Source organism: Oncorhynchus tshawytscha, linkage group LG13 (assembly GCF_018296145.1).
Source record: "Oncorhynchus tshawytscha isolate Ot180627B linkage group LG13, Otsh_v2.0, whole genome shotgun sequence".
Classification (NCBI taxonomy): domain Eukaryota; kingdom Metazoa; phylum Chordata; class Actinopteri; order Salmoniformes; family Salmonidae; genus Oncorhynchus; species Oncorhynchus tshawytscha.
This window is the reverse complement of record NC_056441.1, coordinates 65,707,676-65,851,854: the sequence shown is the minus strand read 5'-3', so window position 1 is coordinate 65,851,854 and position 144,179 is coordinate 65,707,676. Positions and strand designations below refer to the sequence as shown.

The 144,179-nt window shown below is 43.7% G+C and overlaps 5 protein-coding genes and 1 long non-coding RNA gene across 9 annotated transcripts in view; 3 read left to right on the top strand and 3 right to left on the bottom strand.

Moving 5' to 3' along the window:
* Positions 1-565, bottom strand: part of LOC112266134 (membrane-associated phosphatidylinositol transfer protein 3-like) — a 130,604-nt gene extending 130,039 nt beyond the window's left edge. For both annotated transcript variants that reach the window (XM_042296207.1, XM_042296208.1), the window contains exon 1: positions 257-565. In XM_042296207.1, coding sequence (XP_042152141.1) covers positions 257-281 — 25 coding nt within the window. In that variant the 5' untranslated portion in view covers positions 282-565. The remainder of the gene's footprint in view (positions 1-256) is intronic.
* Positions 566-24,550: 23,985 nt separating this feature from the next.
* LOC112265529 lies at positions 24,551-37,543 on the bottom strand. The gene is made up of 10 exons (XR_002955782.2): positions 36,767-37,543; positions 35,243-35,530; positions 33,243-33,362; positions 32,930-33,102; positions 32,606-32,827; positions 30,437-32,136; positions 30,151-30,296; positions 25,875-25,958; positions 25,508-25,668; positions 24,551-25,269 (listed from the first exon to the last, which is right to left on the bottom strand). It is a non-coding gene; the product is annotated as an uncharacterized LOC112265529 (long non-coding RNA).
* A 506-nt stretch (positions 37,544-38,049) lies between these two features.
* On the top strand, positions 38,050-42,888 carry txndc17 (thioredoxin domain containing 17). The gene is made up of 4 exons (XM_024442900.2): positions 38,050-38,356; positions 38,643-38,724; positions 41,911-41,986; positions 42,308-42,888. Exons 1-4 carry the CDS (start codon positions 38,212-38,214, stop codon positions 42,374-42,376), a joined length of 372 nt encoding a protein of 123 aa, XP_024298668.1. The 5' UTR covers positions 38,050-38,211; the 3' UTR covers positions 42,377-42,888.
* A 590-nt stretch (positions 42,889-43,478) lies between these two features.
* Positions 43,479-134,298, top strand: LOC112265526 (nucleoredoxin). The gene is made up of 8 exons (XM_024442898.2): positions 43,479-43,988; positions 107,034-107,151; positions 112,975-113,108; positions 120,935-121,035; positions 122,091-122,197; positions 123,130-123,309; positions 125,946-126,070; positions 133,151-134,298. The coding sequence occupies exons 1-8, from the start codon at positions 43,680-43,682 to the stop codon at positions 133,331-133,333; spliced, it is 1,257 nt and encodes a 418-aa protein (XP_024298666.2). The 5' UTR covers positions 43,479-43,679; the 3' UTR covers positions 133,334-134,298.
* mrm3a (mitochondrial rRNA methyltransferase 3a) lies at positions 130,933-136,959 on the bottom strand. 3 transcript variants are annotated; one of them, XM_024442896.2, is made up of 5 exons: positions 136,504-136,959; positions 136,065-136,309; positions 135,795-135,962; positions 135,425-135,642; positions 130,933-132,765 (listed from the first exon to the last, which is right to left on the bottom strand). In XM_024442896.2, exons 1-5 carry the CDS (start codon positions 136,908-136,910, stop codon positions 132,691-132,693), a joined length of 1,113 nt encoding a protein of 370 aa, XP_024298664.1. In that variant the 5' UTR covers positions 136,911-136,959; the 3' UTR covers positions 130,933-132,690. The 3 variants fall into 3 exon arrangements, with proteins under 3 accessions (XP_024298664.1, XP_024298662.1, XP_024298665.1); XM_024442897.2 differs by lacking the exon at positions 130,933-132,765 and adding an exon at positions 135,123-135,285; XM_024442894.2 differs by lacking the exon at positions 130,933-132,765 and having other exon boundaries at positions 134,431-135,642.
* A 123-nt stretch (positions 136,960-137,082) lies between these two features.
* On the top strand, positions 137,083-142,955 carry LOC112265527 (glyoxalase domain-containing protein 4). Its single transcript, XM_024442899.2, has 9 exons — positions 137,083-137,349; positions 137,507-137,556; positions 137,710-137,830; positions 137,902-138,046; positions 139,662-139,795; positions 140,042-140,128; positions 142,230-142,343; positions 142,426-142,512; positions 142,604-142,955. The coding sequence occupies exons 1-9, from the start codon at positions 137,260-137,262 to the stop codon at positions 142,667-142,669; spliced, it is 894 nt and encodes a 297-aa protein (XP_024298667.1). The 5' UTR covers positions 137,083-137,259; the 3' UTR covers positions 142,670-142,955.
* Positions 142,956-144,179: the final 1,224 nt, after the last annotated feature.

Sequence of the window (144,179 nt, the reverse complement as noted above, 5' to 3'; positions counted from 1 at the left end):
CATCGACAAAACACGTCACACCGTTTGACAAACATCTCAGAGGACACGGGTTGCTTTTTATTCTGATAGACAACTGAACGGTAACATCACGCATTCCAACAGATTGTCAAGAAGAGCCAGCGGGCTATTGCGCGCATGCATCGTTTTACATGATTTAGGTTGAGACGTTGACTTATGCGACCTGATAACCTCATAAGATTTGACACCGGAGGAGACATGGTAGGCTATATAAAAAATATTGAACCGAGCACCTTACCTTTCCCTCTCGTTTCCTTCGCCATCCCAACCTCTACGTCTCTACCAAGGTAGGTGCGGAGTCACCGGGGTGTAATTTTGTCAGATAGTTTTAACCGAGTGGGCGCTCCCTCCCTCGTCTCCGCACCTTGACGCCAGCCAGGCAGAAGATAGGTAGCCCAGAGGCAGTGAGGATGCACTTTTTCGCTCGGCTTGAATTCTGCAGCTGAGCTCCTCGGGCTCATCGGTGACAAGACCCACATCCAGCGGATCTGCCTCTTGTACTGAACACACTTTCAGTTTTTGTATCTGTGCAGACTTTGCTACTGCCCTCCCCTCCACTACCGTCACATCAGTAGAAATGTTTCAAGGATCAGTGTTAGACTGCCTCCAGTGGCTCGCTGCTGTGCCACCCAAGGGCGTCCGTTGTATAAATTGGCTCTGCCTCCTGCAGATGGGATTCCAATAAAATAAATTAGTCGACATTGATGCAAACTGATTTGCATGGGATGCACTTCTAACCATGGACGTGAGGTCTAGTTGACGTGAGGTCTAGAAATAAATATATCCCAATTGGAAAACGACACATCTACAAAATCGCACTCCTGCCTATTCAACTAGGTAGTTACAACTGTTATGATTGTAGAGTAAAATAATACAGATAAGATAACCTATAAGCCTATAAACAACAGACTGAGGTTAATGTTTCAGTATGTTGAACCATAAGTATGCTGCACGCAGCAGACATGACAAATAGCTTGACAAAGACTCTTTATTGACCTTAAAGACATGATGATGATAATGACTGTCTCCAAGCCACAGATGGGGGCCTAAAGGGCAAGGACCGAATCTCACCTTGTCATCAAGCTAGCTTTATTTCCTGCAGCCTTGGCTCCTCCACAGTGTTAGGTCAGAGACCCAGCTATAAAACATACTGGAACCAGAGTTCAACAGCATAGCATCACAGTACATTCCTCATGGTCCAAAGACGGCTCACATCACATCTTAGGCTTTGTGCGGAGTGGACTGTTGCATTTAAGAGAAACTGTTATTAGCCACATGGATCAGATGCATGTATTAATGGCCTGCATGATGAGGGATGTAGGTTACGTCCCAAATGGAACCCTATTCCCTCAAAGTGCACCATAGTGTGCACCATAGTGCAATTTTGCCCTAGTCTGGTCAAAAGTAGTGCACTATAAGGGCAAAGGGTGCCATTTTGGATACTGTCAAACTGTTATTAGACACATGGATAATCAGATAAGTTAATGGATGCATTGCCGTTAGGGATGTAGCCTATTGTATGTGAACTGTAGAAACACAGCACAGTAAGGCTGGCTGGCTTGCTTCTGACATTCAGTGCCTAATCCATGATGTTTTATAGATTTCCCTGCTCTGACATTGTCAACAATCTTGGGCTAACTCTCACAACAGGCTGTCACGTCTATCAAACAATATGCTATATTAATTTAGATCACTGTCATATCTATCAAATAATGAGATATGACAGTGATCTAAATTAATATATCTCATTATTTGATAGATATGACAGTGATCTAAATTATTATATCTATCAAACCAAATCTATTCATTTAGAGTAGACCACTTTGAATATGCTGAAACCTGCTGTCTATATGTGAAGAGCCCATTCAGATAATCATAGTATCATATTCACCCCTACATGTATAGAAATCGTATTACCAAAGGACACCCATGTTCCCAACCCTTTCAACAGAAAACAAGATATTGTACTATAACACAAAAACTCAAAGTAGATTCCCAACCTGAAAATCTCATTGTAGATTCCCAACCTGAATACAACCTAAAAAAATCATTGTAGATTCCCAACTGAATACAACCTGAAAAACTCATTGTAGATTCCCAACCTGAATACAACCTGAAAAACTCATTGTAGATTCCCAACCTGACCCATCTACCAAGCTCAGTGGGAAACATGGGAGAGCAGTGATTGTCTGTTGTTGTGCACAGCAGTGCAGATATATAGTTATACCCTCGTTCTATCATCTAGCTAGCACATGACCACAGAACAGGTCATAGCCTGGGATCAGAGCAGCACCAGCATCACTCTATCTGCAGCTCTGCACCCTGGTGCCATTTAATGACTATCGATGGACCCAAATGCCTGAAGCTGAGCCATCTCCCTCCAATCTGAGTACTGGCCTGGCCACAGACACGCTGTATTACCCAACCCTATGAGGGCCCAGGATATTTCAACCAGTCAGGATGACCAATGACAAAATACTTCTGTCTCAAGACACTGTATTGTGATTCTAGCAGGAGAGTAAAAGAAAAACAGCCAGCAGGGCCAGAAAGACAGCGAGAGATAGCATTGATTACACCCAATGGCCTCACTCACAAGAAAAAAAAGGTAATTCAATTTAGGCAGAATAACTTTTTTCTTTAGAAGCAATCTCATCCTATGCCAAGGCAGTGTGCCAAGTCTACAACAGGCTCTACTTTGAGCTGCCCCACCCCCCAATCATAAAAAAAACTCAGCACTTGTGGCTGAGTGGAAGCAAGTCCCTGTAGCAATGTCCCAACATCTCGTGGAAAGAATTCTCAGAAGAGTGTAGGCTGTTATAGCAGCAAAGGGGGGGACCAACTCCATATTAATGGCCATGATTTTGGAATGAGATGTTCGGCGAGCAGGTGTCCACATACATTTGGTCATGTAGTGTACACCGAGTGTACAAAACATTAGGAACACCTTTCCATGACATAGACTGACCAGGTGAATGAAAGCTATGATTCCTTATTGATGAACCTGTTAAAGCCATTTCAATCAGTGTAGATGAAGGGCAGGAGACAGGTTAAAGAAGGTTTGTTAAGCCTCTAGACAACTGAGAAATGGATTGTGTATGTGTGCCATTCAGAGGGTTAATGGGCAAGACAAAATATTTAACGCCTTTGAACAGGGTATGGTAGTAGGTGCCAGGCACACCAGTTTAGGTATGTCAAGAACTGCAATGCTGCTGGGTTTTTCCCGCTCAACAGTTCAAGAGTGGTCCACCACCCAAAGGACATCCAGCCAACTTGGCACAATTGTGGGAAGCAATGGAGTCAACATGGGCCAGCATCCCTGTGGAACACTTTCACCACCTTGTACAGTATATGCTCCAACAAATTGAGGCTGTTCTGAGGGCAAAAGGGGTGCAATTCAATATTAGAAAGCTGTTCCTAATGTTATGTACACTCAGTGTATATCCACGTATCCAGATACCTGAGAAAGCACCTGGTCTCAGCACTTCCATTTATGTACCAGCATGTCATAAGAGACATGGGGCTGCTCCAGAGTGAGGGCCAGTGGGTTCTAGCAGAAAAGAAGCCAAGAGATGACCCCATGTGTAGATCATCTACTAACAACAATGAACTTTGCACCTCAAATCTGAAATAAGACTCTGGACCTTTTGCCTTTTAGCTATCCACACAAAGACTTAGCTTTCAATACATCTTAATTCTACTAACCATGAGTCAGCAAGGATAATGACACAGCAAGGATAAGTGTTTCACTTTTGATAGCTGCCTATGCTATGAGATTACCCACTGCGTTGTGGGGGAAACAAGGTTGTTTCTCTCTCGTTTCTGAAGCAGAGAATTTATAGGTCAGACTATCTGATGACATCAGGGAGATTACTGCCCAGGGAGGGCACATACTGTGCTGATCAATTTCTCAACTGGAGCAGCTGCATTCCTCTCTCATATCCACACCCAGAGCATGGATCTAACTACTACAATCTCTTCAGTAGTTGTTCAGAGAAGGAGAATATCACTGGTTCTGTAAATATCTAAATAGTACTATAGAGAGAACATTTGTCTTACTTGGTTGAAGATCATATCCAATTTTCTAAGAATTGTGAAAATTTCCAGCCATTAGCTGAACTGTCCCTGAGTGAAACCTAAAATGATTCTATCCAGCCTGAAAGGGCATTGTTGCCTCAAAATATGTCAGTGTGTGTACCACATAATTCATATTACCATGACTACTAGTCAATACTCACAGTCACATGAATTCTGTCTTTGACAAGGATAATTATGCTGGCTAACATACTGTAGGGACAGGCCCTTTTCACCATTAGAACTGTGGAAAAGGAGACACAGCTCTACATCTGATGGCTGTATTGATAAAGCAAGATACATCTCATTTTTTAAAAATGATGTTATAATACTAACATCATTAAGATTATCAAGGTTATCAATACCTCATTTTGACTAAATAAAACAACCTTTGCATATTGTACCAGAAAAAAGGTATTACCAAATAAATTTTTGGGCATCAGTATAAAACAGTCTGCTATGAATGTGTCAGAAAACATCACAAAAATAAAATATATCAAAGCACCACAAAACCAATTTCATTGTGTTCTGTGTTATGTGCAAAACAGATCAGAATAGATCATAGACAGATCTTGTTGTTCTGTTTGTTAATTGTGTTGAAAATACATTTCTGTGTTGAGTCTGTGTTGGTTGTCTGGGGCGGGAGGTGACACACTCAAAACTAAAGTATCAATAGACAGCATTCAGCACCATGAAAATGAAAAATAATTTGAAATTAGCCACCCTGACACTCACAGACGAACAATGTATTTTTCAATTTCAAGTATTCTTCAATTCAAAAACTCCTATTATAAGGATGCGATGGCTCCTAGATTCCAATTTGTGTCGAACTCTGGGACGAAACAGAACTGTGAGAGTGAGTCATGTGTATGTGCATAAGCCTATGTAAAACCTGCATGTATTCTGACACCCACACAAAACACAGTTGGCGGAGAGAAAGAGGGTCTGATTCAGAGTGAGCTATTCACTCAGTCACTCTCTGTCCCTTGTCACAGTCAGTTCCGCTCGGGGCCAACTCAACATCTGGATGTGTCTCTCTCCTCCTTCACAGCTGCTTTCTCTCCAGGGCCTGAGAACATCCGCCACACCAGTAAAGGCTCCCTCATCCAATGTTCACTCATGATATATGCATCCTTATTGAATTGAAATCACTCATTTGGCAAACATACAGTATTTGGTGCATGCATTGGCAAGTGAATCACACAATTTCAATGATTGCAATATGCTATCCGGATTTCCTATTAACCAATGAATGGTGACCTTGGCTTGCTGCACCCCTATTGTTAATTCCCCAAACAATTAATTTACTTCTATGTTTCAATGTGGAAATGGAAAGAGTGAGTAATCCTGTGGGAGAGGTTTATAAATGGAAAGAGAGGAGACCCTCTGTAATGTCGTAATGTTCTCTCTAAGCTTATCAAAACCAACTTTCCCAGTGAAATTCATCCATCCCTCTGGAAGAACGACAGAAAGGAACCTGCCAAATAGGAATAATCTGCATTGCTTTAGTTCCATTCTATTCTGAATGTTGTCACATCAATGCAATCAGGATGTTTTTCCCCCCAAAAATGAACTTGTTTTACATAGTTCTTTCATCGTTTTAGTAAAAGCGATGCATCACGCTGTATTTAACACACATAGATACATATATAAACATTAACCCAGTCTAAACTATAGTCTTAGCTGGCTAAACCCTGAAGAGTAGGCAAACTCGTTCTACATTGCCCGGTGGCCCAGGTGGGTGGAGTTCTGTTGGTGCTGAGATGAAATATCCACCTACCCAGTACACCGGGCGATGCAAACCGAACTCGTCCAATGTTCACGAAGAGGAAGAGCTCTATTGGCTGTCTAATGGTGGATCTGAAGCAGGACGGGATATGACTGGCTTATTACCAACATCTGACTGATAGACAGGTTACACTGATGAGTGAGAATAGCAGACTAATTGACGTTGCATTTCCCCCCATCTGTCCCTTGATACTGAAGCAATTGGACTGGTCCCCCTGAAACTTCCCTTCCCAAAAAAACTGAAAAATATGAGTTATTTTTCTCTGAACATACAAAATGCAGATGCATAGCTCAAGAGGATGGCATATGACTTTATCTCCTGTCATCTCTCACTCTCTAAAAGTAACGAGGCAACAATAGTAGTTCTCCCTTGGGCTGGTTTTCTTAGCTCACTTTTTTTGCAACAATTCACACTCCCACACACAGATATGGTGAGAGGAGAGAGAGGCATCTCCACATGCCAGACCTGACTATCTGTCCTTTGGTACCGTTAAGAACGTTTGCCGTATTATTCAATTACATCTGCTTCTCTTTGAAATGTCTGAATATGATGCGTTTCTGATCTATCACACTCAAATGCATTCAGTATGCTCATAAAGACAAGGGGGATTCTCTGCATTGCACCAAATTAAGAATGATTTTAAATATGCACTCACACGCACCCCACAACTAGTCAAACACTGGACCTAATGTTTGAATAAGCAAAGAGCACTATGTTTGAGGAAGAGTTGTGTAGCCCTGGGCCAAGTGAATAATCCATCCTCCTACACACGGTGGCATTCAGGGACTAACTGGGTAGCAAATAAATCTGTTGAGATGGCTTAAGGAACAACCAACTGCAGATACAGTTGAAGTCGGAAGTTTACATACACTTAGATTGTCATTAAAATTCATTTTTCAACCACTCCACAAATTTCTTGTTAACAAACTATAGTTTGGGTAAATTGGTTAGGACATCTACTTTGACATAAGTCATTTTTCCAACAACAGATGATTATTATTATTATTAACAGACAGATTATTTCACATTTCCAGTGGGTCAGAAGTTTACATACACAAAGTTGACTGTGCCTTTTAAACAGCTTGGAAAATTCCAGAAAATGAAGTAATGGGTTTAGAAGCTTCTGATAGGCTAATTGACATAGTTTGAGTCAATTTGAGGTGTACCTGTGGATGTATTTCAAGGCCTACCTTCAAACTCAGTGCCTCTTTGCTTGACATCACGGGAAAATCTAAAGAAATCAGCCAAGACTTCAGAAAAAACATTGTAGACGTCCACAAGTCTGGTTCATCCTTGGGAGCAATTTCCATATGCCTGAAGGTACCACGTTCATCTGTACAAACAATAGTACGCAAGTATAAACACCATGGGACCACACAGCCGCCATACCGCTCAGGAAGGAAACGCGCTCTGTCTCCTAGAGATGAAAGTACTTTAGTGCGAAAAGTGCAAATCAATCCCAGAACAGCAGCAAAGGACCTTGTGAAGATGCTGGAGGAAACAGGTACAAAAGTATCTATATCCACAGTAAAACGAGTCCTATATCGACATAACCTGAAAGGCCACTCAGCAAGCAAAAAGCCACTGCTCTAAAACCGCCATTTAAAAGCCAGACTACGGTTTGCAACTGCACAGGGGGACAAAGATTGTACTTTTTGGAGAAATGTCCTCTGGTCTGAGGAAACAAAATAGAACTGTTTGGCCATAATGACCATCATTATGTTTGGAGGAGAATGGGGATGCTTGCAAGCCGAAGAACACCATTCCAACCGTGAAGCACGGGGGTGGCAGCATCATGTTGTGGGGGTGTTTTGCTGCAGGAGGGACTGGTGCACTTCACAAAATAGATGGCATCATGAGGAGGGAAAATTATGTGGATATATTGAAGCAACATCTCAAGACATCAGTCAGGAAGTTAAAGCTTGGTCGCAAATGGGTCTTCCAAATGGACAACAACCCCAAGCAAACTTCCAAAGTTATGGCAAAATGTCTTAAGGACAAAGTCAAGGTATTGGAGTGGCCATCACAAAGCCCTGACCTCAATCCTATAGAAAATGTGTGGGCAGAACTGAAAAAGCATGTGCGAGCAAGGAGGCCTACAAACCTGACTCAGTTACACCAGCTCTGTCAAGAGGAATGGGCCAAAATTCACCCAACTTATTGTGGGAAGGTTGTGGAAGGCTACCAGAAAAGTTTGACCCAAGTGAAACAATTTAAAGGCAATGCTACCAAATTCTAATTGAGTGTATGTAATCTTCTGACCCACTGGGAATGTGATGAAATAAATAAAAGCTGAAATAAATAAGTCTCTCAACTATTATTCTGACATTTCACATTCTTGAAATAAAGTGGTGATCCTAACTGACCTAAGACTTGAATTTTTACTTGGATTAAATGTCAGGAATTGTGAAAAACTGAGTTTAAATGTATTTGGCTAAGGTGTATGTAAACTTCCGACTTGAACTGTACATTTGCATTTGAGAAAGTGAAACATTGAAAAGTACTACAGTCCCAAATGGCACTTGTAAGAGTGCACTCATAGGTCCCTGGTCAAAAGTAGTGCCATTTGTTAGTCGCTCTCATCTGTCTGCAATGGCCCAGGGGTTGAAGCTGCCCACAGCCTCGTGGGAAACCAGGAGGAGGTAAACCTTGTGGTCCTGTCTGTACTGCTTGATACTCCTCTGCATGCTGGCTGGCACAGAGAGTCACGTCCCCTCTCCCCTCCTCTCACCTGGGGCTGGGAAGGTGCTGCTGCTGCGGCCAGGTAGACCTGGGGAGTCCTCCTCCCTGATACTATTCTCAGACAGGACACTGTGGCGAGATGGAGAGACAGACATGGTGTTCAGGCTGTTGAGTTAGAGAGACAGACAGACAGACAGACAGACAGACAGACAGACAGACAGACAGACAGACAGACAGACAGACAGACAGACAGACAGACAGACAGACAGACAGACAGACAGACAGACAGACAGACAGACAGACAGACAGACAGACAGACAGACAGACAGACAGACAGACAGACAGACAGACAGACAGACAGAGTATGCTTGGGTTCTGGATAGACAAAAACAGACAGGCAAACAGGATGCTCAGGCTGAATACCAGACTGATGGAGCTTCACCCCGTCTTTCATTACATTGTCCTCATCTCCATTCAGCCTGTTTGAATTAGGTACATATGTCAATGGAAGTGAAAAAGCAGCAGCCTGGAATATAACTGCTATTTATCAAGATAGGGGCCAGAACGTGCACACGCGAGAGAGAGACAGACACAGACAGACAGACAGACAGACAGACAGACAGACAGACAGACAGACAGACAGACAGACAGACAGACAGACAGACAGACAGACAGACAGACAGACAGACAGACAGACAGACAGACAGACAGACAGACAGACAGACAGACAGACAGACAGACAGACAGACAGACAGACAGAGAGGAGAGAGAGAGAGCTGGTAGTCCCATCCACCAAACTACCAGGTGTGAAACAGGGAAGAGACTCAGGGGGTATGCTAATTTGGTATAGAGCAGACTTAACCCACTCTATTAAATTAGTCAAAACAGGATTTTTTTTACATTTGACTAATTAATAACTAAATTATTTCAATAGAGAAAAATGTTCTCATGTGTGCTATCTCTATCCCCCCAATAGAATCCCCATACTTTAACGATGACAGATTCTCCATCCTAGAGGGGGAGATCAACAATTTCCAGGCCCATGGACATGTACTAACAAGTCTGTGGCGACCTAAATGCCAGAACTGGACAAGAACCTGACACCCTCAGCACAAAGGGGGACAAACACCTACCTGGAGGTGACAACATTCCCTCCCCCATATGCCCCCCTAGACACAACAAAAGGTTTGACTGTAATAGTGAAGGTGTATATTTGACCTCACAGCTTCCATAGCAAATCTAAAAACTTCAAGCAGACAAAAAAATAAAATTAACAACAATAAAAAAGGGTTTGAAGAAGAATGCAAAAACCTAAGAAAGAAATTGAGAAACCTATCCAACCAAAAACACAGAGACCCAGAAAACCTGAGCCTACGGCTTTGCTAAGGTGAATCACTAAAATAATACAGAAATACACTACGAAAAAAGGATCAGCACATCAGAAATCAGGTCAATGTAATTGAAGAATCTATAGAATCTAAACACTTCTGGGAAAATTGGAAAACTCTTAACAAACAACTACACAAAGAATTATCTATCCAAAACAGAGATGTATGGATAAACCACTTTGTCACGCCGTGACCATAGAGAGCCATTGTTTCTCTATGGTGTAGTAGGTCAGGGCGTGACTGGGGTGTTCTAGTTTATTATTTCTATGTGATGTTCTAGTTTATTATTTCTATGTGGCGTTCTAGTTTTCATATTTCTATGTTGGTGTGCTTGATATGGTTCCCAATTAGAGGCAGCTGGTAATCGTTGTCTCTAATTGGGGATCATATTTAGGTAGCCTTTTTCCACCTGTGTTTTGTGGGATATTGAATTTTGTATTTTGAGTTAGTGTATGCAGCACCTCTGCAGTCACTGTTAGGTTCTTGTTTTATATTTTAATAAATTATGTGGAACTAATCATGCTGCGCCTTGGTCCTTCTCTACAAATGATCATGACACATCTTCAATCTTTTTGGCTCAAAAACAAACAGCAAAAACATACATGATGAAATACAGAATCAATTCTTAAAGACTACCAGAACACACTGGGTTCTCTAATAAATCTGAATGAACTATAGGACAAAACGCAAACCCTCCAACCCAAAAAGGCCTGTGGTGTTGATGGTACCCTACATGAAATGATAAAATTTACAGACCACAAAATCCAATTGACTATACTTAAACTCTTTAACATCCTCCTCAGCTCTGATCTTCCGCAATATTTGTAACCTAAGACTGATCACCCCAATCCACAAAAGTGGAGACAAATTTGAACCAAATAACTACAGTGGGATACGCGTCAAAAGCAACCTTGAGAAAATCCTCTGCATTATTAACCGCATATGCGTACATTTCCTCAGCGACAACATACTGAGCAAATGTCAAAATGGCTTTTTACCAAATTACTGTACAACAGACCACGTATTCACCCAGCACACCTTAATTGACAAACAAACCAAAACAAAGTATTTTCATGCTTTGATTTCAAAAAAGCTTTTGACTCAATTTGGCATGAGGGTCTGCTTAACAAATTGAAGGAGAGTGATGTTGGGGGAAAATCATACATTATAAAATCCATGTTCACAAACAAGTGTGCGGTTAAAATTGGCAAAAAACACACATTTCTTTCCACAGGGTCAGGAGATGAGACAGGGATGCACCTTAAGCCCCACCCTCTTCAACATATATATCAACAAATTGGCGTGGTCGCTAGAACAGTCTGCAGTACCCGGCCTCACTCTACTAAAATCTGAAGTCAAATGTCTACTGTTTGCTGATGATCTGGTGCTTCTGTCCCCAACCAAGGAGAGCCTACAGCAACACCTAGATCATCTGTACAGATTCTGTCAGACCTGGGCCCTGACAGTAAATCTCAGTAAGACAAAAATAATGGTGTTTCAAAAAAGGTCCAGTCGCCAGGACCACAAATTTCATCTAGACACCATTGCCCTAGAGCACACAAAAAACTATATACAGTATACCTCGGCCTAAACATCAGCGCCACAAGTTACTTCCACAAAGCTGTGAACGATCTGAGAGACAAGGCAAGAAGGACCTTCTATGCCATCAAAAGGAACATAAAACTCGACATTACAAAAATACTTGAATCAGTTATAGAACCCATTGCCCCTTATGGTTGTGAGGTCTGGGATCCGCTTACCAACCAAGAATTCACAAAATGGGACAAACACCAAATTGAGACTCTGCATGCAGAATTCTGCAAAAAATATGCTCTGTGTACACCGTAAAACACCAAATAATGCATGCTGAGCAGAATTAGCCGATACCCGCAAATGATCAAAATCCAGAAAAGAGACCTTAAATTCTACCACCACCTAAAAGGAAGCAATTCCCAAACCTTCCATAACAAAGCCATCACCTACAGAGAAATAAACCTGGAGAAGAGCCCCTTAAGCAAGCTGGTCTTGGTGCTCTGTTCACAAACACAAACAGACCTCACAGAGCCCCGGGACAGCAACACAATTAGATCCAACCAAATCATGAGAAAACAAAAAGAGAATTACATTGGAAAGTAAGAGCAAATGCTATCTGACCCCAAATGCTATCACACCCTAAACAGAGAGTACAGTGGCAGAATACCTGACCACTGTAACTGACCCAAAATTAAGGAAATCTTTGACTATGTACAGACTCAGTGAGCATAGCCTTGCTATTGAGAAAGGCCACCAAGGGCAAACCTGTCTGTCAAGAGAAGACAGGCTATGTACACAGCCCACAAAATGAGGTGGAAACTGAGATGCCCTTCCTAACCTCCTGCCAAATGTATGACCATATTAGAAACACATATTTCCCTCAGATTACACAGACCCACAAAGAATTTGAAAACAAATCCAATTTTGATAAACTCCCAAATATATTGGGTGAAATACCACAGTGAGCATCACAACAGCAACAGCAAGATTTGTGACCTGTTGCCACTAGAAAAGGGCAACCAGTGAAGAACAAACACCATTGTAAATACAACCTATATTTATGTTAATGTATTTTCCCTTTCGTACTTTAACTATTTGTACATCATTACAACACTGTATATAGACATAATATGATATTTGAAATGTCTTCATTCTTTTGGAACTTTTATAAGTGTATGTTTACTGTTAATTTTTTATTGTTTATTTCACTTTTGTTTATTATCTATTTCACTTGCTTTGGCAATGTAAAGATACATTTTCCATGCCAATAAAGCCCTTAAATTGAAATTGAACTGAGAGAGAGGAGAGAGAGAGAGATGGAGAGAGGTGTGATGCTACATTCTAAAGTCTGTGTGCTCCCCTCACACCCACACTCTCCTCTGCCCCAAGTAGAGGTTGCCAGCTGGGTGCTCATTTGGGCAATGTCAAGGCCAGGGTTGTAATATTTGTTTCTGAGAGTAAGTCAGTTCAGCTCTGGCAACAGCTCTGGCTGCTACTATATTTAGAGACAGACACAGCAGTTCCACAAGTAAAGTGCCTCTCTAATGTTCTCACCACACACCAACCCAGGTCCAGCCCCATTTGCTCCTGCTGCTCATGGGGTCTGCACATCATGGGGCCAGGCTGTGAGCAGACAGAGACACAGCGAAAAGTGCCAGGTTGGGTATTTCACTGTTAGCCATGCCAATCCCCTCCATCCCTGGACTACACACAGCACCCATTTCTGCTCTGAAAGGACTTTTAAGGGCCATTGAGGCGATAACACAATAATTTCCCTTCTCCCCTCGTGCAAGATTTCCTTTATGTCCACACAAAATGGAATAACACACTTAGATTAAAAGCAGAGTGAAGGCGCCCAAGGGTTATGTGCAACTTTAAGAGTGTGGGCATGAGGGCACCAGTCAGGAAACACCTTTCACAAATTCAAGTGGCAGTACATTTTCACAAAATAGAAGATTTTCACATGGGTAGGGTTTGAGCACGGTAAGGTGATGTGAATGCCAATGTATACAAGCTGCACTACTCTTTCTCCTGGCTCTACAAGGATGCTTAGAAAGCTTAGAGACAATGAGGACACACTCACTGACACGTGTTAATCGTCGGTGGTGAATATTTTGCGGTCTGTTCACTGTTGTGAGTGTGGGCAGCAGTTGCTGACAGGGGGAGAGGAGAGGGTAGCTGCAGTCTGATCATAGCCTGACAAACCCAGCCCTCTCACATCCACCTACTACAGAAAGGCCTAACACAAACAACTCAAATTGATGAGCAGCCTGAGCCATAAATCCCCACGTGATATCGACTTCAAATGACTTTCAAGATAGTTTGTCGTTCTTCTCCAACAACTACATAAGTCTATCGCCAAGGAAACAGAGAAAGCGGCAAAGCACCAGCTCCATATGTGATATATCAAACAGGAAGCAGACTGCGCTGTGCTTGATTCTGAGACAGCAAGAGAGAGAGTAAAAGAGCGAGAGAGAGAGAGACCCAAATCTGTTTCAGAGATAGTGGGGGGTGATTCAGGGAAGAGGCAGGCTACAGCTCTACCGCTAGAGAACTGGTGCTTAGGTTCTGAGAGCAGAGAAACAAATCAATGCACTAAGAAAACAGGTGGATGGAGAAAACAGTGCAGAGAAAAGAAGGTGAATCATTGCAATGTGGTAGCAACTTGTATTTCCTTCTGCCTACAACAATAACAGATGGTTCTACCTATCAGAGCCAATCGCAGAGACAGGAGCAGTGGTGGAGTTTCTTGGGAGCTAGAGGTCTTGATTAGATGGGCTGGTAACAGCCATCACCGCATCAAATCTATTGAGGGACCAATTTCCTGTAACAAGGTTATGGCTTAGAAGAGATTTTTCTGAGAGGACAGTACAAGAGAGTGAAGGTTTGAGAGAACAGTATAAGAGAGTAATGGTTTGAAAGAAAGAGGAACACACCAGGGACAAAAGCAGGGCTCTCCAACCCTGTTCCTAGAGAGCTATCATCCTGTAGGCTCTCTCCAACCCTGTTCCTAGAGAGCTATCATCCTGTAAGCTCTCTCCAACCCTGTACCTAGAGAGCTATCATCCTGTAGGCTCTCTCCAACCCTGTTCCTAGAGAGCTATCATCCTGTAGGCTCTCTCCAACCCTGTTCCTAGAGAGCTATCATCCTGTAGGCTCTCTCCAACCCTGTTCCTAGAGAGCTATCATCCTGTAGGCTCTCTCCAACCCTGTTCCTAGAGAGCTATCATCCTGTAGGCTCTCTCCAACCCTGTTCCTAGAGAGCTATCATCCTGTTCCTAGGCTCTCATCCTGTAGGCTCTCAACCCTGTTCCTAGAGAGCCATCATCCTGTAGGCTCTCTCCAACCCTGTTCCTAGAGAGCCATCGTCCTGTAGGCTCTCTCCAACCCTGTTCATAGAGAGCTATCGTCCTGTAGGCTCTCTCCAACCCTGTTCCTAGAGAGCTATTGTCCTGTAGGCTCTCTCCAACCCTGTTCATAGAGAGCTATCGTCCTGTAGGCTCTCTCCAACCCTGTTCCTAGAGAGCTATTGTCCTGTAGGCTCTCTCCAACCCTAATCTGGGACACCTGATTCTAATAATTAGCTGGTTGAAAATCTGAACCGGGTTAGTTACAACTGGGGTTGGAGCGAAAACCTACAGGAGGGTAGCTCTCCAGTAACAGGGTTCGAAAGCCCCCGACAAAAGACTGGAGAGAACAGAAATCATCAGTCTTCAGACAGTAGCAGAGTGACCAGTCTTTAATATGACCACTGATTTGTTTGTCTTGGTGGTGGTGGAGCTGTGGTCAGTCAGCATCCTTCAGAGAGGGACCAGTAGGGCGGGTGTCATCCTCCCTCCACTAGGTCTTCTCACCATGGAGACCTCTTATCCTCTGCTCCAATGATGCATGACCTCCCCCCACCCACTCCGTTGCTCTCACCACACGCATACTGAGGATTAGACACTCTACCCACCCATCATCTCCATCATAAATCACCCACCCCAATTCAACTCAGGTCACAGAGAGGGACGAGGATCTACAGCTAGTCTAATGCATGTTGAAATATTATATTTAAAAGCAATGCATTTGGACTGAGTACTGAGTGTTTCCCAGGGGGACTGAAGTATCTCCATTAAAGCTCTAGCCTACAGCAGCTAATTCAATCTTTAAGTTTAACTATTAGTCTAGACTCAATAGCTACAGCAGCTTGCAAAAGTATTCACCCCTTTGGCATTTGTCCTATTTTGTTGACTTACAACCTGGAATTAAAATGGATTTTTTGGGGGTTTGTATTATTTGATTTACACAACATGCCTACCACTTTGAAGATTCAAAATAGTTGTCATTGTGAAACAGACAAAAAATAAGACAATGAACTTTAGCGTGCACAACTATTCACCCCCCCTCAAAGTAAATACTTTGTAGAGGCACCTTTTGCAGCAATTACAGCTGCAAGTCTCTTGGGTTATGTCTCTATAAGCTTGGCACATCTAGCCACAGAGATTCTTGCCCATTCTTCAAGGCAAAACTGCTCCAGCTCCTTCAAGTTGGATGGGTTCCGCTGGTGTACAGCAATCTTTAAGTCATACCACAGATTCTCAATTGGATTGAGGTCTGGGCTTTGACTAGGCCATTCCGAGACATTTAAATGTTTCCCCTTAAACCATTCGAGTGTTGTTTTAGCAGTACGCTTAGGGTCTGCTGGAAGGTGAACCTCTGTCCCAGTCTCAAATCTCTGGAAGATTGAAACAGGTTTCCCTCAAGAATTTCCCTGTATTTAGCGCCATCCATCATTCCTTCAATTCTGACCAGTTTCCCAGTCCCTGCCGATGAAAAACACCCCCACAGCATGATGCTGCCACTACCTTGCTTCACTGTGAGGATGGTGTTCGCGGGGTGATGAGAGGTGTTGGGTTTGCCCCAGACATAGCGTTTTCCTTGATGGCCAAAAAGCTACATTTTAGTCGCCTCATCTGACCAGAGTACCTTCTTCCATATGTTTGGGGAGTCTACCGCATGTCTTTTGGCGAACACCAAACGTGTTTGCTTATTGTTTTCTTTAAGAAATAGCTTTTTACTGGCTACTCCTCCATAAAGCCCAGCTCTGTGGAGTATACGGCTTAAAGTGGTCCTATAGACAGATACTACAATCTCCGCTGTGGAGCTTTGCAGCTCCTTCAGGGTTATCTTTGGTCTCTTTGTTGCCTCTCTGATTAATACCCTCCTTGCCTGGTCGGTGAGTTTTGGTGGGCGGCCCTCTCTTGGCAGGTTTGTTGTGGTGTCATATTCTTTCCATTCTTTAAATATGGATTTAATGGTGCTCAGTGGGATGTTCAAAGTTTTTGATATTTTTTTTATAACCCAACTGTACTTCTCCACAACTTTGTCCCTGAACTGTTTGGAGAGCTCCTTGGTCTTCATGGTGACGTTTGCTTGGTGGTGCCCTTTGCTTAGTGGTGTTGCAGACTCTGGGGCCTTTCAGAACAGGTGTATATATACTGAGCTCATGTGACAGATCATGTGACACTTTAATTGCACACAGGTCGACATTATTTAACTAATTATGTGACTTCTGAAGGTAATTGGTTGCACCAGATCTTATTTAGGGGCTTCATAGCAAAGGGGGTGAATACATATGCACGCACCACTTTTCTGTTTTTTATTTTTTGAATTTTCTGAAACAAATATTTTTTTTCATTTCACTTCACCAATTTGGACTATTTTGTGTATTTCCATTACATGAAATCCAAATAAAAATCCATTTAAATTACAGGTTGTAATGCAGCAAAATAGGAAAAACACCAATGGGATGAATACTTTTGCAAGGCACTGTAAGTGGTTCATTGGAGTGAAATGGGGCTAGATATTTGTAAATGAACTTCCTCATCAACTGTAACCACATTTTCTAAGGAGAGCTTTGAGCAAATGATACCTTAACAGAAGTGTACGTTTGCCAGCAAGAATACTTTCCAAGCTGTTTAAAGGCACAGTCAACTTTGTGTTTGTAAACTTCTGACCCATTGGAACTGTGATACAGTGAAGTATAGGTGAAATAATGTGTCTGTAAACAATTGTTGGAAAAATTACTTGTGTCATGCACAAAGTAGATGTTCTAACCGACTTGTCAAAACTATAGTTTGTGGAGTGTTTGAAAAACGAGTTTTGTTGATGCCAACCTAAGTGTATGTAAACTTTCGACTTCAACTGTACCTAGTAAAGTAGATACCCCCAAAAAACGACTTAAGTATACTGAACAAAAATTTAAACGCAACATGCAACAATTTTAACAATTTTATTGAGTTACAGTTCATATACGGAAATCAGTAAATTAAAATAAATAAATTAGGCTTTAATCTATGGATCATGTGAATTAGGCCCCAATTCACATGACTGGGCAGGGGCGCAGCCACCGGTGGGCCTGGGAGGGCATAGGCCCACCCACTTGGGAGCCAGGTCCACCCACTCATCAGCATTAGTTTTTATCCACAGAAAGACTCCTCAGTTTCATCAGCTTTCTGGGTGGCTGGTCTCAGACGATCCCGCAGGTGAAGACGCCGGATGTGGACGTTCTTGGCTGGCATGGTTACACGTGGTCTGCGGTTGTGAGGCCGGTTGGAGGTACTGCCACATTCTCTAAAACGACATTGGAGGCAGCTAATGGTAGAGAAATTGACATTAAATTATCTGGCAACAGCACTGGTGGACATTCCTGCAGTCAGCATACCAATTGCACGCTCCCTCAAAACTTGAGACATATGTGACATTGTGTTGTGTGAGAAAACGGCACATTTTAGAATGGCCTTTTATTGGCCCCAGCACAAGGTGCACCTGTGTAATGATCATGCTGTTTAATCAGCTTCTTGATATGCCACACCTGTCAGGTGGATGGATTATCTTGGCAAAGGAGAAATGCTCACTGACAGCAATGTTAACAAATTTGTGCACAACATTTGAGCGAAATATGCCTTTTGTGCGTGAGTGATTGGCATACTGAATGATGTGTGCACTACTTTCATAAGCTATGAGATATGGCTATGCAGCCAATCCCTGGTGTGTGTTTGTGTTGTCTGCAGTGGAAGGGCCTGCTGACTCCCTCTCCCTGTGCTGAGCATTGTTGGTTGTAAACACAGGTAATCACAAGCTTAGACAACACACACAACATATTGAGCTCTGCACACTAATAGGCAGCTGTGCCCACTCTCCGCTTCCCAAACCCACAGCATTAATCACTGTTTTCATACATTCTACCCTACAACAACAACTGTCCACACACACACACACACACACACACACACACACGGATTAGCTATCACTTTCCATTCAGGCCTTATAGAATGACTAGCCCCCTCTAGTGACTGTCTGACATACTAAATGGGATTTAGCGCTTTAAACACACTGTAAATCTTCCTGTGGTGAATTGCCCTATAAAAAGAGTGAGAACATAATTTCATTAACCTAATGATAGCAATAACTCTCTCCCTCTCTCTAGATTTATCATCAGTTTACCACTTTTCCACTAACAATCCCTTACGCAGAAACCTGATGGAGTTTGAACTTCATCACAATAAGTATGCATGAGTAGTAATTGAGCATAACTGTGTCTATAACTAGCCTATAGCTCTCTGCACTGTGTTATACTACGGCCCAGAGCTCCACCTCAGTATTTTTTTAATCAAGGAAGTCCCATTGAGGTCAGAAGACCTCTTTTACAAGGGAGACCTGGCCAAATGAATGAATGACATGTGGAGAAGCCTAAGGACAACCAGAGACAAAGCACCACAGAGCTATAGATAACTTTGATGAGGCAGTACATCATCTAGTTACGTACCATCATCTGGTCCATTATTTCCTTTCACTATTGATTGTGTATTGCCTGGCATCGAAGTGGCCATTATAATATGATGGATAGGCTATATTTCAACCTATAAAATTTCAGTGGCTCTACTTCCTGGAGTTGGGAATGTAATAAAAAATAAATGAGAATACAACACCAGACATATGGGAATAATCTTCATTTTGAAGCTAGGAGCTACACTTTGGTAATATAATTAGCCTGTGCTCCTGTTCATGTCTTCTGATCTGAGGAGGGAGGGCTGGTTGCAGACAGACAGAAAGCAATCTGAGAAATGTCATTCCTATATGAGCCATCCAACAGGCAATAGTGTGCTCTTGTTATCAGAAGGGCTTCACTTGAGACAGAATAATAATCACCTCCGCTCTGAACAACACTTCTGACATATAAAGAACGGATGTGATCTTGATGAAAAACGACAACAGGACTACGAGGGCTGACAGAGGACCCTCCAGAGAAATATGCATTTTAGTGCTGGCAGTGCAGTACTAGAGATGTGCACTCAGCAACCATTTCTGCCTAGATGTGGCACATGAGGATAAAAATGTAGAAATATAATTGTGTATCTTTGATATGTCAAGATGTCCCAAGACAAACACTATCTCACCAAGAGAAGAATCAGTGAGCCAGACACACAAACCACTCTAGAGTAATGCCATATGAAACCAGAACCAAAAAATATCATGATTTTGGGGATTTTCACAAAATGTTATCCATATAAATGGTCCTTTAGAGCAGGTTTTCCCAAACTTGGGCCTGGAGTTTTTGCCCTAGCACTACACAGCTGATTTAATTGAGAAAGAATAAATCAAAGTTGGCATATTTATTCGATTTTGGCCTTACCCAGGCTCCTTTAAGACTCCATATGACTTGGCGTCATATGAAGCTTTACCGCTGCTCTGTAGTACTTGATTTCAGTAAAAAAAAACATTGTTTACAATAATGTATGAATATTCACAAATAAAAACATGAGTTTTGAAAAACAATAAAAATTATTTGGCTTATCTTTCAATATATCGTTGAACATAATATACTCTACGGGCATCTCAAAGTTCCAGAGTGGGATCTCTGGTAGTTTTAAAGTTATGGACAATTTTATACAGCAAAATTGGCATAGTAATGTAACCATACAGCCCTCCTTTTACTTGTATCATTGCACATCCTGCTAATCACCAGCAGAAACATTTGCAACAATAAAAAAAATTAAAGGTTTTCCCAATATTCATGTTTATAGTTTTCAAAATTCATACATGAATGTAAAAAAAAGTGTATTGAAACTAAAATACTACTCATATCAGTGTCACGACTCCCACCGAAGTGGCTCGCCTGCCTGTTCGGACGGCGCTCGGCGGTCGTCGCCGGTCTACAAGCTGCCACCGATGCCGTTTTCCTTTTCTGTTTGTTTTGTCTTATTGGTTGCACCTGTCTCTTATTTTGTTTTTTATTCAGCACTATTTAAGCCTGTTAGGCCCGCCTGTTTTTGTGCGAGCTTGTTTTCTGTTAGTCGAGGTTGTCCGTTTGTGCCCTGTGTTGGGTTGGACATTTTTGTGATTATTTCGCCTGTTGTTTTGGGCGTTAGCATTGGAAACCGAAATAAAGTCCAGTTTGCCCAGTATCCTCTGCTCTCTACGTTTGACTCCACACCCACCACTCCAGGCGTTGTGACACACAGAGCAAGCAGTAAAGCTTCATAAAACACCAATTTTTGCTCTAAACACCTACAGATTAAATGGCAGTGGTCACCAACCGGTCGATCGCGATCGACTGATTGATCTTCAAGGCAGTCTAGTCGATCACCAAACATTTCTGTAGAACAGCCAACGATAAAGGCTTGCACTCCCTTTTTAATATTATTCATGTTGCGCTGTTTTGCAGTAGGTGCACTTGATTCAGAAGCCCTGTGCACCGGGTAGGTAAAGTGTTCCCATTTTGAACCATTTAATTTGTCTGAAAAGACAAACTCCGCCGAGAGAGAGCTGAGGCTAAACTGGGAGATCTGTCGCTAAATCGAGTGCGCCTACTGCGCTGGCCAATTTGATAGCTCAAATCACTACAGCTTCCACAACCCCGGCCACGTTAAATTTGATACTAGCCTATGTGAGATTTCACAACTTTCAAAACCATGAGCAGAAACAACAAAGAGCTTCTGTTTTTATGAGCGAGTTCATGTGTTCGTTTTTATTTTGCACTATTACAAAACATAAAACGATCTACTTCCTACTTCCACTCGAGCTTCAGCTGCAATAAATGAGTATCTAAATACAGTATATGGATAGCCTTGCGTTTGTATTATTATTAGCAGTTCATCGTGTCTATTTTAATATAAAGGAATATTTAACTTTCTCTGATCATAGGAACATGAATTTGTGCACGACGCAGATGCGGTTTGACTTGAATTTAGCCATCAGGTGGAAGACATGTCCCCTCTCTCTGGTCAGTCTCCTACCGGAGGAAAGAAAGAAGAGAACAGGGACCGTGAGATGAACCCTCTGCTGCTCTCTGCCTCCCTCCGCTGAGACTAATGCCGCGTTCAAAACAACTGGGAACTCGGAAATCTCAGACTTCCAACTTCAGTGCGTTTTAAACAACTGGAAACTCAGGGAAAAACGAGAATTCCAAGTAGAAATCTTGGGCATCTTTCTAGAGTTCCGACTTTACGACTGGAAGATCACTGATGTCATGATTTGACCTCGTTTTTTCCAGATTTCCCAGTTGTCTTGAAAGCACCATGTAAAATAAAAAATAAAATGATTTGCTAATTATTTCAATTTATACTCAGCTGTGCCTTGAAAGTGCTACACCAACAAAAATAAATCTGAGTGGTAGATTTTGGCTTGCTATTTGACTGCGAGGAAAAGGTTGATGACCACTGCATTATGGAGTCTTAAAGAAGGCCTGGGTAGGTGACCACTGCATTGTGGAGTCTTAAAGAAGGCCTGGGTAGGTGACCACTGCATTGTGGAGTCTTAAAGAAGGCCTGGGTAGGTGACCACTGCATTGTGGAGTCTTAAAGAAGGCCTGGGTAGGTGACCACTGCATTGTGGAGTCTTAAAGAAGGCCTGAGTAGGTGACCACTGCATTATAGAGTCTTAAAGGTAAGGCCTGGGTTGGTGACTGCTGCATTATGGAGTCTTAAAGGTAAGGCCAAAATTAATTATTTCTCAACTATGCTTTTAAATACAAATGTCAAATACATGTAAACAATCTTTCCTCCAAAGGACCATTCGATGGATTACATTTAGTGAAACTTCCCCAAATCATAGTCTTTTTTTGTCCTGGTTTAGTATGGAATCAATCTCTATTGGCACCTGTATCTTTGTCAACCCTTTGAAGCTAGCGCTCAGAACACAGGCCTACAGGGAAACATACTGGGAAGAAAGTACTCCCTGTGTGTTGGCACATACAAATCTATAATTTTCAGCCCTGAGTGTTTGGCTGACTAATTTTCTCCTCGTAATCAGGGATAATAGAAAGACTGGAGGGAAGAACTCCTGAACATGCTCTGTGTGCTTGTAGAGGATGAGACAATATCCATGTGGAATTTAGAATCAATCCCTATTGCTTTGCAAATGAGATAGAATGCGATGAAAACTTGCCCGGCATTCTCAGGGACACAACATACAATCATTGTGTTGTGCTTTCACACGAGTGCACTCATCGATACAAAAAAATACCTGGCTTCATATTCAGTCAGACAGTTACACATTATCTCATTTATACAGCTACTGGGGGCAAAGCAAGGGAAATACAAGGGAGAGAATTTTCATGACGCACTCTGCTAGTCTTTTTATCGGAATCCTGTCAGAGGCTCAGGCCATTTTCCTTGTCTAACACACCAATGAAATTACCTGCCAGTCAGGCAGGGGTGAGAAGTCCCATTGGACTGTGTAATTCACTGGGCTGTGAGAGGGAGGAAGACACAGAGGCAGACTTTCCTGGGTGAGTTTAATGCTCTCTTCATAGAGGCAGGAGGATACAGGTAGCTAGTATCTACAACACAGGGGTAGAAGTAAAGCTATCTGGCCAATCAAAACCAATGCAGAATCAAGAAAGCCATGGTCAGTTAGTTCTGCTAGTGTTGTTTTACTCATAAACCATATGAAATAACTAGGCAGTCATAACCTGCGCTATGAATGGAATTTGGGTTGACCACATCTTCCTCCCAAACCACAAAACAGACAGCAAAGAGCTAGTGGTGGTTGTAGTTTCTGTTGGTCTTTAGAGACAGAAATAGGTTACAGATGGATAGGTAAAAGCAAACGGATAGAGTGAGAGATGAGTCACAGAAGAGTTGGTCTGAGCCCCTCCAGAAGGTCCAGGAACAGTGAACTACTCTGTCTTTAATATGCTAATGGTGCAGCTGCTTGAATATGTTTTCACTGCATCATGATGGCATGTCTGCTCTGCTCCACTCTCAACAACTTACTTCCCCTGTCAGCTGTTGGCTCTCATCTCTCTCCCCTCCTTCTTCTTCCTTCATTCCTAAGTAATTTAAGCAATGGCAGCTACAGCTAAACCTCTGGGCAGGGGAGGGAGGCAGAGGCACACTGATGCACTCCCTTTATGTCTTGCCAGAGGGTGAGGGGGGAGGTGGGGGGTTAGGGTTTGAAGGGGGTTAGGTTTGGTCTCATTGCAGCCTGGAGAGATTAGGGGTGGAGAAGAACAGCCAGAATTGAGGCACAACAAAGCAGTGCATTCTGGGAAAGGCATAAACAACGTTCCACCTCTATCCGTTTTGTTGATCGTCTGGAGTGGATGTCAACTGCAAAATAAAGTAATTGACAGTTTTTGGGACAGTGGTTTTGTTGGGCACTTTCTCACCGTCTTAAATTTAGGGGATCAATGTTCTGCATCAGTTTTGTCTCGTTATATTGTCCTTTATGAGTTCCTGCCTGATAAGGTACATCTAATACAGCAGGTTAAGTGATGTCATACACCATTACCCTCTGTAATTAATTCCCATTTAGAGGAGACTGCAGAAGTCCCCATCACCCAGTATAGCATCTCATAACCATTAACTACAATCTGCAACATCAACAAATTATAAATGTATAATTAAGCAATAAGGCACGAGGGGTTGTGGTATATGGCCAATATACCACTGCTAAGGGCTATGCATGACACAACGCAGAGTGCCTGGATACAGCCCTTAGCCATGGTATATTGGCCATATACCACAAACCCCTGAGGTGCCTTATTGCTATTATAGTGGTTACCAATGTAATTAGAGCCGTAAAAATAAATGATTTGTCATACCCGTGGTGTATGGTCTGATATACCACGGCTGTCAGACAAATCAGCATTCAGGGCTCGAACCACCCAGTATATAATGTAATATATTCCTTATTGATATCTATCTGTTTCTCAAACCATCTGTCCATACATCAACCCATTAAACTCAGCCAGTGCTTGAAGCTTTCTCTAAGATGGTGGCTGCAGTATTGCATGGTGATTACTACAAAACAAACATATTGATATACAGATACTGTAACAATACACAATGTTCTATTGAATTCTGTGCATTGGACTATTCAGAGAAAAGAGCGCTTTGGCAACGCCAGATGAAAAAACACCCGGTCTCCACAGGGCTCTCCAGGACAATGTCAGCCGTGGTGGTGTGTCTCAGTGTTGGCCCGGTGATCCTGACGGGCTGAGGAGAGACTGGCCTGGAGCAGGCCTCTAGGGCCTTGAGAGAGAGATAGGGATGGGAGAAAGAGGGGTGGAAAAGGAGAGTTAGGAAGAGGGATAGCCTTGCTCTCAACTGGCTGAAACAGAACTAAGACAATACCTCCACCTGCAGTGCACCAGAGGAACAACAATTCAAACCCTCATGCAAAACTGTGTGGAGGAGTTACTTGGCCTGTTTACTCCCCAGTTGTGTCCCCTTTGTCCCAGCAGTGAGGGTCTGAGTACGTGATGGTAGAAAAGTGCCTCCTCGCGACTTCCTGGTCTTTCTGCTCAGACACATAGATGATAAAACAAGTCTATTATTTAAATACATTTTTCAGCCAAACAATAATACAAATCCGGACAGGACTGGACAGTGTATTCACTGTATCCCCATAGCACAGCTTGACCAAGGCTGTCAAACATCACACAGGCCTTGCATGACAAACTAACTAGCGGTGCCCTTTCAAACTCCCTGTGACCTTTGTGTGGTGGTCTTTCCTTAGGGCCATGCTCAGGGCTCACCTCCATCTCCTCCATGCGTAGCAGCATGCTCTCCAGGGTGGGGGCCTGGAGCTGGGCCAAACCCTCCATCTGTCTGTCTCCGCCACCCAGGTGGCCAGCACTGCATCAGCCAGCAGCTCCTCTAGCAGGGCCTCACTCAGCACCTCAGCGCACTCTGCAGCCTGGAGAGGGAGGTAGATAGCACAGAGCTCATCACATGCGTTTTATGGAATCACTTTATGGTTGTTTCCCGAAATGGCACCCTATTCCCTATATAGTGCACTACTTTTGACCAAAGCCCTATGGGCATTTGGGACTCAAATACTGAGAAAAACAGAAATATTGGTAATATAAGTCAGTATCATTACAATATGACAGGTCTACTCACTCTGTCTGTAGCCTGCTCAGACAGCCGATGCCTCAGTGACGATGTGGCCTTTCTGTCCCGGGTCTGAGAGGCAGCAGCTCCCATCTGCTGGGGTACACAGGTAGGGCAAGCTCAGTACCACACCACTACTGACCTTCTCCTACCTAACACAAACCACTCCTACTCTAACTCAGTCTTGTCACTCAGCACATACACAAGGCTGCAGCAGTACACGCTAGGCCTAGCTGTAAATTCCCTATTCATTTCACTGTGGTGGCACAAATATGGTGGTAAAAGCTGTATGGATTTTTCAATTACAAATGAGATGTATTGATTTTCCCACTCCTCTGAGGGCAGTGGAATTCCTGAGTGAGGGGAAAGCTTTCCTTGGTCCAGGCTTTTCTTCTGTAACAACAATGTGGGTATTGAGTGATAGCAAAGTTACACAGTCAGTTATTTATTCCCCTGCCTGCTGAAAAGCAAGAAAAAACTCAAAAGGATTGTCTATTTTTTGTGTCCATACAACCCTTTATTTTTTTTAGGGATAGTTTGAATGTCTCTTGGGCCTGGTCCAAGAGAGGCTGAAGTTTCCCTCGGGCCTCCCTGCTCAACTTTCTCAGCCTACTGGGTTGGAGAGCCCACCTCAGACCTGACACACACACATGCGCAAGCCTGGTGTGACAATATAGTGCCTTTGAATCCTGTCTACACTAAGTTATTGAAATCAAATCGAACTTTATTCGTCATATGCGCCGAATACAACAGGAGTAAACCTCACCATGAAATGCTTACTTACAAGCCTTTAACCAACAATGCAGTTCAAGAAAGAGTTAAGAAAATATTGACCAAATAAACAAAAGTAAAAAATAATAAAAAGTAACACAATAAAATAACGAGGCTATATACAGGGGTACCGGTACTAAGTCAATGTGTGGGGGTACAGGTTAGTCGAGGTAATTTGTACATATAGGTAGGGGTAAAGTGACTATGCATAGAAAATAAACAGTGAGTACCAGCAGTGTAAAAAAAAGTGTGTGTGTGTGGGGGGGGGTTAATATAAATAGTCCGGGTGGCTATTTGATCAATTGTTCAGCAGTTTTATGGCTTGGGGGTAGAAGCTGTTAAGGAGCCTTTTGGTCCTAGACTTGGCGCTCCGGTACTGCTTGAGGTGCAGTAGCAGAGAGAACAGTCTATGACTTGGGTGACTGGAGTCTTTGACAATTCTTGGGGCTTTCCTCTGACACCGCCTTGTATATAGGTCCTGGATGGCAGGAAGCTTGGCCCCAGTGATGTACTGGGCCATACGCACTACCCTCTGTAGCGCCTTACGGTCAGATGCCGAGCAGTTGCCATACCTAGCAGTGATGCGTGATGTAACCGGTCAGGATGCTCTCGATGGTGCAGCTGTAGAACATTTTGAGGATCTGGGGACCCATGCCAAATCTTTTCAGTTTCCTGAGGGGGAAAAGGTGTTGTCGTGCCCTCTTCTCGACTGTCTTGGTGTGTTTGGACCATGATGATGTGGAGACCAAGGAACTTGAAACTCTCGACCCGCTCCACTACAGCCCCATCAATGTTAATGGGGGCCTGTTCGGCCCTCCTTTTCCTGTAGTCCACAATCAGCTCCTTTGTCTTGCTCACACTGAGGGAGAGGTTGTTGTCCTGGCCCAACACTGCTGTCTCATCGTTTTCGGTGATCAGGCCTGTTGTGTCGTCAGCAAACCTAATGATGGTGTTGGAGTCGTGTTTGGCCATGCAGTCGAGGGTGAACGGGGGTACAGGAGGAGACTAAGCACGAATTGGAGTGGGTCTAGGGTTTCTGGCTACCGACATGAGTGCTACAGGGCAGTAATCACGTAGGCAGGTTACCTTCGCTTCCTTGAGTATATCCTTCGCGTCAGACACGTTAAAGAAAAATCTTTGTCCAGTTTGAGGTGAGTAATCTTTTCGGTCATCAGAGACGTTAGCAGCAACATTATGTAGAAAATACGTTAAAAAAAAAAGTTACAAACAACGCAAAAAAACCCCGAAGAAAATAGCACAGTTGGTTAGCAGCCTTTAAAACGGCAGCCATCCCTACCGGCCGCATTTCATTTGAATTCAATTTTGAACTTGAATCCCCTCTGGCTTGGTCATATGGTTTGTCCATTGATTTCCAGACTCATACTTGTCACAAACCTGAAGGGCTTCATAATTTCACACTGAGGAATTAGTACCTTGACACAACTACTGAACATTTTGACCTTCCACTTTTAGCTTGACGGGTAGACTAACTATATTTGTTCCCAGGCTATGACAGGGAGTGTGTACAGGACGTAGTACTACACTAGTGTACGGGATTCTCTGGATGCGTTCTGCTTCATCTTTACTCAGCTGAATTAGGTCCCTCAGTCACTGCATGGTCATTCTGTCAATCCAGGCTTGCCTGTGCATTCACATAAAGACAACACAAGACAGAACTGTTTCAATTAGAGATCCACATATGTGGATGGCCAGGGTAGGCATTGTAAAATAAGAATTTGTTCTTAACTGACTTGCCTAGTTAAATAAATAAAAATCCAGTCCTAATGTTAGCCATCAAAATCAGGCTGCAGGCATTTGGTAATTATAGACCTCAATTGCACTAATTAAGTTTTGATTAGTGTAGAGGGTTGCTGTGCACTTGAATTTAGGGCAGGCAGGCACTGCTTTCCATCAGGTGCTTTAAAAAAAAAAATGTCCCCAATCTAACAAGCAAGCGCCTAGATTTAATTTATTGGAGAGGTCAACTTTCAATTGGAATCAGAGTATTGCTTGCAGCTTTCAGCAAGTGGGGTCTGAGATCAGGGTTTTAAATGACTTAATTACTTAAAATGAGCAAACTCATAATTTAACTGCTCCCTGGGCAGTTTCCATTGGTTCATTCATTCTGCCAGTCCATACAGCTACAACACATACACACTATTTATACAAAACTCCCCTTCCAATTAGTGGATTCAGCCACACCCATTGCTGACAGGTGTATCAAATTGTGCACACAGCCATGCAATCTCCATAAACAAACATTGGCAGTAGAATGGCCTTACCGAGGAGCTCAGTGACATTCAACGTGGCACCGTCATAGGATGCCACCTTTCCAACAAGTCAGTTTGTCAAATTTCTGCCCTGCTAGAGCTGCTCCGGTCAACTGTAAGTGCTGTTATTGTGAAGTGGAAACGTCTAGGAGCAACAATGGCTCAGCCGCGAAATGGTAGGCCACACAAGCTCACAGAACTGGACCACCGAGTGCTCGTAAAACTCGCCTGTCCTCGGTTGCAACACTCACTGCCGAGTTCCAAACTGCCTCTGGAAGCAACGTCAGCACAATAACTTTTCCCCGGGAGTTTCATGTAATGGGTTTGCATGGCCTAGCAGCCGCACACAAGTCTAGAATCACCATGCGCAATGCCAAGCGTTGGCTGGAGTGGTGTAAAGCTCACCTCCACTGGTCTCTGGAGCAGTGGAAACGTGTTCTCTGGAGTGATGAACCACACTTCACCATCTGGCAGTCCGATGGACAAATTTGGGTTTGGCGGCTGCCAGTAGAACGCTACCTGTCCAAATGCATAGTGCCAACTGTAAAGTTTGGTGGAGAAGGAATAATGGTCCGGAACTGTTTTTCTTGGTTCAGGCTAGGCCCCTTAGTTCCAATGAAGGTAAATCTTAATGCTACGGCATACAATGTCATTGTCATTGCACAATTCTGTGCTTCCAACTTTGCAGCAACATTTTGGTAGAAGGCCCTTTCCTGTTCCAGCATGACAATGCCCCCGAGCACAAAGCGAGGTCCATACAGAAAAGGTTTGTCGAGATCGGTGTGGTAGAACTTGACTGGCCTGCACAGAGCCCTGACATCAACCCCATTGAACACCAATGGGATGAATTGGAATGCCAACTGCAAGCCAGGCCTAATCGCCCAAGATCAGTGCCCAACCTCACTAATGCTCTTGTGGCTGAATGGAAGCAAGTCCCCGCAGCAACGTTTCATAATCTAGTGGAAAGCCTTCCCAGAAGAGTGGAGGCTGTTATAGCAGCAAAGGGGGGACCAACTCCATATTAATGCACATGATTTTGGAATGAGATGTTCAACAAAGAGGTGTACACATAGTTTTGGTGATGCAGTGTATTATACATCAACTAAAACCTCATAAATGAGACTAGTAAGGAACTGTGGTGCTAATAAGGCACAAGGTTGTTTGCCATGTCCAATGGTTTATGTTTTATGTGTTAAATGAAAAGATTTCTGCAAATAAAATGCATTATTGTTATTATCAGTGACCTGAGGGCTTCTTTGTGGGCATGTCTCTGTCTATCACAGGTCAGACAATAGTCCTGCTCTGCTGTCACCACACCACTCAGCTGCTGCTCTGAGGTGCCTGAGGAGGGCTTCAGAGGGGAGAAGAGACATCGAGGCTCTGGTCTCTTCTGAGGGGAGATGGACACATAAAACAAGTAGATTAGCAAAAATTACAATCAAAAGAGAGACTGAGAGGGAGAGTATGCAGCAAGAGTAAGTTACAAAAGAGAGACCGAGGACAAGAGAGAGTGCTCTCCTCTGATCTCACCACTGTTGTTGTTGTTTAGGAGGAGAGTGAGGTGACGTGGGTGTCCAGGGCACAGAGGCCTCCTTCTATGGGTACTGACCCACTCTCAGCCTGAAAGCCACTGTTGGCTGCTGGAAACCTGCATCCCTCACATGGGCTCCCTGCTTCTGGACAAAGATAATGTTTAAGAGACACAAATGTAGTGCTAATAGTTCAGGCTAGACCGTTATTAATAGACATATTAAAATACATTTAATTGCGCCAAAAATGTACTAATTAAACTCACTGACCTTTGTCCTGTCGGGGTGCAGGACAAAGATCAGGTGAGCAGTGCTCCTCCTTGACTGTTGGGGACCTGTACCCCACCTTCCCTGAGTTCTCTAAGATGGACCAGGCTCTCCAGGCCAGCCCTGAGCACCTGTCTGCGATCCAGCTGTGGAGGAGGCTCTGTGGCTCTGGGTGGCTGCTGATGCTGTGGGACCGCTCTCCTATTTTGCTAACATCACAACATTGGCTCATCATCACTTTTTATTGAAATGTTGTTTTGAAACACTTGAACAGCTAGGCTATGTGCTCAATCATTTCTATAGGCCCTTACAAATAAGTGTTACAGTGCTTGGCATGACTAATCAAACCCGTATGTATGGCCCTTAACACCTGCATGCTCCTTTGACAGACTACACAATTATCTGGCCAACTAGCACACAAACAGACACCTGCCTGCTGCTTGTTTAGCAGTGTGGAGAAGGTACAGTAGGGGGTTTGTTCATTGACAGTGAGAACTGTTATTAGTTGCCAAGGAGACCTGCGCATACTATCCAGTTCAAACCCTCGTGGTGTGTGGTGGTTGCATCATATCTTCCACAGGGAGACTGTACACAGTAGGAGCTAACAACCCACACAATGAGCTGCCTGCAGGAGACCCATGGCCAGAGAACCGGACGCCGGCCCTGCTCTCCCCTCTTTGTGTCAGTCAGCCAGTCCCTCATTAATCTCCACCCTGGTGCCGTGATTCAAGCTCGGTGGGAGGCCCAAACTCACACAGCACTTAAGCCTTCAGGTAAATTCCTGAGCCATGGGAACCGTAAGAATCTGCTACCTCGTTCACAATGAAAGAACAGGGTAAACAACAAAGACACGAGACGCTCAAATTAAAAATGCAATTTCAGGAATCGTTCCACCCACGCAATAAATGTTCTATTTTTGGATCAGATATTTTATCAACGGCTGTGTCTGTGTGACTGTGGTTTCAACCGTAGGATGGGGGATGCTGATTTGTCTGACACATTTGCTGTGTTGGTTGTTCCCGGTTTAATGATGTATGAAATTAATTTACATGAGTTATTGATGTTATGAGGATATGGAATAATGAGCCAATAAAAAAAAGACTAGATAATTAGGCTATCCTTATTAAAATGCTAATAAAATAGCTTCAGCAGCACAGCTGACTGGGATAATGAGTGTCTCTGAATGCTTAGTCATTCAGCTAGAATTAGAATGAGAACACCTGCTCGTTGCTCACAAGGGAAGGACTTCTTGGGGCCTGCTGCTCTACGAGGTCATCTGAGACCCCTGGTGGCAGGGCCCATGGGTGCACGGGGATGGGGGGGAGACGTGCTGCGATGTGGAGACCTGCGGTAGCGTGCAGGGGAGGAACTGCGTGCTCGGGCGTGCCTCCTATGTACTGGACTCTCCTGCTACCTGAGAGCAGTATCCAGGGTCTGAGAGACACAGAGAGAGAGACACAAAAATCAAATATATTCTGTATACATTCAAATTAAAGAAGCCAAATAAAATCCAAATGAAATGTACTGTATAATACTTCAGCTCTACCTATGGTTTTGTAGCTCTCCAGCACATTTATTTCCCTTTTCTTTAGATCGAATAGCTTTGGTTTTTAAATGGAGTATTGCTTGTATAACCTAATATAGATGTATAAGGAAGCTACTTATCAAAAATGACCAATAGATGTACAGTAGTTGATTGGGGAAATGTTCTGGTGCCCATCTTCTGTGTAATAAGGTGAGAGTGACCTGTAGGTGGATTAAATATATGGATGCATCGCAAATGGCTTTCTATTTCCTATATAGTACATTACTTTTGACCAGAGACCTTTGGCCCTGCCCCTGATCAAAAATACTGCACTATAAAGATAATAAAGAGCCATTTGGGACTCAGCCTATGACTGACCCCTAGTTTCTGCAGGATGTCCAGGGCAGTCTCTGGGATGGCTGATCCCTGGCCCACCTCCACCTTGGCCGAGCACAGAGAAAGCTGGCGGATCAGCTGGCCCAGCTCTTTACAATGGGAGGCCATCCTACCCTCAGACGTGTCAGACAGCTGATTAGTGAACCTCTGCATGGCCCTGATCGCCCCTCTTTGGGCAGCAGCCAACCTGTCCATCGATCTGGACTGAGAAAAGGAAGGCGAGGGAGATGGGTGTTAGTCTTTGTCATTGTCCTCATCATGAACCTCATCAGAGTATGACAGTGTTGGTTATTAAGTGAGAGTTACTTTGTTTGTGTGATCAATCTTCTGTGAGCGCAGTTTGTCTAAATCCTCTTGGATCTCTTTCGCCTGTTGTTGTAGCAAATAGATGATGCGTGCAGAGTGGGCTGCCTCTTCCTGTCTGCGGACCATCACCCTGCGCTGCTCATCAGGCTCCAAGGGCTCTGCAACCATTCACCCTGGAATGCACAGTATGCCAACAAGGTGCCACTCCAGCTGTGTTACCCATAGAAAAATAATCACTACAACAGGCCTACAACCTCCGACCATGGCGATTTGACTGGTAAACTCATGGGTAAGTTTAATTATGTGGAGTTACCTGTTTGTGAGCTGATCTAATCTCTGGATGTAGTTGGCCAGCTCTCTCTGCAGTCTGCGGGCCTCCTGGCTGAGTGCTGTCTGGGGCTCCTGGCTGGCTATCTGCCTTGGGCCTGGGTCTCTGGTTGGGGGGGACAGGCCATGATCAGGCCCAGGGGGTACAGAGATACAATGCCTTGCGAAAGTATTCGGCCCCCTTGAACTTTGCGATCTTTTGCCACATTTCAGGCTTCAAACATAAAGATATAAAACTGTATTTTTTTGTGAAGAATCAACAACAAGTGGGACACAATCATGAAGTGGAACGACATTTATTGGATATTTCAAACTTTTTTAACAAATCAAAAACTGAAAAATTGGGCGTTTACTTTTCAGTGCAGCAAACTCTCTCCAGAAGTTCAGTGAGGATCTCTGAATGATCCAATGTTGACCTAAATGACTAATGATGATAAATACTATCCACCTGTGTGTAATCAAGTCTCCGTATAAATGCACCTGCACTGTGATAGTCTCAGAGGTCCGTTAAAAGCGCAGAGAGCATCATGAAGAACAAGGAACACACCAGGCAGGTCCGAGATACTGTTGTGAAGAAGTTTAAAGCCAGATTTGGATACAGAAAGATTTCCCAAGCTTTAAACATCCCAAGGAGCACTGTGCAAGCGATAATATTGAAATGGAAGGAGTATCAGACCACTGCAAATCTACCAAGACCTGGCCGTCCCTCTAAACTTTCAGCTCATACAAGGAGAAGACTGATCAGAGATGCAGCCAAGAGGCCCATGATCACTGTGGATGAACTGCAGAGATCTACAGCTGAGGTGGGAGACTCTGTCCATAGGACAACAATCAGTCGTATATTGCACAAATCTGGCCTTTATGGAAGGGTGGCAAGAAGAAAGCCATTTCTTAAAGATATCCATAAAATGTGTCGTTTAAAGTTTGCCACAAGCCACCTGGGAGACACACCAAACATGTGGAAGAAGGTGCTCTGGTCAGATGAAACCAAAATTGAACTTTTTGGCAACAATGCAAAACGTTATGTTTGGTGTAAAAGCAACACAGCGCATCACCCTGAACACACCATCCCCACTGTCAAACATGGTGGTGTCAGCATCATGGTTTGGGCCTTCTTTTTATTCAGCCGGGACAGGGAAGATGGTTAAAATTGATGGGAAGATGGATGGAGCCAAATACAGGACCATTCTGGAAGAAAACCTGATGGAGTCTGCAAAAGACCTGAGACTGGGACGGAGATTTGTCTTCCAACAAGACAATGATCCAAAACATAAAGCAAAATCTACAATGGAATGGTTCAAAAATAAACATATCCAGGTGTTAGAATGGCCAAGTCAAAGTCCAGACCTGAATCCAATCGAGAATCTGTGGAAAGAACTGAAAACTGCTGTTCACAAATGCTCTCCATCCAACCTCACTGAGCTCGAGCTGTTTTGCAAGGAGGAATGGGAAAAGATTTCAGTCTCTCGATGTGCAAAACTGATAGAGACATACCCCAAGCGACTTACAGGTGTAATTGCAGCAAAAGGTGGCGCTACAAAGTATTAACTTAAGGGGGCTGAATAATTTTGCACGCCCAATTTTTCAGTTTTTGATTTGTTAAAAAAGTTTGAAATATCCAATAAATGTCGTTCCACTTCATGATTGTGTCCCACTTGTTGTTGATTCTTCACAAAAAAATACAGTTTTATATCTTTATGTTTGAAGCCTGAAATGTGGCAAAAGGTGGCAAAGTTCAAGGGGGCCGAATACTTTCGCAAGGCACTGTATACTTCTGGGAGGTGTATACAAGCACCTTGGCTCCAGACCGAGTCACTTCTTCTTTGGGGCCAGCTGTCTTTGACCTCCCCTTAGGAAAAACCCTCTTCTGCTTGAAATTGAAAAATTATCAAGGTTGATAATCGATTATAAAGGTTGATGAATGATTAATCGCAGAGTAAAATTGATATAAACTGTACAAGTGAAAGGGTAGTGAGCCTTATTTACTTGCTCCACATTGCTCTTGATGGTAGTGGTCTCCTCTGGCTGTGGTCTGATGGGGGAGCTGTTCAATGACTCCTGTCGTCTCTTCCTCAGATCTCTCTTGGCCAGCCTGATTGCAGCCAGCAGACGCACCTCAGACAGAGCAGAGAAACACAGAGAGCTGCAGGTGCTATCCAGGTCATCCCAATCCTCTACACAGGGCATCAGCTTCTCAATCACAATGGGTGCAGCTGGGCCAACTTGGCTAGCACGGTTATAGGCGTTGGGAGGCATGGCTGCATTGAAGAGTAACTGAAAGAAAACAATAGTGGCACTGGAATCATTCCTGCTGTTGCAATGACAGAGCTACCAATTTAGCTAGCTAGCTAAGTTGACGTTACATCCGGCTGTCCAACTTATGACCTGGCCACATAAACTGGCATTCACAACGTTAAAATGTTATATTTCAATATCCATCATGAGAGAGTAGAGAGTACAGTAGTATTTTATTAATCCCAATTTGGGAAATTGTTTCATCACTTCAGCATCATCAATCAATAAAATTACAAAGTCAGGACCCATACCAGTGACAGACACATGATAAAACACATATTATAAACTGGGTGGACCGAGCCCTGAATGCTGATTGGCTGACAGCCGTGGAATACAGGTGTGACAAAACATTTATTTTTACTACTCTAATTATGTTGGTAGCGATTTTATAATAGCAATAAGGCACCTTGGGGGTTTGTGACATATGGCCAATATACCACGTTGCATCTTGCCTAAGAACAGCCCTTAGCTGTGGTATATTGGCCATATATTAAAACCCCCTCAGGCATCATTGCTTAAATAAAACACCTGCACATTAATAGCCATAAAAGATAGGTAAGAAAGTATGTTGTCTATCCTCCTGGGAAACAGCAACAACTACACAAATAAAAGGCATAACAAATTAGTCATTTGTGATGGCTGTGGGTAAAAAGGCCCTTCGGGAACATCTCTGTGGAGTGTTTGGGCAGGATGAACCTGCTACTGTGTTGCATTAGAGTGCTGTGGAGTTGGTGTGGCATTGTCCATAATCATGTGTGTTGAAGCTTGCAGCCTTTTTATGAACATGTCTTGCATTGACTCGACTGCATCTGATTGTATCACTTTCTTTATGATTTTGTCCAGTCATCCTTCACGAAGTTTCCCTTCCAGCACACAATGGCATAACACAAAACACTAGCTACTACACTGCTGTAAAACATGAGAAGCATTGTGTCTCACACATTAAAATATATTAGCTTCCTTAAACAGTACAGTCTGGATTAGGCTTTTTGATAGATACTCTGGGAATTATCCTTCAGTTTATTGTCCACTATAACTCTCAGGACTCTTAATTCCCTGTGATGAGCATCGTCACCTTTCATGATACAACTTGCTTTTTGCAGAGTCTTGAGAATTTCTGCAGGTGGCGCAGTTCATTGTTGTGTGTGAAGTAATTTATGTATTGAGAGGAAACGGGAAAGGTGACAGGGCCGTTCCTAGTGGGGTTAACGTTACCGTGTTTGCGCATATCTGGTCTCATACTGCCTGGTTCAATCCTACGAACTGTGGTCTTATTGGTCAGATAGTTCACAATCCATTTGACCATATGTGGGTTTACATGAATGTCTTTCCGCTAACGTTATCTTCACTGGGTCTGAAAAAGCCGAGTGCTTCGATTTGGACCTAATGTGACCCAGCTTTTCGATTATCCTAGGTCATCGGGAACTCTAGGTTTGCAGTCATGGCTGTTCCTAAATCACCTAGCTAATTACCGGTGTATCTACATCAGCTGTAGCCTGTATACCTAGCTACCTGCCTAGATAGCTAACTAACGTTAGCTTTGATACATTTTGCAAACCCTTGCCTAACATTTCTGTACGTATCTAGCCATGCAACCAGATGGTACAATATGCTTCGAATATTATAATGTAAAGAAAGTGAAAATATTTAGCTAGGATACTATTTGTACGGGATAGACTTCGACAGCTAGCTAGCAAGCTAATCACAGCTAAAACGTTTTAAAATGCCGCCATGACAACAAATAATAAGCACCGCCTTCTGTAAAAACAAGAAGTGGGTATTTCTAACCTACGGAAAGCAGAAACCGTCAAACATAACCAGATGTAGGACATATAAAATACTAATTTGACTCAAATGTGATAACTATGATAAAATTGTTTTTCTATCTACTTGTGTCCATAATGTTCTGTTTGTTTCGATGAAACAGTCATCAAAAGCAGTACACGAATAGGATGATGTTGTCATATCAGTTTTATTTTTAATAGACAGGAAGAGGAAGTGTTGTCATGCGTTTTCTGTACTGATAGCAAAGATTATGGATATACTGACAAGATACTTGCCTCTCTGCCCTAACAATGGGAGTCGTTGTCCACAAAGCGGGAAGGCGGGCTTGTCTAGCTCCCGCCTATCTTTTTTTTGGATTGGTGGATATCTCATATTGTATTCGATGAGGGTTGTTGACGTTAACCGTCTGTATTCAATGGAGAAATGCTACGCTGCAAGCCTCATATCATGAATATACATAGCCATCTCGAGATTACTACGGTATAAAGTGTTTTTAATCAAAGATGAGGCGATGTCATGTGTCCTACTTATATCAGTACAGTCGTAACAACCCAAACATTACGAAACTTACAATCAATCAAATAAACCTCAAGTAGCAAATAAGCCATTTATTTTTGTTGTTGACCAAATTCGAAACTCTCATTGACCTCCAAACAAAAACTCCTTGCTTGGTGGGCGAAAAAACACACAAAACACCACCTGCTGGACGGAGACAGATTTTCCGCCGAGTTGGGCCTCTCTCTTTACTTCTTCCTCTCTGGTCGTAGTATTTTAGAAGCGATCATAGTCCAACTCGTTATTCTTGCGTGAAACGATTCATACCTGCTTGCTTTGCCTACGATAATTGATAATACTGCTACTTATTCTATTTCATCATGTCTCATTACGAAGAAGTAAAGGTCCATGGTTATGATGAATTCTGCAAAGCAGTGTCTGAGCGAAAAGGAAAGGACATATTCGCATATTTCTCTGGTGATAAAGACGCTCAAGGGATGAGCTGGTGTCCAGATTGTGTGGAAGGTATTATAGTTATTATTTTATTGCTGTATTGATTTGTACTTTACACGTATAGCAGTTGGCTTTCTTTTCCAGCTGTCTGCCATAATGCGTCAGTCTCTGCTGCATTATGGTCGGCAATTCATTGTAGCCAAGCCAACTATTCTCTGTAATGTGTTTACTGGGGATGCTCGTCTTATGCTCTATTTTCTGTATTATTTTAGGAAGTTATAGCTGTTGTGTGATTTATTGCTTGCATAAATCAAAGCCACACAGATTTGCCAGCTTTGTTCTGCTCCTTCCCCTCCAGCTGAGCCAGTTGTTAGAGGAGAGATGTCCCACCTTCCCGAGGGCTCTGTCTTCATCTACTGTCAGGTTGGAGAGAGGCCATAGTATGTACTCAACTTTTTCTTCATGTTCACTGGTGATGATAGGAGAATGATAATGCTGTGCTATCAACAGGCAATATAAAATAAGTGTTTTTCATACCCGCAAATGCAGCCAGTAGTTTTGAAAAGCTTAGATAAATTGTGCAAGTTGTAACATCACGATTTGTTGGCTCTCTCAGGCAGCATATTTGAATTGAGCAAAATATACTGAACAAAAATATAAACACAATGTAATGTTTCATAACTGAAATAAAAGATCCCAGAAATGTTCCATAAGCACAAAAAGTGTATTTCTCTCCAATTTTGTTTACATCCTTGTTATTGAGCATTTCTCCTTTGCCAAGATAATCTGTCTCCTGACAGGTGTGGCATATCAAGGAACTGATTAAACACCATGATCATTACACAGGTGCACCTTGTGCTTGGGACAATAAAAGGCCACTCTAAAATGTGCAATTTGACACACAACACAATGCCACAGATGTCTCAAGTTTTGAGGGAGTGTGAAATTGGCATGCTGACTCCAGGAATGTCCACTAGAGCTGTTGCCAGAGAATTGAATGTTATCTTTTAACCATAAGCCGCCTCCAACATTGCTTTAGAGAATTTTTGCAGTACGTTCAACTGGCCTCACAACCGCAGACCACGTGTATGGCATTGTGTGGGCCAGCGGTTTGCTGATGTCAACATTGTGAACAGAGTGCCCCATGGTCCCTGTGCCCAAGAACACTAAGGTAACATGCCTGCCTAAATGACTACCGACCCGTAGCACTCACGTCTGTAGCCATGAATTGCTTTGAAAGGCTGGTCATGGGTTACATCAACACCATTATCCCAGAAACCCTGGACCCACTCCAATTTGCGTACCGCCCCAACAGATCCACAGATGATGCAATCGCTACTGCACTCCGCACTGCCCTTTCACACCTGGACAAAAGGAACACCTATGTGAGAATGCTATTCATTGACTACAGCTCAGCATTCAACACCATAGTGCCCTCAAAGCTCATCATTAAGCTAAGGACCCTGTGACTAAACACCTCCCTCTGCAACTAGATCCTGTACTTCCTGATGGGCCGCCCCCGTGTGTTAAGGGTAGGTAACAACACAACCGCCACACTGATCCTCAACACAGGGGCCCCTCAGGGGTGCGTGCTCAGTCCCCTCCTGTACTCCCTGTTTACTCATGACTGCACGGCCGTGCACGACTCCAACACCATCATTCCGTTTTCCGATGACACAACAGTGACAGGCCTGATTACCGACAACAACAAGACAGCCTATAGGGAGGAGGTCAGAGACCTGACCGTGTGGTGCAAGGACAACCTCTCCCTCAATGTGATCAAGACAAAGGAGATCATTGTGGACAACAGGAAAAGGGGGACAGCACACCCCCATTCTTATCAATGGGCTGTAGTGGAGCAGGTTGAGAGCTTCAAGTTCCTTGGTGTCCACATCACCAACAAACTAACATGGTCCAAGCACACCAAGACTGTTGTGAAGAGCGCACGACAAAACCTATTCTCCCTCAGGAGACGGAAAATATTTGGCATGGGTCCTCAGAAGATTCTACAGCTTCACCATTGAGAGCATCCTGACAGGTTGCATCACTGCCTGGTATGGCAACTGCTCAGCCTCCAACCGCAAGGCACTACAGAGGTTAGTGCGTACGGCCCAGTACATCACTGGGGCCAAGCTTCCTACCATCCAGGGCCTCTATACCTCTAAAAATAGTCAGACTCCAGCCACCCTAGTCATAGACTGTCCTCTCTGCTACCGCACGGCAAGTGGTACCGGAGCGCCAAGTCTAGATCCAAGAGGCTTCTAAACAGCTTCTACCCCCAAACCATAAGACTCCTGAACATCTCATCAAATGGCTACCCAGACTATTTGCACCCCCCCCCCCTCCTTTACACTGCTGCTACTCTGTGTTATTTATGCATAGTCACTTTAATAACTCTACCTACATGTACATATTACCTCCGTCACCTGGACTAACCGGTGCCCCTGCACATTGACTCTGTACCGGTAGTACCCCTGTATATAGCCTCCACATTGACTCTGTACCGGTACCCCCTGTATATAGCCTCCACATTGACTCTGTACCGGTACCCCTGTATATAGCCTCCACATTGACTCTGTACCGGTACCCCTGTATATAGCCTCCACATTGATTCTGTACCGGTACCCCCTGTATATAGCCTCCACATTGACTCTGTACCGGTACCCCCTGTATATAGCCTCCACATTGACTCTGTACCGGTACCCCCTGTATATAGCCTCCACATTGACTCTGTACCGGTACCCCTGTATATAGCCTCCACATTGACTCTGTACCGGTACCCCCTGTATATAGCCTCCACATTGACTCTGTACCGGTACCCCCTGTATATAAGCCTCACTATTGTTATTTGACGGCTGCTCTTTAATTATTTGTTACTTATCTTTCTTTTTTTTATAGGTATTTTTCTTAACTGAATTGTTGGTTAAGGGCTTGTATAAGTAAGCATTTCACTGTAAGGTCTACACCTGTTGTTTTCGGTGCATTTGGTAGCAGTGGGGTTATGGTATGGGCAGGCATAAGCTACGGACAAAGAACACAATTGGATTTTATCAAGGGCACTTTGAATGCACAGAGATACCTTGACGAGATCCTGAGGCCCATTGTTGTGCCATTCATCCACCGCCATCACCTCATGTTTCAGCATAATCATTTATTGCCCAATGTCGCAAGGATCTGTTCTGTACACAATTCCTGGAAGCTGAAAATGTTCTTCCGTGGCCTGCATATTCACCAGACATGTCACCCATTGAGTATGTTTGGGATACTCCGGATAGACGTGTACGACAGCGTTTTCCAGTTCCCGCCAATACCAGATACTGACTGATTTTCTGATCCGCGCACCTACCTTTTTCAAAAGTATCTGTGACCAACAGATGCATATCTATATTCCCAGTGATGTGAAATTTATAGATTTATTTCAATTGACTGATTTCCTTATATGAACTGTAACTCAGTAAAATCTTTGAAATTGTTGCTTTTTTATATTTTTGTTCAGTGTGTGTGTGTGTGTGTGTGTGTGTGTGTATATATATATATATATATATATATTATGCACAAAATTATACATTTGACCTAAATGTCTGACATATGTATTTTGCTTAATTTACCTTTTCATCTTCGACCAGTTGGAAGGATCCCAATAATAAGTTCAAGAAGACTCTGAAGCTCAGTGGAGTTCCCACTCTGATCCGATATGGCACGGTGAGCATAAGATCACAAAGAAAATAATTTCTAGTATAGTGATCGATTAGCAAATTGCCTTTTCAAAGGAGAATTTCTCTCATCAATTTTGGGTTTTCTTTGGATTTTGTGGCAACACTCAAAGGCTCCTAAAAGCATTGAATGTTTTTTTTTTATAGATAGTCTGTAAAAAAAACTTTAAAACTGTTACAACACATTGGCGAGGTTGTTATTAACCATTTATACACTTGATAAATTCTATATAAAATATAGCTTCAGGGAAAGTGTTACCAAAACATGCTAAGTTATGTTTCTTTTCTTTTCCCCCATCATCTAATTCAGCCTCAGAAGCTGGTTGAAGAGGAGTGCTTCAAAGCTGACCTGGTGAGGATGATGTTCACCGAGGACTAGAGGACCACACTCGCCCTGCACTGGGTCATCTTCCATTTCCCACTGTCCTGTCTTTTTCCTGAGATCCAGCCCCAGCCCAGGCACCTTTTCACTACACTAGATTGAACAGAAATTATTGTTTCTTTGAAATTCAAATACACACTCCTCTCCCTGCGAGGTAGTGTTAATCAGTGAATGTGTTGCTATTCTTACATGGAAATAAAAAGCAACTATAACATAACCAGAGGCCTTGGTAGAGATAGTTGACTGCTTTTATAACTTGATGTTTAATGTAGTAAATTAAATAGAAGAGTTATAATAACAGCCCACTTTTGACAAATATATTAGATACCCCTAAGTGGTAGGCAGCCTACTCCTAGTATGTGATGTGCCAGATGAATTGATTATTCTTACTTATAGCAGAAATCTTTATAGTGAAGACATCAACTGAAACATTACCTGTTATACTGTGATTGGCGTGTTGTTGTGTAGAACTTAGTCAAATGAAATAAATGATGGTTGGATGAAAACAATTGAATGTAAAATGTGTGTGTGTGTAAAATGGTTTGTCTATAGTGCAGTTCACTTTGAGACGCTAGGTGGCACCCTCAGCCTGTCTAAAAACATTTTATTTAACTAGACATTAGGCCTAATGTGTCTTATAATAAACATTTAGGTTCGCGTTTTATCTTGATATTTAAAACATTTTTATGTGAAATTATAATATTATACTATAATTGGCACATTTAATAATAGGCCATGTTGTCTTTGGAAACCGGCTCATGAAGAAAGTAACCTAGCCCTAGTTCTGTCATTCGAGTTTAATGTACACAGGCCAAACATGCTCAATGCTAACAACAATCAGTCTTTGAACTTGATCAACTAATAGTGAACTTGATCAAGTAATGCTATTCAATACAAGACCAAACAAAGGTGGTCAGATGTTATATATATATATATATATATATATAAACATACACACACACACATACATACATACATACATCAAGAATATTATAGAGATGCAATATCGCCATTTTATAACTAGGTGTCATGAAAGAGTTGCTTTCTTGCTTTGACGTGAAGAGTGCAACCACTTCTATGAGTATAATTGGAGCGCATTCCTGCACACCACACATTGGAGCGACTGAGCTGAGTGGATGATATCTGTAGTTGTGCACACATTTGACCATAGGCTATATAACGAATTGGGGCTCTCTCCAAGGAAGCTAAATTGGAGGACGAGGGCGTGTTGGTTTTCATTTTCTGCAGTATTGGTAAGAGAACGGAATATATTAGGGTCTGTTTCAAGGACTCGAGCAGCATGTCGGAGTTACTGGTGAATCTACTCGGGGAGCGGCTCGTCAACAGCGAGAAAGCCGAGGTGGATGTACAGGCGCTGGGCAGCAAGCTGTCCCTGGTCGGGCTCTACTTCGGCTGCAGTTTAAACGGTCCCTGTAAGCAGTTCAACGCCAGTCTGTGTGAGTTTTATAGCAAGTTCAAAAAATCATCTGAACATAAAGACAAATTGGAAATCGTCTTCGTCTCATCTGATCAGGACCAGAAACATTGGCAAGACTTTTTACAGGAGATGCAATGGCCGGCATTGCCTTTCAAAGATAGACACAAAAAGGTAAGCACTGACTAATACAAATGTGAACCTGGAATTGCACCCTGATTTAAAAAAAAATGTGACACCCATATATTTAGGCTACCCTGGTCATTTGGCCAATAAAACCCTTATTTAAATAAACAACATGCTTGGCCCAATTTTATATAGGCCTACCTTACAGTGCACACACAGGTGTATGCTTTCATGTGGGTCATTGGTAATAACTGACTGTGGAACCAAAAGTTGATACAGAGTCTAACATATTTTGTTTTTAATGTTGCCAGCTGACCTATTTTTTTTCAGTAGGTAGATTAATTTGTCACTGTCTCTTATGTTATGTATATAGATTACGGTTTATACAGAAGGCCCACTGTATTTCTTCCAGGTTCCATTGTTTGCATTGAATATATCATATAGCCTATCTATTGTGCACTGCAGTGCTATGTGTCACAGATTATCTATAGCCTAAATATCCATATTGAAATAATAAAATGTCACACACACACAGGTAGTGGGAAGATATGCTGATGTCTACAATGCATTGTTATTCATAGTGGAATTTGTAGAAACCTTTTTAATTCAAACACTCCGGTAACAAATTACATTGGGGGGAGAAAAAAACAACATTTTAGGGGCAGGATAATTTACAAAACATTTACAAAACAATCTTGAGAAACTTTAATTATTATAGGCCATTAGAAATAGTGACAATGCTGTATAAATATTGATCTAAATATAGTAAAAATGTTTTTTTTTTATATATATAATATATCTAAGGTTTACTATAGCCCAGGTGAAATTATCGATGCTTAAAAGAGTTATTGTAAAAAAGTCGAATGTATTTTTAAAAATCAGTGTTATTAAAATATGTGAAACTCGAGACAATGGCCTACTCTTTGGTTGTTAGGATTTTGTTCGATGTAATTATTTAATTATAGGGCCATTATTTAGGATCCAGAAGTCAACATCTCATAATAGGCCTACACATTACACAGCTATTTGAAAACACCCATATGTTTGAAAAAGGAGAACAGATTTAAACAAATGTCCTATAAATATACCTGTAGGTGTCACATTAAGTCCTTTTAATCCTATTATCTGTCCATCTCTTTCATATGGGTTTAATGTAAAGGTTTCAAAAACAGATGTTTAGCCTATAGATGTTATGATGATTTAAGCTCCTCTTTCACAGAAAATTGCTACATCTTTTCTATGTACCCTGTCCATTTATTTATTTATTATTTTGCCTTGCACACAACTACATGTCGCTAATATATCACAATTTGTCAAGATGTGTGTGTGCAGTTTGACAAATGAGCACAGTTACTCTCCCATATAATTAATCTAGGCCTATATTGTAAATATGATTACCACACTATCTTGAATCTGTATTTTATTTTCTAGACATGGATTCGATAAACATAAAAATAGCATGTTGTGAAAGCCTTTAAAATATTTAAGCCGATGTCTGAGTGTTTTGTATCATGTACATTTATGGGTAAAGCAATGGTTTCAGGATTAGAAATAAATTATACCTAGATGATACCTGCATCATGCTGCAGGTTCAGGATCTATTTAGAGTCCTCTGCAACTCTAGTTTCCTACATACGTCAGCATGCCTGTCTTAAAAACAAATGATGATTCTCAATAACAAATTACAATTAATCCCACTGAGACTCTCGGCTAGCCGATGTGTCTCTGCTTGCAGCTGCATGCACATAATGTATATGCTATAAAGAATAATATCCAAGTGGGCGGATATAATATATGTGTACATTGTAATCGTGAGGGAGAGAAGGGTAGAGGGAGCGAGCCGAGGTACTGTGAATATAAATCTAATTGTCTGCAGAGAACGGAGCTGCGCCATTCTCAGTGCCCTGCTGCTGCTACCCTGTTGGCAGTACAGGACATTATACCCAGTAACGCCTGGTAAAGACATGATCATGTCTCCAGGCCTCACAGGATCGGTAGAAACGGTATGGTATGATTTCCTGGTTCAAAGAGAATCTTTCCAAATGAAAGAATTTCCCTGGCATCTTAGGACAATGAAATGATCACTGTCCAACTAAAAGCCAGCCTCCTTCATCACCATCTCTGCTCCCATTATTTTAAGGAGATATAAATGGTATGGTATGATTTCCTGGCTTGAAAATTTAGAAATGGTATTTTATATCTCTTTAAAATAATGGGAGCAGAAGATGGTGATGAAGGAGGCTGGCTTTTAGTTGGACAGTGATAATTTCATTGTCCTAAGATGCCAGGGAAATTCTTTCATTTGGAAAGATTCTCTTTGAATTCAGAGTATATATAGCCATCTTCTGTGTCTCTTTACATTGCCACACCAGGCTAGTAAAAGGGATTTGCAGGAGATTTTCTGTAAGAATACTTCTGCATATACTCTGTGCCAGTGGAATTATATTTTTTACAATGTGAATGTTTTGTCATGTATTTATCTGATTGAGGCCTACATAGTTTATCCACATACTGGCAAGTAATTACATTTGACCACCTCTTCAATGAAATGCAGACATTTAGGATGTTACTCTTTCAACAATAAGGGCACACAGGACCTTTTTAAATGAGCCTTGCCCTCTTGGCTCCACACCACCCAACCTTTCCCCATAGTCATCAAATAGCGTGCTGTATATTTTATGAACTCTTTGTGAATTTCCTTAGTTTAGTATTTTCCTGTAGAACCATAACCCTTCGTGCAACATGATTTCGATTGAATCAAGGCCCATCTAATGTGATGCAGATTGTTGGTGATGGTTTGTGTTACACTTCATTATGCAGTCCAGGCGTGAAGGGGGGAATGACAGAGGGATGGCGGTTGGATGGAGGCAGGGAAGGAGGGATGGGGTTGTCTTGGGCCGGTCTGGGAGGAGCATATCTCCACAGGGCAGCATTACTGTGTTCTGAATGCTGCTGGTGGAAAATATTCTGCAGCATTAACATTGCCCTTGTTCAAAATTTGAGTGCGGCCACGACTTGGCTAAGGTTACTTGAGAGTTGTGTTCAATTTTGCATTTAACTCTGACAGTGTCACCAGTATTAATTGCAGAGTAATTGTGATCTTCAGAACAGCAGGGGCCTGAATGAGTGTGTCTGTTAGTGGTTTAACTGACCAGCTCTGTCCGCTCTGTTTTTATACTGAAGAGAGAATTCATGTTTCAGTGAGCAGTCAGATGTAGGTCACACTACCATAGCCTTCTGACATATCCTAAGACATGTACATGTTTAGTGTTTACTTAAGGCTTTCATGTGGCCTATACATTTCCCCCTTCAGAATGATTATTTTGGCACGTGTGTGCATTGATGTGAATGTGTTCTTCTGTTCCTGTAGCTAGGTTGTATAACGCATCAGATAGCTTTGCAGTCTTGTGGGTTGGCTATGTAGTCTCAGGCTTTGTCTGATAGACAGATGTGGTTTTATCACCAGGACAGGTATATGAAGCTCCTGGTACCTGACGAGAGAAGCTTTGCTTCAGAGGAGATACACATATACAGTACATCACAAAAGTGAGTACACCCCTCACATTTTTGTAAATATTTGAGTATATCTTTTCATGTGACAACACTGAAGAAATGACACTTTGCTACAATGTAAAGTAGTGAGTGTACAGCTTGTATAACAGTGTAAATTTGCTGTCCCCTCAATAACTCAACACACAGCCATTAATGTCTAAACCGCTGGCAACAAAAGTGAGTACACCCCTAAGTGAAAATGTCCAAATTGGGCCCAATTAGCCATTTTCCCTCCCCGGTGTCATGTGACTAGTTAGTGTTACAAGGTCTCAGGTGTGAATGGGGAGCGGGTGTGTTAAATTTGGTGTCATCGCTCTCACACTCCCTCATACTGACTGGTCACTGGAAGTTCAACATGGCACCTCATGGCAAAGAACTCTCTGATGATGGCCTGGGCTATAAGAAGATTGCCAAGACCCTGAAACTGAGCTGCAGCACGGTGGCCAAGACCATACAGCGGTTTAACTGGACAGGTTCCACTCAACAGGCCTCGCCATGGTCGACCAAAGAAGTTGAGTGCACGTGCTTAGTGTCATATCCAGAGGTCGTCTTTGGGAAATAGACGTATGAGTGCTTACAGCATTGCTGCAGAGGTTGAAGGGGTGGGGGGGGTCAGCCTATCAGTGCTCAGACCATACGCCGTACACTGCATCAAATTGGTCTGCATGGCTGTCGTCCCAGAAGGAAGCCTCTTCTAAAGATGATGCACAAGAAAGCCTGCAAACAGTTTGCTGAAGACAAGCAGACTAAGGACATGGATTACTGGAACCATGTCCTGTGGTCTGATGAGACCAAGATAAACTTATTTGGTTCAGATGGTGTCAAGCGTGTGTGGCGGCAACCAGGTGAGGAGTACAAAGACAAGTGTGTCTTGCCTACAGTCAAGCATGGTGGTGGGAGTGTCATGGTCTGGGGCTGCATGAGTGTTCCCGGCACTGGGGAGCTACAGTTCATTGAGGGAACCATGAATGCCAACATGTACTGTGACATACTGAAGCAGAGCATGATCCACTCCCTTCGGAGACTGGGCCGCAGGACAGTATTCCAACATGATAACAACCCCAAACACACCTCCAAGACGACCACTGCCTTGCTAAAGAAGCTGTGGGTAAAGGTGATGGACTGGCCAAGCATGTCTCCAGACCTAAACCCTATTGAGCATCTGTGGGGCATCCTCAAACGGAAGGTGGACGAGTGCAAGGTCTCTAACATCCACCAGCTCCGTGATGTCATCATGGAGGAGTGGAAGAGGACTCCAGTGGCAACCTGTGAAGCTCTGGTGAACTCCATGCCCAAGAGGGTTAAGGCAGGGCTGGAAAATGATGGTGGCCACACAAAATATTGACACTTTGGGCCCAATTTGGACATTTTCACTTAGGGGTGTACTCACTTTTGTTGCCAGCGGTTTAGACATTAATGTCTGTGTGTTGAGTTATTGAGGGGACAGCAAATTTACACTGTTATACAAGCTGTACACTCACTACTTCACATTGTAGCAAAGTGTCATTTCTTCAGTGTTGTCACATGAAGAGATATACTCATATTTACAAAAATGTGAGGGGTGTACTCACTTTTGTGATACACTGTATATATATATATATATATCAGCTGTGTCTACATGAGCTGGCTATTTCTTGCTTTCCATGTACAGTTGAAGTCGGAAGTTTACATACACTTAGGTTGGAGTCATTAAAACTTGTTTTTCAACCACTCCACAAAACTCTTGTTAACAAACTATAGTTTTGGCAAGTCGGTTAGGATATATATATATCTATAAGTCATTTTTCCAACAATTGTTTAGACAAATTATTTCACTGTTTCACAATTCCAGTGGGCCAGAAGTTTACATACACTAAGTTGACTGTGCCTTTAAACAGCTTGGAAAGGACCTTGTGAAGATGCTGGAGGAAAAAAGTATCTATATCCACAGTAAAACGAGTCCTATATTGACATAACCTGAAAGGCCGCTCATCAAGGAAGAAGCCACTGCTCCAAAACCACCATAAGAAGCCAGACTACGGTTTGCAACTGCACAAAGATGGTACTTTTTGGAGAAATGTTCTCTGGTCTAATGCAACAAAAATAGAACTGTTTGGCCATAATGACCATTGTTATATTTGGAGGCAAAAGGGGGAGACTTGCAAGCCGAAGAACACCCTCCCAACCGTGAAGCACAGGGATGAAAGCATCATGTTGTGGGGGTGCTTTGCTGCAGGAGGGACTAGTGCACTTCACAAAATAGATGGCATCATGAGGGGGGGGAAATTATGTGGATATATTGAAGCAACATCTCAAGAAATCAGTCAGGAAGTTAAAGCTTCCTGACGCTTTAAGGTGATCCTAACTGACCTAAAACAGGGAATTTTTACTAGGATTTAATGTCAGGAATTGTGAAAAACTGAGTTTAAATGTATTTGGCCAAGGTTGTATGTAAACTTCCAACTTCAACTCTATATGCTGTTTAATTTACATAAATTCTTTACAATTCATTTTAACAGGACTTTAAGTTATTTTAAAAAGAGATAAGGTGGCAACCCACACCAATATGACTTGCCAGTGCTTTTATCATACATGCTATGGTTAAAGACATCATCTGTGCCTATATTGCAATCAGAAAATGTTTACAGTAAATGGAAGGGAAGCAAGACAAGGTAATGCTCTCGTCTAAATCAATATGTTTGTGTAGAGGAAACACATTTGAGTCCAGTCCAGCTGTGAGGTCTTCTTTGAAGAAGTGTGAAGTCAGCTATTGAACAACTTGGCAGCATGGGACTGTTTACCCCCTCAGTGAAAAGACGATGTCGGGCACTGATCTTGCCTGCATGCGAGAGTGATCATAGCAACTAGTAAAGAGTGGCTCTGTGCTGCATTGAGGTTGTGGGTCTGTGGGTAGTAAGTGGCCCTATTGCCCCCTCTTTTCAGGCCTGGCTGGGCTCTGGCTGTAGGCAGGGGAGGAGAAAGAGAGAGGCAGCTCTGTTGAGCTACGTGAGGCTCATCTCTTGGCACAGCCAGCAATCTCACTCCATTGCCTCGTTCAGAGCCTCATCACCCACCTGGCACCTCCCTCCCTCTTTCCACCCCTCCTTCAGTAGTTCCCCCTCCCCTCTCATTATTATCTTACCATGCAGAGATAAGATGGAATACTGAAGACATTGTCTTACATTTTTTACAAGCGAGGAAGTTTTGTTTTGAAAGGACCTTGGGGGCTTTAAGTTTGACTATTAGGCAGGTTTTCATTTGAAGAGTCACATTTTTTACCGCTGAATTGTTACCACTCTGATTTCACTTAAGTCATACAGTACAAGACGTCATTCACATCAGAAAAGCTGTGGTTCACAGAACATGTTTTATTACGGTTTGATATTTTGTCATCCTTGAGTTGGCATAATAGAAAGGTCACAGTAGCTGTGGGAGGAGAACAGTGTGTGTGTGTGGTGTTCAAGGGACCCTTTAGCAGAACAGTGGGTGGGTGGGTGCCTGTTATGGAGCCAAGGCTGTGTGTGTGAGCGGAGTGTCTTGGCTGGCACTGCCTTACATGGAGAGGTACAAGCAGGAGTGGGAGAGCTGCTCGTAAATCAATTACAGCCTTCACCAAGTCTCTGTGAAAGCCCCACTTTGCCAACGCTGGAAAATAAACTCTGGGGCAGTGTGTTTCTGCTGAATCAAGAGAGGAGAGGGATCACATCCCAGTGAGAGAGGCTGCATCCCAAATGGCACCCTATTCACTACATAGTGCACTACTTTTGACCAGAACCCAGTGGGGAAAGCCTTGTGAACAGCGTGCCATTTGGGAAACACTGTCATGGACTAGAGCCACAGCTGCTAGGTGCTTCAGTGAGGGGCTAAGGGTGCCTGTCATCAGGGTGTCACTGATCTGATGAAAACCGCCCCCTGCTCATCACATATCTCAGCCCTACGCCGCCCTACGCCTCCCTGCGCCTGCTGCATGTCTTTGATTCTGGAAGGAGCAGCTGGGAAAAGCCTGCTGCATGCCCTCTTATTTGCAGGTGATAATGTGCAATTCCGTATCTGTAAATGCTAAATTTGGTTGGGGTTGACCTGTGTAGATGCTCTCTCACCTGTCAATTTCACTTGTATGTGACAGTTTGGGCTGCTGTTTACTGCTGCTAAGTGGATAACTAGGTGAACAAACACTGAACCTTATTACACGCAGGGTAAAAACTTCTGATAAACCCATGCTGAGAGGGTATAGGACCAAATGAAGCCCTGGACATAATTTAAACTTCTGCCCATCAGTCAGGATGAAAGGCTAGATAACCCCCTTCTGACGGGATGGTAAGTAAGCCCACCATGCTAAGATTACGTAGTTAATTGATCCAGGCTAGTCATGCAATGGGGTGACCCCTCAGTGACTAACTTCTCGCCCCTCCTGGCTAGTTATGCAGTGGGGTGACCCCAAGTGCTTAATTTGTAAATCGGGAGGTGCCGGAACAAAAAGTGAGTGTTGCATGCAGATCATCGCATTTGCGTAGAGGCACAGAGTAGTAGAGTAGAGATGCTTGCAGAAGTTGCATACATGGGGAATTATTTTTGTAGCCTAGGGTCTGGGATAATGTTTGCCTTTTTATGAATATGTCATTTTACATGACCGGAGACCTTAACATAATCTTCTTTAACAACGCACAAATGATTGAAATGACCGGCTACTTGGACACTTGACTGACAATCTGAGATCATTAAAAACAACCTAGTCTTGAATCCATTCAACTCAAATTTTATTTGAATACAACAGGAGTAGACCTCACCGTGAAATGCTTACTTATAAGCATATGACATTCTCCTTTAACCAATAATGCAGGTCAAGAAATAGTTAAGAAAATATTTACTGAATAAACTCAAGTAATTAAAAAAAAAAAGTAACACATTATTGAAGCTATATACTGGGGGTACCGGCACAGAGTCAATGTGTGGGGGGGTACAGGTTAGGTGAGAGAATTTGTACATGTAGGTAAAGTGACAATGCATAAATAATAAACAGCGATTAGCAGCAGTGTAAAAACAAAGGGGGTGGGGGGTCAATGTAAATAGTCCGGGTGGCCATTCGATTCATTGTTCAGCAGTCTTATGGCTTGTCGTTCTGCCCCTGAACAGGCAGTTAACCCACTGTTCCTAGGCCGTCATTGAAAATAAGAATTTGTTCTTAACTGACTTGCCTAGTTAAATAAAGGTAAATAATAATAATAATTGGGGGTAGACGCTGTGAAGGAGCTTTTGGTCCTAGATTTGGCGCTCCGGTACCGCTTGCCGTGTGGTAGCAGAGAGAACACTCTATGACTTGGGTGACTGGAGTCATTGACAATTTTTTGGGGGGCCTTCCTCTGACATACAGTGGGGCAAAAAAGTATTTAGTCAGCCACCAATTGTGCAAGTTCTCCCACTTAAAAAGATGAGAGGCCTGTAATTTATCATAGGTACACTTCAACTATGACAGACAAAATGAGAAAAAAAATCCAGAAAATCACATTGTAGGATTTATTTATGAATTTATTTGCAAATTATGGTGGAAAATAAGTATTTGGTCAATACCAAGAGTTTATCTCAATACTTTGTTTATTACCCTTTGTTGGCAATGATAAAGGTCAAACGTTTTCTGTAAGTCTTCACAAGGTTTTCACACACTGTTGCTGTTATTTTGGCCCATTCCTCCATGCAGATCTCCTCTAGAGCAGTGATGTTTTGGGGCTGTTGCTGGGCAACACAGACTTTCAACTCCCTCCAAAGATTTTCTATGGGGTTGAGATCTGGAGACTGGCTAGGCCACTCCAGGACCTTGAAATGCTTCTTACGAAGCCACTCCTTCGTTGCCCGGGCGGTGTGTTTGGGATCATTGTCATGCTGAAAGACCCAGACACGTTTCATCTTCAATGCCCTTGCTGATGGAAGGAGGTTTTCACTCAAAATCTCACGATACATGGCCCCATTCATTCTTTCCTTTACATGGATCAGTCGTCCTGGTCCCTTTGCAGAAAAACAGCCCCAAAGCATGATGTTTCCACCCCCATGCTTCACAGTAGGTATGGTGTTCTTTGGATGCAACTCAGCATTCTTTGTCCTCCAAACATGACGAATTGAGTTTTTACCAAAAATTTATATTTTGGTTTCATCTGACCATATGACAATCTCCCAATCTTCTTCTGGATCATCCAAATGCTCTCTAGCAAACTTCAGACGGGCCTGGACATGTACTGGCTTAAGCAGGGGGACACGTCTGGCACTGCAGGATTTGAGTCCCTGGCGGCGTAGTGTGTTACTGATGGTAGGCTTTGTTACTTTGGTCCCAGCTCTCTGTAGGTCATTCACTAGGTCCCCCCGTGTGGTTCTGGGATTTTTGCACCGTTCTTGTGATCATTTTGACCCCACGGGGTGAGATCTTGTGTGGAGCCCCAGATCGAGGGAGATTATCAGTGGTCTTGTATGTCTTCCATTTCCTAATAATTGCTCCCACAGTTGATTTCTTCAAACCAAGCTGCTTTCCTATTGCAGGTTCAGTCTTCCCAGCCTGGTGCAGGTCTACAATTTTGTTTCTGCTGTCCTTTGACAGCTCTTTGGTCTTGGCCATAGTGGAGTTTGGAGTGTTACTGTTTGAGGTTATGGACAGGTGTCTTTCATACTGATAACAAGTTCAAACAGGTGCCATTAATACAGGTAACGAGTGGGGGGCAGAGGAGCCTCTTAAAGAAGTAGTTACAGGTCTGTGAGAGCCAGAAATCTTGCTTGTTTGTAGGTGACCAAATACTTCGATGCACTAGTGGCAAAAGTTTATCTCTCTCATTTTACTTTGTAAAACAATACTGTTCCCTCAATAGGCCTATTTGGAAGTTGATTGGCTATTTTGGTAGCCTCTACAGACAGATTAGTCTTCTCTTTTCAGCAGGAGCCATTTGCTTTCCAACCTGTGTTCCACATTGTATTTGAGATATTGCAAAAAGCCTGTTTTGGCTGCATGCTGTTCACTGGCAGATTTCCCGCACATTCCGGACGGCTACACACAATCCACAGCTAGGCAATAAAAAAATATTGATCCTCTGTGGCTAAAAGTTTAGGCCTATAGTCCTGGTGTAGTATTCTGAATTATTTAATTTCTTTCTGAACAGCAGTAATTCTATAATTGTTCACGGCTATGATTCTATAAGGAAATAAATCATGAATTGCAATGCTGGGGAGAAGATGGTTTTAGGTTCATGTCTATCAGAGCAGAGACAGTGAGAGGGGTAATAGAAAGTGAATATCATTCTAGTTCTGTGGGAGATACAGGCATACTTTTCTCTCTCACCCACAGCTCCAGCCACGTGTTGGTCTCTAGGCTACAATTTTGCGCAAACTATAAACCCGGGCCATCCAACCCAAATCAATTCTTAGAATATCAGGCACGGCTGAAAACAGATTTTTCACAATATGTTTTTTGGGGGGGTCATTAAAATTAGAGGCAACTCAAATGAACTCTGACTGCTTTTATTCACATTTTTACATTGCAAACAGTGACAATTAGTTTTCATGTCACGACGTCCCGGATCCTGGCAAATAGGTTCCGGAACAAAACAGTCCAAAACTAAGTGCTGGTGACCCCTCTGTGACAGTTACCTCTCGCCCAGTCTGAGGTAGAGGTGGAGTCCCAAATTACACTATTTCCTACAATGTACTTCTTTTGACCAGGGGTCATAGGGCTCTGGTCAAAAGTAGTGCACTACATAGGGAATAGGGTGTCATTTGAGATGCATACAGTGTCTGTGTGAGTGGGGCTGTAATGTAAATAATAATGTATTAAACTTTTATAGTGCTTTTTATTACAGACAATCTCAAAGCGCTTATGTAGTCCAATATGTCTCCATTGTGCTGAGTGGCCTGCAGCTGTGAGTTACTGTACGCCATATTTGACACGAGCTCGTGAGGAATGTGGGAAGACACCTGCTCTGCAGAGAGCGGCAGTAAGGCCAAGGTGCAGGGAAACAGACTGTGCTGTAGTAAAGTACTGTGGACCGATGCTCTGTTGCCCGTGCCAAATGTTGCCTCTCACACCAAGCTAGTGTTACTAGCTCTTTCACTGCTCTTTGTGTCATTTCACAGGGAGCACTGTAATATTGTGAGAGGTAACAATAGGTTGATGTTGAAGGGGAGTTTAAGTTACCCACTGAAATTTGGTGAAAACAGTGTGGCTGGCTTGTAGACCACAACCAGAATCTCTCTGTGTGTGTATGTGTGTGTCTCCTCTAAGCAACCTGATCTGTTTCTACATCCGTTATCTGCATGTAAATGAAAACACACAAAGACGCTGAGGCTGTGACCTTGGTCTGTGGTCCGTGAACCACTGAAAGATCCACTAGGATTGGGCCTATGGCTTTGTCCCCGGTATTCTGCAGCTGGCCCATTGATACGGACTCTCTGCTCTCTTTCTGTGGTTTACGACCAGAAGTTTCCACAGGAGAGTACAAGTATGGCCATGTCTTCACCACAGTGCCTACAGTAACACTCCAATGAGAACAACCAATGATTTTCCAGCTTACGTACATTATTCCAAACCAACCCCAATTAGCACATACTAGCCTCTCCAAGAATGCCCACTTTCCTCATTTCTTTTCTCCAAATGAGCCAAATACAGGAAATGGAACACCGGAGACACTGACTAGATATTAATTAAGAGTGAAAGAAATGACTTTGTTTCCTTTCCATGGAAATAAGCATATTGTTGTTATGCTATCTTGATGATCTCACCCTCATCTGCTGTTTTCCTTGTGATGCTGCCATGTCTGTGTTAGTCTAGCGACCGTGGTTTGGTTTGAGGACTCCTCTCCAGCGAACACTCGCACACACAGTCCTCCAGTCTGTAATTGCCCCCCACACCGCATTTAATTTCTCAAATGTGTTTACATACCTTCTATAAGTGAGCATTTCTCCTTTGCAAAGATAATCCATCCACCTGACAGGTATGGCATATCAAGAAGCTGATTAAACAGCATGATCATTACCCAGTTGCACCTTTTGCTGGTGACAAAAGGAAACTTTAAAATGTGAATATTTTGTCACACAATACAATGCCACAGATGTCATGTTTTGTGGGAGTGTGCAATTGGCATGCTGACTGAAGGAATACCTACCAGAGCTGTTTCAGAGAAAGGATTTAAGGTTCATTTATCTACCATAAGCTGCCTCCAATGTCGTTTTAGTGAATTTGGCAGTACGCCCAATCGGCCTCACAACCGCAGACCTTGTGTAACCACACCAGCCCAGGACCTCCACATCCGGGGGCTTAACCTGCGGGACCGTCTGAGGAGGGTGGTGCTGAGGAGTATTTCTGTCTGTAATAAAACCTTTTTGTTGGCAAAAACTGATTGGCTGGACCTGGCTCCACAATGGGTGGGCCTATGCCTTCCCATGCCCACCCATGGCTGCATCCCTGCCCAGTCATGTGAAATCCAAAGATTAGGGCCTAATACATTTGTTTAATTTACTGATTTTCTTATATGAACTGTAACTCAGTAAAATTGGTGCATTTAATATTTTTTGTTCAATATAGCTCATCTCTCACAGTTTACTCTTTCTGCTGAAAGGGCAGTTGATTTTCAATAACTGTTTGTATACAATGCAAGGACGCCTTAACGCCTGCAAGAACGCCTACACTGAAACGTTCCCCTCAAATAACCCCTCTCCCTGTGCCATTGTCTCACCAGTCTAATAGGAGATGGATGGCAGACCGTTGAATGAGAAGGGTGTGAATTCTGGTCATGTGACTGGAACTGCAGCTCTGGCTCCTGTCTGAAAGAGGCTTACTATGCAAACATGCCTACTGTCTCAGCTTGTAGCCTGGCACACTGACACATTGGTGCCAGCCCTGCTATCTTGCCTACTATTGAGTTGTTGGGAGCAAGTGGTGGGAGTATTTATTTTTTCAACTGGCTGACAGAATTCCACTGTGAGATTGCCAAAATAATCAATGTAACGGTATTTAGGTTATGTTATATTATAATCTGTAATCCATGTATAACTACAGTGCACATTCTGTAGGAAGGCACTGAGCCGGAGAGGAATAAGCTGAGGACTGGACTGGTAGTGTAACTGAGAGAAAGGTTTGGTCACTCCCTCAGGCTAATGGTGTGTGCTGTGGGAGACTGAGAGACTGACTGCTCTACTCTGCGGGACTTTAAAAACCTTTGTGACAAAGAGGACAGCACAGCATCCATTCCACCTCTGTAAGGGGGGAGAGAGGGAGGTGCTGAGGGAGAGAATATGTGCTGAGGAGGGAGAGTTCATGTTAGTTTAAGAGTTGAAAAATAGCCGGAATCACAAGGAGATTTTCTTTATTGTGGTTGGAAACTTAAAGTTTTCAAGAAATCCTCTCTTGAATGATAGTTTCTGTTTTAGTCCAGATTTGCAAATAACCATTGACTTTCCAAGCAGATTTAGGCTTTAAACAACTGTACTGCAAGTCTCTGTTACCTAACAGAGAGACTGGTGTGGGTAAGGTTCCTATGCAAGTCTCAGTGAGCCCCAGTGAAAGGTGAACAGTCACGTAACCCTGTGACAGTTCAAAGAACTCCATTGCGCTCCAGAAGTAGTCTCTCCTGGGAGGAGAGCGTTGCTTGGTTCAGGCCGTCTAATCTCCATCTCAGGAATTTTACAGCCAATTAGCACCTCCACGAAAGTCACCCCAAAAACAGTTCCCCTCGCTGCTGTCCGCCGCTGTTCCGGCTTTTTGGTCAAAAACCTACCTGTTTTTGGACCGAGTTCACCCTACAAGTGTTTTTTGACTCCTCTGACGACTTGGTTAGATTAGTTTGTCTACGTCAGGCCCGGGCAATTATTTTCCACAGAGGGCACGTTAGAATATATTTTTGCCATCGTGGGCCAGAATCATATCATCATCATCATCATCATATATACATAATGTTGTATGACTGTGTTGACAGATACATCTACTGTAAATCACGTCCAGATATGCTACTTATTTTACTTTTTTAACATGCACAGAAATAAACCACATCCATCTTCTCCTTTTGATAGGTATTTTCATTATTAAACATGCAATGAACTCCACGGAGGGAAAAGTACACTGTGCATTCAGCACCACGGACTGAACTCTTGTTAACGGGTATGCACAAAAACACAGAGCGAGCTCAACATTACATTTAAACTACTCAATCAGTGTGAGGAGTGAAGTCTCTGATGGGCACCCAAACAGTACAACTTCTAATCTTACGAAAGTTTTGTTCATCGAGAGCTGCATAGACCCTTGTCAGTGACGTTGTTTTGAATAGTTCTCCAATCACTGCATCAGACTGAAGATCGATAAGTTCAAGTTGCGTGTCACGTGCATCACTGCTCTCATCCAGGGCCAAGGATAAATAAGTGAAATCCTTTACCTTGTCTTTCAACTGTTGTTCCATATTCTCTGCGATGTCCTCAACACGCTGCGTCACTGTTCGTCTTGACAGAGAAACGAAAGCCAAGTTAACAAACAGATTACCGACCATTTCGAATCCCACCGTACCATGGGTGCACCTCAGCCACGCTCAAAGTCCTAAACGATATCATAACCGCCATCGATAAGAGACATTACTGTGCAGCCGTATTCATCGACCTGGCTAAGGCTTTCGACTCTGTCAATCACAACACTCTCTTATTGGCAGACTCAACAGCCTTGGTTTCTCAAATGATTGCCTCGCCTGGTTCACCAACTACTTCTCTGATCGATTTGACACACTGAACTCGGAGGGCCTGTTGTCCGGACCTCTGGCAGTCTCTATGGGGCTGCCACAGGGTTCACATCTCGGGCCGACTCTCTTCTCTGTATACATCAATGATGTCGCTCTTGCTGCTGGTGATTTTTTGTTTTGTTGATCCACCTCTATGCAGACGACACCATTCTGTATACCTCTGGCCCTTCTTTGGACACTGTGTTAACTAACCTCCAGACGAGCTTCAATGCCATGCAACTCTCCTTCCGTGGCCTCCAACTGCTCTTAAATGCAAGTAAAACTAATGCATGTTCTTCAACGGATCGCTGCCTGCACCTGCCCGCCTGTCCAGCATCACTACTCTGGACGGTTCTGACTTAGAATATGTGGACAACTACAAATACCTAGGTGTCTGGTTAGACTGTAAACTCTCCTTCCAGACTCACATTAAACATCTCCAATCCAAAATTCTATCTAGAATCGGCTTCATATTTCGCAACAAAGCATCCTTCACTCATGCTGCCAAACATACCCCCGTAAAACCGACCATCCTACCAATCCTCGACTTTGGCGATGTCATTTACAAAATAACCTCCAACACTCTACTCAACCAATTGGATGCAGTCTATCACAGTGCCAAATGTTTTGTCACCAAAGCCCCATATACTACCCACCACTGCGACCTGTACGCTCTCGTTGACTGCCCCTCACTTCATATTCGAGGCCAATCGCACTGGCTCCAGGTCATCTACAAGTCTCTGCTAGGTAAAGCCCCGCCTTATCTCAGCTCACTGGTCACCATAGCAGCACCCACCCGTAGCACGCGCTCCAGCAGGTATATCTCACTGTTCACCCCCAAAGCCAATCCTTCCTTTGGCTGCCTCTCCTCCCAGTTCTCTGCTGCCAATGACTGGAACAAACTGCAAAAATCACTGAAGCTGGAGACTCATATCTCCCTCACTAGCTTTAAGCACCAGCTGTCAGAGCAGCTCACAGATCACTGCACCTGTACATAGCCCATCTGTAAATAGCCCATCCAACCTACCTCTTCCCTATACTGTATTTATTTGTTTATCTTGCTCCTTTGCACCCCAGTATCTCTACTTGCACATTCATCTTCTGCACATTCTAACATTCCAGTGTTTAATTGCTATATTGTAATAACTTGGCCACCATGGCCTATTTATTGCCTTGCCTCCCTTATCCTACCTCATTTGCACATACTGTATATAGACTTTTTCTACTGTATTATTGAATGTATGTTTGTTTATTCCATGTGTAACTCTGTGTTGTTGTATGTGTCGAACTGCTTTGCTTTATCTTGGCCAGCTCGCAGTTGCAAATGAGAACTTGCCTAGCTGGTTAAATAAAAAATTAATTAATAAAAAAACATTTTCAAACAGCTCTTTCTTGTCGGGGAAAAGTATTGGTGCAGAGTCAATTAAGCATTATTTAATGAATTCACCCTCAGCGAATAACTTGCTATGTTTAGCAATTCTGTGGGACAGTACATAGCTAGTTAGCTCTTGCAATTCTGTAGTTTGCTGAATACAGTATTGTGAAAAGTCCTTGCTTCTTTTGCAACTGAGAAAGCAACTCTTTCGATGCATTGGCCCTCTGCTCAGAAGACATATTCCTATATTTCTCTACATGCTTCATCTGGAGGTGTCGGGACAAGTTGCAGCCTTCCAAGACAGCGATGCTCTCTTTGCACACAGCTTTCCCTGATACCTCAATAAAGAAATATTTCGATGTCCACTATTGCTTGAACACCCAGCTTTTAATTTGAATAACAAATACTTTTTTCAAAACTTTACTATCGCAAATTCTTTGCTCTGAGCATGATTCTGCAGGCTGTATTGAATCAGGTCGCGGGCCTCACACGACCCCGGGCCAGCATTTGCCCAGGCCTGGTCTACGTTGTAGTGCTCTATTCTGATCCTAGCCACCTCTAAAGACCGATGTGATTGTTGGGAAGGCGTTCATCTCCAGCTACAAGATAATGAGGTGGTGTGTGTCTAAGGTTGGATGGCAACACATTGTGCCTTCTTAAAGATTCCTTTCCATAATATCGAATCAGCCTTTTTCCAGCCAATCTTTATGACCGAGAGTGAGCTTTCTATTTGAGCTGATTAGGGTAATTGAGAAATTGTCAGATGTCCCCTCACTGTCAGAATGGTTATGGCAGAACGAACCAAATCTAGCTATTTTTGCATTTCAGTGGGGCTTTGTGCTTGTTCTGCACAACCCACAGTGAAACTAGTTTATGTACTGTTTTAGTAGCGAGCTGGTGAATAGTGGCGGTGGGGACTGAGTTCAGAACTTTGGGAGAGCACTGCACAAGGCAGTTTTGACGTTGTCAATCGTCATATCAGCCAGGGTGAAGTCAGAATCCAATCAGATTCAACCCTGGTTCTCATCACCCTCCCTGCTGTCTCTGGAGATAGCTGGCAAATACTAATGTGTACAATTGGATTTACATAATTCTCTTCCAACCAATGTCCAACCGATTAGTAATCCAAATATCGAATATTGTATGCTGCCAGTAACATCAGTCAGTCCATATGTCTGTTTATCCCTACACATTACTACAGCAATATGCCCTCCCATGTAATTGGACATAATATTTACTTGGCCCAATGGATATGAGGATACCTCCTGGCCTGCTTTCTCCTTGGCGGGACATTCACATCATCCATCTGCTTTTTATTGACCTCATTAAAGATTCAGTAGTTCTATTAGTGTGTCGTATGATCCCTTGGACACTAGCACTCACTAACCATTATTCAAGGGCATTGCTTGGCAAGCTGGTCCTGAAAACAATTGAAATATGAATGGTAAAGCACCACCTCATGCATGCTGATTTTCATATCATTATAGATTCAAATAATATATCACATATTATGGTGTCACTTCTTCTGCTTTTCAATAGAGTAAATCATTATGAAAGTAATTCCCAGAACCACACACATTTACATTGACTGTTAAGATATATCCAATCCCACACGGTCAAGCCAGAGCCCCCAGTGCAAATTAAAGCATAGTGAGATTATGTATGGGAAATAGTTGTCTGCTCCCAGCAGCTGCAAGCTTGTTACGGGCGAAGAATGTCTTCTGATTACATTGTTGAGAAATGACATGGAATCTGTAGAATGTACAGGCAGGCCAGAGTAGAGACATGGGAGCTGATGGCAAGGCAACCAATATGGGGGAATAAGTAATGATGGTATTGCAGCGAGAAGAGAAAAGAGGCTAAAAAGAGACATAGCCAGAAACATCCAGAGTTGGCCTAGCTGTGGCGTAGAGGGAGAGGATGATGTGGGAGGTGCTGACTATCTGTTGTGTGAGAGGGATTTCTCCTGGAGACAGACTGACTGAGTGAAAATTATGTAGACTGATACTGCGTCCCAAATGGCACCCGATTCCCTATATAGTGTACTACTTTTGACCTGGGCCCTGGTTCGTATTTCGTATTAGGTTTGTGACGGTACCAGTATCGTGAATTCTTTTCCATGACAAAAATGAAAACACGAAGCAGACCACACACGAACACACTTTGGTCCTTTTTAAAAACCTGCTGTATGTAAAATATTGTGTTTTCCGAAAGAAGTTAAAATCCACGATACTAATGAGTACTGCAATACTGGTATCGTCCCGGCCCTATTTGGTATGCAGCCCGAGATCACTGAGGTCAGTGGAGCTGCCACACTGGCATGAGTCTGGCTACAGTATACGTGGCTCTAGTCAGTCAGGTTAACTTAGTCATTATAGCGGTGTACGTTTCCACTGCCGTCCCGTTGTAAAATATATTATTGTACGTCTCGGTTACTCAAAACACCCACTACACGCATTCCAAACATATTGAAGGTAATAGTTACTTGAAAGGCATACGTTCAAGTTCCCAAATATAAGTAGAATAAGCACAGGGAAATCATGAAAGGGAATGCCTGGCGATGGGTTTGGTTTGAGTGGACCCCCTGCGGGGCTGAGCCCATGCTGTGGGTTACCCTGTGCCTCTGTGTTGGGGGCTAAATCGTTGTTTTGATGATTATTTTGCTGTGCATCTGTTTGGGCTTGGGGGAACCGATCCCACGGCCATGTAGCATCAAAGGCGTAACCAGCTTAAGCTGGTTGTAAGGAGCCTGCGAGGTCTTGTCTTTTTGAGAGAGAGACATTTCTCCAGCACTGCATTGTTAACACGGGCTCCTAATGAAAGCCACATGATGTTTCGCTCCACAGCAACATGAAACCTTCGGCCTCAATCAGTTTTACTGGATGCAGAGTGAACTGATGGATTACCCGTCAGACTCATCATATGAATGGTCCTTGCTATCGAGATACTTCAGATCAATGAGTTGAGATCCCTTTTTAAATTGTTTTTATTTAACCTTTATTTAACTAGGCAAGTCAGTTATGAAGAAATTCTTATTTACAATGACGGCCTACCCCGGCCAAACCCTCCCTTATCCCGGACAACACTGGGCCAATTGTGTGCAGCTCTATAGCACTCCCAATCACGGCCGGTTGTGATACAGCCCGGGATCGAACCAGGGTTTGTAGTGATGCCTCTAGCACTGAGATACAGTGCCTTAGACTGCTGCGCCTCTTGTGAGCCTATTAATCTATACAACTCAGAAATATAACGTGTTGGAACGGGTGGAATGGGGACATTTATAGGACTGAAGTTGATCCCTGTCCAATAGAAAGGTTATCCCACTTTCCTCCATGTTTTCTTTGAAACATGCTTTAGGAAGTGAAAAAGCAGAGTGTATGCATTCAGAGCCATTAGTGTAATGGGATTCCCAGCCTGGTGAGGTGTTAAGTCTAGTTTGGGAGGAGGACAGACAGACAGAGCGTACAGAGACAGAATGTGTGTCCCAAATGACACCCTTTTTCCTTATACATTGCTCCCTATGGGCCCTGGTGAAAACTAGTGCACTATATAGGGAATAGGGTGCCATTTGGGATTAAGTCGTTTCATTGGCGCATCAGCATGTTACTCACCACCTGCTCATTTGACCACCTCACTGCTTTCAGAACCAGCAGGTGTGTTTTTAAGTCTTTAACGGGTAGCCGGTGCATCTCGTCCTTTGCCCTGCCGCATGCAGAAAGCCTATTTACTATTGAATTGATTGTTGTCCAGAGTAATGTTATTTAGGAGTAGTTCATGTAACCTTGATAAGCTCCTCCTGTTTGTGTGCAAGTGATCACCAGCAGACTGGGAAAGCTGCTGAGCTGGAGCAGAGTAATGGCTTAAGATCTGTTAAGGTTTCACGTTTGAAATGTCAGTGTTTCTGACAAGCACCACCCTTTTCTCCTTTTCGTTCCCTCTAATTACTGAGCACAGTGAGCGGTATGCACTGATGTCAAGAACAAGCAATGAAAGTGAAGCAGAAAGGGAGAAAGAGGAGTAAGTGAGATGTACTAAGAGTGATGGTTGAAATGGAGCAGGGGGGTTACCAAAGGTTTATGGGAATGAAACTAAATGTTAACTGAGTATAGCCCAGTTCAAGCTAAGAAACCAGAAGCCGAACAGCCAAAGAGGAGGTTCATCCCACTACATTAATTTAAAGACATTTGAACTAGAGGTCGACCGATTAATCGGAATTGCCGATTAATAACGGGCGCCAATTTAAAAAAAAAAACCTTTTAACTTTTTATGGCTGCAGGGGCAGTATTGAGTAGCTTGGATGAAAAGGTGCCCTTTGTAAACGGCCAGATCCTCAGTCTCAGTTGCTAATATATGCATATTATTATTAGTATTGGATAGAAAACACTCTAAAGTTTCCAAAACTGTCAAAATATTGTCTGTGAGTATAACAGAACTGATATTGCAGGCAAAACCCTGAGGAAAATCAAAACAGGAAGTGGCTTCTATTTTGAAAACTCCATGTTCCATAGCCTCCCTTTGCTGGATTTAAAGAGATATGAACCAGATTCCTTTTCCTATCGCTTCCTCAAGGTGTCAAGTCTTCGGACATAGTTTCAGGCTTTTATTTTGAAAAATGAGCCAGAACGATAACATCGCGTCAAGTGGTCACATGAGTTTTGCTCGCGCAACAGAATTTGGACAGCCATTGTTTTCCCCTCTCCTACTGTGAAAGACATTTGCGGTTGAGGATTGATTATAAACCTGAGGATTGATTATAAAAAACGTTTGTCATGTTTCTGTGGACATTATGGAAACTATTTGGAATTTTCGTCTGCGTTGTTGTGACCGTTCTTTCCTGTGGATTTCTGAACATAACGCGGCAAACAAACAGAGGTATTTTGGATATTAAAATCATCTTTATGGAACAAACGGAACATTTGTTGTGTAACTGGGAGTCTCGTGAGTGAAAACATTCGAAGATCATCAAAGGTAAACAATTCATTTGATTTGCTTTTCTGATTTTCGTGACCAAGCTTCCTGATGCTAAGTGTACTTAATGTTTTGTAGTGGGATCGATAAACTTACATAAACGCTTGGATTGCTTTTGCTGAAAGCATAATTTCAAAATCTGACACGACAGGTAGATTAAGAAAAGGCTAACCTGTGTTTTCCTATATTGCACTTCTGATTTCATGAATATAAATATTTGTAGTAATATTTATTGAATGTAGCGCTATGCTATTCAGCGGGATTGCAGCCATAACAAGTTAACTAGGCAAGTCAGTTAAGAACACATTCTTATTTTCAATGATGGCCTAGGAACGGTGGGTTAAGTGCCTTGTTCAGGGGCAGAATGACAGATTTTCACCTTGTCAGCTCGGGGAACACAATCTTGCAACCTTACAGTTAACTAGTCCAACACTATAACCACCTGCCTCTCGTTGCACTCCACAAGGAGAATACGCAAATGCAGGTAAGTTGTTAGCTAGCATTAAACTTATCTTATAAAAAACAATCAATCAATCATAATCACTAGTTAACTACACATGGATGATATTACTAGTTTATCTAGCGTGTTCTGCGTTGCATTTAATCGATGCAATGCTGGGGGATGATTTAACAAAAGCGCATTTGCGAAAAAAGCACAATCGTTGGACGACTGTACCTAACCATAAACACCAATGCCTTTCTTAAAATCAATACACATAAGTATATATTTTTAAACTTGCTTATTTAGCTAAAAGAAATCCAGGTTAGCAGGCAATATTAACCAGGTGAAATTGTGTCACTTCTCTTGCGTTCATTGCACGCAGAGTTAGGGTATATGCAACAGTTTGGGCATTGCGAACTAATTTGCCAGAATTTTACGTAATTATGACATAACATTGAAGGTTGTGCAATGTAACAAGAATATTTAGACTTAGGGATGCCACCCGTTAGATAAAATACCGAATGGTTCCGTATTTCACTGAAATAATAAACGTTTTGTTTTCGAAATGATAGTTTCCGGATTCGACCATAGTAATTACCTAAGGCTCGTATTTCTGTGTGTTATAACTAAGTCTATGATTTGATAGAGCAGTCTGACTGAGCGATGATAGGCAGCAGCAGGCTCGCAAGCATTCATTCAAACAGCACTTTTGTGCGTTTTGCCAGCAGCTCTTCTCAAGCACAGCGCTGTTTATGACTTCAAGCCTATCAGCCTAATGGCTGGTGTAACCAATGTGAAATGGCTAGCAAGTTAGCGGAGGTGTGCGCTAATAGCGTTTCAAACGTCACTCGTTCTGAGACTTTGAGTAGTTATTCCCCTTGCCCTGCAAGGGCCGCGGCTTTTGTGGAGCGATGGGTAACACTGCTTCGAGTGTGGCTGTTGTCGATGTGTTCCTGGTTCGAGCCCAGGTAGGGGCGAGGAGAGGGACGGAAGCTATACTGTTACACTGGCAATACTATAGTGCCTATAAGAATATGAAATACAAATGGTATAGAGAGAAATAGTCCTATAATAACTACAACCTAAAACATCTTACCTTGGAATATTGAAGTCTCATGTTAAAAGGAACCACCAACTTTCATATGTTCTCATGTTCTGAGCAAGGAACTCAAACGTTAGCTTTTTTACATGGCACATATTGCACTTTTACTTCTCCTACACTTTGTTTTTGCATTATTTAAACCAAATGGAACATGTTTCATTATTTATTTGAGGCTAAATTGATTTTATTGATGTATTATATGAAGTTTAAAATAAGTATTCATTCAGTATTATTGTAATTGTCATTTATTACAAATACATTATTTTTTTTTAAAAATTGGCCGATTTTAATCGGTTTCGGCTTTTTTTGGTCCTCCAATTATCGGTATTGAAAAATCATAATCGGTCGACCTCTAATTTCAACAGAACTGCTGTACTCTAACTCGTCTATGAGATTATACCCCCCCCCCTGTAGATTCACTCCCTCCTCAACCACCCTGTCCCCTCTGAGAGAAGCTTCTGGAAGAAGAGGGACATCCCCCACCATACGTCTCATTATATCCCCTCCCAGCTCTGCTAGTGACAGATGTTCACTCTACAGCCAACATGTTCTTTTAGATGCATAGAAGCCTTCTGAACATATACAGTAAGAAATAACTGTCTTTAGGGCCTTTGCCAGAACATTTTTACAAGGCTGTCAGTTCTCACTTTATGAATGCCTTGTCTCCATATCTTCACCCCAGTTGACCCTCCCAGTGTGAGTCTGAAGGAGTGTCTGAGAGGGAGTTCTCCAGCCTCTTTGTTGTGGCGACATAGCATTTAGTGCTGAGGTGCGGGGTTGGGATTTGCCAGTAGGGTGGAGAAGAGAGATGTTCATAATGTATAGTGTAATTACTCTCTCTAATTACTGGAGGAGATCTACAACATATCATAGCAACATGTCCCATTACACTGTCTAAAAGACTAGTGGTGTTCCTGCCACACTGTCTCTGACTGTTAGGAGGTGCAACTGTTAATAACGCCATCAATCCAAGTTTTATATTGGTGTTAGAACCAATATAAATCAGCCAATTCCATGGTTAAGAACAACAGGCTTATGTAATAACTAAATGGCAATTATTGCAGTGTCTGTTTGAATGCTTGCATGTTTCATGCTGACTATGCCAGTGTTTTTAGATGGTTTCTGGAGGAGACTCTGTTGGGGGGAAACAAAGCAAAACAACTCTACTCTAGTGGCTTACTGGCCTCCCCAGGCCTATTCCACCATCACTTTTTTTTTTTTCAAAGCTGAAAGCCCGGCCAAACTAAATATCTGCCCTGGCCACAAAGCTAGGAATATTTCAGAGAAGGAAAGCGAAGGGGTTTATGTAAGTTCAGGGATAGGGAAAACAGATCGCATGTCTTTTGTGGCCAGTTAGTTGCCAGTTATTAGGGATGGATATACCACACTGCACCGGAATAGTAAGTCATAATCGAAAAGGGAAAGGGGGATACCTAGTCAGTTGTACAACTGAATGCATTCAACTGAAATGTTTCTTCCACATATACTGGGGGTTGTTGTTTGTAGATTTGCCAAAGTGGTAGAAATGGGGGGCCAGTCAAGGTTATTGTTCTGTTCAAGTCCTGTACCCCGAATACAAAGAATGTTATTGCAAGATTTACTGTTGTGTATGAGTGCATGCAAACTCTCTCTCTCTCTCTCTCTCTCCACGCGCGCACACACACACACACACACCAGTGGCCTGCAGGTGTGACCTACCGTCCTGGTTTCCTTTACCCCTGGCTCAGAGGTGATGCAGTACAGTAGGTTCTATCCATGTTGTTTTACTTTCCAGCCGCCCGCTGTGGGTGTTCCGTGTTCCCTTGTCTCTCTTCCCCTTCCCGTTTAGTTTCCTTTTTGAAGTGATACCCATGAGTCGCTTTGGCCTTGAAAGCCAAACTTGCTGTCCTAGAATTCTCTCTTAATTGGACTGCCATTGGGCTTCATGACGTTTAGTTTGTGGAGGCGCCCATGGGAAATCAGAATCCGAGACGGGGGTGAGGCCATTCTTCACCCTCCCATGCTTCCTTTCTTCTCTCCTTAAGGACACTGATGAAGAGAGGGAGGGAAATGAAGCGTTCCTAAAGACGTGTCCCAACTTTGATCTTTAAATTGCAGTCATTACATGTCATAATACAGAATGTAAATTCATTTTCCATACCATTGTTACAAAGTGAAATATGTCTGTCACATTTCACTTTGATGTCATAATTCTATTATTATGATGATGTATGGTCAATATACTTGTTTAATTGCTATCCTTACACTAATGGATGTCAACACGTCCTATGTATTTCCCACCTTCCAAATGTAGGAAATCCGTTCCACTAACAGCCAGTCCTCTGTGGATGCCAGTGAAAAGAGAGATTGGGGCTGGCTTTAGGGTTTACACTTGGGGTTACAGGCCAAGGTTGTTGTGATTTGTGTTGGCATTGTGTTAACGTAGGGTTTGGGAGTCAAGCCTCCTCGACAGTAACAGGAGCTTGAGTTCCTCTAGGAGCCATGGCCTACTTTTGGCTGTGCCCTTGGGTGAAGTGTGGACAGCTGTAGTACTTTAGGATGCCAGCCGAAGGAGAGTTGGAATAATTGCTCCAGTATGTATGTGAGCTGAGTCACTGACTACATCCTAACCACTACAGCTGTTTCCTTTTTGGTGTTAAAATAATGTTCAAAGGCTATATGGCTAAGTATTTATGGTGAAAATGCAGCACACAGGTCGGGTGGCAGGCACTATTAGGTACTATCTCTTGGAGGGATCGCTGTATCATTTTGGAAAGTAAATACAATTCAAGTTTAATATTCAGAGGGGGCGATGCATGGAGGGAAAACAGACACAAGTGCAGAACGGCTGCTTAAAGATTCATTATCCATGTGAGGTGAGAAGGGTAGAGGGACACCTAAAGCTAAACATATAGCCCACACACACACACCCGTGCAAAGACACATTGCCTCCCGCTATGTTGTTTCTCTTTTTTGATTGACTCCACCCCCACAGCAGTGTGCCTTTCCCTCCAACACAAAGGATCGCAGGAAGAGCAGATTGGGTCAGGTTTCCTCTCTGCTCCCTTCTGCCGTGTCGGCCTTTCCCTCTTTCTCTCCGAGGGGGTGTTGGTCCTTATTTTTTGTTTCGTTTTTTTCCTCTGAGGTGGGGAATTGGACTGGATCCAAACTCACTCATCAATTTAAATTATGTTCCACAATCAATGCAAAATGACAAAAGAATTTAGCTCTATTCCCATGCGTAGTTGTGGTATGATTATATGTAATATGTATTAATATGTATTTATTGTTTGGGGCCCCAACTCAAGGTCTCAGTGATAATTGCATTCACAGGCTTGGTGGAGATCTCTGCCTCTCAACAACCCCTCCCAGCCATCTCCCTAATTAGCAGCACTCTGTCATTTCAGAATTTCAAAGGCTGAAACACTTTAGCATTTAATTGATTTGGACAAAACTATACAAGAAAATCTCATATGCTGCTCCATCATGATACTTTTGTATATATAAGGTATGTGGACACGCCTTCAAGTTAGTGGATTCTGCTTTTTCAGCCATACCCATTGTTGACAGGTATATAAAATCGGGCACACACCCATGCAGTCTCCATAGGGAAACATTGGCAATAGAATGGCCTTACTGAAGAGCTCAGTGACTTTCAACGTGGCACCGTCATAGGATGCCACCTTTCAAATTTCTGCCCTGCTAGAGCTTCCCCGGTCGACTGAACGTGCTGTTATTGTGAAGTGGAAACGTTTAGAGCAATAATGGCTCAGCTGTAAAGTGGTAAGCTCACAGAACAAGCTCACAGAACTGGACCGCCAAGTGCTGAAGCGAGTAGCGCGTAAAAATCGTCTGTCCTTGGTTGCTACCCTCACTACTGAGTTCCAAACTGCCTCTGAAAGCAGAGTAAGAGCAATAACTGTTCTTTAGAAGCTTCATGAAATGGCCGAGCAGCTGCACACAAACCTAAGATCACCATGCGCAATGCCAAGCGTCGGCTGGAGTGGCGTAAACCTCTCCGCCATTGGACTCTGGAGCAGTGGAAACGCATTCTCTGGAGTGATGAATCACGCTTCACCATCTGGCAGGCCGACAGACGAATCTGGGTTTGGTGGATGCCAGGAGAAGGCTACCTGCCCGAATGCATAGTGCCAACTGTAAAGTTTGGTGGAGGAGAAATAATAGTCTGGGGCTGTTTTTCATTGTTCAGGCTAGGCCCCTTAATTCCAGTGAAGGGAAATCTTAATGCTACAACATACAATGACAGTGTAGACAATTCTGTGCTTCCAACTTTGTGGCAAAAGTTTGGGGAAGGCCCTTTCCTGTTTCAGCATGACAATGCCCCTGTGCACAAAGTGAGGTCCATACAGAAATGGTTTGTCGAGATTGATGTGGAAGAACTTGCCTGACCTGCACAGAGGCCTGACGTCAACCCCATCGAACACCTTTGAGATTTAATTGGAATCGCTCGACATCAGTGCCCGACCTCACTAATGCTCTTGTGGCTGAATGGAAGCAAGTCCCCGCAATGTTGCAACATCTAGTTTTGGAATGAAATGTTCCACATACTTTTGGTCATGTAGTGTATTTGCACACTAGCAGTTCAGCTTAGATTCTTCTGTGAGTGAAAGTTTGTGGCGGCATAAATCCAATACTGTAGTCCCTATGCAGCAGGACTGGACTGTAGCTTGTCGTGCAGACCTGTATCTCAGTATTTCCTGTTATTCACTAGGCCACTGTGTGCCACTCTTCCTGCTCTAACACTTTCTCAGGCTCTAACAATAGTCTGGCCCCTCACTGCTGGCCCCCCCATAATCCTCTTTACAGCCCCCCTCCCATCTCTTCTCCACTAAGCCTTCTCCATAGGCCAAGCACCCTGCTGTCTTGTCAACATCAACCAATAACTGCGAGGGTTACTGCAAATAATGAGCTGCATTCCATGTTCAGCATTTTCAAAGCCTCTTACATACCCCTGGTCTCATAACTTTTGGAGCAAACTTCAGAGATTTGACTTGACTGAGACTTGTTTATGTTAGTAAATATTTGATTGCAGATCATTTAAAGCCTTAACTCATGTGGTGAAGGTATAGAGGGAAATGGAGGGTAACTGATGCTAGCGTGGCAGTGTGCCAGCTCCTTATAGGCCAATGTCTTCAACAAGTTGACCCGGCTGACGCAGACCAAAGCTAACTCCATTCCCTCCTAGTCTAGTTTGTTTTCCCAGAATCCCTCGTCTTGCTAGGCGACACCTCGTTTGTGCTTCTGCCTCCCTCCTGATGCAATGTGCTTGTCATACTGTTGCTATGGCCTGCTAGTTGAGCAGCTTTGATATCTATCTGAGAATGGAATCCCTACCACACAGAGCAGAGACAACACTACAGGCAATGGAGCGCCGCTGAGGGGAAAAGGGAAACACGGTACAGATAAGGCCCACCGTAGAGAGCTTCTTTTAATTTAGGCTTTTTATTCCATCTCCACATTCTTCATCTTGTGTTTTATCTTTTTTTCCCCATTCACAGCAGCTCATAATCCACAACTAGCCTCTATTACTTGATGTGGTAGCTGTATGTCCCTCCTATCTGTGATAGAGTATTTTGTGAATGTTCAACACGGACCTGAACATTCTTTCTTACTTCCTGTAGACCTCTGGTCTGTGTCTAGTTTCAGACGGCCTACATGTGTAAGATCACTTTAGCCATAGCACTGCAGCATAGAGTGAGTCTCAAATGGCACCCTATTCCCTATATAGTGCACTACTTTGAACCCCGGGGGTTAGTGCACTACTATGAACCCCGGGGGTTGTGGAGTGTGAGCCGTTTGAAAGGTGTCAAGGATTTAAAATGCTTTTTTGGAAACAAGCAAATTTCCCCCTTTTTTAACTCTCCTGTTTTCAGCTGGAGATCTTTTGAGCTTAATTTAAACATTTAATTATACACCCATGTATGCATTAAATTGACTTTTTTCTTGAATGGAATGGTGACTGACTGCAGATCGAGGCTGAGAACAGGTTGCAGGCTATGGTGGGATGTTAGGGGTGGACAGAGTATGGGGGCTGCTGGGATTCAGGCCTGGGTGGCTGGCTGACTGACTGGTGGAATCGTTGATGTGCTGTTAATGGTGGGAACTAAAATGGTCCCACTTATGAAGTCCACCCCGCCTCGTCTGCCTTGCCCGTCATCATGACTCTGGCAAATTGCCAACTGTACAAGGGCTGCTCCTCTCATTACAACCCTTACTGAGTGATTTCTGCCCTCGACAAGCGTCAATGTCACTCAAGTTTAGTGAGCGTGATGGCTGGAAGCAGGTGGGGGTGGGTGAGAGGGTGTGATACTCCAGAAATCCACATCAAACAAAGCAATTACAGCATGCTGGTACATTGGACTAATGGGTGTTTACAAGTACAGGGAGTCTGCCATCTTAATTACATGCTATTAATTATTAGCCTGACTCACACTGGCCCACTGTAGAGCTTTGGGCATAGGGCGACTGAGGAACAGTTAGGCTGCTGGGTGTTGGACTATAGACTACGCAGGTAAGGTATGAGAAGGTGCTGGCCATACCAGAGCTGTGATTGTGTGTGTTGAGGGACTGGGTGTGCGAAAAGCTGATTTTCTGGAGTAGTGGCGCGACCCCCTCGCCAGCTCTCACAATGCCACTCAATATATGCAAAGCCCTCTCTCTCTCTCGACGGACCTTACTAACCACCAATGCTACTCTCCTGCTCCAGAGCTTTATTTCAATAAGGAATATTACTGTTAATACCGTCCCCTCTCACCCCCTGGCTTTACTCCCTTTGTGGGAGGAACACTTTTAAAGGAGTTCTGTATTGTCTGCTGGGCTGCTGGAGTGGCTGTATAGTGGCTGTATCCTGAATAGTCCACAGCTCTCGGCTTAAAGAACCCACAGTCATTCACTCATTCACTTCTAGATGACAGAAGAAATACAAATAATTAAATTACGTCCATTTTTCTATTTTCTTGGCATGACACTGTCATTAATCTTCTTGGATGCTGAGTGTATCCAGGAAGGAGGGAGATGTCTCTAGTGTGATGAGGCAATCTGTCTTAGTAAACACTCAGAGGTTTAATTTAAAAAAGATTGTCTTGGCTAGGGAGAGGAGAGATGTGATGGACAGAGAGGAGAATTAATATGTACAGTTTTTTTTAGAAATGTGGTATTCAGACATTCACTGACTAAGACGGCAATTATTCTGGAAACTTTCACTGCAGAGAAATGTCATTGTTACTGCACCACATTAAAGAAGATTTACATCAGTAATGCTTTAATTACACAATGTTTACATGGTGAAATAAAACAAAACTCATTTTTATTTTAATGAGGGTGCATTTTTGCAGCACAGGAGCTCTGCTATTTAATGAGTCCACCCATTAGTGTTTTTTAGATTCTGTATGCTCGTGTACATTTTAATTTTAAGTACAAGCAGCTAGTCCATGATACATACATTTGTCTTACTTATGTCGCATCAACAAACGTATGAATACTCAAACTTCCTCCTCTTTAAAAAAATGATAATCCAGGAAACATTTAGAATAATAGATGTCCCATGGCTTTTAGGCTGGGGAATCATTAACACATTGCTAGGGAACTGTGACCAGGATATCCTGCTTTATTTTTACTCCTGTAAATAGGAGCTGTGTGCTGCTCTACTCTGCTCGCCATGGGCTAATGGAACACGCCACTGCAGCAATTAAGCGGGTATTTGGAATTAATCAAATAAACCCCCAGTCCTGATGCCTACTCTACTCTGAGCCACTGATTTTCCCACAGATTACATTAATAGATGTGTGGCCAGAATGGAACAGGCTTCACGTAGGCAACACTGATCAGGAAATAAGCCATGAGCTGTACAACCCTTATGGCTTTTCTGACTTGCCGCAGTTTATTATCAACCAGCATGAGGCGTAGTTAGTTTTTGTTGGTTAAGATACAAAAAAGTATTTAGGGTTTAGAGTTTTTGATATGACTAATGTAATGTACTTCCGGTGCCAACAGAGATGGCCGCCTCGCTTCGCGTTCCTAGGAAACTATGCCGTATTTTGTTTTTTTATGTGTTATTTCTTACAACGTTACTCCAGAAAATCTTAGGTTTTATTACATACAGTCGGGAGGAACTATTGGATACAAGAGCAACGTCAACTCCCCAACATTACGAACAGGAATATGACTCTCCCGAAGCGGATCCTGTGTTTTGTCTTCCACCCAGGACAATGGATCGGATCCCAGCCGGCGACCCAAAACAACGGCGCCGTAGAAGGGGCAGGCGGAGCGGTCTTCTGGTCAGGCTCCGTAGACGGGCACATCGCGCACCGTTCCCGAGTATACTACTCGCCAATGTCCAGTCTCTTGACAACAAGGTAGACTAAATCCGAGCAAGGGTTGCCTTCCAAAGAGACATCAGAGACTTTTTAACGTTCTTTGTTTCACGGAAACATGGCTCACTCGAGAGATGCTATCTGAGTCGGTACAGCCACCAGGTTTCTTCACGCATCACGCAGACAGAAACGAGCATCTCTCTGGTAAGAAGGGCAGGGGTGTATGCCTTATGATTAACGAGACGTGGTGTGATCATAACAACATACAGGGACTCAAGTCCTTTTGTTCACCTGACTTAGAATTCCTCACAATGAAATGTCGACCGCATTATCTACCAAAAGAATTCTCTTCGATCATCATCACAGTCGTGTATATTCCCCCCCCCCCCTCCAGCAGAAACATTGACGGCCCTAAAAGAACTTCATTGGACTCTATGTAAACTGGAAACTACTTATCCTGAGGCTGCATTTATTGTAGCTGGGGATTTTAACAAGGCTAATCTGAAAACAAGGCTCCCCAAATTCTATCAGCATATTGATTGTGCTACCAGGGCTGGCAAAACCCTAGACCATTGTTAATTCTAAATCCGAGATGCATATAAGGCCCTCCCTTTGGAAAAGCTGACCACGACTCCATTTTATTGCTTCTAGCCTATAGACAGAAACTAAAACAGGAAGCTCCCGCGCTCAGGTCTGTTCAACGCTGGTCTGACCAATCGGATTCCACGCTTCAAGATTGCTTCGATCACATGGACTGGGATATGTTCCGCATTGTGGTGAACAACAACACTGAAGAATACTCTGATTCGGTGAGCGAGTTTATTAGCAAGTGTGTTGGTGATGTTGTACCCGCAGCGTCTATTAAAACATTCCCCAACCAGAAACCGTGGATTGATGGCAGCATTCGCGCAAAACTGAAAGCGCGAACCACTGCTTTTAATCAGGGCAAGGTGACCGGAAACATGTAGCTATTCCCTCCGCAAGGCAATCAAACTAGCTAAGCGTCAGTATAGAGACAAAGTGGAGTCGCAATTCAACGGCTCAGACATGAGAGGTATGTGGCAGGGTCTACAGTCAATCACGGACTACAAAAGAAAAACCAGCCCCATCGCGGACCACAATGTCTTGCTCCCAGACAGACTAAACAACTTTTTTGCTCGCTTTGAGGACAATACAGTGTCACTGACACGGCCAAAACCTGCGGGCTCTCCTTCACTGTAACCAACGTGAGTAAAACATTTAAGCGTGTTCACCCCCCCCGCAGGACTGCAGGGCCAGACGGCATCCCAGGCCGCGTCCTCAGAGCATGCACAGACCAGCTGGCTGGTGTGTTTACAGACATATTCAATCAATCCTTATCCCAGTCTGCTGTTCCCACATGCGTCACGAGGGCCACCATTGTTCCTGTTCCCAAGAAAGCTAGGGTAACTGAGCTAAATAACTACCGCCCTGTAGCACTCACGTCCGTCATCATGAAGTGCTTTGAGAGACTAGTCAAGGACCATATCACCTCCACCCTACCTGACACACTAGACCCACTCCAATTTGCTTACCGCCCCAATAGATCCACAGACGACGCAATCGCCATCACACTGCCCTAACCCATCAGGTATTCCTCTTGTCCAATGTAAGAATGCTGTTCATCGATTACAGCTCAGCATTTAAGACCATAGTACCCTCCAAACTCGTCATTAAGCTCGAGACCCTGGGTCTCGACCCAGTCCTGTGCAACTGGGTCCGCCCCCAGGTGGTGAGGGTAGGTAACAACATCTCCACCCTGCTGATCCTCAACACTGGGTCCCCACAAGGGTGCGTTCTCAGCCCTCTCCTGTACTCCCTGTTCACTCACAACTGCGTGGCCATGCACGCCTCCAACTCAATCATCAAGTTTGCAGACGACACTACAGTGGTAGGCTTGATTACCAACAACGACGAGACGGCCTACAGGGAGAAGGTGAGGGCCCTCGGAGTGTAGTGTCAGGAAAATAACATCACGCTCAATGTCAACAAAACAAAGGAGATGATCGTGGACTTCAGGAAACAGCAGAGGGAGCAGCCCCCTATCTACATTGACGGGACAGTAGTGGAAAGTTTTAAGTTCCTTGGCGTACACATCACGGACAAACTGAAATGGTCCACCCACACAGCCAGCGTGGTGAAGAAGGCGCAGCAGCACCACTTCAACCTCAGAAGGCTGAAGAAATTTGGCTTCTCACCAAAAGCACTCACAAACTTCTACAGATGCACAATCGAGAGCATCCTGTCGGGCTGTATCACCGCCTGGTACGGCGACTGCTCCGCCCATAACCGTAAGGCTCTCCAGAGGGTAGTGAGGTCTGCACAATGCATCACCGGGGGCAAACTACCTGCCCTCCAGGACACCTACACCACCCGATGTCACAGGAAGGCCAAAAAGATCATCAAGGACAACAACCACCGAGCCACTGCCTGTTCACCCCGATATCATCCAGAAGGCGAGGTCAGTACAGGTGCATCAAAGCAGGGACCGAGAGACTGAAAAACAGCTTCTATCTCAAGGCCATCAGACTGTTAAACAGCCATCACTAACATTGAGTGGCTGCTGCCAACATACTGACTCAACTCTAGCCATTTTAATAATGGAAAAATTGATGTTATCAATTTATCACTAGCCACTTTATATAATGCTTACATATCCTACATTACTCATCTCATATGTATTTTCTGTATGCTATACCATCAACTGCATCTTGCCTTCTTGATGTAATTAAATGTATCACTAGCCACTTTAAACAATGCCACTTTATATAATGTTTTCATTACTCATCTCATATGTATATACTGTACTCTATACCATCTACTGCATCTTGCCTTTGCCGTTCGGGCACCACTCATTCATATATTTTTATGTACATATTCGTATTCATTCCTTTACACGTGTGTGTGTATGTGTGTAAGGTAGTTGTTGTGTGATTGTTAGGTTATATTACTTGTTAGATATTACTGAATGGTCGGAACTAGAAGCACAAGCATTTCGCTACACTCGCATTAACATCTGCTAACCATGTGTATGTGTCAAATAAATTTGATTTGATGTAAGCGGTCTTCTCACACAAGTACTGTGTCAGCTGATACCCTGAGTCATTTTTGATCTTACTGGAGAACCATCTTATCCTGTCAGTGTTTTCTATTGGTCACGTAAACATTCCGTCTGTTATCTGCTGTAGCCTTCCCGTTTCCAAATATGTCATCACATGACATTGTTGTATGACAACTCACACTGTGTTAAAGCTATTGCTTATCCTTGTTAGTTCCGTAGAATCGAGACCGAGCCCTAGAATGAAATATGGAGTGTACAACAGGCTCTTATCAGAGGAGGTGCATCTGCAGAAGATGGATGTTGCAAGGGACCTAGCTGTGCTGTGGGAGTGATGGACAGACCAAGGCTTTTACATGGACAAGTCAACTCATGCTGTTCACTGGCATTCACAAGATCTGAGGAAGCATGAGAGAGTGGGTTGGGAATTCATTATTCTTGAGTTCAAGGAGGGAAAACAAAATGGATGTGACTTGGATGTGAAGATACACAGTGTACAGAATATTAGGAACACCCTCCTTTTTGCCTTCCGAACAGCCTCAATTCTTTGGGGCATGGACTCTACAAGGTGACTCTAATGCGTCCCACATTTGTGTCAAGTTTGCTGGATGTCCTTTGGATGGTGGACCATTCTTGATACACACAGGGAACCGTTGAGCGCAAAAAAAACAGTTGCGTTGCAGTTCTTGACACACACAAACTGGTGCACTTGGCACCTACTACCATACCCTGTTGACCCTGTAAATGGCACACATACACAATCTCAATTGTCTCAAGGCTTAAACATCTCTTCCCCTTTATCCACACTGATTGGAAGTGTATTAAAGTGAAAGGTGTATTAAGGTGACATCAGAAAGGGATCATAGCGTTCACTGGATTCACCTGGTCAGACTGCTCTTTCCTTGACAATCATTCCTAATGTTTTGTACACTCTGTGTATAGGAAGATCTTGAGGGAGTGAGAAAGACATTGTGTCATTCTGAGACGAGGGCCCTGTTTTGAAGGAGCAATTAGTACTGATTTTGGTGTCCAGAGCGAAACACTAGAAGGGAATCAATTAAATAAAACAACATTACATTAAGATGTCCCTTTTGTACACTTCTTCCACTGTACTTCCGTCCCAGCCCTGGGATTGGTCGGTTTAGTTGTTTGTCTTTGTTGTGTGATGTATAAAATTCGCTGACTGATTCTTTAAATTAACCAGTCAGGCAATTCAGAGTGTTTGTGAGCTCATTAAAATAAATGGTGGCATTGAGCAGTTTGTTTTGTGCTGGGGGATGCTGTCGTTTTAGAGAAGCGAGAGAGGTAGCCATGATGGATAGGAAAAAAGCCAAACAAGTGTACCACACAGGGATGGCAGTCCGATCTGGGCTGAACCGCTCCATGCCGCTCCATTTGTTGCTCACTTGGCCGGACCACCCAGAGTGATCCGGTGGGTTACACAAGTGAACATTGTGTCCCTCTGGGGGAAAATCTTATAACAAAACTGCTTTTCAGCTTTCATACGTGCCAGAAACAAAAGGAGAGCACAACAAATGGCTGAATATGACATTTTGATACCTAATTGCTGCCCCGGCCTTTGTATTAATGCCAGCTGATTTATCTAGCAGGACGAGGTAGAGTGGTGTGACAGACAGGAGCTCTTTGTTGGGTTTGACTGTGGTACGACTGAATACAGACCGATGAACACCATGCGGTTTAGACCAACACCATGCGGTTTAGATGGTTTGGAACCATCATTGCACAGCACACACTTCCCCTGGTGGAGGATGTTGACGGAGGTTTCAGAAACACCCCAAAAAATATCCAGCCTTGGTCATAGAATCAGACTCTATATGTAAATTATAGGATCTCTTTGGCCATAGAGAACAACAGATGAATGTTTAGAAGCTATTGCAGTTCCCCTCCCTTTTAGCCTTGTGAATGTGAACTCACCCTGTGAGAGGCTGGGGGAGTGTTATGTGTTTTTAAGGGGAGGAGTGATATGAAGTAGCTTAGAATGGAAGGAAATGTGCCAGTCTCTGTAGAACAGGAGTGACACGTAGAAGCAAAGAGCAGACTGTGTGGTCTGCTTGTGGTAGGTTTTCTGTCACAAATTATAAATATTCTTTGAGCTAACCCATTCCAACCCGGCAATTGCAGTTGTGCAGGAGGACAAATGAGCAAATTGGGAGAGCTTGAACAGTTGCTATGTGTTGTCTAACAAAATTGAATTACCACACAAACAGAATGGATCAGGAGGTGGTCTAGAAGCCTCTAATTTGACCTTTTGGTTTGCCAAACGAGAACATTTGCCTACTGTTTATGTCTCAAAGCTCTTAGCTTCAATGTCCGCTAGACTGTTTGTTTTTGTCGATTTTTACCGTTTGGTTCTCCAGCAGGTTCCAAGCAAAAGACACGTAGACAGAGTGCCATGTTACGCGGAACTGAATAACACACAGTTAACTGTGTTTCAGCAGCCCAGTATAATGGAAGGGAGAGCTTGTGCAAATTTCATAGCGTTTTTCTCCCCTCTGTCAAGACATGCGGCTTATTCCCTCTCTCTCTGTTACTATCATCAGCATGACTGTCTTCAGTCCCCAGTGAGAAGGCCAAACTACAGCATGAATATCTATGGATGGAGGCAGTTTGAATCAACCAGTTTACAAATGTAGTATTTTTTACACATAGTTATGCAATGTGGTAGCAAGACTATTTGCTTGGCAGACCACTGCTTCCAGGTTGGGTTTCTGGCAGCAGCCTGCTGGTGGCAGTGTGAAAGTGAGGCTGAGATGTATGCAGCCTTATGTTTTGAAAGGTCAAACCCTGAAGCCCAATAACGACCAAATGACTGCAGACAAATAAGGAAATGAAGAGGGATATTGTGCTGATAAAGAACAGGCTTATAATTGTAGTGTGATTAGATTGACATGATTACAGGGCATGACACATAGATCCTATTAAATTGTTATATTTAATTCCATTGCATTACACCTCCTAGTTCTACTGTAGCCCTGGGTTACATAAAGACTCAAGCCTTTACAGCCTGTTCTTCTGTCTGCAGTGATCTCAACACAGCTTTTGTGTTACTGTACAACACTGTCGCCATGTTTCACCACCGCAAGGCAATAATGTGAGCAGGTTTGCTGTGTGTATTGATGTCGGTTTCACTTGTGTCTGGCATTTCATCCTGTTCCTGTTTCTATGCATTAGCCTGAGTGCCACTCAAAGGCCATGGGGAACAGGGCAGGAAACGGTGAGCTCGCCCAATCCTGTTAATGTGGAACAGCATTTAATTAGATCCGCTCGACGTGGTGGACGGGACGGCCTGGGTGTTTGTAGAGTAACATCTCACTGGAACAGTGCAGGAAAAGCAATGAACATTGTGCATATATTTTTTTGTCTGATTTGCAGAAAGTACAGACCGTGAAGAAATAGGTATAAATCTGAATTGGGCTTTATCTGCTGCTTAGCGTCTCTGATTGGTCCTTTTGATCTGTGCTGATGGAAGAAAGGGATGGTGTATGTGGGCCAGGGCGTCTAGGCTATGGGTTACAGACGTGTAAGTGGATTACACAGTTCAGGCCAGCTGTGGTGGGCAGTTGAGTGGGTTTCTTGTTCGTTTGAACTCCACAACAAAGCACCTCTATGTAGGGGAAACCCCTTGCTGAGAACTGGGTGGGTATTACATAAATGACCCTTTCTGAGGTCTGATAGTGGAAGGTGAACCTGTCTGAAGCTAAAATACTTTCTCTCAGGCCTCTGTTAATCCAACTGAAGTTACAGACTGGGTGGGTGGAGTAGAGCTACTTTAGCTAATCATACATGAACTCATCCATGGTTTTCTGTCATACAACTGTATGTTTTTTATGTGTTTTGATAAAGGGATGTGGGACCTGGCTGGGGAGACAATAGAGCTGGTTGGTTGAGATGGTAGTGTTTTCTCTCCACAGTCTTATGTGTGACTCACAGTCCAATTTGCCACACCATGAAGAATGGAACATAAATGCACATTGCACCGTCCTCTCCACACTCCCCCTAACCGTTTCACTCTGGATAGTACGAAGGCATTTACATTTGGTGTGACTGGCTATTGTGGAACCTTTTTCAGTCCTTCACCTCCTCCCATCTCCCCTCTCTCTCCCTCCCTCCCTTGGTCTTGGTGCATGTCATTACACAGCATGACAGTGCATCATTAGAAAAGGAGGGAAAGGTGGCATAAGGAATGAGAGATAAACGAGAGCGTGGTTTCCATCTCTATCTCTGCTGGTTAAGCTTCAGGTGGTGCGGCAGTCCACACGGGCTCCTTGGAAACCAAGGGTGAGGGGTGAATGCTGTAATGTGACAAAACAGATTGATTCTCATCAGAAATCTCCCGTCGGCTCTAGATCCCTGCACAGATTTGCACTGAAACACTTGCTCTGGCTGGGTTTTCTGCTCCAAGCATATTTCAACAGGTGATTAAGTATCATACTGTTATGAATTAGCCACGTATTTTGTTAGTCTGTGTACTATTCTAGAGACATTGTAGATGCTCTTATTGTTTTGAAATTGGAGTATTGATTTCCCCTATTAACGTTCTTTGAATAATTGAAGACATTCGATACTGTTGGATTACCATCTGGTGGCATGCTGATTATAGCTAGTCACAGTCACCTCTAGACTAATGGGGGGGATAAGTGCACTGCTGTAAGCTACCTCAACGTCTCTCTCACACGGGGACACGCACACGCCACAATAGCTCCCTTTAAACACTCCTGGGTTGCCTTGATTTCTTTTCTCCATTCAGACTAAATGGTTCTGGTGTTGCTAGCAACGGTGAGAGGGCGAGCAGGTGGGATGGAGTGGGGCTGGGGTGCTGGTGGTAACCACTCCAGAGAAAGTGAGAGAGAGTGGTAAGCTGGAGTGGACTGCAGGGCGGGCGGAGAGGAAAGGGTGCTGGCTGCCTGGGAATGAGGGAGAGAGAGAGTGGCCCTGCTCCTGCAGATTCAGAACAGCACTGCCTTTTGTGTCTCCCTTTTTCTGACAGTTATTTATAAACCCAGTAAACCCTCATCACATTCCAGCCTGCCACAGATGCAGCCAGAGTAGCGCTGCACCTCGCACATGTGTGTTCTCTTTGTCTCTCACTATAGCTCTGGGGAATTTAGTTTTATCTGAAACAACATTACTCAGGGCCATTCAGTGGTGGTTTATACTGATGTTTGCTAAAACCAGAGGCAATTCGGCAAATGACATTTTTATACATTGTGAGCTAATTGTCATCTTTCTCGTAAAGTTGGCAGGCTATGGCATTTAACTTTGACCCTTGCTATTAGTTTATACTGTTTTAATTTTGTCCTAGCTGTTGTGTTTTTATGAGCTATGCTTGTGGTCTTCCGGTGACTCATATTTGGGAGTTTCTTCCTCGCTTGGCAACAGGGTCTTAAGTTTAATGTTAACGTATTACTTCAACTGAGTGCTCGGTGTGGTTCTCTCCCTCCCTTTCTTTCTGTCTGTCTCTCTGAGACTCCTTTATCTCAGACTTCTCTGGCCAGCCAGGGTTTAAACCCACAATGGTTCAATCATGCATTCTGCTCTTTTTTTTATTGGATATTCAACTTAGCCTAAATGGGATCGTTCTTAAGAAATGTGTGGAAAGCCTATTGGGGCAGTTAAGTTCCCACACATTTCTGTATAGTGGCAAAACTTGCTTGTCATCAAATCAGTCACAATCAAACAAAGTTGGCTATTCTATTTGAGCTGCCAGTCAGGTAAGGGCAGTCAGTTTGGGCTGTTTATTTTCTGGCCATACTCTCCTCCCTCCAGCCCCTTCTCTCTCTGTCTGCTGGCTCCAGTTGTAAGCTAGTTTACTGTAGCAGTACAGTGGAGGAAGTTCTGGAGCAGGTCCAACTGCTAAAGGACTCTACTTCCCCACCCCTCTAACCAGGTTCTGCTCTCTCGCTCCACAGATCACATGAGGTCACTAAGGTACTACAGGACAGGATGTGAACAAAAATGAGTGTGGTTATGAGTTTGTTTGCTTGTGTTTCACTGTTCGAACTTAATGGAAGGACGATGAAAGTGCAAAGGGAAACTGCAGCAAACAACTCTGTGGCCAGTTCATTAACATCTGCAAACAAACTTGAAAAGTTAAGCCCCCAACAGTCCTCGTTCCAACTCTCATATCACTCCTCCTCTCTTCTTTTTGAGGGGGAAAAAGGACTGTGGTTCTTTGGACCATGGAGTCAGTGTGGTTTTTGTCTACCTTCTCGATTATTGGCAGGCTTTGAAAGAGTTTTCTCTTTTTCTGTAAATGCTAGGCCTGATTACAAATCACTATGAAGCTCGCCTAGCCTAGACCAACTCTTCCCTTCCTCCCATGTGCAGCTTGATATGTTTTAAATAGGCCAGCGATGGAAGAGACGTACTGTCTCTCTGAACCCAGGTTAAAAGCAGTATGTCTCTTCCATCACTATCTCTCTGAACCCAGGTTAAAAGCAGTGATGGAAGAGACATACTGTCTCTCTGAACCCAGGTTAAAAGCAGTGATGGAAGAGACATACTGTCTCTCTGAACCCAGGTTAAAAGCAGTGATGGAAGAGACATACTGTCTCTCTGAACCCAGGTTAAAAGCAGTGATGGAAGAGATATACTGTCTCTCTGAACCCAGGTTAAAAGCAGTGATGGAAGAGACGTACTGTCTCTCTGAACCCAGGTTAAAAGCAGTGATGGAAGAGACGTACTGTCTCTCTGAACCCAGGTTAAAAGGAAGTGATGGAAGAGACGGGATGGAAGAGACTGTCTCTCTGAACCCAGGTTAAAAGCAGGGATGGAAGAGACGTACTGTCTCTCTGAACCCAGGTTAAAAGCATGGAAGAGATGGAAGAAAAGCAGGGATGGAAGAGACGTGTGTCTCTCTGAACCCAGGTTAAAAGCAGTGATGGAAGAGACGTACTGTCTCTCTGAACCCAGGTTAAAAGCAGTGATGGAAGAGACGTTAAAAGCTGTCTCTCTCTGAACCCAGGTTAAAAGCAGTGATGGAAGAGACGTACTGTCTCTCTGAACCCAGGTTAAAAGCAGTGATGGAAGAGACGTACTGTCTCTCTGAACCCAGGTTAAAAGCAGTGATGGAAGAGACGTACTGTCTCTCTGAACCCAGGTTAAAAGCAGGGATGGAAGAGACGTTCTGTCTGTCTCTCTGAACCCAGGTTAAAAGCAGTGATGGAAGAGACGTACTGTCTCTCTGAACCCAGGTTAAAAGCAGTGATGGAAGAGACGTACTGTCTCTCTGAACCCAGGTTAAAAGCAGTGATGGAAGAGACGTACTGTCTCTCTGAACCCAGGTTAAAAGCAGTGATGGAAGAGACGTTCTGTCTCTCTGAACCCAGGTTAAAAGCAGTGATGGAAGAGACGTACTGTCTCTCTGAACCCAGGTTAAAAGCAGTGATGGAAGAGACGTACTGTCTCTCTGAACCCAGGTTAAAAGCAGTGATGGAAGAGACGTACTGTCTCTCTGAACCCAGGTTAAAAGCAGTGATGGAAGAGACGTACTGTCTCTCTGAACCCAGGTTAAAAGCAGTGATGGAAGAGACGTACTGTCTCTCTGAACCCAGGTTAAAAGCAGTGATGGAAGAGACGTTCTGTCTCTCTGAACCCAGGTTAAAAGCAGTGATGGAAGAGACGTACTGTCTCTCTGAACCCAGGTTAAAAGCAGTGATGGAAGAGACGTACTGTCTCTCTGAACCCAGGTTAAAAGCAGTGATGGAAGAGACGTACTGTCTCTCTGAACCCAGGTTAAAAGCAGTGATGGAAGAGACGTACTGTGTCTCTGAACCCAGGTTAAAAGCAGTGATGGAAGAGACGTACTGTCTCTGAACCCAGGTTAAAAGCAGTGATGGAAGAGACGTACTGTCACTCTGAACCCAGGTTAAAAGCAGTGATGGAAGAGACATACTGTCTCTCTGAACCCAGGTTAAAAGCAGGGATGGAAACTGAGCCCAAAAAGGTGACCCTTTTTTATTTTCACTGAAACAAGCAAAAAATCCCTGCTAGGGGGAAATGCAGGTTTTAACTAATTAAACAACAAAGAATATGATCTACATGATCAGTCTCTGTGTGTGAAATAAAAAGTGGTTAATGTGACGCTAACTCGGAGCTAAAAAATGTAAAGAGAGCAATCCAATGTTATAGTCTAGACTTTACAGCAAATGACAATCAAGTCTTGAGAAAAAAAAACAATACACTAATATTGCAGTTAGCCATGACAGCCTTTATAATAGAGCACTTGTGACCACACACATCTAAATATTGCACTTGGGAAAAAAACATCTTAAGTAGAAATAGAATGAAACAAACAGGCATTCTATTATATTGGCCACGATAGTAGACATTGATCAAGTGCACAAAAACAACATCAAGTGCAAAAAGAACGTTCAACTGAGTAAAAAATGTAATAATGCCCCCTCACTCACCTGTTACTGTCAAGTTCAACACAACAAAAGGAATATATTTGGGCTACACATTATTACATTGTACACTTTCTGCCTGTGGACATCTGTTCTACAAGTGTGCCAGCATAGCATGATACCCTTTGTTGGCATAATTGATCTCTTTCAGGCAGAGAGTACACCTGGCATACCCCTTTTTATCAGCTGACTGAAAAAGTGGCCAATGTGTGTGGTGTTCCTTTCAACTCTATGGTGGCATCCAGTTTAAACCAGGCCCAGCTCCAGCTACACTTAATCCCTGAATCAACTTGTTTAACAAGCAATGCCTAATTTTCACCTAATTCTCTCATTCTGAAAATTAACCACATACTTTAGACGGAAAAATTCAATTCACAGGTTAGTAGTTAGTTCATTAGCTAGTTAGCATTTCACACAGATTGCCAGGGTCCAGTAAGCAACTAACGCGTTATAACTTGAGTAACGGCAAGGAGTCGTAACCAGTTAATACTATAGCGAATTGGTTAGGTGCTAACGTTAGCGCATCTGATGTTGTAACATTAGCTAGCTAACGTTAGCTGTCTGACTTTATTAGCTAGCTAATGTTTACACCATAAACTCAATTATTTGATAAGTTAAGTTGGCTAATGTTGCTCAACATTTATCTGGCTAGCTAAGGGAGAATTTGATCCAGCTAGCAAGATACTTAACAATGCTAACAATACTTGTTCCACCATACTTTCTCCCTCACCTCAAACTTTCCAAATACCAGTTGTTTTTCAGCTCATGAAGTACGCTTCATCACCTTCTCACCCCCGTCTCTGTGGCTCTTCGTTATCGTTCAGTGGACGCACAAACTGCCTTTCCACTCTCCCGCTGTCTTTCCAGAGTGCGCGCTGATGATGTAACTAGCGCAATGGTTGTCTCTTCCCTCTTCAGTCCATGCTGCATTCTGTTGTTATGGGAACGATTGGCTGAGCCTTGGATTGTGGCTGAGCCTTGGATAGCCCCCCACAAACTTTTCTCATCGGATCTACACGAATCACATAGGTCACCTATTTTGGTGAATTTTGCCGAAAGGTGACTAGTTTGCGTGCCAGGTTAAAACGGGGAAAATCCGCTCATTACAGCCAATTCAATCATGTGTTTTAGACTATTTCTAACAGTAGTTATTACCTGACAGTTATACAGTCTGGTGGTGTTTCAGTAGAGCAGCACAGTGTCTCTGTGGTTTAACTGTGTAATGATCTGCTGCTGTGTGTGGATTGAGAGAAAGGGTGATTTGTAGGGGAATGAGGCCAGTAAAGGACTCATGAGGCAGCTTAGAACTTTACTCCACAGTTCACCACTCTACTCCACCAGTCTTAATAATGTACTGGGGGAATTTGACAAAAAAGTGGGTCAAAATAAAATAATTCTGAGGTTTTATGTGCAGTTTTGCAACCCTCCCTCCTATGCGTAGATGTAAAGTCTAGCCCAAAGCAGTCATTCAGTGGGTTACCAGAGGCTCTCCTTGGTTTCAACTACCTAGCCTCTCCCACACGGATCATACATGCCTATTGATTTGTATCAATGAGATTTGACTGCTACTGGCTCCAATAACCATACAGTTAATTACATGCGGTAATAGACCGAACGACAGACTGGATGGTAGAAATATAATTTTAGGCTGTGTGGATTACATTATCTTGTCTAGCAAACTCCTAAACTGCTCAAAGAAGACATCACAGAAGCCAGGGCTTACCGAGGGCTAGTGACCTCGCTCCCTGTCTGTGGGAGACCTCAGATCTGTGCTGTTGGGATGCTGGTGCTGAATTACAAACAGAGAACAAAGCACCACTCACTGTGTGCCTTTCACTCTTTGATGCATGGGAAGCTTGAAGAGGAGGGCTGCTCACTTTACACATGGAACGCTCTGCTGAGGACGGCCGATTTAGCTGCTTCTCCCAGCTGTGTTTTATCCTCTGACTCGCTGTCTTTATCTGTGTGTGTACGCGCCTGTGTGTGCGCGTGCGCAAGTGTGTCTGGAAAGAGGCCTCGGAAGATGAGGCGTGTACAGGATGGGAAGGTTTTGAAGGAGATTGCTGAGTGGTTATTTAAAAGGTTTTCCTTGTAAAGTTTTCATGTGACGTGGTGGGGCTGCTGGGTCAGAGGGGATGACGGTTTGGGGAGGTAAGTGGCCAGGGGTCTTCTTTGGGGTCATGTTTTTCCTGCTGGGGTATTAACATCCTGACCTGTTGATGCCGCCCTGTCAGTCAGTCAGCCCTTCAGTTGGGGGATGTGACCCTGAACCAGCTCCTCAGCTGTCTGTGGGGCAGACCGCCCTCGACCTCGCTCCCTCCATCTCTCCTAATCTCTCAGGCTTGCTCTCTCTATTTGGCTCACTCTCACACATACACACACAGACATGTACAGACATTCACACCCAGCAGACATACTAACTCTTGTACTGTACACATACACCCTGGTCACACCCACACTTCAGAGCTAACAACTGACTCACATAAATCTCCTGGGCTGCTGGGGGATTCACATGTTCATATATTGCCATTTCAAATTATTTAACAAAAATTAGGTCAAGTAGTTGGAGCAAAAATTTCCCATTTTGTGGTTTGTGTAGGTTTTAAGCCGGAGCGCCAATGAAAGCTGCACCTTTACGTCTCTCTGACCGGCCGCTCTGATTTGAGAACATATTGTCAGAGCAAAGCCGGAAGAAAGGGCAGGCGGGGTAGCAGAAGAGATTCTCGATATGTATTGGTGCTGCTGTGACAATGGGGTTGTAAGCTGTCACGGGGCTGGAGGGGGGTGTAGGCGGGTGTCCAGATGTACAGCTCAGCCGTAAAATCCAGAGCCCTGCGTGCAGCAACACGAAACAGATGTGCCTTTTAATGAGCGTAAGAGGAGAGGAGGAAATGGGTTAATGAATGGAGATCAAGTATCACAATGTAACCCAATGTCACTGTAGGTTTAATCTGGTACCAGGTAATGAAGGAACGGGACGAGCTACAACTCCTCTCCCCAGAGGACAGCACGATTGATGTCATTCCATTTCTGTATAAAATTAAAGGTTGGGAGGCAAAAATGCTGGTGAGCTAGATCTTTTTATTCCATGTTCAGAGGTGGACAGGGCACTTTGGTCTACGTTTCAGCCGAGTGGCCTTTCTCAAGGCCATCCCATTTCATGATGACATGCATTCTGTACTGTGAATGTGAAGTGGGAGTATTGAAGTAGAGGTGAGAAATTGGTCTCATATAAAGCTTTGGATCGCAGTCCAGCATCTGTCAGGCCCAGATGATGTGTGTGTGTGTGTGTGTGTGTTGACTGTGGCCTTGTAGAGTTGGAGCCAAGTATCTGGGAGCTAGGTACCACTGGTCTATAGTTTATGATGCAGTATAGTCTCATGGCCAGTGCCACTGTGATTTACAACCCTACTCATTGGCCTCAGAACACAATGAAACCTAAAATACACTCACACTAAAATGCACCATATATCTCCCTGGGAGGTTACAGTGTGTATATAGTCACATTTTTATTTATTGATAATTTCATAACATTGCCTAGGCTCTTTCAGGAGCCTAATAATATGTTACAAGGACATCAGAAAAGGCTTTATTCTTTTGTAAGGATTAGTTTGGGTTTATTGCAGTAGTAGTGTCCCATTAGAAGTCCAAGCCCAGCACTAACAACACGTAGGCCTCTATAAGACATTCATACAATAACTGTTATGTATCACCTAACATGATGCATGATGTCAATGGATCTAACAATCCTATTGTTTCTGTAAACTCAAAGTATAGGAAAGCAGAAATCCTCTGAAGGAGATGGTGGGTGTTTCTCAATATGCATACCTCCGAGCTCCGCACTCTCATGCTCCAAGTGCATTATCCGAGGACGTTCTCTTGAGAGGACGAGAGTGTGGCGAACGCATAAAACATTACAATTTGAGAAGCACTCGCACTCCCCCCTACTGTATTACCTCACGCTGCATCTCCCCCTTCACTGAGCCTTCTTCCAGCCCAGACAATGGCAACAATGGAGACAAGATATACACACAGCAATGTGTTACTTCAGAATTATCAGCTAGCTAGTTAAATAGGCAAAAGGTACAGTAGATGTAAAATCTTTGTGGGTAGCAAGCTAACAATTCTTTGTGTCTATCCAGTTAGCCCTATTAACTTACCATTCACTGAACCTTCTTTCTTCTAGCCAGGACAATTGCAAAAGAGACTAAACAAGATATACACAATGCAAACGTTTTACTTCATAACTATCAGCTAGCTATACATCAAAAATGACCTAAAACAAGTGTTATCCAATGTAGATGTCAATTCTTCGTTGTTAGCTAACAATTATTTGTGGCTATATGGCTAGCTAACAGTAGTAACTGGCCAGTTAACTCTATTGACTTACTAGTGAGCTTGCGACCTACGCACACTACAGTTGGTATTGTAGGCAGGTAACCATGCCAAAACTAACACAGCATGTATTTAGATAATTTGTGCAATTTTTTTGGCGTGGTTGCGTCATATTTCTTTGCATACTTTCCTTTGAAGCTTACATTGATGCATGCTTCAAAATATGTACAAACGGAGCATGCAGACGAGAAGTGCCGTACTTGCTCCGTTTTGCATTCTTTGATTTGGACTCATACTCCGACCCTTCTGTGCTCCAATTTGCGTGCTTGGAGCACAGTAGTATACATTTTCAGAAACACCCAGTGTGTTCTGAAAGTTCTACTGTGATAATGTATGTCTATGTAAAACTGCTGTAGTGTTTATCAAAATGACTCCCCTGTGTTGCGATGGTACCTGAAGCTGGAGGAGCACAACCAGTCTGTCTCACTGTCCCAAATGCCACCCTATTCCCTTTATATTGCACTATTTTTGACCAAGGCCATTGTTAAAAGTAGTGCACTAAAAAGGGAATAGGGTGCTATTTGGGATGGACCATCTGTCTCTTCCAGGGAATAGGAGGAGGAGTGGGAGTTAAACGTTGGGTCAACCAGGGGTCAAAATAGGGAAGGAGCTGTGTAAATGCACCCCTCCCCCTCCCTGTGGTACTCAAAGAAGCCAGTTGACCGAAGCCTCCAATCCAGCCTAAACATAGAACTCTTGTCTCACTTTATTTATGTACTTCAATGAATCACAGCTAAAGGTATCCCTCTTGTTAATTCACTAAAACCATATAAAAGCATAGGAGGATTTTATAGGGTTATTCTTAGTGGTTTCTTCACGTGTGTTATAGTAGGCTATGTTATTGTATTGCTTTCTAATGTTTTCTATTTGGATCATCATGGAGGCTTAGCAGGTTCCAGCAAAGGCTTAATGTGGTCTTAACAAGGTGTGTGTGGGCATGTGTTTTCAGGACATGTGGTGTTTCTGTGTGTTTTGAGTTGAGGAGGATGCTGAGGCTGCACTGTCTAGCCGGCCCCGTACCAGGAACCACTCCATAATGTATTAGATTACATTTTTTGCATGAGAGAGTGTGATATGAATTACCTCTGGCAGGCGCCAGGGACAACCAGGAAAAATGTGCCCTGAGGGCAGTTCTCTCTCTCCCAGTGGGTGAGGCAGGCGGGCCATGGTGATGCCAATCTCTAACAGACTGGCGGCCGTGCCCATTGGCCAGACCAGAGTAGGGCCGTTTGGTGCAGAGCCAGAACATCTCACTCTCTCTCTATCTGAGAGGCCCAGCAGGCCTTGACTTGATGAGAGGCAGGATGACAGGAGGAAAATCCTCTCTAAAAGCTTAAACTCACCACCAGAGCTTTTATACTGGTCCACACTAAAGTGGTCAGTTTGCAGTAGGGCTGTGACAATACCAGTAGCGTGGTATTTGTTCCATGGCATAAAAGAAAACACAAAGCAGACCAAACACTTTGGCCCTTTTAAAAACCTGCTGTATGTAAAATATTGTGTGCGTTAGCTTGGTAAAAAAAGATAATGGTGTTTGTTTCCAGCATTAGGGCTGTTTTCCTGAAGAAGTTAAATCCACTTCATGTTTTGTTTTCTTGCCATAATACTAACGAGTATCACAATACTGGCATCTTCCCGGCCATAGTTTGCAGTGCATCTTGTGAACATTGTTGAAGTCAATTCTAATTCTTCCACAGAATTGCAAGCGGTGAACTTTCTACATTTGTGGTCTACAATGGTTTAATAATTGACTCATGGGGTATGCAGGTCTAGGTGAGAGGTATTTTGGCTTTTACACAGTTCTAAACACCAGCAGGAGTAAAGATTGCACCCCCTGCCTTTGACCCTCCAGTATGTAGGCCTCAGGGGCAACCCACGCTTGTGGAAGACACAATGCTGCAGATAACTATTGAGTACTGTATTTCTACTCCTTTACAATCCCCTTTTACGCTGCATTCTTCACTAAATAAAAACTTTTACGGTGGTGCCCAGCCATACAGAGTCCGAGTTTGGATTAAGAGCCTGTATTCAGGCAGCAGCTTTTTGTCAACAAGAGGAGAGGAAGAAACACCCCTCTTACGGTCTCTCTCCTCTGTCGCTCTCTCTCTCTCCCTTTCCATCCAGCTTTCCCCCCTAAGCTCTCTGACATTCTGGCACCTGTTTTCCTCACAAAACCGTTAATTTATCACTGAATTATTAACTAACAGCCCACAATGTGACTGGGGGGTTGCCATGGCAACACACGGAAGCAATTTAGCCCGTGGGTGTGTGTGTGCAAGGAGGTCCACAACGGCAAAATTGTTGGTCGGGCCTATGAATATTGTAAGAGATAAATATGATACAGCAATCACATGCTGCCCTGAAAAGGAGGGGGACTAATGTGCATTACTCTTGTTTATTTCAGGAGTGTTTATCCATCATAACAGAGAAAATATTATACTGTACTATGGTTCAGGGACCACATTTTTTTTGTTGTTGTAATGAACTCAGTGGAAAAGAGAGAGCGAGGCCTGTAATGTTAATCAGTGGTTCTGACTGGGACTGGCTGGGGAGGGTTTGAGGAGACCGGATTAATCTGTTCTGTTCCACGTCGCCTGCTCCCTCCTTCCATCCCTCACCCCTGCCTATCTAAGCACTAGAACACAGGGCTTCTATCCAATATGCCTCATATTTTACCCGATTCTACTCCATTCCCCGAGAGCCAAAGGCTAAAAGCTCCATGTAGAATGAATAAGCTGCAGACGGTTGAACACTACATCAATGTAAATGAGATCAAGTTGGGATCCACATGTGGGATGGGATAAATTTCCCATCGTTGAGGACCAAACTCTACAGATTCTCTGCTGTCTAGCTGTCAGCTTGGATAATCTTCTTTTATGCTGTCGCTTTGTGAGATACATAAAAATCTGTAAGTTACTAGTATTGTCCTTTACAAAACAGCCCATGGTTGTGCCCCAAATGACACCCCATTCCTTACAGATCCTGGCCAAAAGTAGTGCACTATATAAGGAATAGGGTGCCATTTGGGACGCAGATCAGTTCTCCTACCTCCTCTACTGGTCCATCCCAGTAAACCTTCATGGCCAGGGCTCAGGCTGCCTGCAGGCAGGCTTTATAGAAATACCCAATAAAAGACGAACGCTTTGGTATGGAGTGGGCTGGACGGACAGACAGACATCCTCTATCTATCAACCTGTTGAAAGGCCACATGAGAGACTACTAGATTTACCTTTATTTAACAAGGCAAGTCAGTTAAGAAAAAATAGAACAAAGAGTCTACTATATCTTTCAGGTCCTGAGACTGCTGTCTAACAGGCTAGCTTTACTTCAAATACCACCAATGAAGGTTTTATTGACGGAGTGACTGATCATCTGACTACTGGTGTCGTTGCCATCGTGGATATTAAACGGGTCAGTGTGGATTCCTCAGCAGTGTTGGAAAACAATCTTGTTCTTGCCCCCCATGGAGACATGTCTTAGTTGAAACTATAAAAACAAAACAAAATGAGAGACATGACTGGTTTACCCTGCCTGTCTGGCCTGCCATGCTCTGATAAATGTGGAACACATTATTGTTTTTTATAGAACTCTCAAACCTACATACCAATCTAACAGAATGCACATGGCAAAAAATTCCTTTTGAAAAGAATGGGGAAGTGAGTTAATTCAGGAGCGTGTTGATAAAGTAAAAAGACATAGCTAATGGGATTAAGGGAATACAGCCTAATTTAGGATTCTGGTTGTTCATTAGTGGAAGAGACATGAGTCTAGAGAGTCTTCTCCCCAGAATGCAAGACTAGATAAAGTACAGGAATGCCCTCTAGACCATGATAAATAAGTTAAAACACAAACTAGCTAGCTACTATCAGATGGTAAATTGTCCTGTAGGTATAACCTACAGTACTCTGTGAAAGGCCAAGGCTTTGATTCTAGAAATAGCTACTCTGACTCCCTCCTTCCTTTGTAGTGTGTGTTTAAAAAAAATGCCCATCCATGTTATTCTTAAGTATTCTATCGAGAGATAAAGAACTTTATTCCTGTTAGTATTCAGCAGGGTGGAGCACATGGACTCCTTTGTACGCTATTGAAATCCCTTTGTAAGTGCCGTGTTTGCTAAAATGGGGCTGCAATGTGAGCGTTTGGCAAGCGCCTCAGGTCTGGCCGCCTGGGCCAGTGAAAGTAGATCTGTGTGGAGTCAGGGCAGGAACAATGAGAGGTGAATAGGGATGATGACTGGAGGAATTTCTTCCACTCCAACTCTCTCAGCAGGGCTTCTCCTCTCAGCCCAGCACCACTCTCTTTCAGCCCAGCCTCCCTCCACAAGGCTGCATGGGGCTAGGAAGACCATAGGGGTCGGGGGAATGGAGAGGAGGAGGGGTTGGGGGAAGAAATGGCAGTAGGGGTTCAGATGGGAGGGAGCGGGTCACAAGTGAAGCAGATGTATCTGTGAGAGCTTTGGGAACGCCAGTAGGAGCTCTGTTAACTACCCCCACCCCTTTAAACGCCAAGTGTTCCTACAAACGTGCAGCAGTACAAAGAAGCATGAAAACGATTACCATCCATGACACCAAACATAGATACAGTATTGTATGTGGACAAGATGGACAACTGTGAGAATTCCCTTCTCAGAATGACATACAGACAGTGTGACATTACTTAGTGCATTCACAAGACTCATCAGTGGATTTAACAAGATCAGTTTTTGACAGACAGTCGGAGCTTGATCATTATGATGACCTTTTCACCTCGTGCTGAACATCTCCGATGTGAGCGTTATACAGAGCATTGCATTAAGCTACAGGCCTGGCCGTCTGGCTCTGCTATGTCCATACAGGCAGATCTACTGCTCTCTCCTCAGCCTCCATAATTGGAACCGCAGCCATGGGTGATCCTATTAGGGGAGGGGGAGGGAGGGAGAGTGTGTGTCCTAAATGGATTGTTAGTATGGATTTCCGGGTCTCTGGGGTGTTGGCTGGGGGTTATTGGCACATTTGATCTAGTCTAGTGTGTTGGTCTGGGTAATGAAAAGTGTTGCCCACCTAAAAACATGCAGGAGGATGGGAGATGTGTAGCAGACACATGTGGACTAATGCTAGGGTCTCTAGACTGGCTATGATTTATGCTGATAAAATTATATGATTGTTTCCGAGAAGTTTTATATGATTCCTCTCATCTTCAGCTGTATCTACATTTTCTACCATGTTCTTATTTCTTTGGGTCTTGCACAGACTTTCCTACAGTAGATGATTAAAACGTACAGCACAATGGATATTCAATACTTTGATTAAATCATTCCTTCAAGAGTCAAATGAAATCCAGACAAACCACAGAGATCTGGTTTGGAGACAACCATGTATGCATCCCAAATTGCACCCTATCCTCTATATAGTGCACTACTTTTGACCAGAGCCATATGGGCTGTGGTCAAAAGTAGTGCACTATAAAGGGAGTAAGGTACCATTTGGGACACAAACCCATGTGAAGTAGGTTCGAGATGAGCCCTGACTGGGGAATAAGTTTAGTTTGGACACTGATTTATGAGTGTTTGTGGCTCACAGGGTCACCAGTTCTGTCACCAGTTCTGTTCTATTTTTTTTTTTTACTTTAGTTTATTTAGAAAATATTTTCTTAACTCTTAAAACTGCATTGTTGGTTAAGGGCTTGTAAGTTAGCATTTCATACAACACCTGCTGTATTCGGCGCATGTGACAAATGCTTATAATACATCCAACTCTGAACAGATGGCTTCAAACATTGACTCTCTGAATGGAGTAAGGTACTAGAGGGAGTGGCTACATTTGGGAAGCTAATATTGGGACCACTATGGCATCACATTCCTCTGTTTTTAGTCCCTAAAGGCAAACCGAGGAGAGGAGTAAAAAGAAGTACAGTCTGTCACTGTGTGCAAGGCAGAACCTCTAGAGAATCTGAACAAATGTTGCTATTGTTTTCAACATTTTCTAACATACCACTCCAAAAAATGCTGTCCCTCTTGGGAACATCTGCTTTTGTTTTCAAGACTGCAAAAACCTCCCACTATATAGAAAAGAGGTTCTCCTTTTGGTGTTTAATTTAGCCAGCCTGAGGAAGAATCACCATGAGAACAAGCACAGCAAGTCATCTTGTTTTGCCTATAAACAGTGACATAAGTATAAATGAATGACTGTTCCATACCTCTTCCAGTATGAATCACTATGTCTCAAGGTGGTGAAATGTATGTAGCTGCCATCAATGAATGAATGTAGGTGATGTAACTGTCATAATTACCAGGCCCATCATCTGCCCTGAAATCATGATAACAGCCCAATGGCTGTCACACACAGCCTAGCCTCCAGGCGAATCTACAGATCTACAGCTGACGTGATTTAGTGTCCTGTGGTGCCCTGAACTGCAGCCAAACCGCCAGGCAGACAAAATTCCGGATCATGCAGTAAATTAGCAGTAGTGAAAGGATCGAGGCTGAATCGGCTCCGAGGTCTCTCTGCCTCTCAGAAACAATCTCTCTTTCAGCAGTGCTCTCTATGCACCAGGCTCAGACTAGAGAAGGGTGGGGTTGAGAGAGGTTCGGCATTGGTACACACACTAATAGATAGACATATGTATGCACATTGACATTGTACACTTACTGTACACATCATAGAAGAATTATGTATATTTTAGACAAGCTGTATATAAACTCATGAACTCATACTGACCAGAAGGGCCCTACTATGATATATTATGGCAAACATCTCCTAGTATGTTTAGTTGATAACGGTACAGTATTTGAAACATGCAAATAGACCTAATGATTTGTAAATACAGACTTCCTGTATAGCCCGTCATCCATTGGCCCTATAGCATTTTTAGCTAAATATGATTTGTCTATTTGAAGAATTTTGCATATATTTTGTTGTGACTTCAAAGTTATGTCCCTAGGGCTGTGGAGGTCACAAAATATTGTCAAGCAAATAACTGTCGGTCTCATGGTAACTGACCGTTAATTAACATATACACATTTAGTATCTCCTGGCTTCCACACAAGCCACTGATGCAATAAATCCATTTATTTAGATAGGTCTAAAGAAACATAATATGAAAAAATTGTAGTCTATTTCAGAAGAACAGAATAGCATACTCTGACTTGTCCTGATATGGCTATGCCAAATGGCTGTGGGATACACTAGTTCATTTTACAGACAAGATTTGCTTAGAATTCTGTGGCATTATTTTATAGTATGAAGAATACAATTGAACAAAGCTGATTTAAAATGGAATGGATATTTTCTCCAAACGATTTGAGGGAGTGCGCACTATTCCGTGTAGAGCGAAAAATTAGGTGCTCCTATATTCATTTAGAGGTATTCATTTAGTTGTTCTATTAACGTTGGGCCATATTTTGATTGTAAGGTTGCATGATATGACTAATGATGATTTAAAAAAAACTTGTTTGAACGGCATGAGCTCTGCTTAGTTTTTTTGTGTAGGCTGTACCCACTTCATCAGTCTCTCATTCATAATTTGATAAGCACTTGCTAATACCTAACATTTCCCGGGGCTTCTCCTTTGTGTGGCCGTAATGCACCCTAAAAACTTCTATTCCTTCTGCGGCCAGTGGCCGTTGTGCCCTTGGCCCAGAGTGCTGGGTTGTACTCTTCTCCCTCAGTGCTGCCTGCTCCGAAGCACCTCCAACTCGCATGGCTCTCCATCACGTGATCGGGTCTTTGTCACAGGCTACAAGTGAAGACTGACACATCGGGGGCACAACTGCGCGCGTCCTTATCCAATTCATATTGAAGATATTGGAAGAACTGTCCACATTTACTTTTCGTTAGCCAACAAGATGAGTAGGCCTAACGAACAGCAAAAGCACTAGCCTATGTCGATTTACTATCCCCTATAGTACAACATTTGAAATAAATATTCCAAACTTAGTCTGGGACAGTTGTAGGATGCAATAGATCCCAAACCACTAGCATAATTTTGCCTATGCAATAGATCCCAAACCACTAGCATAATTTTTTACGCAATGTTGCTGATGCAACAGATCAGAACGTTTTAGCTTAAATGTTGATAAACTATTAGGTTTATAACCGTCCGGTCCAGGCAGATTGTGTGTACACCGTCCACTGTGTGAGTTTCACAGATGTGACGCGGGACATGTTGGTTACCCTGAGACGGTCCCAGTTAATGCCCTGGCCCCTAACCTCATCAATGTGGCTGGGGCAGATGGAGTTTCCAGAGGACCAAGAGAGAGAGAATGCACCATGCAACCTGTGGTGGAACTTCTGATTGTGGGTGGCCCTGACATGAGGGGAACTACAGTATGGAGGGACTGCCAGACAGACAGCCATACTCCACTACAGAGGCCTTGGGTCTTCCACTCCCCAGGACAGGTAGGCACGCTGACCAGAGAGATGCCTGCTCATAGAGGACCTGGTGGGGGTTGAACACTCCTCTTCCAGTTCCACAGTAGAGAGGAGGTCCCTCCCTGTACAGTCCCTGTCGAGGGAACCCATACCCTGTAAAACGCCAATCTCTCTGAGCAGCCTGAGCTTCCCTGACTCCGTCTGCACATCAGAATGCTAACTTGGCTCCCGAAGTGAAGTCATTGTTTTTATTAGAAAGAAAAGTTTTTCATCAGCCAGGCCTGGACTGGAGCAGAACTGTAACTGAACCCAACTGGAGGCTTCCCCCACTGAGACAGGCTGCAGACAGGCCTCACTCCTACATCTATCTCTCCCTTTCACTGAAATTACTAGAGAGACCACAGTGCTAAAATCATTATATGGTACTATGTGCCTATACCAAATTGTCTGGACTGGTGCAGACCTTGGTGTATTGGCTTGGCTATCTCAAGGTCACTGGTACAATTCTGGCTCAGACTTGCTATCAGACTTTCAAACATCAATATTTCTATGCTTCTCAGACAACTCTCAGGAAATTGACCTCTGACTCAGTGCTATTCTTCAGGAGCTAGTCATTTCAAGCAACGCCCATCTTCTTCCCTCTGATATGGAAAGTGAGTTTCCACTGTGTGAGTTTCTTGATGCGCTCTCTGTCGTCGGACTACACCGAACATATACACCTATAAATAGTCCCAGTTTCAAACACGCATTTGCGGCAGTTTCAAACACGCATTTGCGGTCAGAGTCTGTTTCCGTTTTTATGAGGTATGTTTTATATTCATATCAAGTCATAATATACAGTCACAACAGTCATTATATACTGAACAATAATATAAACGCAACATGTAAAGTGTTGGCCCCATGTTTCATGAGCTGAAATAAAAGATCCCAGACATTTTCCATATGCACAAAAAGCGTATTTTTCTAAAATGTTTTACACAAATTAGTTTACATCCCTGGTTGTGAGCATTTCTCCTTTGCCAAATAATCCATCCACCTGACAGATGTGGCATATCAAGAAGCTGATTAAACAACCATATTCAGCAACTTCACACAGCCTGATCAATTATATGCAAAGGAGATGTCGCGCTGCATGAGCGGATGGTGGTCATACCATATACTGACTGGTTTTCTGACCCACACCACTACTTTTTTGTTAAGTTATCTGTGACCAACAGATTCATATATCAAATAGTATTAGTCACATGCGCCGAATACAACCTTACAGTGAAATGCTTACTTACGAGCCCCTAACCAACAATCCCTAAAAAATACGGATAAGAATAAGAAATAAAAGAAACAAGTAATTAAAGAGCAGCAGTAAAATCACAATAGCAAGACTATATACAGGGGGGTACCGGTACAGAGTCAATATGCGGGGGCACCGGTTAGTTGAGGTAATATGTACATGTAGGTAGAGTTATTAAAGGGACTATACATAGATGATAACAACCGAGAATAGCAGCGGTGTAAAAGAGGAGGAGGGGGGGGCAATGCAAATAATCTGGGTAGCCATTTGATTAGTTGTTCAGGAGTCTTATGGCTTGGGTATAGAAGTTATTTAGAACTCTCTTGGACCAAGACATGGTGCTCCGGTACCGTTTGACGTGCGGTAGCGGAGAGAACAGTCTATGACTAGGGTGGCTGGAGTCTTTGAACATTTTTAGGGCCTTCCTCTGACACCGCCTGGTATAGAGGTCTTGGATGGCAGGAAGCTTGGCCCCAGTGATGTACTGGGCCGTTCGCACTACCCTCTGTAGTGCCTTGCGGTCGGAGGCCGAGCAGTTGCCATACCTGGCAGTGATGCAACCAGTAAGGATGCTCTCGATGGTGCAGCTGTAGAACCCTTTGAGGATCTGAGGACCCATGCCAAATCTTTTCAGTCTCCAGAGGGGAAATAGGTTTTGTCATGCCCTCTTCACGACTGTCTTGGTGTGCTTTGACCATAATAGTTTGTTGGTGATGTGAACGCCAAGGAACTTGAAGCTCTCAACCTTCTCCACTGCAGCCCCGTCGACGAGAATGAGGGTGTACTCGGTCCTCCTTTTCCTGTAGTACACAATCATCTCCTTTTGTCTTGATCACATTGAGGAAGAGGTTGTTGTCCTGGCACCACATGGCCAGGTCTCTGACCTCCCTATAGGCTGTCTCGTCGGTGTTCAGGCCTACCAATGTTGTCATCGGCAAACTTAATGATGGTGTTGGAGTCGTGCTTGGCCTTGCAGTCATGAGTGAACAGGGAGTACAGGAGCAGACTGAGCACTCACCCCTGAGGGGCCCCTATGTTGAGGATCAGCATGGCAGATGTGTTGTTACCTACCCTTATCACCTGGGGGCGGCCTGTCAGGAAGTCCAGGATCCAGTTGCAGAGGGAGGTGTTTAGTCACAGGGTCCTTAGCTTAATGATGATCTTTGAGGGCACTATGGTGTTGAATGCTGAGCTGTAGTCAATGAATAGCGATCTCACAGGTGTTCCTTTTGTCCAGGTGGGAAAGGGCAGCGTGGAGTGTAATGGAGATTGCATCATCTGTGGATCTGTTGGGGCTGTATGCAAATTGGAGTGGGTCCAGGGTTTCTGGGTGTTGATAATGGTATTGTGAGCTATGACTTGCCTTTCGAAGGACTTCATGGTTACAGACGTGAGTGCTACGAGTCGGTAGTCCTTTAAGCAGGTTACTTAGTGTTCTTGGGCACAGGCGCTATGGTGGTTTGCTTGAAACATGTTGGTATTATAGACTCGGACAGGGAGAGGTTGAAAATGTAATTGAAGACACTTGTCAGTTGGTCAGCGCATGCTCTCAGTAAACGTCCTGGTAATTAATCTGGCCTTGTGAATGTTGACCTGTTTAAAGGTCCTACACGGGTGTGGAGAGCGTGATCACACAGTGTTCCGGAACAGCTGATGCTCTCATGCATGTTTCAGTGTTATTTGCCTCAAAACTAGCATAAACTTACTCTATCTTGTCTGGTAGGCTTGTGTCACTGGGCAGCTGTCGGCTGTGCTTCTCTTTGTAGTCTGATGGTTTGCGAGCACTGCCACACTCAGCTGGTATCAGAGCCGGTGTAGTGCGATTCAATCTTAGTCCTGTAATGATGCTTTTCCTGTTTGATGGTTCGTCGGAGGGCATAGCGAGATTTCTTATAAGCTTCTGGGTTATTGTCCCGCTCCTTGAAAGCGGCAGCTCTAGCCTTTAGCTCAGTGCGGATGTTGCCTGTTATCCAGGGCTTCTGTTTGTGGTATGTACGTACGGTCAATGTGGGGACGATGTCCTCGATGCACTTCTTGATAAAGCCAATGACTGATGTGGTGTACTCCTCAATGGCATCGGAGGAATCCTGGAACATATTCCAGTCTGTGCTAGCAAAACAGTCCTGTAGCTTAGTATCTGCTTCATCTGAGCACTTTTTTTATTGATCTAGTCACTGGTGCTTCCTGCTTAAACTTTTGCTTATAAGCAGGAATGAGGAGGGGAGAGCTTTGTATGCGTCTCTGTGTGTGGAGTATAGGTGGTCCAGAGTTATTTTTACTCTGGTTGCATATTTAACATGCTGATAGAAATTTGGTAAAACGGATTTAAGTTTCCCTGCATTAAAGACCCCGGAGCGCCACCTCTGGGTGAGCGTTTGCTTATGGCGGAATACAGCTCATTCAGTGCTGTCTTAGTGCCAGCCTCTGACTGTGGTGGTTTGTAAACAGCTATGAACAATACAAATGAAAACTCTCTAGGTAGGTAGTGTGGTCTACAATTTATCATGAGATACTCTACCTCAGGCGAGCAATAGCTCGAGACCTCCTTAGATATCGTGCACCAGCTGTTATATATCTGTATTCCCAGTAAGGTGAAATCCATAGATTAGGGACTAATTTAATTAATTTCAATTGACTGATTTCCTTATATGAACTGTAACTCAGTAAAATCTTAAATTGTTGCATGCTGTGTTTATATTTTTGTCCAGAATAATTTATGTTAATTCCTGTGGAGGTATGCTTGCTTCACATACTTTATTGAATAGACAGAATAATTTACCGTTTTTTCCTCACTCGAAGAAAGGCTACATTAAGTGATTTGTATTTCTATGGGGTATAGTGCAGAGTCGGTGACAAAAGGTTTTTCATCAAGTGTGGATTTTTCTGCTCTTTTTACATTGTGTTGCTCTTATTAGTGAAGGTGGGAAACATCTCCACTTCACTGATCCTCAACACTGGGGCCCCACAAGGGTGCGTGCTGCGCAGCCATGCACACCTCCAACTCAGGCAGCAAGTTTGCAGATGACACAACAGAAGTGGGCTTTATTATCAACAACGATGAGACCGCTTACAGGGAGGTCACTCAGGGGCACTCGGAGTGTGGTTTCAGGAAAAAAAACTCACTCATCGTCAACAAAACAAAGGAGATGATCATGCACTTCGTGAAACAGCAGAGGGAGCACCCCCTATGCACATCGACTGGACAGCAGTGGAGAAGGTGGAAAGTTTTAAGTTCCTTGGCATACACATCACAGACAAACTGAAATTGTCCACCCACACAGACAGTGTGGTGAAGGCGGCACAACAGCGCCTCTCCAACCTCAGGAGACTGAAGAAATTTGACTTGTCACCTAAAACCCTCACAAACTTTTACAGATGCACAATTGAGAGCATCCTGTCGGGCTGTATCACTGCCTGGTACGGCAACTGCACCGCCCACAACCGTAAGGCTCTCCAGAGGGTGGTGCGGTCTGCACAACGCATCACCAAGGGTAAACTACCTGCCCTCAAGGACACCTACAGAATCCGATGTCACTGGAAGGCCAAAAAGTTAATCAAGGACAACAACCACCCGAGCCACTGCCTGTTCACCCCGCTACCATCCAGAAGGTGAGGTCAGTACAGGTACAGTGGGGAGAACAAGTATTTGATACACTGCCGATTTTGCAGGTTTTCCTACTTACAAAGCATGTAGAGGTCTGTAATTTTTTATAATTGGTACACTTCAACTGTGAGAGACGGAATCTTAAACAAAAATCCAGAAAATCTCATTGTATGATTTTTAAGTAATTATTTTGCATTTTATTGCATGACATAAGTATTTGATCACTTACCAACCAATAAGAATTCTGTCTCTCACAGACCTGTTAGTTTTTCTTTAAGAAGCCCTCCTGTTCTTCACTCATTACCTGTATTAACTGCACCTGTTTGAACTTGTTACCTGTATAAAAGACACCTGTCCACACACTCAATCAAACAGACTCCAACCTCTCCACAATGGCCAAGACTAGAGAGCTGTGTATGGACATCAGGGATAAAATTGTAGACCTGCACAAGGCTGGGATGGGCTACAGGACAATAGGCAAGCGGCTTGGTGAGAAGGCAACAACTGTTGGCGCAATTATTAGAAAATGGAAGAAGTTCAAGATGATGGTCAATCACCCTTGGTCTGGGGCTCCATGCAAGATCTCACCTCGTGGGGCATCAATGATCATGAGGAAGGTGAGGGATCAGCCCAGAACTACATGGCAGGACCTGGTCAATGACCTGAAGAGAGCTGGGACCACAGTCTCAAAGAAAACCATTAGTAACACACTACGCCGTCATGGATTAAAATCCTGCAGCGCATGCAAGGTCCCCCTGCTCAAGCCAGCGCATGTCCAGGCCCATCTGAAGTTTGCCAATGACCATCTGGATGATCCAGAGGAGGAATGGGAGAAGGTCATGTGGTCTGATGAGACAAAAATATAGTTTTTTGGTCTAAACTCCACTCTCTGTGTTTGGAGGAAGAAGAAGGATAAGTACGACCCCAAGAAAACCATCCCAACCGTGAAGCATGGAGGTGGAAACATCATTCTTTGGGGATGCTTTTCTGCAAAGGGGATTGGACGACTGCACCGTATTGAGGGGAGGATGGATGGGGCCATGTATCGCGAGATCTTGGCCAACAACCTCCTTCCCTCAGTAAGAGCATTGAAGATGGGTCGTGGCTGGGTCTTCCAGCATGACAACGACCCGAAACACACAGCCAGGGCAACTAAGGAGTGGCTCCGTAAGAAGCATCTCAAAGTCCTGGAGTGGCCTAGCCAGTCTCCAGACCTGAACCCAGTAGAAAATCTTTGGAGGGAGCTGAAAGTCCGTATTGCCCAGCCACAGTCTGTATGGAGGAGTGGGCCAAAATCCCTGCTGCAGTGTGTGCAAACCTGGTCAAGAACTACAGGAAACGTATGATCTCTGTAATTGTAAACAAAGGTTTCTGTACCAAATATTAAGTTATGCTTTTCTGGTGTATCAAATACTTATTTCATGCAATAAAATGCAAATTATTTACTTAAAAATCATACAATGTCATTTTCTGGATTTTTGTTTTAGATTCCGTCTCTCACAGTTGAAGTGTACCTATGATTTAAAAAATTACAGACCTCTACATGCTTTGTAAGTAGGAAAACCTGCAAAATCGGCAGTGTATCAAATACTTGTTCTCCCCACTGTATATCAAAGCTGGGACCGAGAGACTGAAAAACAGCTTCTAAGGCCATCAGACTGCCTACATTCAGACTCAAAATCATCGGCCACTTTAATAAATGGATCACTAGTAACTTTAATAATGCCACTTTAATAATGTTTGCATATCTTGCATTACTCATCTCATATGTATATACTGTATTCTATACCATCTATTGCATCTTGCCTATGCTGCTCGCTCATCACTCATCCATATATTTATATGTACATATTCTTATTCCATCCCTTTACTTAAGATTGTGTGTTAAGTAGTTGTTGTTGAATTGTTAGATTACTTGTTAGATATTACTGCACTGTCAGAACTAGAAGCACAAGCATTTCACTACACTTGCTTTAACATCTGCTAACCATGTGTATGTGATCATAAAATTTGATTTGATTCATGACATCACAGCAGGAGCGAAACGCTCCTTGTGAATGCCAGTTACTTTAAAGTTTAAAGTTAGCTAGTTAGTGTGATTCTAGCCTTCATCTAATTTACCGCAGGCTGCGTCTCTGCTGCTGTTTTATTCAACCTGGCTCATTTTGTAGTCCCTTTATTATACTTCAGAGAAACGGCTTGCCTCGGTAATAGATATTGGTACGTCTGCACTTTTGGTGTAATTATAGTGAAAATGGCTGTTGTCCTATAAACTTATATATATATATCAATTGATGTCTGATAAATAATTATTTATCAACAGATCTTATAAACTAGATGGAAAACAACTATAGTAAGATGTACGACATTCAATTACTTTTCTTTTTATTTGTTTGATTTTTCTCTTCCTGTTGCTCGGACGATTAACCAGAGCATAGGTGTCTTATACTAACTGCATATTTCCCATTTCTCTCCTCTGTCCTCTCTGTCTGTCCAGATGAAGCTGTGGAACAAGTACAAGGTGACCAGTATTCCCTCGCTGGTGTTTGTGGATGCAGCCACAGGGAAGGTGTTGTGTCGGAACGGACTACTGGTGGTGAGAGATGACCCCAAAGGTAAATCTCCTCAGTCAGACTGAGCCTCAGCAATGAGGACTGCGCCGGAACACAGATACACACACGTGAAAACAAGCATACAGTTTATTCAATGAAAAATGCCTCGTCAGAATTTCATATTGCAAAGTTTCTGTGCCACATCCTTCACCAGTTGGAGAGCTGGCCATATTTCTCAATTTGTGTCCTGTTCTGGTATTGCATGAATATTATAAAGTGCCCTTTCTTATTCCCACATCTGCAGACCTATAATTTCCCAGCTTTTAAGTGGGAGACTGCCTGTTCGCAAGAGCAGACTTGCATTCCTTTCTGGTACATGAGAGGATGTCCTCTCATGGCCAAAAAAAATCACAATAATTTGACATCCTGCTCTTTAGAGCCCTAATTGCACAACATGAGAAAGGCCCACTAGTCAGAGAGGAGGTGTTCCAAAAAAGGTCCAAATACAAATTCCATCTAGACACCGTTGCCCAAGATGACACACAAAACAATACATACCTCGGCCTAAACATCAGCGCCACAGGTAACTTCCACCAAGCTGTGAACGAGCTGAGAGACAAGGCAAGAAGGGACTTCTATACCATAAAAAGGAACATCAAATTTGACTTACCAATTAGGATCTTTCAAAAAATACTCAGATCAGTTATAGAACCCATTGCCGTTTATGGTTGTTAGGTCTGGGATCTGCCTGCCAACCCAGAATTCACAAAATGGGACAAACACCAAATTGAGACTACATGCAGAATTTTGAAAAAATATCCTCAATGTACAACGTAAAACACCAAATAATGCATGTAGAGCAGAATTAGTCCGATAAGCGCTAATGATCAAAATCCAGAAAAGAGACGTTAAATTCTACATCCACCTAAAAGGAAGCGATTCCCAAACCTTCCATAACAAAACCATCACCTACAGAGAGAGAAACCTGGAGAATAGCCCCCAAAGCAAGCTGGTCCTCGGGCTCTGTTCACAAACAGAACCCACAGAGCCCCAGGACAGCAACACAATTAGACCCAACCAAATCATGAGAAAACAAAAAGTTAATTACTTCCAATGTGTCAAGTAATTAACAAAAAAAACTGAGCAAACTGGAATGCTTTTCCACAAAGAATTTGAAAGCAAACCCAATTTTGATAAACTCCCATATCTACTGGGTGAAATACCACAGTGTGCAATCACAGCAGCAAGATTTGTGAATTTGTGACCTGAAAAGAAAAGGGCAACCAGTGGAGAACAAACACCATTGTAAATACAACCCATATTTATGTTTTATTTATTTTCCTTTTGTACTTTAACTATTTGCACATCATTACAACACAGTATATACAGTGGGGCAAAAAAGCATTGTCAGCCACCAATTGTGCAAGTTCTCCCACTTAAAAAGATGAGAGAGGCCTGTAATTTTCATCATAGGTACACTTCAACTATGAGAGACAAAATGAGAGAAAAAAATCCAGAAAATCACATTGTAGGATTTTTAATGAATTTATTTGCAAATTATGGTGGAAAATAACTATTTGGTCAATAACAAAAGTTTATCTCAATACTTTGTTATATACCCTTTGTTGGCAATGACAGAGGACAAACATATTCTGTAAGTCTTCACAAGGTTTTCACACACTGTTTGCTGGTATTTTGACCTATTCCTCCATGCAGATCTCCTCTAGAGCAGTGATGTTTTGGGGCTGTTGCTGGGCAACACAGACTTTCAACTCCCTCCAAAGATTTTCTATGGGGTTGAGATCTGGAGACTGGCTAGGCCACTCCAGGACCTTGAAATTCTTCTTACGAAGCCACTCCTTCGTTGCCCGGGCGGTGTGTTTGGGATCATTGTCATGCTGAAAGACACAGCCACGTTTCATCTTCAATGCCCTTGCTGATGGAAGGAGGTTTTCACTCAAAATCTCACGATACATGGCCCCATTCATTCTTTCCTTTACATGGATCAGTCGTCCTGGTCCCTTTGCAGAAAAACAGCCCCAAAGCATGATGTTTCCACCCCCATGCTTCACAGTAGGTATGGTGTTCTTTGGATGCAACTCAGCCTTCTTTGTCCTCCAAACATGACGAGTTGAGTTTTTACCAAAAAGTTATATTTTGGTTTCATCTGACCATATGACAATCTCCCAGTCTTCTTCTGGATCATCCAAATGCTCTCTAGCAAACTTCAGACGGGCCTGGACATGTACTGGCTTAAGCAGGGGGACACGTCTGGCACTGCAGGATTTGAGTCCCTGGCGGCGTAGTGTGTTACTGATGGTAGGCTTTGTTACTTTGGTCCCAGCTCTCTGCGGGTCATTCACTAGGTCCCCCCCGTGTGGTTCTGGGATTTTTGTTCACCGTTCTTGTGATCATTTTGACCCCACGGGGTGAGATCTTAAGTGGAGCCCCAGATCGAGGGAGATTATCAGTGGTCTTGTATGTCTTCCATTTCCTAATAATTGCTCCCACAGTTGATTTCTTCAAACCAAGCTGCTTACCTATTGCAGATTCAGTCTTCCCAGCCTGGTGCAGGTTTACAATTTTGTTTCTGGTGTCCTTTTTTAACAGCTCTTTGGTCTTGGCCATAGTGGAGTTTGGAGTGTGACTGTTTGAGGTTGTGGACAGGTGTCTTTTTATACTGATAACATGTTCAAACAGGTGCCATTAATACAGGTAATGAGTGGAGGACAGAGGAGCCTCTTAAAGAAGAACTTACAGGTCTGTGAGAGCCAGAAATCTTGCTTGTTTGTAGGTGACCAAATACTTATTTTCCACCATAATGTGCAAATAAATTCATAAAAAATCCTACAATGTGATTTTCTGGAGAAAAAAAATTCTCATTTTGTCTGTCATAGTTGAAGTGTACCTATGATGAAAATTACAGGCCTCTCTCATCTTTTTAAGTGGGAGAACTTGCACAATTGGTGGCTGACTAAATACTTTTTTGCCCCACTGTAGATGTAATATGACATTTGAAATGTCTTTATTCTTTTGGAACTTCTGTGAGTGTAATGTTTACTGTACATTTTTGTTTATTTCACTTTTGTTTATTATCTACTTCACTTGCTTTGGCAAATTTAACATATGCTTCCCATGCCAATAAAGCACTTGAATTGAATTGAATTGTGAGGGAGGGTGGAGAGAGTAGGCATGGTGGCAGTAGAACACGTGGTGCAGGGGAATGGATTTCACGAGCTGAACTGTATGACAGATCCTCTGTCTGTCTGCTTAATGAATCCCAGTCTCCATCCCAGCCCACAGTAGACTGCACACTCTATCATTCCCATGATTCATTAACATCAACTAGATGTGGTAAAGAAGAGATTCATCCATCCCCTCCTCTTTCAGAGTTGTTAGAGGGTAGCGGTAGCAGAAAAGGGGTGTGTTTGTGTTGTAGTGAAGAAGGGAGATGGGGGTTACAGGCGGGGTAGTAAGAGTTTGAGGTGGGCTGGGAGGGGTGGGGGGGGGTTGAGAATTCAGGACCCTCTTTCAGCATTTTGAAAGGGCCTAGCTGTCTTGAGTGGCGGAGTGGAGAAGTTGCCTGCAGCACCAGGAAGGAGTGCACTTTTACAGTGTGAATGGGGACAACAATAAAGGGCTACAGCGGCAGAGGCAGTGGGGATGTGTCAGCCCTGTCTAATGAAGGCCTATAGAGGGAAGCCCACATAAAGGAACCTTTACAGCCCTGTCTAATGAAGGCCTATAGAGGGAAGCCCACATAAAGGAACCTTTACAGCCCTGTCTAATGAAGGACTATAGAGGGAAGCCCACATAAAGGAACCTCTACAGCCCTGTCTAATGAAGGCCTATAGAGGGAAGCCCACATGTCTAAAAGGCCTAACCTCTACAGCCCTGTCTAATGAAGGCCTATAGAGGGAAGCCCACATAAAGGAACCTTTACAGCCCTGTCTAATGAAGGCCTATAGAGGGAAGCCCACATAAAGGAACCTCTACAGCCCTGTCTAATGAAGGCCTATAGAGGGAAGCCCACATAAAGGAACCTTTACAGCCCTGTCTAATGAAGGCCTATAGAGGGAAGCCCACATAAAGGAACCTTTACAGCCCTGTCTAATGAAGGCCTATAGAGGGAAGCCCACATAAAGGAACCTCTACAGCCCTGTCTAATGAAGGCCTAACCCACATAAAGGAACCTTTACAGCCCTGTCTAATGAAGGCCTATAGAGGGAAGCCCACATAAAGGAACCTCTACAGCCCTGTCTAATGAAGGCCTATAGAGGGAAGCCCACATAAAGGAACCTCTACAGCCCTGTCTAATGAAGGCCTATAGAGGGAAGCCCACATAAAGGAACCTTTACAGCCCTGTCTAATGAAGGCCTATAGAGGGAAGCCCACATAAAGGAACCTCTACAGCCCTGTCTAATGAAGGCCTATAGAGGGAAGCCCACATAAAGGAACCTTTACAGCCCTGTCTAATGAAGGCCTATAGAGGGAAGCCCACATAAAGGAACCTTTACAGCCCTGTCTAATGAAGGCCTATAGAGGGAAGCCCACATAAAGGAACCTTTACAGCCCTGTCTAATGAAGGACTATAGAGGGAAGCCCACATAAAGGAACCTCTACAGCCCTGTCTAATGAAGGACTATAGAGGGAAGCCCACATAAAGGAACCTTTACAGCCCTGTCTAATGAAGGCCTATAGAGGGAAGCCCACATAAGGAACCTTTACAGCCCTGTCTAATGAAGGCCTATAGAGGGAAGCCCACATAAAGGAACCTTTACAGCCCTGTCTAATGAAGGCCTATAGAGGGAAGCCCACATAAAGGAACCTTTACAGCCCTGTCTAATGAAGGACTATAGAGGGAAGCCCACATAAAGGAACCTTTACAGCCCTGTCTAATGAAGGCCTATAGAGGGAAGCCCACATAAAGGAACCTTTACAGCCCTGTCTAATGAAGGCCTATAGAGGGAAGCCCACATAAAGGAACCTTTACAGCCCTGTCTAATGAAGGCCTATAGAGGGAAGCCCACATAAAGGAACCTTTACAGCCCTGTCTAATGAAGGCCTATAGAGGGAAGCCCAGCCCTGTCTAATGAAGGACTAAAGGAACCCACATAAAGGAACCTTTACAGCCCTGTCTAATGAAGGCCTATAGAGGGAAGCCCACATAAAGGAACCTTTACAGCCCTGTCTAATGAAGGCCTATAGAGGGAAGCCCACATAAAGGAACCTTTACAGCCCTGTCTAATGAAGGCCTATAGAGGGAAGCCCACATAAAGGAACCTTTACAGCCCTGTCTAATGAAGGCCTATAGAGGGAAGCCCACATAAAGGAACCTTTACAGCCCTGCCTACAGAGCTTTATTTATTATTACACCTTATTATTTGGTCCTCCCAAATGCATCTCTAGTGCTTGACACTAACAATGAAGACACCTTGAAAAAGAAACGAGAGGGAGTAAGGCTGGCAGCGCTCCCTGTCCCTGTATGGGAAATTGAAAAGCATGGCTTTCAATAATCATTCAAATCTAATTTTGCATCTGTTGTGCGGTCCCATTTCCAAACACAGATGACATGGATTACAAAAGAGCTTGTGAGTAGGAGGCACACTGGGTTTAGACGTTTGTATGACAAATGCTGGGCCCATGTGCATGTATTTAATATCTAATAGCTGTGCCAGGGGGATGGAGAGAGTGCTCTGGTTTTGAATGGGGAGTTTCTCACACACAGAAAAAGCTCTCTTCTCTGTTCACTAATCAGACCCTTGTCTCTCTATCCTTTCTCCCAAACACCAAACCTTCCCTCCCACCCTAATTCTCCCTCATTCCCTCACCCCCTCTTCACCTCTGTCCTTTTCTCCCTCCTCCCCCTTACCCCCCCTCTCTCAGGCCTGGAGTTCCCCTGGGGGCCCAAGCCCTTTGCAGAGGTGGTGGCCGGCCCTCTGCTCAGGAACAACAGGCAGACGACAGACATCAGCTCATTGGAGGGCCACTATGTGGGAGTGTACTTCTCAGCACACTGGGTAAGTGGTGGGGTGGGGGCCAGGAAGGACACACACATGCAGGGAGGGAGGGAAAGGACCCTCATTTTCCTTTTCAGGCATCCAGCTGCCCCCGATATGAGCAGTAGCCTTATGAAAACAAAGGCATCAGTGAAAGCCAGGGCGGGGCGGCAGGGCACAGCGGGAGGAAACGCAGCAGCCGGTAGCCAGGAATGGACAGAGTAGTTAGGGGACTTCTATTGTCTGGGACTACAGTAGCTGGTTATTCCACTCCTTGCTGTCATTACCAACTAGTGCCCTTTTAAAGTGAGCAGTGGGCGTCCAATCCATTGTCTCTGTCAGTGCTGGGCTTGCCCATCCGTGTGAAGGTCGTGACTTGGTGATGCATGAAAGGCTTGTGTCACTGATGAGCTCAGCTGATGACACACACACAGGCCGCAGACGCCCCTCCAGCTGCCAGTGCTGCCTTCAGCTCCAGAGACCAGTCAGCACGAAGCCATAATGCACTGACTGGTCCACTTTCCAAACCAATACAAATTTGTACATTTTATTTGTCACAAGCTTCACAAAAAACAGGTGTAGACTAACAGTGAAATGTTTACTTACAGGTCCTTTTTCCAACGATGCTGAGTTAAAGATAAAATAGAAATAGTGACATGAGGAATAAATACACAGTGAATAACAATAATGAGTAAAAATAGCATGGCTATATACAGGAGTACCAGTTCCAAGTCAATGTGCAGGGGTATGAGGTAATTTAGGTAATTATGTACATATAGTGAGGGATTTTGTACGTTTGCCCACTGATGAAGAAATTATCAGTCTATAATTTTAATGCTAGGTTTATTTGAACAGTGAGAGACAGAATAACAACAAAAAAATCCAGAAAAACGCATGTCAAAAATATTATAAATTGATTTGCATTTTAATGAGGGAAATAAGTACTTGACCCCCTCTCAATCAGAAAGATTTTTGGCTCCCAGGTGTCTTTTATACAGGTAACGAGCTGAGATTAGGAGCACACTCTTAAAGGGAGTGCTCCTAATCTCAGTTTGTTATCTGTATAAAAGACACCTGTTCACAGAAGCAATCAATCAGATTCCAAACTCTCCACCATGGCCAAGACCAAAGAGCTCTCCAAGGATGTCAGGGACAAGATTGTAGACCTACACAAGGCTGGAATGGGCTACAAGACCATCGCCAAGCAGCTTGGTGAGAAGGTGACAACAGTTGGTGCGATTATTCGCAAATGGAAGAAACAAAGAATCTCCCTCGGCCTGGGGCTCCATGCAAGATCTCATCTCGTGGAGTTGCAATGATCATGAGAACGGTGAGGAATCAGCCCAGAACTACACGGAAGGATCTTGTCAATGATCTCAAGGCAGCTGGGACCATAGTCACCAAGAAAATAATTGGTAACACACTACACCGTGAAGGACTGAAATCCTGCAGCGCCCGCAAGGTCCCCCTGCTCAAGAAAGCACATATACATGCCCGTCTGAAGTTTGCCAATGAACATCTGAATGGTTCAGAGGACAACTGGGTGAAAGTGTTGTGGTCAGATGACACCAAAATGGAGCTCTTGGCATCAACTCAACTCGCCGTGTTTGGAGGAGGAGGAATGCTGACTATGACCCCAAGAACACCATCCCCACCGTCAAACATGGAGGTGGAAACATTATGCTTTGGGGGTGTTTTTCTGCTAAGGGGACAGGACAACTTCACCGCATCAAAGGGACGATGGACGGGGCCATGTACCGTCAAATCTTGGGTGAGAACCTCCTTCCCTCAGCCAGGGCATTGAAATGGGTCGTGGATGGGTATTCCAGCATGACAATGACCCAAAACACACGGGCAAGGCAACAAAGGAGTGGCTCAAGAAGAAGCACTTTAAGGTCCTGGAGTGGCCTAGCCAGTCTCCAGACCTTAATCCCATAGAAAATCTGTGGAGGGAGCTAAAGTTTCGAGTTGCCAAACGTCAACCTCAAAACCTTAATGACTTGGAGAAGATCTGCAAAGAGGAGTGGGACAAAATTCCTCCTGAGATGTGTGCAAACCTGGTGGCCAACTACAAGAAACGTCTGACCTCTGTGATTGCCAACAAGGATTTTGCCACCAAGTACTAAGTCATGTTTTGCAGAGGGGTCAAATACTTATTTCCCTCATTAAAATGCAAATCAATTTATACAATTTTTGACATGCGTTTTTCTGGATTTTTTTGTTGTTATTCTGTCTCTCACTGTTCAAATAAACCTACCATTAAAATTATAGACTAATCATTTCTTTGTCAGTGGACAAACATACAAAATCAGCAGGGGATAAAATACTTTTTTCCCTCACTGTATATAATTACAAAAGCTAAGACAATGGAGCCGGAGGGAACGGCTGCCGTTTTACGGGCTCCTAACCAACTTTGCTTTTTTGTGTGTTTTTATGCATTGTATGTAACTTATTTAGTACATAATGTTGCTGCTACCGTCTCTTATGACCGAAAAGAGCTTCTGGATATCAGAACAGCGATTCGACTCACCTCGAACTGGACAAAGATTTTTTTCTTTAATGAGTCCGACGCGAAGGGTGTACTGTTTCTCCGAGACCAGACCCAAATCCCTGTCATTCGAGTGAAGAAAAGACAGCGGTACAGGGGGCGGAGATCGGGGTGCTTTGTGAGAATTCGTCAGCGAGTGCGTAACCCGCCTCTACCATCTGGCCAATGTGAAATCTCTGGAGAATAAACTGGATGAGCTCCGTTCGAGACTATTCTACCAACTGGACATTAACTGAAATATGTTATGTTTCACAGAGTCGTGGCTGAACAACAACACGGATAATATGCATTTGACTGGATTTTCCATGCATTCGCAGGACAGAACTGCTCCGTCCGGTAAGACGGTAGTGGTGTGTGTCTATTTGTCAATAACAGCTGGTGATCAATGTCTAATATTAAGGAAGTCTCTGTATTGCCCGCCTGAGGTAGTGTGGTGTACAGCTTATCAGATAGAGGTACTCTATCTACCAAGAGAGTTTTCATCTATATTTTTCGTAGCCATCTATTTACCACCTCAAACCGTTGTTGGCACTAAGGCCGTACTTAACAAGCTGTACAAGGCCATAAGCAAACAAGAAAATGCTCATCCAGAAGCAGCGCTCCTAGTGGCCGGGGACTTTAATGCGGGCAAACTTAAATCCGTTTTACCTCATTTCTCCCAGCATGTCACCTGTCCAACCAGAGGGGGAAAAAACTCTAGACCACATTTACTCCACACATAGAGATGCATACAAAGCTCTCCCTCTCCCTCTATTTGCCAAATCTGACCATAATTCTATCCTCCTGATTCCTGCTTACAAGCAAAAACTACCAGTGACTCGCTCAATACGGAAGTGGTCAGATAACGCAGATTCTACGCTACAGGACTGTTTTGCTAGCACAGACTGGAATATGTTCCGGGATTCATCCAATGGCATTAAGGAGTATACCACCTGAGTCACCAGCTTCATCAATAAGTGTATCAACGACGTTGTCCCCACAGTAACCGTATGTACATATTCCAACCAGAAGTCATGTATTACAGGCAACATCCGCACCGAGCTAAAGGCTAGAGCTGCCTCTGCCGTTTTCAAGGAGTGGGACACTACTCCGGACGCTTATAAGAAATCCCACTATGCCCTCAAAAGAACCATCAAACAGGCAAAGCGTCAATACAGGACTAAGATTGAATCCTACTATACTGACTCTGATGCTCGTCGGATGTGGCAGGGCTTGCAAACTATTACGGACTGCAAAGGGAAACCCAGCCGCAAGCTGCCCAGTGACGCGAGCCTACCAGACAGGCTAAATGCCTTTTATGCTCGCTTCGAGGCAAGCAACACTGAAGCACCAGCTGTTCTGGACGGCTGTGTGATCACGCTCTCCATAGCTGATGTGAGCAAGACCTTTTAAACAGGTCAACATTAACAAGGCTGCGGGGCCAGACGGATTACCAGGACGTGTACTCCGAGCATGGTGGACCAACTGGCAAGTGTCTTCACTTGACATTTTCAACCTCTCCCTGACCGACTCTGCAATACCTACATGTTTCAAGCAGACCACCATAGTCCTTGTGCCCAAGAAATCAAAGGTAACCTGCCTAAATGACTACCGCCCCTTAGCACTCATGTCGATAGCCATGAAGAGCTTTGAAAGGCTGGTCATGGCTCACATCAATACCATCATCACACTGCCCTTTCCCACCTGGACAAAAGGAACACCTATGTGAGAATGCTGTTCATTGACCACAGCTCAGCGTTCAACACCATAGTGCCTACAAAGCTCATCACTAAGCTAAGGACCCTGTGACTAAACACCTCCCTCTGCAACTGGATCCTGGACATCTTGACAAGCTGCCCCCAGGTGGTAAGGGTAGGCAACAGCACATCTGCCACGCTGATCCTCTACACGGGGGCCCCTCAGGGGTGCGTGCTTAGTCCCCTCCTGTACTCCCTGTTCACCCACGACTGTGTGGCCAAGCGGTGGTGGCCTGATCACCGACAACGATGAGACATCCTATAGGGAGGAGGTCAGAGACCTGGCATTGTGGTGCAAGGACAACCACCTCTCCCTCAATGTGAGCAAGACAAAGAAGCTGACCGTGGAAAAAAGGAGGGTCGAACAGTCCCCCATTAACATCGGGGCTGTAGTGGAGCGGGTTGAGAGATTACATTTCCTTGATGTCCACATCATCTACAACAAACTATCATGGTCCGAAAACACCAAGAAAGTTGTGAAGAGTGCACGAAAATGCCTTTTCCCCCTCTGGAGACCGAAAAGATTTGGCATGGGTCCCCAGATCCTCAAAAGCTTCTACAGCTGCACCATCGAGAGCATCCTGACCGGTTGCATCAGCGCTTGGTATGGCAACTGCTCAGAATCCGACCGTTAGGCGCTACAGAGGGTAATGCCTTCTGCCCAGTACATCACTGTGGCCAAGCTTCCTGCCATCCCTGTTCTCTCTGCTACCGCACAACAAGAAGTACCGGAGCGCCAAGTCTCGGTTCAAAAGACTTCTTTACAGCTTCTACCCCCAAGCCATAAGACTGCCAAACAATAAAATTGCACCCCGGACTATTTACATTGACCCCCTCCCCCCTTTGTTTGTACACTGCTGCTGCTCGCTGTTTGTTTATCTATGCATAGTCACTTTACCCCTACCTACATGTACAAATGACCTTGACTAACCTGTACCTCCGCACATTGACTCGGTACCAGTACCCCCTGTATATAGCCTCGTTATTGTTATTTTATTGTTACTTTTTATTTAATTTTGTGTTACTTTTTATTTAATTTTTCACTTAAGAAAATATTTACTAAATAAACAAATCTCTTTCTTGAACTGCATTGTTGGTTAAGGGCTTGTAAATCAACATTTCACGGTAACACGGTAAGGTACCTGTGATACCTGTTGTTTTCAGCGCATGTGACAAATACAATTTGATATAGTTATGTGTATTATTTTAAGGCTACATTCCCCTCTCTTAACAGTGTAAATTCACCACACCATTAATAGACAGTTCCAAGCGTGAAATGGCCAGCACTTGGCCATTGGATTACTTTTACCGACAACCTGAAGTGACCCTCGACAGGATAGAGTAGGTGACCCAGTTCCTCACTGACTTTACCCTCGTCACTAGCTATGTGTGTGTGAGCGCTGTGTTTGTGTCACTGAGGCTGAGAAAGAAAAGGAGGAAATGGAGAATGGATAGAGAAAATATACTGTAAGAGGGAGAGACTGATGAGTGAGACTGGTCTGGTTTGTTTTCTTCAGCCACAGATCTGCCACCGCTGGCACTCTGATACCATCTTAATGCCAGCCGCTCTGCTCCTCCACGCTCGCACGCACTCATGGAGGGAACACAACACACACACACACACTAGACCAGAGACTATGAAGTCATTCTCCCTGCTTGACTTGAGAGGGCTCTCAAAATACACACTCACAACAACAAATGCCTCCAAGCCAAGACCATCCTGAGTTCAATCCCGAGCACTTAGGTTCTCACATTTGAATGGCCCAGGAAACAAAATGTAAATGTTAGTCCTGGTTCCTGGTGAAACATTGGAGTGATGTACTGTAGAGAGCCAGTCAGAAAACACACCCAAGGCCATGTTATATACAGTGCCTTGCGAAAGTATTCGGCCCCCTTGAACTTTGCGACCTTTTGCCACATTTCAGGCTTCAAACATAAAGATATAAAACTGTATTTTTTTGTGAAGAATCACGACATTTATTGGATATTTCAAACTTTTTTAACAAATCAAAAACTGAAAAATTGGGCGTGCAAAATTATTCAGCCCCCTTAAGTTAATACTTTGTAGCGCCACCTTTTGCTGCAATTACACCTGTAAGTCGCTTGGGGTATGTCTCTATCAGTTTTGCACATCGAGAGACTGAAATTTTTTCCCATTCCTCCTTGCAAAACAGCTCGAGCTCAGTGAGGTTGGATGGAGAGCATTTGTGAACAGCAGTTTTCAGTTCTTTCCACAGATTCTCGATTGGATTCAGGTCTGGACTTTGACTTGGCCATTCTAACACCTGGATATGTTTATTTTTGAACCATTCCATTGTAGATTTTGCTTTATGTTTTGTATCATTGTCTTGTTGGAAGACAAATCTCCGTCCCAGTCTCAGGTCTTTTGCAGACTCCATCAGGTTTTCTTCCAGAATGGTCCTGTATTTGGCTCCATCCATCTTCCCATCAATTTTAACCATCTTCCCTGTCCCTGCTGAAGAAAAGCAGGCCCAAACCATGATGCTGCCACCACCATGTTTGACAGTGGGGATGGTGTGTTCAGGGTTGATGAGCAGTGTTGCTTTTACGCCAAACATAACGTTTTGCATTGTTGCCAAAAAGTTCAATTTTGGTTACATCTGACCAGAGCACCTTCTTCCACACGTTTGGTGTGTCTCCCAGGTGGCTTGTGGCAAACTTTAAACAACACTTTTTATGGATACCTTTAAGAAATGGCTTTCTTCTTGCCACTCTTCCATAAAGGCCAGATTTGTGCAATATATGACTGATTGTTGTCCTATGGACAGAGTCTCCCACCTCAGCTGTAGATCTCTGCAGTTCATCCAGAGTGATCATGGGCCTCTTGGCTGCATCTCTGATCAGTCTTCTCCTTGTATGAGCTGAAAGTTTAGAGGGACGGCCAGGTCTCGGTAGATTTGCAGTGGTCTGATACTCCTTCCATTTCAATATTATCGCTTGCACAGTGCTCCTTGGGATGTTTAAAGCTTGGGAAATCTTTTTGTATCCAAATCCGGCTTTAAACTTCTTCACAACAGTATCTCGGACCTGCCTGGTGTGTTCCTTGTTCTTCATGATGCTCTCTGCGCTTTTAACGGACCTCTGAGACTATCACAGTGCAGGTGCATTTATACGGAGACTTGATTACACACAGGTGGATTGTATTTATCATCATTAGTCATTTAGGTCAACATTGGATCATTCAGAGATCCTCACTGAACTTCTGGAGAGAGTTTGCTGCACTGAAAGTAAAGGGGCTGAATAATTTTGCACGCCCAATTTTTCAGTTTTTGATTTGTTAAAAAAGTTTGAAATATCCAATAAATGTCGTTCCACCTCATGATTGTGTCCCACTTGTTGTTGATTCTTCACAAAAAAATACAGTTTTATATCTTTATGTTTGAAGCCTGAAATGTGGCAAAAGGTCGCAAAGTTCAAGGGGGCCGAATACTTTCGCAAGGCATTATATCTATATATTTATATATCTATATACAGACATACAGTTGTATCAATATAGATCAATATAGGTCATTCTGGAAACTGTGTTTGTGTTGTCCCTGCAGTGCCCTCCATGCCGCAGTCTGACTCGGGTGCTGGTAGAATCATATCGCACTGTGAAAGAATCGGGTCAGAAGTTTGAGATGGTGTTTGTCAGCGCTGACAGGTGAGACTCAGTGTTGCAGTATTTCCTTCATACACGTATACACACTCTGTCTCGCGCTCTCTCTGTTGCTCTCTCTCATATATATATATATACATGCTTTTTTTGTCCATTAAAATAACATAAAATTGATCAGAAATACAGTGTAGACATTGTTAATATTGTAAATGACTTTTGGAGCTGGAAACGGCTGATTAAAAAAATATATATATATATATATAATAATAATAGTGGAATATCTACATAGGTGTACAAAGGCCCATTTATCAGCAACCATCACTCCTGTGTTCCAATGGCACGTTGAGTGCCTAGAAGGCCAGCATCCTGGAGTCGCCTCTTCACTGTTGACATTGAGACTAGTGTTTTGCGGGTACTATTTAATGAAGCTGCCAGTTGAGGACTTGTGAGGCGTCTGTTTCTCAAACTACACACTCTAATGGACTTGTCCTCTCGCTCAGTTGTGCACCGGGGCCTCCCACTCTTTCTATTCTGGTTAGAGACAGTTTGCGCTGTTCTGTGAAGGGAGTAGTACACAGCATTGTACAAGATCTTCAGTTTCATGGCAATTTCTCGCATGGAATAGCCTTCATTTCTCAGAACAAGAATAGACTGACAAGTTTCAGAAGAAAGTTCTTTGTTTCTGGCCATTTTGAGCCTGTAATCAAACCCACAAATGCTGCTCCAGATACTCAACCAGTCTAAAGAAGGCCAGTTTAATTGCTTCTTTAATCAGAACAACAGTTTTCAGCTGTGCTAACATGATTGCAAAAGAGTTTTATAATGATCAATTAGCCTTCTTAAAATGATCAACTTTGATTAGCTAACACAACATGCCATTAGAACACAGGAGTGATGGTTGCTGATAATGGGCCTATGTAGATATTCCATTAAAAATATCTGCTTTTTACAGCTACAACAGTCATTTACAACATTAACAATGTCTACACTGTATTTCTGATCAATTTGATGTTATTTTAATGGACAAACATTTGAATTGACTGAATAAACAGAGTTGACAGTGGCTCTAAGGGTTGTTTTGTGTTTGTCAACCAACGCAGGTCGGAGGAGTCCTTTCAGCAGTACTTCAGTGAGATGCCTTGGTTGGCAGTCCCATACTCAGACGAGGCCCGACGATCACGACTCAACAGACTCTTCGGAATACAAGGTACAACACTATCTCTGATGTCTCCTCCTGTACTCATATACTGTAGTCCTCCTGGACATGAGGCTCAGAGTGAGTATCAAACACTAACTGTCTGGCCAAATTATGTGTTGATGTGGAGAAGCGACCTAATGGCAGCCAGCTCTACTGTGTGCTGTTCTGTGCTGGGTAGGGAACAGTGAACAGATAGCCCTCAAGCTAAAGGAATGTGGGCTGGTAATCAAGTTTACTGTCCCGCTCACTGAGTAAGGGTCATTTCTCTCTCTCGCTCTGCCTTTTTTTCCTTCTTCCCAAGGCTTTTTTTCTATAACCCACCCCTGTCTCTCGCTAATGCCCCCACCATCAAGTCTGTCTGTCCATCTGTCCGTCCGTCCACAGGGGAGTAGTGTGGTTGTAGTCAATGTGCTGGCTCATTGCCTTTTCTGCCTGAATGTTAAGAATGCTTGCAGGACTAGTCGATACTGCCCCGCTTCCCCATTCAAACCCCTGTTATTCACACTGGCCCCCACCCATCACCACACACACACACACCCTTCCTCCCAGCCAAACACACACTATGCACTCTGTCTGTTTCTGATAAGGATGTTTAATACGGCAGTGAGATTGTAATCTGAAAGACTGTGGGAGAGAAAGGGGTCGGGGGTTATGAAAAATCTCCTGAACAGGGAACGCAGCGGGAGTCTGAGCAGAGAAATGGATGGAGAGAGACAGAGAGCAGAGGCAGGTCAGAGCCTCTGAGGGACTTTAAGCTCCTCCATACCACACAGATAAACAGTGGGAGAGAGACAGCCATATGTGGTGAGAGTAACTGTAAAACATGGAAGAATAGGAGGGTGAGGTGGCAGAGTAGCAAGATCTTCAATTCATGATTATTCTCTCCCTATTTCCATCTTTCTCACTTTCTTTTTTCCTCTCTCCCACCCTCCCTTCCCCAGGTATTCCCACCCTTATTCTGCTGGACACGGAAGGTCACATGATCACGCGACAGGGCCGTGTGGAGGTGCTGAATGACCCAGAGTGTCGGCTCTTCCCCTGGCACCCCAGGCCCGTACTGGAGCTCAGCGAGTCCAACGCCGTGCAGCTCCACGAGGGGCCCTGCCTCGTGCTCTTTGTGGGTGAGTAGATGAGTGGATGACCATTTCAATGTCAGTCCCTACCGTGCACCTCCTCGAGAGGCCCTACCTCGTGGTCTTTGTGGGTGAATGGAGGAGCATTCAGTGCTGGTTTCTACCAAAACAATCCTTTACACTATGTAGAGTAGTACATTCTAAAGAATATTGTGCAAGTAGTAAAAGTGAACAGATCAGTTGTAAGGCCGCATGCTATTTTAAAGTTTGAGAACATGCAAGAGTAGGGTAGAGAGAAGGATGAGAAGGAAATGGCCTGTCTGTCTGTTAAGCTGTTAGCAGTGAGAGAGATGGCAGAGATGGATGCCATGCTTTGGCTCAGGCCAAAGTGGACAGGACAGCCAGCAGGCCAGACGACACAATAATAAAGCAATGTGAGAATGGAGTGACCGGGTGCACACTGATGACCTCAGACCACCCTAAGATCAGATCCAAAGGGCTCCTCCGTTTGCCTCCTCACTCATCTGCTCATCTGTCCATTCACTCACCCTGTCTCCTCCTTTTGTCTCCTCACTCATCTGTACATCTGTCTGTTCACTCACCCCCTCTCTCCTCCCGTCCTGCACATTCTTTCTCTCCTTTTTCTCATGGCTGTTTTTCTTTCTCTCTTCATCCTGTCCTCTCTCTGGCCTTTCACTCTTCATCCTGTCCTCTCTCTGGCCTTTCTCTCTTCATCCTGTCCTCTCTCTGGCCTTTCTCTCTTCATCCTGTCCTCCCTCTGGCCTTTCTCTCTTCATCCTGTCCTCCATCTGGCCTTTCTCTCTTCATCCTGTCCTCTCTCTGGCCTTTCTCTCTTCATCCTGTCCTCTCTCTGGCCTTTCTCTCTTCATCCTGTCCCGCCTCTCTGGCCTTTCCCTCTTCATCCTGTCCCCTCTCTCTGGCCTTTCTCTCTTCATCCTGTCCCCTCTCTGGCCTTTCTCTCTTCATCCTGTCCCCTCTGGCCTTTCTCTCTTCATCCTGTCCCCTCTCTGGCCTTTCTCTCTTCATCCTGTCCCCTCTCTGGCCTTTCTCTCTTCATCCTGTCCCCTCTCTCTGGCCTTTCTCTCTTCATCCTGTCCCCTCTCTGGCCTTTCTCTCTTCATCCTGTCCCCTCTCTGGCCTTTCTCTCTTCATCCTGTCCTCTCTCTGGCCTTTCTCTCTTCATCCTGTCCTCTCTCTGGTCTTTCTCTCTTCATCCTGTCCTCTCTCTGGCCTTTCTCTCTTCATCCTGTCCTCTCTCTGGCCTTTCTCTCTTCATCCTGTCCTCTCTCTGGCCTTTCTCTCTTCATCCTGTCCTCTCTCTGGCCTTTCTCTCTTCATCCTGTCCTCTCTCTGGCCTTTCTCTCTTCATCCTGTCCTCTCTCTGGTCTTTCTCTCTTCATCCTGTCCTCTCTCTGGTCTTTCTCTCTTCATCATGTCCTCTCTCTGGCCTTTCTCTCTTCATCCTGTCCCCTCTCTGGCCTTTCTCTCTTCATCCTGTCCTCCATCTGGCCTTTCTCTCTTCATCCTGTCCTCTCTCTGGCCTTTCTCTCTTCATCCTGTCCCGCTTCTCTGGCCTTTCTCTCATCCTGTCCCGCCTCTCTGGCCTTTCTCTCTTCATCCTGTCCCGCCTCTCTGGCCTTTCTCTCTTCATCCTGTCCCCCTCTCTCTGGCCTTTCTCTCTTCATCCTGTCCCCTCTCTCTGGCCTTTCTCTCTTCATCCTGTCCCCTCTCTCTGGCCTTTCTCTCTTCATCCTGTCCCCTCTCTTGCCTTTCTCTCTTCATCCTGTCCCCTCTCTCTGGCCTTTCTCTCTTCATCCTGTCCCCTCTCTCTGGCCTTTCTCTCTTCATCCTGTCCCCTCTCTCTTGCCTTTCTCTCTTCATCCTGTCCCCTCTCTCTTGCCTTTCTCTCTTCATCCTGTCCCCTCTCTCTTGCCTTTCTCTCTTCATCCTGTCCCCTCTCTCTTGCCTTTCTCTCTTCATCCTGTCCCCTCTCTCTTGCCTTTCTCTCTTCATCCTGTCCCCTCTCTCTTGCCTTTCTCTCTTCATCCTGTCCCCTCTCTCTTGCCTTTCTCTCTTCATCCTGTCCCCTCTCTCTTGCCTTTCTCTCTTCATCCTGTCCCCTCTCTCTTGCCTTTCTCTCTTCATCCTGTCCCCTCTCTCTTGCCTTTCTCTCTTCATCCTGTCCCCTCTCTCTTGCCTTTCTCTCTTCATCCTGTCCCCTCTCTTTGCCTTTCTCTCTTCATCCTGTCCCCTCTCTCTTGCCTTTCTCTCTTCATCCTGTCCCCTCTCTCTTGCCTTTCTCTCTTCATCCTGTCCCCTCTCTCTTGCCTTTCTCTCTTCATCCTGTCCCCTCTCTCTTGCCTTTCTCTCTTCATCCTGTCCCCTCTCTCTTGCCTTTCTCTCTTCATCCTGTCCCCTCTCTCTTGCCTTTCTCTCTTCATCCTGTCCCCTCTCTCTTGCCTTTCTCTCTTCATCCTGTCCCCTCTCTTGCCTTTGCTTCTCTCTTCATCCTGTCCCCTCTCTCTTGCCTTTCTCTCTTCATCCTGTCCCCTCTCTCTTGCCTTTCTCTCTTCATCCTGTCCCCTCTCTCTTGCCTTTCTCTCTTCATCCTGTCCTCTCGCTGGTCTTCATGCATTTGACACCTGTGTTTCTCTCTTGTTCAGATGCGGAGGAGGAGGGAGAGCTGGAGCCGGCGAAGGAGCTGATCCAGCCAATCGCAGAGAAGATCATGGCTAAGTACAAAGCCAAGGAGGAGGAGACACCACTGCTCTTCTTTGTGGCTGGAGAGGTTAGATAGTGGACACATGCACACACACACACCTCCAGCTGACCTAGATGAGAATATTCACACCTGATGAAATCTGTCTTCGCTTTTGGTGTTTTAGTTGTTTTGCATTCTTGTCTTGTGTACTGTACATCTCTACTGTGGGCATCTGTCTCTGTGTGTGATTGCTTGTTGCTATGCTCTGGTAGGATGTTCCATCTGCTTTAGTTATCACATATCATAATCCTCTGGTAGAGAACACCAACCCACACACAAATGTGTGTGTGTGTTGGGGTGGCAGGTAGCCTAGTGGTTAGAGGGCTGGGCCAGTAACCGAAAGGTTGCCTGATTGAATCCCCGAGCTGACATGGTAAAAATCTGTCGTTCTGCCCCTGAACAAGGCAGTTAACCCACTGTTTCTAGGCCGTCATTGTACATAAGAATTTGTTCTTTATTGACTTGCCTAGTTAAATAAAGGTTCAATTAAAAAATATATATAAAAAATAAGCTACAGTATAATATCAGAGGGGCAGTTTCTGAGGGATGAAACCCCCTTTCACTTTTATGTGAGACACACGACACGGCCCATGGCCCAGAATTCAGCTGGCCGTCTGTCTGATGATATCTGTTCTCCCTCTATCCGCAGAACAGCTGTGCCCCTCTCCCTCCCGAATCCTCTATCTCCCCCACGATCCTTCCGCCAGCCCTCAGTGCAGGAGGGATCATGGAATTATCTTAACTCTTGTTATCTCTTGTTTTTCCTTCTCATCTTTTCTGGAACTTGTGGAGTTAGCAGCAGGGGCAGCCATAATTACCAGATTAGCTAGCTCCCCTTCTCCTCCTCTCCCCTGCTCACAGGGCTCAGAGCTCGGGGAGGTCAGGACGCTGTCCCATGTCAGATGGTCTAGGTTTCATCCATGGGGGACTGCACAGGTGCTCCCTCTCTGTCCTGTCTGACCATCTGCCTGGCTGCCTGATGCCACACGGCTCTCATGACAGTCTTGAAATGCCACGGCCACAGACAGACCGAAGGACTGATGCGTTCACATGTCACAGACAGGCGCTGAGGCTAAGACAAGATACTAACACCCTCTCTCTTTACCGTTCACTTGTTTTGGGGATTTATTGCATATTAAATGGTATTTATGTTCATCCGGACTCGACCCATTCTAATGAATGCTTTCTAGGTGCATGTTCAATCTGGCACCCCTGGTAGTCTATAGCAGGCAGGTACAGTTTTCTTCTCATCGTCTGGGTTACATGTAGCTGGATCTTCACCAGCACTGGATCTGTTCTAGACTGGGATAGTCCCAAATGGCACCCAACTCCCTATATAGTGCATTAGTTTTTTACCAGAGCTCTATGGGGAATAGGGTACCATTTTGGATGCAGCCTGTGTATACCCTGTTAGACATCACTCCCTGCCATGGACCCATTGGGCTCTCTGTTATGCCCATTGGGCTCTAAATGAGAGGGGATCTCATTACCCCGCTATGTCACACAGGGGCTAAGAGAAACTGACTGGCAACCTACAGTAGGACAATTGGAAGACACCCTATTCACACAGAAAATGAATGGGGATTGATTGATGTGTGATTGCAATAAATCAAAGTCTACTGTAATTTATAGATGTTTCTATCAGTACACTACATGAGCAGTTGTCCACATACTTTTGGTCGTCAAACATCTCATTCCAAAATCTTGAGCATTAATATGGAGTTGGTCCCTCCTTTGCTGCTATAACAGCCTCCACTCTTCTAGGAAGGCTTTCCACTAGATGTTGGAACATTGCTGCGGGGACTTGCTTCAATTCAGCCACAAGAGCATTAGTGAGGTCGATTAGGCCTGGCTCGCAGTAGGCACTCCCAATTCATCCCAAAGGTGTTTGATGGGGTTGAGGCCAGGGCACTAAGCAGGCCAGTCAAGTTCTCTCTTTATGTAGTGTTGTCTCTCTTGTCGTGATGTGTGTTTTGCCCTATATTTATTTTAGTCACAGCCCCCATCCCTGCAGGAGGTATTTGCCTTTTGGTAGGCCGTCATTGTAAATAAGAATTTGTTCTTAACTGACTTGCCTAGTTAAATAAAGATAAAATTAAAAATTGCAGTTAAAAAAGTTATTCCACACCGATCTCGACAAACCATTTCTGTATGGACCTCGCTTTGTGCACAGGGGCATTTTCATGCTGAAACAGGAAAGGGCCTTCCCCAAACTGTTGCCACAAAGTTGGAACCAGAGAATCGTCTACAATGGCATTGTATGCTGTAGCGTTAAGATTACCCTTCACTGGAACTAAGGGGCTGTGCCCGAACCATGAAAAAAAAGCCCCAGACCATTATTCCTCCTCCACCAAATTTTAGTTGGCACTATGCATTTGGGCAGGTAGCATTCTCCTGGCATCCACCACACACAGATTCCAATGGCAGCGAGCTTTACAACACTCCAGCCAACACTTGGCATTGGGCATGATGATCTTAGGCTTGTGTGCGGCTGCTCAGTAATGGGAACTCATTACATGAAACTCCCGACGAACAGTTCTTGTGCCGATTTTGCTTCCAGAGACAGTTTGGAACTCGGTAGTGAGTATTTTTACTCGCTTCAGCACTCTGCTGTCTGGTTCTGTGAGCTTGTGTGGCCTACCACTTCGCAGCTGAGCCTTTGTTGCTCCTCAACAGCTGCCCGGCGCAGCTCTAGCAGGGCAGACATTTTATGAACTGACTTGTTGAAAAGATTGTTGAATGTCACTGTCAATAAGGCCATTCTACTGCCAATGTTTGTCTACCTGTCAGCAACCAGTGTGGCTGATAATAGCCAAATCCACTAAGTTGAAGGGGTGTCCATGTAACAGTATTGCTTCCGTCCCTCTCCTCGCCCCTACTTGGGCTTGAACCAGGGAACCTCTGCACACATAGACAACAGCCACTCTCAAAGCATCATTACCCAAGGGGAACAACTACTTCAAGGTCTCAGAGCGAGTGACGTCACCGATTGAAACGCTATTAGTAAGCACTCCACTAACTAGCTAGCCATTTCACATTGGTTACACTCATCCCCCTTTTTATTTTTTTATTTAATTAGGCAAGTCAGTTAAGAACACATTCTTATTTTCAATGACGGCCTAGGAACGGTGGGTTAACTGCCTTGTTCAGGGGCAGAACAACAGATTTTACCTTGTCAGCTTGGGGATTCAATCTTGCAACCTTACAGTTAACTAGTCCAACTCTCTAACCACCTGCCTTACATTGCACTCCACGAGGAGCCTGCCTGTTACGCGAATGCAGTAAGAAGCCAAGGTAAGTTGCTAGCTAGCATTAAACTTATCTTATAAAAAACAATCAATCAATCATAATCACTAGTTAACTACACGTGGTTGATATTACTAGTTTATCTAGCGTGTCCTGCGTTGCACATAATCGGTGCGCATTCGCGAAAAAGGACTGACATTGCGCCAACGTGTACCTAACCATAAACATCAATGCCTTTCTTAAAATCAATACACAAGTATATATTTTAAACCTGCATATTTAGTTAATATTGCCTGCTAACATTAATTTATTTTAACTAGGGATAATGTGTCACTTCTCTTGCAACAAAGTCAGGGTATATGGAGCAGTTTGGGCCGCCTGGCTCGTTGCGAACTGTGTGAAGACTTTCTTCCTAACAAAGACAGCCAACTTCACCAAACGGGGGATGATTTAACAAAATCGCATTTGCGGAAAAAAGCACAATCGTTGCACGACTGTACTTAACCATAAACAAACATCAATGCCTTTCTTAAAATCAATACACAGAAGTATATATTTTTAAACCTGCATATTTAGCTAACGAAATCCAGGTTAGCAGGCAATATTAACCAGGTGAAATTGAGTCACTTCTCTTGCGTTCATTGCACGCAGAGTCGGGTATATGCAACAGTTTGGGCCACCTGGCTCGTTGAGAACTAATTTGCCCGAATTTTACGTAATTATGACATAACATTGAAGGTTGTGCAATGTAACAGGAATATTTAGACTGATGGATGCCACCCGTTAGATAAAATACGGAACGGTTCCGTATTTCACTGAAAGAATAAACGTCTTGTTTGAGATGATAGTTTCCGGATTCGACCATATTAATGACCTAAGGCTCGTATTTCTGTGTTATGTTATAATTAAGTCTATGATTTGATAAAGCAGTCTGACTGAGCGATGGTAGGCACAAGCAGGCTCGTAAGCATTCATTCAAACAGCACTTTTGTGCGTTTTGCCAGCAGCTCTTCGCAAAGCTTCAAGCATTGCGCTGTTTGACTTCAAGCCTATCAACTCCCGAGATTAGGCTGGTGTAACCGATGTGAAATGGCTAGCTAGTTAGCAGGTGAGCCCTAATAGTGTTTCAAACGTCACTCGCTCTGAGACTTGAAGTAGTTGTTCCCCTTGCTCTGCAAGGGCCGTAGCTCTTGTGGAGCGATGGGTAACGCTGCTTCAAGGGTGGCTGTTGTCGATGTGTTCCTGGTTCGAGCCCAGGTAGGAGCGAGGAGAGGGACAGAAGCTATACTGTTACACTGGCAATACTAAAGTGCCTATAAGAACATCCAATAGTCAAAGGTATATGAAATACAAATCGTATAGAGAGAAATAGTCCTATAATTCCTATAATATCTACAACCAAAACTTCTTACCTGGGAATATTGAAGACTTGTGCTAAAAGGAACCACCAGCTTTCATATGTTCTGGGCAAGGAACTTAAACGTTAGCTTTCTTACATGGCACATATTGCACTTTTACTTTCTTCTCCAACACTTTGTTTTTGCATTCTCTAAACCAAATTGAACATGTTTCATTATTTACTTGAGGCTAAATTGATTTTATTGATGTATTATATTAAGTATTGTTGTAATTGTCATTATTACAAATACATAAATAAAAATTGGGCGATTTTAATCGGTAGCAGCTTTTTTTGGTCCTCCAATAATCTGTATCGGCGTTGAAAAATCATAAATCGGTCGACTTCTGACATTGTGCAGCAGTAGGTTCCATACGGTTAACACACACACTAGCCTTATCACGGCAGTCAGTCAGTGACTGCAGGCCAGACATAGCAGAGCGACTCTTTGTGTTCAGAACTGGGCTGGAGAGGGCGGGGGCTGGCCTCTCTGTCTCCCTCCTTCTTTCACGGCTGGACTGGTTGCTTCTTATGAAGAACAGTTTACACAGGGTTAGCAGCCACACAAAGGAAGATGCAAGACTTCCCACAGAGAAGAAGACAGCCAGGGAGATTACATCTCTTCATATCTAAGAGGCTGGGAGGCCACGCTGACAGACTCCTCTGTGGGTTCTCTTTCTGTGGTTCCTTTCTAAGGCGATGCCCAAGGATGTATCTTCAATTTGAGCTTGCAAGAGAAGACTTTAAGGAGGATGTGTGGAGTCACAGATTTTTAAAGCTTGAGAATGTAGCTTGTGGCTACATGAATCATCCTCATAAGTGTAGCAATTACTTTCATTGGATATTTTTATGAACCTTAATAGGTTTAAGACCTAATGTTCTGTTCCTAGATCAGATTTGAGAGATTCAGAAGAATTGAGCTCTCCAGATTTTACATGCCACAGGAAAACTCAACTGTTCTGCTAGCGGGTTTACAACAAGTTGAGGTCAAACTTTGTTGGCATACATACTTGTCCATTTTAAGTAGCAAATCGACCAAGCTGCTCTTTGAGAGGTCTGAGAGCTGATTGTGCAGTTTAATCCATTTTTAGTTTTACTGCCATTTTGCCAGATGACAGGAACGTTTGGCACTCATTAAATCACAGCTTTCCAATCTTGTGACAGTGCCACCCTGTGGTCGTTCCCTGTAACATCTATTTTTAAAATAATATTTTCCATATGAAATTGTTCTATCTTCGATCTCTTCCAAGCCTCTCTCACCCAGAGGGCTTAGTTGAGGGGAAGTCAGCTCATCCTGTCATGAGGAAGCAAGAGACCATCTCAGTCGACGTTAGATACTAGTCTGGTGGCATGTAGCCTAGCGGTTAAGAGCGTTGGGACATTAAACGAAACGTCACTGGTTCGAATCTCCGAGCTGACTAGGTGAAAAATCTGTCGGTGCCCTTGAAGGCACTTAACACTAATTTCTTCTGTAAGTCGCTCTGGATAAGAGCATCTGCTAAATGACAGCTGAAATGTGTGACCTCACATAAATCAACAAAAGTCTTGACTGACTGGAACTAATGCAGCTTTGTTGATTTACTAACTGAAATGACATGCTATTGCCAAAAAGTGCCTGTGTTATATTCTCTCTGAATAATTGATTGCCCCTCCAAGTGAGTGGGCTGGGGAGCTGCTGCCTGTCTGCTGTGGTGTTATAGTGAGTTATTCCTGCTGTCTTATGTTTCTAGGCCCCATCTGTAATTCCCATTTGTTAAATGGTGAGATCAAGCCTGGGATCTGTGTTTGAGGGCTTGTAAAAAGACATTCAGGTAGTGACATAGTTCTGTCCCGACTAACTCTGTCGTCAAAGCTCCACCACACGCCCTTTTATACTATTCCTCACCAGGCATGAAGGAATACAACACTCCCTCTTTCTTTCTCCCTCCCTCCCATGCATACACTATTCAAACACACTGTGATGTGTGTCTGAAGCTTCCCAGCCTTGTAGTCCTTGAGTGAGGCTTTAGAGGGATGATGTTGGACCCCCCCCCCCAAGAGTGGGGTGCATGATGGAACCCTGGCTAGCTGGGCACACTGCCTGCAGGAGGAGAGAGAAGAGAGGTCCCCAGTCTTCAAAACCAAGCAGACATTGAGACTATCACCTTGAGTTGTGAATGAGTAATATTAAGTGGCATAGTTCATCTTGTGTGCTGTCCCAGTTTTATTACCAATATCAAGTCATAACTGATTGAAGCAATTGTTTTTATATTCAGTCATAAGGATGTTAGTAGTTATCTAGCAATTGCTTTTGCATGACACACAGGATAAACTGTTGTTGATAATATGTAGGCTAGTCTACTTCACATGTGATTGTCATAACTTGTTTCTCAGGCATAATTGCTACCGCATATAGACAGGTTTGACAGAGTCAGCTGGTAGGCAAGATTGTCATATGATCATGACTGACCCGTCTGTGTTCCCAGGATGACATGAGTGACTCCCTGCGTGACTACACCAACCTCCCAGAGGCAGCACCCCTGCTCACCATCCTGGACATGTCTGCCCGGGCCAAGTACGTTAAGGACGTGGAGGAGATCACACCGGCCGTGGTGGAGACCTTTGTCCAAGACTTCCTGGCTGAGAAGCTCAAACCAGAGCCCATTTAGAGAGCACACCTAGCCTGTGTCCCAAATGGCATCATATTCCCTATATAGTGCACTACTTTTGAAAAGCAATGCACTATATAGGGGACAGGGTGCCATTTGGGGGACACACCTAGAAACCTACGGGACCGAAACCCATAACCTCCATCAAACCCTGACCTCCCAGTTACCACCACCAGCCTCCTCTCCCCCCTTTCTGTCAGAGGAAGTTCTCACTTTTTACAGACATGACCTTTTTTTTTAGATATGTCTTTCTCTCATGGAGTCTTCTCCTTCTCCTGTGGTGCCTTGCATTGACTACAGCCCCTACAGTAATATGGAGATTCTGTTGCTTTTTGGCTTCCAATAGCTTTTTTTTAAATCAGTTTCATTATTAGCATTTCTTGAAACTAGAAGAAACCACACAATGTTGACCCAATGGACTTGACATGTCACAATGTCTCTTTATTACATTTGCTGAACCCACATTGCTTTTGTTTTCCAAAATGTGCTGAGAAAGAATAAAATGATTGCAACAAATTTTCTAAGTTCTATAGTTGTAATTTACAAATATGCAGTGCAGAAAATGTCCTGAACTTCAGTTGAATGTAACTGTCTTATTGTTCTTCTGTTTTAAAGGTGCTGCATAAATGTTAAGATTTCCCTGGTTTAAAAGGTCATTTTGTTTTGTATTGCATCTGGCTTTGTGTGTCATGGGATTTCAAATACTATTCACTTGTCTTGTTCTACAATGAAGTGAGTGATAGTCAGCTCGACCCAATTTAAGTTTCCATCTCAACCACCATGACATTTAAGAGGATTTTCTGTGAAGATCCCATCTATTGAAAAGGCCAGATATTTTTGAAGGCACAAAAATGGCATTAAAATCCACCTTAGCAACTAAGTGTTGGAAGTATGAATTCACATTTGTCACTCCCTGGTTCTCTAGTCATGACTTCACAGCCATTAAAATTCACTGTTAAGCACAATTGTCTTATGTTGTCAACTTCCTCTATCCATGAGGCCAGTTTTATTCCATTGGGAGCAAATGTATTTTAGACAGTATTAGCTTGGTATTACTTCTACATGTGTGCATTATTTATATATAATGACTCCAGAAATGTAGTTTCCATGTTTATTTCTAATTTTAAAAAACAAAATCAAGTGTACTGTTCTTTGATGTCAGGCATTTGTACACAATCCATATGTTTACAGTATAAGAGAACTAAGTATCTCACACCTTTCACATGCAGTACTGTTTTTTTAACCGTACAACTTCATAACATACAGTAAATGTTCTCAGTAAGGTCTCAGAAGTTGCTTCAGGTGCCACCTTGTGGTTACTATGATAATTGCTTTTGGGCCTGTTAGATGGACAGATTATTTCCCTTGCTAAACAGACACACTTAGCACATGTCCAGTATAGAGATTAAGCAGTCATCTTGCATGGCAGCAGTTTACAGTCAACTGACAGGAAATCTAGAGGCCAACTGCGTGTGGAGACTAAGTGAAGCTTCTAAAGCCACACTGGCAGGAATGTTGTAAGACCGAGGAAATATGCAGACAGGAAAGAATACAAAATTTCCACAATGTGAAATGTGTCACTCATTTTACTTCACTTATTAGCTGAGAGTTGAATATGGAAATTAAATCCATCCATATGATTCAGTCTGACATGAGTTGCAGCCAAGATTGTATGCATGGAAAAAGTGACCAACACCAGGAATAACATGTCCATTACACTCCATATGGATTCCAATGGATGGATCATGGAAATTGCACCTTAGACTTAGCTTTCCTCCCAGACGTCTCCATTAGGTTCAACAGTTGCCTTCTGCCTTCAAATAGGAGAATGCTGGCTGCCATGGCGGAGTTGAGACTGTCCACTCCAAAGACCACAGGGATAAACAGTCTTTGACCGGCAGTTTTCTCAGCCAATTGGACAGCCTCTAGACTCAGTCCATGAGTCTCTCCACCTATCACAAGACCAGTGTTCCCCTGAGCCCAGCCCTCATGGTACAACTTGGTCTCCACTCTTGGAAGTGACAGTTCGGAGTCTAAATCTGATTCATATTCCTTATAGCGCATGTCTTTACAATTAGGCCTGCTACTCACCCATCCATATTCCCCCATCTTTGAAGGTTTGTTGGACTGTTTTGCTTCCTCAGCTACTTCTCTCTCAGAGCCACTGCAGTTATCTGCCACGTGGACAGTCACCAACTTTGGCAGCTGGTTTTGAATGTCGTCCCAGTCCAAGTTGGGGAAGATGGGAAGGCGGAAATGGGCACCCATCGCTGCTCGCAGCACCTTAGGTTCCCAAGCGTCCACACAACCTGTGAAAATAGACATACACAAGATGCTTAGTGAAAGACACATTCAGAGTAGTGCACAGGTTTATACACAGCAATTCCTCACTATCAGCTCCACTCGAAATGGCATCATTGACTTGGATTATGCCCATTCCCAGCTTATCATCATGACATACCCTTGGTGAGCAGGACATTGTGGCAGCCTGCAGCAACAGCACAGCGCAGGATGGTGCCCAGGTTCCCAGGGTCCCGCACGTTGTCACAGATCAGGGACAGCGGCACAGACTGACCACGCTGGTCCTGAGGGAATGTCAGCCGGGATGGGTCTGGCCGAGAAAATATGGCTACAAGGGGTACGCGTTGTCAATATACAGTACTTATTCTCAACAATATATATGTAGAACTTCAAAAGCATTCTGAAAATGAAAACATGCAGCCCATCATACCTATCACTCCTTGTGGAGCTACAAGGTCAGACCAGATCTTGATGTCCTCAAACTTGACTTTGACCAGAGTGGCCCGCTTCAGTTTGTCCAAGGGGAGATCACACAGTCTGTCCACAGAACTGAAGAACACCATCTGAGGGTTGGCTCCAGCAGCCAGGGCATCGCAGATCAGGCGTCTCCCCTCCAACAGGATCTTACCCTGGTGCTCCCGAAACGTCCTGGAGCAAGCCACACTCACTACCCTCCTGGGAGATGGAGAGAGGGTAAAAGAGGTCATGATATCTGGGCTGAACATCAGCTAACAAACTAAGCCTACATGCAAACATACATAACAATCCCGTAGTTACTAGACCCCTACTGGCCACTATAATTAAATAGGATATATTCACTCAACTAACATATAACATAGGGTCGATAGCCAACATGCACTGAGACTTACGCCAATCTTTTGTCACCAGGTAAGGCCCTTTCGAATTTGAGGCCACCTAGTTGGTCCTTCAGATTGGTTGTATGTTCCGACGTTGTGGATGCATTCCCATTTCTGGCACTCCATGACATGCTGCTAACACGTTTATTAGTGGTCTCATTTTTTAAAATGGCGTTGACAGTGGACTCCCTCATTTTGGACGCAACTTTTTGAGACTGCTTGTTGACTATTTGATCTGACCTCTGTTTCGATGTTGGAGAGGTCGTCTCACTATCAGGATACAAAACCTTCACAGGCCTCCTTTTCAATGCTCGCACGTATCTCTTTGAATCTACGATACAGTCGTTACTTTTTTTCAGAATATTACTTCGTTCCGCTACAAGAATATGCCAAAACATGCCTCTCACGAACGCCGCCATCTTTGCTACAACAGTAAGAAGAGAGAGTGATAACGTTCGACAGTATGGCGATTGGTTGGTTTATACCATTATAAAGGGGGGTGGGTAATCCAAGTAAAACATATTTTATGTTGGTAATACTGATTTGTAAAACAATATTAGATGCTTAACTTTTAATTGAAATACTCCTCGTTATCTTGAGATAGATTTTGGATCTGCAATTGAGTTGCAAATAATTTTAAGTGTACCAAAAATGTTGTCTTCCATAGAATCGATACCAGAGCAATCGATTGCAAGGCTCCTCAATCGACGTAGACAAACTGTGCGTGATATATAATCGTATAGTACATAGCAAACTTACCGGGTGAACATGGCTTTGAGTCGAGCCTTGCATTTTGTTTTCAAAGTGGGTGACAGAAGCAAAACGGCCACCTTTTACCGAGATGTGCTCGGCATGAAGGTACATGTTCAGCTCTTTCGTAGAACATCCTCAAACATTGCACAGAGTGTACCACTGTTGCATTCTTTTGTTATGATTGTTCCTCAATGTTGTTCTGTAAACACGTGATATTGGGGACTAGATCACTGTTTTGTCAAAATCACTGATTTGATTTCAGATTTTGCGTCACGAAGAGTTTGAAGAAGGATGTAAGGCCACTTGTAATGGGTAGGCAGGCTGTCAACTTTACTGTTCAAACCTCCCCTTGAAACGGACTTTGGTCTGTAAACACCTCTTGTGAAAATGGATTGTTTGAATTACTTGTGTAACAATACGGTCACTCCTTCTCTCATGATGCCCTACTTGCCTGTGTGAGTTAAGCCCTTATGATGGAAAATGGAGCAAGACAATGGTCGGCTTTGGTCCAGAAGATGATCACTTTGCGGCTGAGCTGACCTACAATTATGGAGTGGGAGAATATCGCCTTGGCAATGACTTCCTGGTAAGTGAATGGTTGTTCATTAACAACCATATATGTTTATTCATTTTAACCCAATCCTAACTCAATTTCAGGGTCTGACTCTGCAGTCTAGCCAGGCTGTCAGTAATGCTAAGCGGCTTGGTTGGCCCCTCACTGAGGTTGGAAAGGCCCTCTATCTGGCTGAGGCTCCAGGAGGTTATCACTTCTACCTGGTGGACAAAGAACAGCCTCCTAATGGTGGGTCAACATTGCTTTGCACGAAGCTCATTGCTGTAGTATACTGTAAAGTAGAGCAGTAGACCATAGTAGACCATGTTTATTTTAAAGTCCAGGAGGAAATGAATTAACCTGGGTACCAGTCTGTTTGTGCCATCATGCCAATCCTTGCCATGCCATGTTTGGCTTGCATGGAGTAGGCAAGAGCACAAACATATCTGGAACCAGTCTAGATATGAATACTCCTTATATTCAGGTAACTGCCAAAATAAAGTAAACACTAACATAGTGTTTTAATAGGGTGTTGAGTCCCCACAACCTGACAGAACGGCTTCAATGCGCCTTGGCATAGATTCTACAAGTGTCTGGAACTTATTGGAGGGATGTGACCTTCATTCTTCTACAAGAAATTCCATAATTTGGTGTTTTGTTGATGGTGGTGGAAAATGCTGTCTCAGGCACCACTCCAGAATATCCCATAAGTGTTCAATTGGGTTGAGATCTGGTGACTGACACACACACCCACCCACCCCTTTAAAACCCCTATGCTCCTTTGATAGCCCTCTTTCAAAGTCACAGATCAAATGTATTTATATAGCCCTTCTTACATCAGCTGATATCTCAAAGTGCTGTACAGAAACCCAGCCTAAAACCCCAAACAGCAAGCAATGCAGGTGTAGAAGCACGGTGGCTAGGAAAAACTTCCTAGAAAGGCCAAAACCTAGGAAGAAACCTAGAGAGGAACCAGGCTATGAGGGGTGGCCAGTCCTCATATGGCTGTGCCAGGTGGAGATAACAGAACATGGCCACAATGTTCATAAATGACCAGCATGGTCAAATAATAATAATCACATTAGTTGTCGAGGGTGCAGCAAGTCATCACCTCAGGAGTAAATGTCAGTTGGCTTTTCATAGCCGATCATTAAGAGTATCTCTACCGTTCCTGCTGTCTCTAGAGAGTTGAAAACAGCAGGTCTGGGACAGGTAGCACCTTCAGGGTTCTATAGACAGGCAGAACAGTTGAAACTGGAGCAGCAGCACAGCCAGGTGGACTGGGGACAGCAAGGAGTCATCATGCCAGGTAGTCCTGAGGCATGGTCCTAGGGCTCAGGTCCTCTAAGAGAGAATTAGAGAAAGCATAGTTAAATTCACCCAGACAGGAAGATCACATCAGTGACTCAACCCACTCAAGTGACGCACCCCTCCTAGGGACGGCATGAAAGAGCACCAGTAAGCCAGTGACTCAGCCCCTGTAATAGGGTTAGAGGTAGAGAATCCCAGTGGAGAGAGGGGAACCGGCCAGGCAGAGACAGCAAGGGCGGTTCGTTGCAACAGAGCCTTTCTGTTCACCTTCACACTCCTGGGCCAGACTACACTCAATCATATGACCCACTGAAGAGATGAGTCTTCAGTAAAGACAGATTCTCTTCTGCTAGCCATGGTAGCCAAAATAATGGGCAACTGAGCATTTTTATACGTGACCCTAAGCATGATGGGATGTTAAATGCTTAATTAACTCAGGAACCTCACCTGTTTGCAAGCACCTGCTTTCAGAATACTTTGTGTCCCTCGTTTCCTTTAAATTGGCATGTACCTGTATATTGTGAATGTTTATCTGTTTTCCACTTGGTTAAAGATCCTGTACAGAAGGTGTGTCTGGCAGTGTCTGACCTGCAGAAATCAACACACTACTGGTCCTCCCTTTTGGGGATGAAGGTGATAGAGAGACATGAGGAGAAGACTGTGCTGATGGGATTCGCAGACACTCAGGTCCGTGGTGGTACCTTAATTGGGGAGGACGAACTCGTGGTAATAGCTGGAGTGGAATGGTATCAAATACATCGAACAAAAGGTTTCCATGTGGTTGATGCCATTCTATTTGCTCCGTTACGGACATTATGAGCCTTCCTCCCCTCAGCAGCCTCCTGTGTTCTACACTTAGAATGTGACTGTGTTTTTGCAGGAGTTGATAAGATGGTGCTAATGCTAGGTGTGTGTTTTTCTCTATATTTGCAGTGTAAACTAGAGCTTCACAACATTGGTGGGACAGTAGATCATGGGACAGCCTTCGGGCGGATAGCGTTCTCTTGTCCACGTGAGCAGGTGAAGTAATAGATCCTTTTCCATGACATGACACACTGATGTCACGCGCAGATGCGCCCGACTCTTGGCTGCAGTAAGAAAGCCATCGCCATCTGCACCCATTCAACAAAGCCTTTTTTGGGTTCTCATACGCATACAATTATGTTTTGATTCTTGCTTGAACAGTCACTACGATTATATTTGGTTGTGATCTTAGCAAAATAACTATTTTGGATGCAGCAGTTGTTAGCTACAATACTAACGCTCATTGATACAGGCTGTAGCAAAAGCTAGCCAAAGAGCCATTTTACTGGTTGAAGTTTGTGTTTAAGTATAATGCAGTTTATTTTGTGATGATGACACAAACTAAAATCCAATTCTAATCCAAAAGTAGTGTGAATTGCACTTGTAAGTAACGTACAGTGCCTTGCAAAAGTATCCATCCCCCTTGGAGTTTTTCCTCTTTTGTTGCATTACAACCTGTAATTTAAAAGGATTTTTATTTGGATTTCATGTAATGGACATACACAAAATAGTCCAAATTGGTGTAGTTTCAAAATTGAAAAGTGGTGCGTGCATCACCCCCTTTGCTATGAAGCCCCTAAATAAGATCTGGTGCAGCCAATTACCTTCAGAAGTCACATAATTAGTTAGATTGCACACAGGTGGACTTTATTTAAGTGTCACATGATCTGTCACATGTTCTCAGTATATATACCTGTTCTGAAAGGCCCCAGAGTCTGCGGCACCACCAAGCAAGCGGCACCAGGAAGACCAAGGAGTTCTCCAAACAGGTCAGGGACAAAGTTCTGGAGAAGTACAAATTGGGGTTGGATTATTAAAAAATATCCAAAACTTTGAACATCCCATGGAGCACCATTAAATCCATTATTTAAAAAATTAAAAGAATATGGCACAACAAACCTGCCAAGAGAGGGCTGCCCACCAAATCTCATGGACCAGGCAAGGAGGGCATTAATCAGAGAGGCGACAAAGACGAAAGATAACCCTGAAGGAGCTGTAAAGCTCCACAGCGGAGATTGGAGTATCTGTCCATAGGACCGCTTTACAGAAGTGGCCAGAAAAAAGCCATTGCTTAAATAAAAAAATAAGCAAACATGTTTGGTGTTTGCCAAAAGGCAATGTGGGAAGAGTCCCCAAACATATGGAAGAAGGTACTCTGGTCAGATGAGACTAAAATTGAGCTTTTTGGCCATCAAGGACAACGCTATGTCTGGCGCAAATCCAACACCTCTCATCACCCCGAGAACACCATCGGCAGGGACCGGGAAACTGGTCCGAATTGAAGGAATGATGGGTGGTGCTATGTACAGGGAAATTCTTGAGGGAAACTTGTTTCAGTCTTCCAGAGATTTGACACTGGGACAGAGGTTCACCTTCCAGCAGGACAATGACCCTAAGCATACTGCTAAAGCAACACTTGAGTGGTTTAAGGGGAAACATTTAAATGTTTTGAAATGGCTAGTCAAAGCCCAGACCTCAATCCAATTGAGAATCTGTGGTATGATTTAAAGATTGCTGTACGCCAGCGGAACCCATCCAACTTGAAGGAGCTGGAGCAGTTTTGCATTGCAGATTGGGCAAAAATCCTAGTGGCTAGATGTGCCAAGCTTATAGACACCCCTAGAGACTTCCAGCTATAATTGCTGCAAAAGGTGGCTTTACAAAGTACTGACTTTGGAGGGGGGGGGGTGCATAGTTATGCACGCTCAAGTTTTCAGATTTTATTTGTCTTTTATTTCTTGTTTGTTTCACAAATATTTTGTATCTTCAAAGTGGTAGGCATGTTGTGTAAATCAAATAATACAACCCCCACAAAAATCAATTTCAATACCAGGTTGTAAGGCAACAAAATAGGAAAAATGCCAAGGGGGTGAATACTTTCGTAAGCCACTGTAAATAGAGGCTATTTTTTTCTAACGTTCTATAAAAACTCCCCCTTGTTCTCACACCAACTTGCGCACATCGCCCTTGTGCGGCAAAGTTAGCAAAACAAAGTGGTCTATACAATGCTTTAAATTCTTAAATTATCTGCCCCACTGATTCTTTACATACATGCACACAGAAAGCAATATTCAACTATTTGTTTTATTATTTTTAGTTGGCAGATCTTGAAGCCCTGATGACAAAAGAGAACCAGAAAATCCTTACTCCCTTGATTAGCCTGGACACCCCTGGGAAGGCAACAGTAGAAGTGGTCATTTTGGCTGATCCAGTGAGTGCCTTACCAAATTATTAACATGGGTAGACTTGATTCATTATAAATTCTCACATAACTGTGGTGATCTGTCTTCTAGGATGCCCATGAGATCTGCTTTGTGGGAGATGAGGCATTCAGACAACTCTCCCAGATGGACCCCAGTGGAAATGCATTGCTGGATAAGGTTGGTATTTAGAAATATTATACAAATTAAACAATACTTTGCATTATCACAGAGTACATGCTCTTAATCTTTTACCCTAATTTATTTTCAGGCTATGGCTGAAGATAAAAGCGATGACTGGTTTGCCAAGCACAACAAGCAGAAGGCTTCAGCATAAGTACGAAGAACATAGCTTAGCCATCATGGGTCTTCTGGACATTTCCAACCTTTTGCCCCATATATGGCATTACCCTTCCAGCGGCACAATGTCAGTAGATTTTACTCAACCAAAAGTATTATTTTGAGATGCTTAGAATGAGACTGAAAGTGTAGCTGTATTTGAGTCATACTGTGGCAGACACTTGATGATCATAGACCACTTATATTAACCTTGTTTGCGTATGCATTGAAAAGAATTGTACCTCTTCAGCTCAATGACATGAGTAAAACACTAATACTTGTGACTTCATGAGAACAGTGCATTTATGGTGAAGAGTAATATCCATGTGAAGTCCTCACACTGCCAAATTGTAGGTAAAGTTTTGTGAAATGTGCAGACATTGGTGGGCGGCCCTTGGTTGAAAAAACAATGAAACAAGGGGGTATATGCATATCTCTTGTGGTGTAGAAGCTGTGTCATGTCATACTCATTGAACTATCAAATGGGAAAATCAAACTGAGCAATATCAAAAGGGGATGGCATGAACATTTTCTTGAAGATGGGAGAATTGCCTCACCTTTGCTAACAACTCACTCCAACTACCATTTTCTAGTGATCCCCTTTCTTTGGCATGAGAAGAATGACACTGAATAAGAAAGTGTCTAGTTCATTTTTAAACTAGCTGTTCTTGAGTGGTAATGCTGCATAATAAAGGGAGAAAGCAAAGGGAGAAGCATAGTAAATAATTGTTCACTGATTGAAAAAGATTAAGTGCAATGTAGCTAGGTGAAAGGTGGGTTGAGTGTGAGGCGTTTCATACTCCGGGTTACAAATTAGTCGACCATTGACTTTTTGGTTGTTTTTTTCTCATCGCGCCTCTGTTTACAGTGTAGACAACACACCTAGAAGATGATGCTGATGCTGCTTTGCCACTGAAAATGTAATGAAGATAAGAACCCTCCGGGCGGGATGAGAACATTTGACACATTCAGATTTTCTACAAGCTGAAAAGGGGATAATACTTGTTAGCTAGCCCCCTAATTACCAAGTTTGCCAACATTGGTTTCAATTGACGCGGTAGCTAGCTAATGTTACGAGGCTATTTACCTAGCCAACTAACATTAGTTAGCTAGTAACTGACTACTGTTAGTGATGTGAGTATAGTTAGCTAACTCGCTACTCGAAACGGCGAACCATTCCTAGCGTTCCATCTTTCTTAGCCAGCTAGCTAACGTTATCGTTTCCTTCAAACTTTTTTGTGACAGGTACTGAAGCCAGTTAGCGAATGTTCGCTTACCACAGTCTGGCCCTAGAGCTAGCAAAGTGTAACTTAGTCATCAGATTTTACAGACTAGACATGCCAACGTTAACTGGCATATGTTATTTAATTGCTCTTGAATAGTGTCTTGCATGCATTTAAATCTTTAGCTAACAAGACATAACGTGACATTAAGCTCGAGGTCTCCGGGCTTCAAAGAGGAGCAAAGCTGTCTATTAATTAACCACCGTGTGGCATGGAAATCAAAGG

What these genes read in the sequence shown, in the direction of transcription:
- txndc17 (XM_024442900.2), top strand. Translation starts at nt 38,212, where the DNA reads ATGTCTCATTACGAAGAAGTAAAGGTCCATGGTTATGATGAATTCTGC. An exon ending in GTGTCCAGATTGTGTGGAAG is followed by an intron (nt 38,357 to 38,642) that starts GTATTATAGTTA and finishes CTTCCCCTCCAG; the next exon opens with CTGAGCCAGTTGTTAGAGGA. An exon ending in CTCTGATCCGATATGGCACG is followed by an intron (nt 41,987 to 42,307) that starts GTGAGCATAAGA and finishes CATCTAATTCAG; the next exon opens with CCTCAGAAGCTGGTTGAAGA.
- LOC112265526 (XM_024442898.2), top strand. Translation starts at nt 43,680, where the DNA reads ATGTCGGAGTTACTGGTGAATCTACTCGGGGAGCGGCTCGTCAACAGC. An exon ending in GGTGAGAGATGACCCCAAAG is followed by an intron (nt 107,152 to 112,974) that starts GTAAATCTCCTC and finishes CCCCTCTCTCAG; the next exon opens with GCCTGGAGTTCCCCTGGGGG. An exon ending in TGTACTTCTCAGCACACTGG is followed by an intron (nt 113,109 to 120,934) that starts GTAAGTGGTGGG and finishes TTGTCCCTGCAG; the next exon opens with TGCCCTCCATGCCGCAGTCT.
- mrm3a (XM_024442894.2), bottom strand. Translation starts at nt 136,910, where the DNA reads ATGGCGGCGTTCGTGAGAGGCATGTTTTGGCATATTCTTGTAGCGGAA. An exon ending in CCTGGTGACAAAAGATTGGC is followed by an intron (nt 136,310 to 136,503) that starts GTAAGTCTCAGT and finishes TCCATCTCCCAG; the next exon opens with GAGGGTAGTGAGTGTGGCTT. An exon ending in AGCTCCACAAGGAGTGATAG is followed by an intron (nt 135,963 to 136,064) that starts GTATGATGGGCT and finishes TACCCCTTGTAG; the next exon opens with CCATATTTTCTCGGCCAGAC.
- LOC112265527 (XM_024442899.2), top strand. Translation starts at nt 137,260, where the DNA reads ATGGCTTTGAGTCGAGCCTTGCATTTTGTTTTCAAAGTGGGTGACAGA. An exon ending in CAAAGAACAGCCTCCTAATG is followed by an intron (nt 138,047 to 139,661) that starts GTGGGTCAACAT and finishes ACTTGGTTAAAG; the next exon opens with ATCCTGTACAGAAGGTGTGT. An exon ending in GAAATGCATTGCTGGATAAG is followed by an intron (nt 142,513 to 142,603) that starts GTTGGTATTTAG and finishes ATTTATTTTCAG; the next exon opens with GCTATGGCTGAAGATAAAAG.